The following is a 113,407-nucleotide window of genomic DNA, read 5'->3' as shown; positions in this document are numbered from 1 at the left end:
TGGGTGCCGAGGCTTTGCTTGGCTGACGCTGAGCAACCAGTCTCTGGGCTCATCTGCGTTTTCTTCCAATGAGAGGCCTGTTTACATATTTTTGTCTACTTTTCTGCTGAGCTGTCTTTTTCTGCCTTACAGAGGATAGTACATGGGACACGTGAGTACCATCCACTCTGTGTGTTGTTCGTGATAAACAGAAATGCATAAGATTTTTACAGCGGAACCGTCAATGTTGTTTTTACTACAGTTTAAGAAATCTCCCTACCACAAGGTCATGAAGATGTTTTTGAAATTAACTCCTGCCTTTTTAGTTTTGGCTTTGATCCTCTGGTCTGCCTGCACCGGGAACTGGCTCTTAGGGCTTGTGCCCAAGGTGGGGTCTGTGTCAGCGGCCCCAGAGCCTCTGGCTGGACCTGCGGACCTCCCCGCCATCCAGCTGGACCTCCCCCACTACACCCCCCAGTCCAGCAGTGGCATCTGCTATGCGTGCTTTCCTCTGCTTGCTTCCAGCCTGTGGGTCTCTGTGGTGAGCACAGCAGTGTCCCCCTTCCCCAAAGATGATGCGGCAGAGGGGAGTTCAGGTTAAGGTGGAATTGTCGCTAATCTGACAGCCTTCAGGTGGAGACAGCCTTGCTCTGCGGGTGCCATGCCTGTGGCGACCCACTGCCTCTCCTTCCGGCTTTGTAGCTGACTCACAGTTTTGTGTTCTTGTAACTAATGTCTTCCTTTAATTTCACATTCTGATTGCTTATAGTTGGTATATGGAAAGATACAAATAGTTTTTGTTGAATTTACAAAATTAGCAATCTTGCTAAACTTACGGGTTCTAACACTTGGTGGATTCATCTGGACTTCCTGTGTGAGTGGCCCACAAGGCATGACGGCTCTGTCCCCTCCGTGTCTGTCCTGTGCCTTACTTCTTTGTCCTGATACGATGGGTAGAGAGGGCTCCAGCAGTGACTCCGCCCCTCCTCTCGCTCCCTGTGTGGGCAACTGTCAGAATTCACCATAAAGAGTTTTCTTGTGCAAATCCTTATTGGGCTAAGGAGAGTCCCCCCTTCGCTGGGTGTGCTGAAAGTTATGTTGTATTTTATCAGATTCATTTTCTGTGTCTGCTGTCATGATCATATGGCTTTTTTTTCTCATTTTGTTGATGCAGTGACTTCATTGGTCTTTCTCATGTTGGCCTGACCTGTACCCTGGTGTGAGCCCACGTTGATGGGGTGCGGTCCCCGTGCACCCTGATGTCCAGGCTGCTGCTGTTTCGCTCGTGTCTGAAGAGTCAGTGCCACGCAATTTCCTTTCTCATACTGTTCTTTCAGGCTTGGGTTGAGGTTATAACAGCAGCACAGAATGACTTAGGACATGTGCCTTTGTTTTCTCTTCCCTAGAAAAGCTTGTGCTGGGGCAGAATCGTTTGTCCTAAATTGGTAGTAGAACGCGCCAGAGTCACCATAGCAAAGCACCGGCAACCAGGTGGCACAAACAACAGAAATCAATCTCCTCAGCTTTGCTGCCTGGAAATTGAGGTCGGGTTGGCTGGCAAGGCGGGCTCTTCCCGACGGTCACTCCTGGGCCTGTAAATGCTGCCCCCTTGTGCCCTCACCTCTTCTTCTTACAAGGACCCCAGTCAGATTAGTGCTCACCTCAGCTACCCCATTTTAGCTTGATGACCTCTCTAAAGGCCCTGTCTCCAGAGACAGTCTTATCTGTGCAGGGTCAGACCTCTGCTCATCACAGGCAACTTGGTGCAGCCCTCACTGCTCCAAGGGCAGCCATCTCCACAGTCAGGCTGACCTCATGGGATCTCTTTCCATTTTTGTCTATAAAATATGTAAAATGGCCCAAGGAATGGTGTAGCATGTTAGATATAAAACAAAATAGTGAAGTGGACACCCATGAGCCTGCCACTCTTCTTAAGAAATAAAGTTCTACAACAAGATTCCTGGAGATGGAAGGAATTACAGAGAACCTCCCCGCATCAAGGACTTGTGCTTGCCATGTTCATCTGGCATGTGTGCGTTTCCCCAGGTCCCCTCTCTTCCTTGGTGCTTGTTGGATGTCACGGTGATAGGCAAGCAGCTCCATCTATCAGGAGTCTGTGTTTGGTGGCCCCAGCAGCACCTTGCCCAGTCCCAGAGGAGACCTGGGTGTGACTGGCTGGGAGCTGACTGGGAGGGCTTTGTGGAAGCCAAGCCAGGAGGTCGGTGGTTCTGGGGAATTCTGGCAGTGAGCAACCGGGAGGCCCTGGGCCCAGGCGGGTCCTGAGTGTGGACCGAACATCAGCTCCTGCAGCCAGACACCCAGGCCAGTGGTGGGTCTGCCTGTGCCCTGGTTTGCTTGTCTGTGAGACGGGAATTGCAGAAACTGGCCACATGCTGACACCGGCTGCCCACTGAGTCGCAGCATCCCACACCTGCAGGTGGGCAGCAGGGCGGCACAAGCCCAGGATTCGCTAGCAGCTGGTCCCTCGGAGCAGGACAGTTTCACACATGTGAGCCCCACCTGCACTAGGAGGCAGCTGCCCCAGGTTTTATACCCTGGGAGCATGACCTGTGTCTCGGGGACTGGGGCAGGGCCCAGCTGTCTGGCCAGCCCCCTCTTGTCTCAGGATGTTTGTTACTTTCTAGCACATTCTACAGTTAGTTACACTTGGGAACTACGAGCAGGAGAACCAAGCTGGTCCATTGCCACTCGCAGGGTTCCCAGGAGGACTGGATGGTCATCATGAAGTCCAGGTAGTGTTGCCAGGCTTAGCGCCTGTGAGTGTTTACAGGACAAAGGTCATGGGGCGATCAGAGGAGATGCTGCTGCTCACACGGCGGTGGGGAGGGTGGTCAGTCCATGACCTCAGCACGCTCCTCGTGGCAAGCTCCTGCATGGTCACGGCCCGTGTCTCCATCACTCCAGGACACACAGTCAGAGCAGCTGGTTTAGGCAGGCACTGGTGGAATTGTTTGGGAGTGGGCAGTCCCAGGGTGGTGGATGGGCCAAGGGTGATAGGGGCCTATCCAGGTGAGATGCAGAGGGTCTCTTCTGCCTGGTCTGCCCTTTGAGCACAGTTGGCTGAAGCCTGGACCCACAGGGCAGCCGAGTGACAACGTGGCAGCTTGCAAGTGCGGCACCTGCCAGAACTCACCCCAGGGGTCAGCAGGCAACGGCAGGCACTCCCCACTCCCCACCCGCTAGCTGGGGGGCTGGGGACCAGGCTCCAGGGCCAGTGGGAGTTGTACTGCCCAGGGCCTCCAGCGATGAGCAGCCACCTGGTCTTTGGGAATTTGAAATGGCTGTACATTCTCTCCAGAGGCCAGGTGGAGATTGTGAACCTGAATCGCATCTAAGCATTCAGAAGGCCCAGACGGCTCCTGCCCTTCCTCCCAGCTGCCCCTCTCCACTCCACCCTTCAGTCCCGTGGGACCTGCAGGCTCCATCTAGATATGTGGCTGGGCCCTCTGAGGAGGACGCCTATGGGAGGTGAGACTTAGGGCAGTGGCTACCCCTGTAACCCCGAGAGAGACCTTGAGCCAAGTGACAAAGCCGTCCCTGGGAGGAATGGCCCGTCCAGCAGAAGGCAGGCCCTTCCCTATTCCTGTCGCTGGGGATGTGCCTACCCGCACAGGTATGACAGCAGCTCTGGCCTCTGCAACTGGCCTGTCCCCACTAACTCAGCCCGAGGCTCAGAACCACCATAGCGTCTACCTGGGAGTCTCGGGCTGGGGACAGGCAGGAGGAGTTATCCGGCCGAGACAGCTGTCTGGGAGCGTCCCTCCGGGGGCCCCAGCAGCTGCTCTTATCAAGATGGACTGACTGACCATCCAGAAACATTTGCTTGGCGTTGAGATGCCTCTGGGTGGACCCGGGATCTCCATGGGGGAAGCATGTGGGGTCCCTCTTCTGTGTGGGGCCTTATCGTGCCGCTCAGAATCTCGCCTTTCAGAGCACAGCTTGCTGCCCTCAGCAACCCTTTCTTCGGCCTCTGCGCCCCACAGAGGCCAGTGTGTTCTCCCACAACTCGGGCAGCAGAGCCCTCTCCCCTGAGCCACCTGGGTCACATAGGGTCTGTGCCCTCAGGGTCCGAGCTAAGACCTGCTCCCTGGCTGGTTGGGTGGTCGGTTGGTAGGTAGTGTGCACCTGTGGCTGTAGCCCTGAGCTGATGTCTTAGGGTGTGGCATGTTCCAAGCACCAGGTCCAGCTAGTCTGTCCTGTCACTATTTAAAATGTGGTTCAGGGTGGGGATGAGCAGAAATAGCCCTGAGTGCCCAGAATGGCTGGAAGTTCTTGGCGGGTGGCCCTGGGGCCCTGCCACTCCCCAACAGCTTGCAGCTCTCCGACCAGCCTCCCCGGTTCTGCCGGCTTGCAACCCAGGCCGAAGAACAAGGAAGCACAGCCAGACTGCATTTCTAGGACAAGCGAGCACAGCCAGACTGCATTTCTTACGGCTTGGGAAGTTTCCTGTCTGGATTTGTTCTTTCTCAGCTGGTTGTGTGTCCCAGGCAGGGTCTTGGCTGGGAGCTGCTGCTTGGGCATGCATACCCCACCCAGGGAGGGGGTGGAGGGACAGGGCCTTTGTGGGTATGGAGACGGCACCAGGAGGTGCTCCTGGGGCTGGCTTGTGCTTGGAGGACAGTTGGCTATGGGCAGCCCATGGTCATTGGGGTCACCTGTCCCTTGCCCCTGGGCACGGCAGCCTGCTGCGTTCAGTGCACACCCCAGTCTCCGGTCGGTCTGTGCTCCGGGAGGAGAACAGGTCTCCAAGGCTGTGTCCACACCCAGGAGGTGAAGCTGCTTGGAGCTTCCAGGCGGGAGGGGCTAGTCTGGGAGTGTGGCCTCCTCAGGACAGTGGTTACCAGGGGGGTGAGACTGGGTAGGAAGATGGGTCCTATGCCTCGTCCTTTGTTATTCAAAACCTATTTATCTATTTACAATTATCATATAATGTGTTATTTTCACTTTTAAGCAGCCAGGATGGGAAGCAAGGAAACAACCCTTGAGACCAGAGCCATTGCAGGCCCCCTGTGAGGAGTAGCACAGGGGTGACAAAAAGCTGATTGGCACTCCCAAGAAAACCAGGGCTGCTTTGGAGGTCTCCCCAAGGAGCCCCAGCTTTCCCTGAAGCCCAGAGCTGCAGGATGCCCCTCCCTTCCTGTAGTGCAGGGGCTGGGGGCTCCTGCCCAAGGTGGGAGCAGCGTCCCTCACAGCTGCTGAGGCTCTGAGGGCCTGAGTCATTCATGGAGCTGAGATGCTGGGACAGTGGAGGGGTGGCAGCAGACCTGGGCTGTGTGGGGCCAGCAAGGCCTGTCTCCCGTGTTCCTGTCTGTCCCCTTTCCCGGCCCCATCCCAATAGCAGAACAAGGTAACAGCCCTGGGGACAAGAGGAGGGGCTGGGGGGAGAGAACTGGAGCCCAAGGGGCTGCTGCCGCTTGGAGCTTGCGACAGTCAGTGGGCGGGGGTCCTCCAGGATAGGGGGTGAGTGCCTTTCTTGGTTGCCTTTTAGGGTGCCCCACACTGCACTGTGGGGCAAGCCCTGACAGATGTGGGACCCGCAGTTCTCTTCCTGCCTGGGCCCCTTCCCTGCACCTGCGCCTCTGCGGGCTCTGCGGGCCTCAGGCTGGCTCCAGTCTCTCTCTCCTTCTGTTGCCACGGGCTGCTTCCTCCAGACCTGTCCCCCCAGATTGGTGTGGACACGTGGAGGCTGAGGTACCCACGAGGCAGCCTTGCGGAGTGTGGGGTAGGCGGGAGTGTCTGGACCTGGGTGGGGTGTCTTGATGGGGTGTGGGTAGATGGGGACAGCGCCCAGGAAACACTGCATTTGGGGATTGCACGGAGGACAACCAGAAAGAAACGGGTGGGCTGCGTGCCCAGGAGAGGTCAGTGTGGGGATGGTCAGCAGTGTCCTTTGGCTCCCCTGATGCTGGTGCACGTGGGCAGGGTCCAGGAGCTGACTTGCCATCATGGGCAGTGGGGACACGGTGGTGGACTCATGGTGGGGTGGGCAGGGGGTGTGGTGTGCTAATGGCCAACATGGTTTTCCCTACTGCTCACCTGGGAGCAGGAGGCCCCATCCAGGCAGGTACCAGGGAAGAGCTGCAGGGCAGGGAGCTCAGGGTTGCAAGAGAAGGGCTGCAGTGGTGCCTGAGAGGGGAGCCCCAAGGACCGGAGGGTAGGGGGAGGGGTGTGTCTGAGGTGGAGCACAGGGAGGTCAGGGGTCAGAAAGCCCCTCAATGGGACATTCAAGAGGTGTCAGGTCAGCCAGGACCACAGAGGAAGGAGGGGTGGAGGTGAACAGAGCATATATGGGGAGAGACAGAGACAGCCTGAGCTCCAGAGTACAGGTGGCAAGGGGTGGGGCCAGGAAGGGCTGGTGGCAGCTGCTGTCCTGGGAGAGTGCAGAGCTGGGGAGGTGGGGCTGGGACTTGGTGCTGCCCTCCACAGGTCTAGCGCCTGCCAGCCCCCTGGGGGGGAGTGTCTTGCTCTTTGCTTCTGCCTGCTGGGCAGGCTGGGAATTGTGGGCGGTGAGCAGACCATGGGCATCAGAGACCCAGTGTAACTGCCCTGGTGCCCGGTACCCCTCTGTATCTTGCTTACAGAGGGGAGCCCACCTGGAAGAGCTCTCAGTGGCCTCCAGCTGCCTGCCGGCCTTCGCCTAGTGTCTTTGCGCAGGCCATCACCTGGCCAGGGACCTCTGGCAGGAGTTGCTGTCCTGTGAGCAGGATGCCTTCCTGTCCCTGGAGGCCCTTTGGGAGCGGTAGCTGTGGGGAGCTACCTGGCCGAAGTGCTTGCTTACACTACATAAAGCCGTATGTCACCTGGGAATCGCTTTAAAACCCTCCAACTTGGACTCACATCCAAACTGGAGGCAGGTGGGGAAGTGGTGGTCAGTGCCAACCACTCCTGAGGCTGGGACTGGCGGGCTGGCTCTTGATAATTTTGAGACGTTTAAAACCCACTGGCAGTCTGTCTTTTAATTGGTGCATTTAGACCATTTATATTTGATGTGATCACTGATTGGCTTAGTTGGGTTAGCATCTATCATGTTTGTAACTGTTTTCCGTTCTTGCCGATGTTCCTGGTTTCTATCCTCTTTTTCTGCCTTCTCTGGTTTTTATTTAGCATTTTATGACTCCGTATCTTTTCCTCTCCTAGTGTATCAGTTATACTTCTTTAAACACGTCTTTGAAGTGGTTGCCCTGGAGCTTAGAGTGTGCTCACAGCTAACCTCGACCGGTTTCCAGTGACACTCTGTGGCGTCCAGGTCACCACACCTTGGCCCGCCCGCCCTTTATAACCTGCCACCATTCACTTATCCATCGCCATCATCAACCAGTAAATTGTTGGTATTACTTTGAGCAAAGTTTTCTGTTAGATCAATTAAGTATAAAAACAGAAGGTTTCTTACTAAATTTGTATGTTTCCCAAAAAACCCACTGCAAAGCATTAAAAAACATTTTTAGCTCATTCTAGGCAGTGATTCCTTTTGACATTTAATTCTTCCCAGCCAGCCCTTTCCTGGCAGCGAGACCCCAGGCCTCTCTGGAGGACTTCACTCACTCCTGGAAGGGGGCTCAGAGGCTAAGATGCCTCCCAGCACCTCCCGTTGGAGGGGCTGCAGGGCCCTGCCCACTGCAGGGAGATGGCAGCTGAGGGGTGCTCATTACTGGGACCTCAGGAGCCACTGACAGACCCTCTTCTGACTGGGATGGGCCTGGCCACCATAGCCACCCATCACACCATCAAGGTCTTGAGACTCCCCACCCTGTGAATTCCCACACCCCTTCCTGACTGCTGCAGCCGTCCTCCTCATCAGGGGCTCAAAGGTGTTTTCTGAGGAGTGTCGCGGGCAGCAAGAGTGGGGGCCACAGCTGGCTGTATGATCAGAGCATAGGGAGGGGGTAGTTGGCCCCCCTAGCAGGCCCTACCCTCCAGGGTTAGCCCCTTGAGTAGCTGCTTTGGTGAAGAGGGGCTGTGCCTGGGCCCTCTGGCTGTTCCCCATTGCCTTCCTGGGGTGCCCTGAAAGGAACACAGGTGCACACATGCCCCACAGGGCAGCCCGACCCCCAGTGTAGAATCTGTAGCAGTTGTTGGCCTTAGATGAGGGATAGGCACCACTGTGGCAGAGCCTGGGGCTTCTGGGCTGTGGGGGGCCATCCTGGACACTGGGACCTCCCCGAATACATCCTGGCAGCCAGGACCCAGTCACCCAATATCCACAAGGGATTTGATTCCTGCTTCTTTGAAGGGACAAGCAAGAGGACTGGGGCTTGCCCGTGAGGTCAAGGGGGTGATCACTATAGGTGTTTCTTAGAACTGGGTCCTTGAGGCCACAAGCAAGAGGACTGAGCTTCCTGCCAACAGAATATGGTGTGTAAGGAAGGTTCCAGCACTGATGGTGCAGACCAGGAGCAACCCAGCAGCAGAGGAGCTCTGCTGTGGCTCACAAGTCTGCAACTGTGCTGCCCGGAACCCCTTGCTGGGAAGAGCCCCTGGGGACAGCTGCCGCTGAGGGGCTGAGTTGTGCTTCACGTCGCCTGGGTGCTGAGGAAAGCGCCCTGCTCCAAAAGCCTGTATAGGCCTGTGCTTGCCGCTGTCCACCCCGCCCCCCCTGCTCCAGCTGGAAAGGCTAGGAGAAGGTGAGGAAAGTCTCTTTTCCACAAGACCATGGGCTGCAGGATGCATGGGTTCGGCAGGGCTTCCTCCGCATTTAACTTCAACTCAAGACAGCGCAGGAGCGGACCTAGCCCAGCCCTCAGCCCTGGGGCACTCAGCACAGCCTCCTCCTGGCCCTGCTGCCAGTCCCCGGGACAGGTGGGCCCAGCCGTGTGGGCATCCCATCTCTGTGCCATCCCCCTACCTTGGCTGGGCCCGTCACGAGTTGCGGTACTTTGTGTAGAGAAACAGATTGTGCAGGTTAGAAATAGGTTAGAAAGTGTTTCCTGCTGGCTGCCAGCACTGCCCAGAGTGGCTCCGCCTTGTGCCCCTGCAGGAGAGTCTCCTTTTGGGGTTGGGTCTCGGGAGCCTCAGGAGTGGACCAAGCCAGCTGACCGAGTCTGTTCTGTGAGCTGCTACCATAGGCTTCCTGCAGCCTCAGGGCAGCACCCAGGTCCCAGGACCCCCTGGCCGGGGCAGGAGCTCCCTGCAGGACTGGCTCAGAGCTGAGTCTCGTCACGAGTCTCGGGGTCACAGGATGACAGTTTGTAGCTGCAGCTGGCCTTCCAGCTCTGGGAGCCGCTGACCACATGGGCCAGGGGGTCGGAGCGGATGAGATACCTGCAGGTGGGCAGAGGGGGCCCCTGTGGATGAGGCCAGGGCAGCCCCTCCAGACACCCCAAGCACATGATGCCCTGTGGTATCCCCCTGGGTCTCCGCGAGGTGCCGGGCAGCTGCCACTCACACAATGTCGTTGGGCTCCAGCCTGGTGTCGGGTGGAGGGTTGATGAGGACATAGGAGAGGGTATTCTGGTGGTCGTTCATCTCGTCTGTGGAGGACACCAGGCATCAGCACCCAGGCTGCCTTCCCCCACTGCGGCCCGTTCAGCCTTCCCAGGCTTCAGGGTCATTCTGCTAGAGTTCCTCACCCTGGCCAGCCCTGCAGGGCTGGTCTTCTCTGACATATACCCATACCCTGACCCTCCCTGCAACGGGGAGGGGTCAGCCACAAGGGGCAGCCAGGCACTGGCTCCCACTATACCCCAGCAGCCTGCTCAGCCTGAGCAGCCAGCACTAGGTGGCACTGCAGCCATGTGGTGGCCCAGAGTAGCGGCCCTGGGCTCACCTGCGCACACCTGCCATGTACCTGACCCCACACACCTGCACAACTTCAAATGCTCCCACACACCTACATGTACGTGGATATGCCTGCACACAAGTGTGTACCTGCATACACCTTTACACCAGCACCACACACCGACAGACACCTGCACACTTGTGTACACACCTACATCGGCCTACGTAACAGGAAGCACCCACTTGCACCCTGAACTTGTGTGAGTGCCTAGCCGCAGCCCTCCAGAGCCTGCTCAGGCTATCCCTCAGTGATGTCCGGCAGGTCCACTGTCCCTTGGGGCCTGGGAAGGCTACCCCATTTCCTGAGCTCAGCCTTTTGCTTTGGACTCAAGTCCTGAGTGGCCATCATCCCAGAGGACCCACTGAGTCCATCCCACCAAGGACAGGGTCCTCGTCCTGCTCCTTACGGGGGTAGCCCTGTGTCTTCTCTGGGGTGGGATGCATCCCACCAGATGCCAGTGGCTCCAGAGAAACACCCTGTTACTTCACAGACATCTCTACTTGGCTAGCAGGGCAGCCTGGCCAAATGGATAGAGTTGGCTCCTTCCTGACAAGGAAGAGGCTCTTGGCCTCTGTTTACCCTTCTGATACTGGCTCTAGACAGGCTGAGCCTGGGTGGCCTCTGCCCCGGCTCCTCCCACTTCCTTTTCTCTGCACCAGCCACAGCCACTGAGAAAGGGCACCCAGGGAGCCTGCCCGCTGGCTAGGGCCAAGGTGGCAAGCATGGCTAGACTCTGGGCCTGGTGGGCAGCCTTGGACACAGAGCACCTCGGGCAGGTCACCTGTGCCAGTGTCAGAGTCCATGTACGTGGGCTGGGATGGCTTGAGCACCTGCCCCTCACAGGAGGGTGTCATTCTGCCCTGCCAGCTCAGCTATTTCTGTCCCTTTTCCAAACCTGTGGCCAGGCTTTCCCTGGCCCTTTGGGCCTCCCATGCTGGGGGCTGTGCAGGGCTTGTCCTCTCCACCTGCCTGCCTCATCTCTGGGGCCAGCACAGCAGGTGGGGGAGGGAGCCTGCAGTGGTGGGTGATTTGGGTGGTTCTTGGGGACCCTGCACCCCCAGCCACAGCTGGGACACTGAAAACGAGAGGCCACCGGCCCAACAGCTTGTTTCACTCCAGCACGCACAGCGGCCCCACAGAGTGCTGAGCAGTACAGTCCGGCAGGAAAGCTGATGGGTACCCCTGAAGCCTGGGCCCTTCGCCTAGCTCTCCCCTAGGACAGACCAGCCAGGGACATTTCTGCCATTAGCAGAGCTCATAGCTGGGCCAGACCAGGCTGGCTTTGTGCTTCTTGGGGAATCCCAGGCCCTGCTACAGTGCCAGGGCACTGACCCCAACTGCCCCAGGATGGGCAAAAAAGGTGGACTGTCCTAGGCTAGCTTTGCATGTCCACAGTGCTCAGTAGGGCAGGTGTGGGCTGGCTTCAGCTCCGCTCAGCACTCACTGCCCAGATCCCTGGTCCCCAAGCTCTCAGTGTCTACACTCTCCCACTCAAAGGCCCTCCTGGACCCTCAGACCCCGATTCTGAAATGGGGTCACGAACACCTCCCCCACAATGACATGAGGGTGGTGAAGCGTTTATGCTCCTGGCTCTGGGCAGACAGGCTGGGGACTCTCCTCCCACATCTACACAGGGCTCTGCTTGCTGGACGGGCCCTGGTGATGGCCCAAGGGACTTGGCCACCTTCCCCAGACTCCCATGGTTCCACACCTTGGCCCAGGCACTGCCTGATATTCACACATGGAGGAGTGACAACAGAGCCCCCAGAGCCCTGACATTCGCCCCTGATGGCACACAGCACTGCCAGCTCTGACCTCAGGGGCACCCGGTGGAGTCGGATCTTCCATGAGTAGGGTGAGGAAAGCATAGGCCCTGGAGATCCTGTGTTGACCTTTGTGCCATCCCAAGCCCCGACAGCTCATGGCCATCCTGGCAAGCAGGTCCCACTGGGCTCCCAAAGGCTTGACTCTGAGCTGACCAGGGTCTCGGGTTAGGGTGGGCAGGGCCATCTTAGAGGGCACGGGTGCTTGGCAGCACCTGAGAACCCAGATGAGACATGGGCCCTACCAGCCTCGTCCCCTGAACAGGAAGAGCTCCCTCACACCTACTGGGGGTGATGTCAACCCCTGCCCACCCCTCCAGGCTCAGAAGAAGCAAACTCCACACCCACGACTGGGCCTCAGCCCAGGCCACACCCAGGCAGGGGCTCTGGGGCTCTGGCTTGGGATTATCCATCTGGATGCTTCCTGAGAGCTGAGTGGGTTCAGGGTCCTTGGACATCTCACAGGGCTGGCCAGAGGGGCTGGCTGCAGGCCAGGTGGCCCACCTGCTGGAGAGGGCTTAACCAGCAAAGCAAGATAGACGTACGTGGGGGGAGCCCCAGAGCTGGGCAGCCACAGGCGCAAACCCCCAACAGTAGGGCAGGTGCGAAAGCCCCATCCTGGACCGTCTGTGAGTGACCTACACTGGCATCTGGGGCTCTCCCTTACCCCTGCCGTCTACCTGCCTGACAGGACGGGGCGGCACGAGGCGCCCAGTGGCCAGGGTTGGCACACCCCTCATGCGCCGGTTGGCATCACCGGAGCAGAATTACCTTGCAAATATCCCAGGTTTACCCGATTCATGACATCACTGGCTGTTAAGTTTGCTACGTCCTCTACAGCACAGGCGAGGAGTGGCACAGACAGAGAAAGAGAGAGAGGTCAGCATGCGACAGGCTAGGTGCACGAGGGGCAGCCACACCACATGGCCGTGAGTGGAGGCGGCTCCTCCTTTGCAAGAGCTGCTGGGCGGGGGGTTGGGGGGACTGGGGTCTCCTCTGCCAGTTACTCGCCTGAGGCTGTCAGTCCCCTCCCCTGGAGAGGGCACTGACAGGACAGGGTGAGTCTAGAGCCCAGGGCACACCTGGTGACCTGCACCTGCACCTGCCACAGGGCCGGGCCGGGCTCCCGGGCACCCTGAGTGGCCTGCGGGCAGGCCTACCCCTCGTGGGCTCGCAGCCAGCTCAGGCCAGCCTGGCATGCCAAGGTGTGCGCAGCCAGCAGATCGCCCCACCCCAGCGGCCCCCAGGCAAGCCCTGAGCTCCAGACTCCACTTGGAGAGGGGGGTCTGCAGCCGGAAGCAGGGTGGAGGACCAGGCACCACAGCAGGACTGTCTCTGCCAAGTCCCTGAGAAGGAACCTAATGGAGATTGGGCCTCTCTGGCCTTATCATTGGAGGCAGCGTCTCCTAGAGTGAAGGAGGGAAGCAGCTGGCCAGAGTACTTATGGTCAAAGTTGCCACCAAGCACATCATCCAAAACCAGGGCAGAGAGAGGGTGCCACGTGAACCTGCCAGTGAGGATGTAGACCCAGGGTGACTCCAGACCAGCAGAAATAGGGTGGCCAAACTGCAGTGGGCAGGGGAGCATCCTACATGGCCCTCTCGCCCAGCTGGTCCCCTGACTAGGCCCCACACTCGCTGCTGGCAGGGCTCTGTGGTGCAGCCCTGCCGTGGTGAGATCATAGGATAGGCTGGAGCTGGCTGTTCTATCACTGACGGGTCCCTGGCTTTCAGGGAGCCAGACCTGGCCCTCCCCACCCACAGTTACTGCCTCCAGACTCTTATTTACAGATGGGGAAACTGAGGCCACAGAGTGGTGGGGCTGGCATTGTTTGGGATCGTGTGACCCCTACACCAGGCAGCCCCTCCCCACACACAGAGGGGCTGGGACAGGCCAGCCCCAAGACAGCGGGCGAGCAGACGGTCAGCAGACCAGCAGGGCCCCTGGAGGCCACGGCCATTGGCTCGGAGACGCCCCTGCCCCCTCTCCCCCCAGCAGCTGGTGCCTCACCATAGCCAGTGGTGGGCAGCCCCAGGTGTTTCATGCGGTTCTTGACGAGCTCGGATAGCTCCTGGCGCTCAGAGCGCCGGCAGAGGCTGAGCCGGCGCTGGCCAGTCCACTCTGGGGCAGCCACCTTCCCCGAGTGCCGGGCGCCCCTGCGGCTCAGCCTCCGGGCCCACTGCAGGCTTTTGCGCCGCAGCAGTGGGTGCTCTGCGGGATCCTCACTGCCCTCCTGCTGGCCGTGGGCGCTGCCTCGGCTGCTGCCTGCTGGGGCGCCCCAAGGCCCCCTCACGTCCTGCGTGTCCTCAAAGTCCTCCACGTTCACCGAGATCTGGGACTGGGCGGGAAGGGAGGGCTGTCGGCTGCATGGTGTGGGGGCTGTGTGGAGCTTATGGAGGTCAGGGAGGAGGATGGCCTCGGGCCCAGGGCACCAGTTCCATGGCTCCTCCTGAGCCCCACTCTGCCCAGCCCGCACCTGGCCACTGAGCCCCAGGACAGGGTCCCAGCCCTGCCCCCAAGTCACTAGATGGCTGGGGGCCCATCTAGACCCTGGCACATCCTGGGTTTGCCCCAGGAGGATCATCCCCTCTCTGTGCCTCAGTTTCTTCATCTGTGGTCCCTCTCTTGAATGCATCTTTGGGGTGCTAGTCAATGCTGGGGGGACCAAGAATGCCGGGGCCTATGGGGGAGCTGCGGGTCCCCACCTGGGAAGCACCTTCAGAAAGGCCCAGGAGGCTGAAGCAAGATAGTCAGGCCAGGCCAGCGTGGGGTGCTCACCACGGTGGGGACACACGCGGCTGGGGGAGCCAGAGAGGGGCAGCTGGGCCCAGGAGGGGGTGCACCTGGTGTCTAAGCCCACATCCCCACCCATACATGAGGGGCAACCACCAAGAGCCAACACAACCGGGGCTGCTCTCCCCAGGGCTGGCGGGATTCTGCACAGGAGACCTTGGTGCTTTGTGGAGAAGCAGAAGTGCTGGGAGCTCGAGGAGGGGAGGACTCACCTGGGCTCTGGGGTCCTGTGGCTGCAAAGGAAGCCAGAAGCAGTTAGGGCCTGGGCATGTCCTGCCCCTGCGCTGCCTCCACCGTCTGTGGTCTGCACAGCACACTTAGGCCAACAGACAGGTCCCCACTCCCCGTGCAGCCTTGGGGGGCCCCCCCAGCCGAGAGAGCTGATGGCAGATCAAAGCCAGCCATGCCCAGGACCCTGGCGGGGGTGTGGGGACCTCTGAGGTGGAGAAGACGTGGCTCTCGGTCCTGTAGATGCCGATGGGGATCTCCGCGCTGGAGGAGCAGAGCTTCTGGAAGAGGCGGCCGTAGGTGCGGATCCACAGGTCCCCCTCCGTGATCTTCATCTGGAGCCAAAGGGGGCCCTGAGCAGAGCAGGGTGGTGCCCAGAGCCACCATGCTGCCCCGGGCGGCCCTGCACTCCCTCAACCCCGCCTGGGCCGTCACTTACAGCACAGAGGTGGCCAGAGCCTGGGGTGGTGTCCAGGCCCAGCAGCAGCCTGGTGATGCTGATCATGTAATCCTTCACAAAGGACTGTGCAGGGAAAGCACGGTGAGGCTGGGCACAGCTGGGGTCAGACCCACACCCACCCGCCGCATGCCCAGGAGAGCCACCTGCATGCTGGTCCTCAAGGACAGGCTGACCAGCAGGCAGCAGCCGGGAAGCCTTTTCTGGGTTTGGAAATTGACCTGGCCAAGCACTGTTAGGTCAGAAAGGGCTGAAGTAGAGCCCCGGGGAGGCGGTGAAGCCTTGCTGTCCCAGGGGCCTCCCCCAGACTCCAGGGAGGGTCAATGGCGGGGGCACAAGCTCAGAAATAAGACCTGAGGGCACAAGAGTGTGGCTGGGGCTCCTGCCCTGGCGTCACTCCCGATGCCCCTGCTCATCACTGACCTGGTAGAGCAGCGTGTCCAGCATGCTGATGCTGAAGACGCGGCCAGCAGCAAACGGCAGGCGGAACATGAAGGCGAGGTTGGAGCCGTTCTCTCGTTCCCTCTGCAGGAAAGGAGAGTCCTCAGACTGGCTGGTACCCACGGGGCAGCCACAGGGTGAAGGTGTGCACACGTGCACAGATGCATGCACCTATGTGCATGTGCGTGTGTGCACCACCCAAGACCTGGTCGTCCGGCTGTGTCTCCCAGACCCTCTCAGGGCCAGACCTGGGAGTGAGGACTGGGGCTCCGAAGCGAAGGAAGGGGACCCAGGGAGCGCACACATGGGCGCTGTGTGCTCCTGACATTCTTAACAACTTCAATAGGTTAACTCGAACTTGAATTCAGTAGGTAACAGCCTATGGATGACACTTGGGTGCAGACACCTGCCTGCTGTCCCTGCTGCCTGCTGGGACATGGTTCATGACGAGGAGGAGGAGGAGCCCTAGGTGCCCCCCTTGGGTTTCCTGGGGCTGCCAAAGCAAGTGCCCACAAAGGCAGTGCTGAGACAGCACCTGAGTCACACCTCACGATCCTGAGATCAGGGGCTGGACGTGCATTTCACAGCCTGTATCCAGTCGTCGCCTGGGCCTTGCTCCCTCCAGAGGCTCTGGGTCCCTTTCTTCACCTGTCCCTGTCCTCAGGGCTGACCAAATCTCCTGACTCCTGCACCCCATCTTCTGATCTCTCTGGGCCTGACCTCTGCCTCCCTCTTAGAAGAGGCCCTGCAGTGACAAGTGGCCATTGGGATAATCCAGGACACTCTCCCAGCCCCTGTTCCTCCACTTGTCACATCTGCAAGTCCCACTGGCCACTTGGGATCCCACAGCAGCTCGGGGGGACCAGGGCCTGTACGTAGACATCTTCCAGACACTGTTCAGCTGACTGTGCCCACGTGGGAGGCCAGCAGGCCTCACGGTGAGCTCAGGAAAGTGGCATCTGCGGCCGACTCTGGGGAAGCTGGCCACCCCCAGAGTCATGCTTCCTTCTGGAACCAGAACTCCTCCAAAGGAGAAGAAAGCGGTGGTAGCCTAAACCCCACCCAGGAAGCCTATCTGCTCCGGCTACTTCCCTGCATCAGCCGACTTCCTTCCCAGACACAGAAGACAGACAGGCAAGCAGCCCTCTTCCCTTGGCCTGGCCGGTCCTCACTCTCCAGCGGGTGTCGGCAGAAGGTGCAGCGATGGGAGGAAAAGGCACAGCAGAGCTGTTTTTGCATCACGCTTTGTGAGAACATGGTATATGGGAGTCACAGAGACCAGTTAAGTCACTGTGGGGTCACTCTGCATTTCCATCTGGGACTGCTATTGCAAAGGTGAATGGCAAAACTCCCGAATAATTAACAGTTTTAATTTCCCTTTACTCAGAACAACACAAAATAGGAACTGTGACCCAGAACAAGTCCAAGGGAGACCAAGGAAGGAAGGAACGTCCTGCTCTTAGGACCTTCCATGGAGATTTCCTCCTACATTTTTATCTTGTACAGGTCACTAAAAGGACATTAAGGCTTTCACTGGAGCCGGACAGGATGGCCGGAATGCAGAGCCCTTCCCAGGGAGCCTCATGAACAGGGACCAGGACTGGACCCGGAGCAGCCCTGCATAAGACTCAGTCTCAGTGGCTAAACCAGGACAGATCTAGGGACCCGGGGAGGAGAGCAGACAGAGGGTGGGGGCTCAGATACTCCTGTTGGGGTTCTGGGAGCTTCCAGAGGAGAACCCTGGGGAGATGCCATATCGACCCACCCCGGAGGGTTCTGGATAAATTTTTTAAGTTACTGCATTCTCTTACGATGACTGTCTCTTTGCAGGGCAGGTTTATCTCAGTGTCAGAAATACCCTTAATTTCTATGTTTTGTATTAAATCTACGTAAGGAGGACCCAGTGCACTGGAGATCCATGCCCAGCCCACGCTCTCGCCTGCTCACGGTCCTGTAAGAATCCCTTCCCATCCTTCCTCTGTGCCTGGATGTAACAGATGCTGCCTGTAGGGTTGGGGTAACCCTTTCTTTTTATGTGTTCTAACCCTTTCTTCTTTATACTTTTCAGTATTCCTTAAAGTGTAATACAAGATTTATGAACATGTACACGCTTACAAAAATAAATCATAATTTCTTTTTTAAAAAAAGGGCCTCCAGCCGTCCCAGGTGCTCTGATCAGAAGCCAGTCCCTGCTTGCTGGCCCCTTGTCTGATCAGAGGCAGCCTGGATGTGCCGGGTGGCAAAGACCCCGGGGGGCACAGAGGCCACAGCAGTCCGAGGAGTGAGGAAACAATCTGGTGTCTGTTGCAGGCCCCACATTCACCAGGGAGGGGTAATGACAGGCCAGCAGTGGCCCCATTTGGAGAAGCCTGGGCCACTGGCTGGGAGCTTTGTGGGGACCCCGACACTTCCAGGTGGTCCTTGTCTTTCAAGGCCATCATCATGGAACCATGTGATAGGGCCCAGGACCTCTTACTGCCCTGGGATAGGGGGTGGGCCACCTGCACCTGCTGCTCAGAGGGGCTGCTGGAGGCAGGGGCGAAAGGGGCCGAGGCTGCCATCCCCAGGGCAGGAGCTGGGGGCACCCTGGCCCGTGTCTGCCCACCTGCCTTGTGTCAAGCCTGCTCCACAGAATAGGTGGGTAGGCTGCAAGCAGCCAGGCAGTGCTGGGGGCAGACAGCAAGTGGGGGCAGCCAGGAAGCCAGGTGATGCCCAGACTGACCCCGTCTTCTGTATCCAGGCATCATGCCTCAGGCTGGGACACAGAGTTCTGGCACACTGGGAACATCCATCCCTGGTGTGGGGCAGCCTCCAGGAAGGGCCCAGGTGAGAGGTGCCATACGGGGTCTCCCTGCACCTCCAGGGGTCTCTGTACCTCCAGGCTGCCAACTGGCAGTGCTCCTCCCCCTGATAGCCTGTGGCTATCCGGCCAGCTTCCTGTCCCCCCTCTTTGGCACAGGCAGAGCTGCAGGGGTCCACTGCAGGGGACCACTCAGTCCACGCTGAGCACACTCCCAGTGTTCACCCAGTCCAGGCCCCTTCTACCTGGTGGGTCCCTGGGGTCCCCTGGGAGACACCATGGAGCCCCAAGGAGCAGAAAGGACTTAAGAGCTGCCTGTAGCTCGGCACTGGCTTCTGCTGTGTGACAGAAGCAGGCCTGTTGGCCTCTCTGCTGTCACCCCTGTGTCCACACAAGGGCGGATGTGGGAACAAGCACATGGCAAGTTCAGGCACAGTGTCTGGGACAGGGGCTGGGGGGCCTGTAGGAATCCTTGATGCCAACAGTGACTGACTCCACCCCCGCAAAATCAGGGCTGTGCTTGCACTGACCAACTGACCACCCAGGACATGTCAGGCCTGGCTCCTGTTCAGGGAGGCAGTGATCTGCTACTGGCCAGTGTCCCACTAGTGGCCAGGGAAAACACAGGTCACACGGTTCCAAGCAGTGAGGTGTTGTGAGTCCTGGTCTCCCGCAAGAGGGCAGAGCCCAGCCCCAGGATGCTGGCTCCTGTCTCCTTTAGCCCCTTTACTCACTCCCTCCAGGTTCCCTCCAGGCTCACCTTCTCCAGTTTGGAAAGAGCCAGGGAGTAGCTGTCCTTGGCGCGGAACTGCATGAACCTCATGTTGGAAGGGTGGGTGAGCTCTGTGGTGATGCTCAGGCTGGGGAAGAGGCTGGGGGAGGCAGCCTGCATCAGGCGGGAGGTCTTGGAGTCATAAGGGGAAGTTTCAGGGCAGGGCTGTGGTCATGACAGGGTCCACAGGGCAGGGGTCATGCAGGGAGTCTGGGTGGGCTGTGGTCATGATGGGGTCTTCAGTGCAGGGGTCATGCCGGGAATCTGGGTGGGCTGTGGTGGTGTGGGGGCCAGTTTGGGGCCAGCTCACCGGAACATGGTCTGCACGTTAACGATGGTCTTGGCGTCGGCCATGTAGTCCTCCTCGGCGCTCATGGTGCTCTCCTTATCCACCACCACCAGGTTGTCAGCATAGATGACCCCACACTGTAGCAGGCTGTCCAGACTGGTGGGAGGGGCCGGGAGCCATGTGGCTGGGGCAGCCCTGCTCCTCCTCCAGCCCTGGGACTGTGCCCCCGACCCGCCACCCCGGGACACTCCCTACAGGGTGGCCACCCTCACATCCAACTCACTTGTCCACAGAGCCCTCCATGTAGTAGACCATGGGGAAGAAGCAGATGGCCTCCAGGAAGTGGTGGTCAGGCCTGTGGGGACAGAGTCCCCCTCAGCAGGGGCCCTGCCTTTAATGAGCAAAGCTGGGCCACATGGGAGCCCCAGGATCACTGCACATGGATGGCCTTTCGGACCTTATTTTACCCAAGAGGAAACTGAGGCCCTGGGCATGGGACTCGCCAAGGTCAGATGGCCAAGACTGGACCCTGACCTGCAGCTGCCAAACATGGGGACCCCTGGGGGAGGAGCTATGTGGCCTCACTCTGGGGACTCACAAGGGGGGTGAGAGAAGCTATGGGAGGAAGAGGAGGGAGGAGGGAGGCAAGGCTGAGCAGGGTCTGCATGGGGGGATGTCTGCAGGTGGGGGGGCTGAAGCTTCTGTGGGGGAGCTGCAGGCAGGGGGCCTCACGAGACTGCGAGCCGGGGGGGCTGAAGGGGCTACGGGCTGGGGGCTGGAGGGGCTGTAGGCGGGGGGGGCTCAGGAGGTTGCGGGCAGGGGGGTCTTGAGAGGCTGCAGGAGGGGGGCTAAGGGGGCTGTGGGCTGGGGGTTGGGGGGGTCTCAGGAGGCTATGGGAAGGCTTGAGGGACTGCAGGAAGGGGGCTGGGAGCTCTGGGCAGGGGAGTTCATGGGGTTGGGGGGCTGTAACAGGGGGCTCAGGAGACTGTGAGCTGGGGGACTGAGGGGGCTATGGGCTGAGGGCTGCGGGGGGCTGCAGGAAGGGGGTCTCAGGGGCCTGGGGGGCTGGGGGCTACAGGCAGGGGGCCTTGGGGGACTGCGGGTAGGGGGGCTGAGGTGGCTACAGGCTGGGGTACTGGTGGGGCTGTGGGCAGGGAGACTGCAGCGGGGCTAGGGCAGGGGCTCACTTGTTGTCCAGCAGCAGCACAATGGGGTTGAGCTCTTTGCGTGACCGGTAGTAGGCCCGCAGCGGCACTATGAAGTTGTACAGCCCGTTGCCAGCCGTCTCTGCCGAGACGATGATGAGCTTGTTCTTAAACCCGTAGGCCTTGGCGTCCTCGTAGCTGTTGTGCTTGCAGCCCTGGGGGCAGATGCAGAGGAAGCGCTGGCCAGCAGCCCCCCACAGGCCCTCCACAGCCCAAGCAAGCCTTCCTGTGCCCATGGGTGGTCGCCCCAAGTCAGCCCGTGGCACAGAGCACAGCAGGGAGCTCAGGCCAAGGTGGGAACGGCAGCGTCTGTGAGGACATACTGCTTCAGCGAGTGGCTGCAGACGCAGACGAACGTCGGTGTGTGCGTGCATGAGTGTAGACACACTTTCTAACTCTGTCCCCGGAGGGGCAAGGACAACCCAGCCTCAGTGAGCACACCACGTGCCCAGTCTGTGGTTTCACTAGAAGGAATCAGGGCTCCTTGGAGAAACAGGTGACTCCACACTGAAGCAGGGCGTGTCCCAGAAGCAGCCAGGACACCAGCCAGGAAGCCAGCTGGGGGACACCCCAGGTATGCCCCCCATAGGCCAGGACAGCCTGAGCATCAACTCAGTCGCCACCTGCAAGTGCAGCAACAGTGCCAGGCCACAGCTCCACACGCCGTGTCCATGCACATGTAGGAACGCACATGGGGGCGGGAGCCCTTCTTGGCAGACCACTAACAAAATACACACATTTTAGAACTAGAAAACCATCGATTGATGCCAAAACTAGTAGGTAGACATGCTATGAATGGAGACATGTCTCCGCAAAACGACTCAACCTGTTAACCACAAAAGGAAAACTAGTGTGGGTGGTGCAGGTGAGGCAGAGATGGCCCGACCTTACCTTGTCCAGCCGCAGGCAGCAGAAGGGGGCCTTCACGGGCAGCAAGTGGCACAGGGTGGGGGAGCTGCCAATATAGGGCGAGTTAGGCGGGTAGCCCCTCACATACCTGGTGGGAGACAGAAGCCCTCAGTGTGTCTGGATGACCACGGGCCACCCTCTGGCTGGGAGACTCGAGGGCATCCACCACCCCCACCTCCCCCACCATGACCACAATGCTGCAGGTCACCAGGGCTGGCCACGGTGGCCTGCTCTGCCCTAGACCACCTGTGTCAGGAAACATTCCTACAGCCAGGCCTGTGAGACCCTGTGTAGGGGCCTGCCCAGCCCTGGTGCCCAGAAGCAAGCGTGTGCTGCAGGTAGTGCCAGGGCAGCCACATGGGCCTAGCCTCCAGACCAGGGCTGGAAGGAGGACTTGGCCCTTGCTAGGGCCTTAGAGTACTCAAGGTGGAGGTGGGCTGTGGAGAGGTCCTTCACACTGCTCCTCCCACCTGGGCAGCTGCTCTAGGGAGGGGCAGACGTGGGCTGCCCTCTGGGCCCGCTTCAGCTCTGAGGGTCGGACCCAGGCACACATATGAGTGAAGCCACAGCAGAACCCTCAGGCAGAGGGGCAAACACCTGGACCATGGGCAGTTCACTTGCTTCCCCAGGGCTGGGGACCACCCCACTGTCTCTATCAGCGCCCAGCACACACACCTGGTGGGGCAGCCACCTTGCCACAGGCCAGGGCTCCTGATGCAGGCTGGGCAGGGCAGGCCTCCAGGCCAGTCTCCAGTTGCTGTAAGAGTGGCAGACCAGAGGCCAGCCCTGCCACCTGCCCCACGTGTCCATGAGCCTTGGCTGGCCCCTTCAGTCTCAGAGCTACTCCCAGCTGTGGGTGTGGCATTGAAGTGTGTCAACTCCACCCCAGAGACAAGGACTAGGGCAGAGTGAGACAGCCCAGCTCGGGGTTGGGACACACAGGCCTATCCTGGCTGAGGCCGAAAGGCAGAGAGCTGGGCACAACCCAGGTGTCCTATCTCGTGATTCGAGGCAGGGAGACCTGACCTGAGCCAAGGAAAACAGCTCAGGACAAGCCTGCTGCTCCCAGGCCTGGATGCTGCCTTGACCAGGCATCTCCTGTGGCTGGACCCTGCTCAGAGGACACCCACCCTGGCGGAGTGTGCTGTGTTCCCTCAGGCTCTACATGTAGGATGCAAGGAGGACCATGAGGGCCCCCGGGCCCGGCCTGTCTCTGGTCCCAGCCCCTAAGTCCCCAGCTGCTGTGGGCTGGTGGAACCAGCAAGAAGGGCCCCTCCAGATGCTGGCCTGGCCCATGGCAAGGCACCACGTGGGGTCTGTGAGCCCCAAGGGACACCTCACCTGGTCAGTGCTGCACCCAGCCAGACTAATGGAGGGGCATGGCCCGCACAGCCCTGGCTCCCACGACCCCACTCCCAGCTCTGTCTGCTGCATATCCCATTTGCAGAACTAGGACTTCTACAAAGCTGTTTTGAAGCGCCTGACCCCTGGGATGTTTCCACTCAGGTCTCCTCCACTCCCCAGGAAACCCCTGCACTTACTCCACCGTGGAAAGTCCCTCGTCATCTGATGGCGTCACATCATCTTCCGACTGGTCACTCAGTAGGTCGCAGGGCAGCAGGGCTGAGCTGTCTGCCAGCTCCAGGACGGGTGCAATGCTGGGACGCCGGCTGCCTGAGCCGTTCTCTGTGGGCAGTGCCAACTTACTGCCCCCACCACCCCCGCCACTTTGTGAGGGCCGGCACTCAGCACTTGGGAGGTCCATGGCCACTGTTCCTGGAAGACAGAAACTGGGCTTGGCTTCACCCGCTCCCGTTCCTGGCTCTTTGTGGGCAGAGGATCCCCTGAGAGAGGTGAGCACAGCCAGCTCTCTATTCTCCAACTGCGTGGCCCTGGGAGTTTTGGCACCTCTCCGAGCCTCAGTTTCCCCTACATACAATGCAGATAGTGGCCTGCTGGGATGGTGGGATTTCAACAAAGACCCTGGGGATCCTCACCCAAGTCAGCTGCTGTGACTTTCATGCCAATCATCATGGGTGGGGCCTCAGGGGCCGGCACCTGGGCAGTCTGCCTAAGGATAAAGCCAGTGGGGGAGGCCACCACCAAGATGACAGGCACTGCCAGGCCTCTAGCACCTGCTGAAGCAGTCTCTGCCACTTCCACACAGCCTGGGGCCACCTGGTAAGGGCTGGGAAACCCCCAGGGGTGTGGAATTCTGGGTTTGGGGAGGGCTGCCTGACTCCCACAGTTTCCTGGAAGCCACCTAGGGGCAGTGTGCCCATGAGAAATGAGATGTGTGGCTGGGGCACTGGATTACCTCCCCACATGTCTCTCACCCCCAGTGAGCCACCAGAGCAAGCTGCCACAGACAGGGATGGCAACTTCCAGGTCTGGCTGGCTCTGGCCCTGCATTACCATGTCTCCAAACCCGTGGGTCTGAAAGGCTGTGCCTCACTGAGCTGGAACTCGATGTCCCAGTGGGGAGCATGCACTGACCCCCCAGGCAAATGGTGTAGATGTACAGCTGGGTCAGGGCTCAGGCCTGTCACTGCATGAATGGTGATGCTTGGCCCAGCATGTGGTTTCTGTGGCCTGGGTGTTTTCCTGGCCTGGCCAGGGAGGGGATGGACACCCATCATTGCTGATGCCCACAGCCTGCACCTGCCCAGGGAGGCAGCTGGACTTGCCTAGCAGACAGCCCCAGAGAGGAGCCCTGGAGGGCAAGAGGAGGCCAAAGCCTCCAAGTTTTGACAATGTCCAGCTGATGTCTGGCCCTAGGGGACACGAGAGCCTCAGGGCACCCTTGGGGCTCATGGGAGCACCAAATGCTTCCAGCTCCTACCAACTGGCCCTGGGGGCAGTTTCCCCACCAGAGTGGCTGCCTGGCCAGTTTACCCCAAGGTTGGAAGCTCTCAGTGACCCCTGACCCAGGTTAGCCCCACTTGGACAGGCACTCTAACTGATGTGAAGGTCTCATAAGAAGGTGGGGACACCCCCATTTGACAGATTCAAAAACTGAGGCTCAGAGAGACTACTTGCCCCAGGTCAGGTGCAGGCCAAGGGTTGAGTCTTGGTCAAGCTCAGGGGCCCATGCCTGTAATCTTAACACTCTGAGAGGCCATGGCGGATGGATCATGTGAGCCCAGGAGTTTGAGGACAGCCTGGGCAACAGAGAAAGACCCCATCTCTAGAAAATAATAATAATAGGGCCAGGTTCAGTGGCTCAGGCCTATAATCCTAGCACTCTGGGAGGCAGGTGGCTCTTGAGCTCAGGAATTTGAGACCAGCCTGAGCAAGAGCATGTCCCTCTCTCTATTAAAAATAGAAAAAAATAGCCAAGCATTGTGGCAGGTGCCTGTAGTTTAGCTACTTGGGAGGCTGAGGCAGGGTTTGCTTGAGCCAGGACCTTTAGGCTTCAGTGAGCACTGGGGCCCCTGCCTCGGCTGTGGGGCAAAGGAGCAGTCCCCACCGGTGCCCGGGCCCGGCTCACCCATGGTAGCAATGATGCTCTGCACGGGCAGGCGTGAGGGCCCCTGGTACAACCTCTGTCCCGGGGAAGCCCTCTGCTGCTGCTTCTCCTCCTGCTTGAAGATGAAGGCCGAGTTCTCCTCTTTGGTGATGTTGATGTAGAAGCAGGTGTCCGTGGCCGCCAGGATGTGCCGCGGCCCGGGGTTCAGCAGGATGCTCTTATCCTCCTCCCGCTTCAGCCCGATGAGGCACACTCCGTACCTGGGGGGCAGTTGCTTGGACCGCAGCCTGCGCCAGGCTACCCCCTGCCTGTCTCCCTGCCCTAACAGATGCTGGAGACCCAAAGACCTGGGGGCGCCCTCCTGAGGCGCGAGGCACACCAGCTGGTCTGAGCAGCACTGCCTGCTCCCTCGGCTCTGGAGTCTCCACCCGGGGTCCTTCCCCGCCCACAAACCTACCGGTGGGACCATAGGGACCAGTCCCAGGAGGGCCCCACTCATGCCAAGCCTGGACTTGCAGACCCCGCCCCACACAAAGCTCCACCCCCAAGCAGCCCCACGCCTGCGAAGGCCCTTAGACCACCCCCACGCGAGGCCCCGCCCCGTCAGAAACCACGCCCGCGAGCCCCGCCCACAGAGTCCCGCCCGCTCACTTCTTGTGCGCGTGGAAGGCCGCGTAGGTGAAGCTCTTGCCCTCATACTCGCGGAAGAACTTGCTGTCGCCCATGCGGATGTGGTAAACCTCGTTGCCGGAGCAGCGCCCGTACATGCGCTGCCACTGCTCAGGCGACTCCTGGCCTTCCCTGCGGGGCGGGGCGGCCTGTCACACTCGCCCTCGCCGCCCGCCCAGCCCTGCTCCCCCGGGAACCCGCCCGCGGCCTGGGTGGCCCCGCAGGCCTGCCTTGTCCCCTGCGGTGGCCGGCGGCGGCGTCCGGGGCGCGGGGCACTCACTGGCCGCGGGAGGTGTGCACCAGCAGGGTGATTAGCGTGGAGGTGGCCGGGCAGATGCAGTTGAGGGCCAGCAGCGCGTACTTGCATTCCTCCTCACACACCACGTGGTCTGCAGGACCAGCGTCCGGTCCACACCTGCGCAGCCCCTGCCTGGGGCCCTGCCCAGGGCCCTGCAGGTGGCTGGGCAATCTCCCCTCAGCCCTGAAAGTCTCGGGCCCTGCGGGCACTTTGAGCCTCACCCGCTACGCTGTTTCTGTGCAGACCTCTCTCCACCAAAGGAGAGGTCCAGAGACCGTAGACCCATCCACGGTCCCCCCGGGGGGCCTGGACCCTGCCCCATGGAGACTCATCTGTCAGAGCTTCTGCCCTCACTGACCCTGGGGGCCCTGCTCATCTCAAAAGGCCCTCTGGTGATGCAGTGAGGATGGGGGGGGTCCCGTCCCCCTTCCTGGTGCTCCTCATGCATGGACAGAGCTCCAGGGCCAGCCCCCACCACCACATGCAAACATGCACACTCACCCGTGCACACACTCACCTGTGTGCACACCTGCCCCTCCCCAAACTCACCAGCAAACTTGACGTGAAACTTGTTCTCAGGCTTAAGGATCTGGACATAAAGGGGGCAGTTGGGGGCAAAGTCCTTCACAGCCCAAGCCCGCAGAATGGTCTGGTGGTCCTGGTGGGCAGAGGCAGGGAGTGGTCAGTGTGGACGTCTGTCTCTGCCGGTAAGTAAGTAGGTGGGCAGCAGCAGTAGCAAGCTGTGGGCACCCTGCCCTCAGGTCCCGAGACCCTCTGCCCCACAGCACCTCCCCTGCCAGGTGGGGGGAGGGGTCTCGGCAGGGCCTATGGCCTCACTCACGGCTGCGGTGCGGTCCACCTCGTTCCTGCTGCTCAGGATGAAGCAGGCCTCCCCATTGTCCATCCTGCAGAGCGCCAGGGCTAAGCACTGGCTCAAGAAGCCCTCAGAAGGGTCCGAGCTCAGACACTCAGCCAGACACACAAGCGAGGCTTGTCCCTCACAGGGCATTGGCAGGCTGGCTGGAGGTGGGGCAGGGAGCTGGACCCCATGGGGCAAGTGTGTCCTGGAGACAAGCTGACCCCAGCTTTTCCAGGCTGTAGCGTTGACTGGGACCCACTGTGTTTCCCAGGTCCCTGCCTCCCCTCCCCCTCACACACCCCTGGCCCCATCTTGTCCCTGGGTGCCCATATGGAAAGGTGGCAGGAGCCAGTGAGGGGCCCTGAGCCCTCCTCACTGCATGGGGCTGCCTGGGTCTGTATGTATCTCACCTGATCTCTTTGCAGTCAGGGGCTGGGCCCCTTGAGACCCCACCTTACTGTGTGCCAATAACCTGGGTACTGGGGCAGCTGACCAGGCCTGGGCATCAGCTGGTTTCTGGTGGGCATCTTGTGTGCCCCATTAGCCAGGGCTGCGCTGAGCACAGCAGGGAATTGGGAGCGTGGGGGCGAGACCCTGTACCCTTCCTGACTTGGCAGCACTATGGTCTGGGAACCTGGGTGACCCCTTCTACCTGCCCTCCCTGCAGGACTCTGCTGAAAGCCCATCTGAGAAGCTGTCTCCTCTTGCCCCAGGACAGTGAAACCCCCCACTTCACCAGTACCACTGCCCACTCCACATGGGCCCCAGACCCTGCACCCACTGTCCTAGGCTCAACCCTGCTTGGCTGGGCACTTCTTCTTCCCGCCCCACCTGGAGCTGGACATAGGCAGGTGCTATGCATGGGACCCCAGAACTGGCCACGTCCCATCACCAATAGGCTCAGGAAGGGGGATAGGGCCCTGGTGCTGGGGCTCCTCCAGCCTCACAACCCACTGTATGCCACAAAGGGACACTTCAGGGCTCCTGGAATGACAATGTGGCAGGAGGGTTCAAGGGAGTGCCCTAGAACATGTACCAACACATTCTGGAAAATTCCATATGACAATACACTGTTGTTACCTGAAGTCACTCTATTAACTTATCTTTAAAAGGAAGCCCCAGCCTCAGCCCCCGTTCCCCTGGGGCCTTGACTCACGCAGCTGACTCTCCGCCCTCCTCTATTTTGAGCCTTCTTAGAACTTGACAAAGAATCCCCCAGACTCGGGGGAGGGAAGGGTGGGACTTCCCAAAGGCTCACCCTTGTTCAACCAAGGGGAGGCAGAGGCTCAGTTGAGTAGGCAGGACCGTGGCTCACCTGGACCGTGGCTGGACAGTAGGCCCTGAGCTGGAACCAGAGACACCCTCCTGACTGTCCACCCCATCTGGCCCTACTGACATCTAGCTGAGACTCTCCAGCTACCCACCCCTGGGATCCACTGCCCAGAGCAGCTAGCTGGGTGGGGTGTGAGGGCCTGGCCCATCCCCCAGCCTCCTGGTGGCACCTGTCTCAGGAAGGGCCCAGCCCTGGCCGCTGAGCTCACTTGGCCCGCATGAGGTCCTGGTCCTTGAGCGCCGAGCCTTGGAGGTAGATGACCCGCTGGGACCACAGGGGGATCTGCAGAACTCTGCGCACTTGGATGTCCATCTCGGTGGGACACAGGATGACCACGTAGTAGTCCTGCCGGCCAGGCCGTGGTCAGATGCTCCAAGCAAGCTCCCGCATACCTGGCCAGTCCTACTACCCAGGGGATCTTCATGCCCACCGCCTATGGCCCAGGAGCCCACTGTGATCTTGAATCTGACAAGAGGGAAAGGTGGGACCCCTAGACCCCCCAGAGGGCTCAGGGCACTTTCCCGGCACGAGGCAGTCCTGGGGAGGAGGCTGGCCACCCTCAAGGCCAGGAAGACCCTGAAGCCTCACAGGGCCTCAGCAAGGGGGCTTCACCTGGAGCCGGGGGTGTGCATAGAACTCGTTCAGGAAGTCCATGAGAAGGTCAATCTTGAGGGAGCTGACGCACAGCACCACATGCTTTTCTGTCTGCGCCCGGTGCCGGCTGTAGTTGCCCCCTGACTTCTGCCTCTCCATCCAGAGGTAGACGAGCTCCTCAAACTGTAGGTGAAAGCAGGTAAGCGCCAGCGGCCCGAGCCAGCTGTGGGGTGACCGCGGCCCCCTGGGGCCTTCCCCACATGAAAGCAGCAGGGGCCAATCACCCAACCATGAAGAGCAGGACAGAGGCCAAGCCTGCAGGGCGGGAGGGGGCCCAGGCAGAGGGAGCAGGACCAAGGGACCTGGCAGACGCGGGATGGTCGGAAGACTGCGGGTGTGTGCGGCATGGGGCACACAGGGCCATGCAGGAAGCACAGTGGATGTTCCTGCTGGCCGGCACAGGGGGCAGTGCACGACACAGCGAGGCTGGCTCTGCCTGGGACAGCCGGGTGACTGCGAGTGTGCCAGCACCTGCTCACTGGACATTCAGGTAACCCTGAGACTATGGACCTTCTTGCCAGCCTCTAGATTTATTTTGGTGCAAACTGACAGCATGTGAGGAGGTCCAGAGGGTGAGAACTGCTGTCCCGATGGTGGCACTGCCAAGTTGGGTGTCAGGCAGGGGGGAGCACCTTGACCCCTGAGGGGGCTGGTGACTCGTGTTGCAGGTGTCAGGGCCTGGACTGAACCTCTCCAGAGCAGACCAGGCCAAGGCGGCATGGAGCTGTCCAGGGTGCTGAGCACTGGACATCCACGGCATCCATGCCTGGGTCAGAGATGTTTGTCATTAAGTGTCTAGCTTCTTCCATCTGAGCTTTGCGGTCACTCATTCACTCAACACCTTTTACATGAATGGTGGCAACAGCCCCCTCGAGTGCTAACCCGCATGGCCACATGCGGGCATCACACCTCCTAGGATTCACTGCAGCCCCCACGGCCCTGACCTCAGAACTGGCCCCCACCTGGAAGGCGCCCAGGACTCCAGGGTGATCTGAACAGGGAGGCTTCCCTACCAGCAGCCCACCTTATAGGCCGCATGGCTCTCAGCCTCAGTTTCTGCATCTGCGGTGGCAGCAGGTGCTGGCCTCCCAGAGCTGCCTGCTATGTGTTGAATGAGCGGACTGCGGCACATTTGACAGCGACCCCCTAAAATTCACATTGCTCCAGAATGTCATGATGTGGCCAACTGGACTAGAAACAGGGGCTCTGCTGATGTAACTGGCTCAGATGAGGTCACCTGGGAAGTGTGGGCCTCAATCCAGTGACCAGACAGGCGCAGAAAAGAGGCCGTGAGTGACAGTCAGAGATCAGGGTGATGCCTCTACAAGCCAAGGACTGCAGTACCCCCAGAGGCCAGGGGGGCTGGGGAAGACTGTCTCTGAGAGCCACAGAGGAGATCCGCCCAGTGGACACCTGCACTTTGCACTTCTGGCCCCCAGGACTAGGAGGCCTGCAGTGAAGCCCTGCGGCGGTGGTTTGCAACAGCAGCCCAGGTCATGACTCTGATCCCTGTACAACACTCAGCTCTGTGCCTGCGGAGGGGCTCCTGGGAGGCCTCAGCTGTAATCTCCGTGTTTGAGGAGTGCTTGGGGGGGCTTCGTGGACATTGCTCTTCTCTTGGGGCTGTAACTGGTGAGGTTCTTCCCATGGCAGAGCGGGGAAGATCACTGGGTCTGCCCTTTCCCTTCACTGAAGAGGTGTCATGTTGGCCACAGTGACGTGAACGGGAGCAGCATTGTGTGTCAGCTCCTGGCAGTGGCTCCAGGACCCGCACTCCTGCCAAGGCGCTCTCTCCCCGCCACCTGCCCCCATGCCCCACACAGGGCTGCCTCGCCCGCCTGATGGCAGGGGGAGAAGGCACAAGAGCAGATCACAGCTGGCCCAAAAGGCACCTGGGCAGCAAGTAGAGCGTGTGGGTCATCTGAACCACGGTCACACTGGCCAGTGCAGTTAGCTCTTGCAGCCATGGGCCATTTGTTCTGTAGACTTCCTTGAGGAGGGTCCAGTGTGGTGTGAAGATTTCATCTTGTTTCCCAGGGAAGACCAGTGAAGGGGGCCCTGATTCCCCAGGAGTGGAATGAGGGACCCAGGAACAGAGGCTGTGGACCCAGCAGAGGGGCGTGGGGACCCTGCCCTCAGCGCACCTGGCTTCCTTCGTAATGAAGTGGGATCCAGTTGTTTTGGCACAATTCAGACTCCTGTGTGACGTTCCCGGAGGTTCTTCTGGTTGGTGGTCTCAGTTTGGATGGAGAGTAACTCTTTCTTACACACTTAATGACTATGGTACAATTTCACACCCTGAGAGGCTGGCAGGCCCCCCCAAATGGAGGGGAAACCGGGAGATTCCGCCTTGGGGTCCCGGGAATAATTCAGTCTTCAGCCCCTGGTTGCTCTGGGCCTGGCTGAGAAAGCTGAGGAGGGAACGCTCACTCGAGCTGCCTTCGAAAGCAGCTCTGGGGCTGTGTTTTGGGGGTTCTCCGCACCTTGGGGGGTGTGGCTGGGCTCAAACGCCCACCTGGGGAAGGGACCCCGGCTGCTGCCCTCACTCTCCAACCTCTACAGGGGCCTTGGGGAGTTTGGAGATGAGCAGCCGTAAACTCTCTATGGGGGGCACCTGGTGGGGCAGAGCAGTGGGCTGAGCAGGTGGGGGTCAGCATGAGGGTGTGGGGCAAGCGGAGGATGGTGTACAAGCACTAGAGCCACAGCAGGGTGGATGGTGGCCCCAAAAGTGGGTTGGAAGAGTCCTCCCCTGGAGCCTCGGAAAGGAACAGTGCTCAGAATTGGGTCCTTGTTGATATGATTAAGGTAAAGTGCTGAGTGAGGTCATCTGGAGTGGGGCACCCCGAATCCAAGGCAAGGGACGAGAGAGGTGAGATAGCAGAGGGACAGGGCTGGGCCACAGGGAACAACTTGCTCCCCACCCCACACTTGGCAGGTGGGCTGAGCCCTCCACATGAGAAGCAAGCCTCACACTTTTAGCAGAAAATAGGAAGTGGATTTATGACTCAGCAAGAGAGAACAGTCTTCTGAGACAAGACAGGAATGGGAAAGGCAGAGATTGGTAAATCTGATTCGCCTAAAACAGTGACTGAGGACTCCGCAGGGGGGAGGGGGTTTCTGGGTAGGCGCAGAGCATGCAAACCTGGGCTGTCAGTGGGAGATGCTCCACCAGGAGCAGGTGATCCCAGTGGAAAGGAAGAGCGCTCCTGTGCTGCCTCAGGCGCAGGGGTGGGGGAAGGTCGCACCCACACCCCGCCCACTGCTGTTTATGCCCTGCAGAGGCCGGTGGGGGTGGGCAGAGCCTCAGACTCAGAGGTGGGGACAGAAGCTGGGCTGAGGGGCCGATCAGTGTCAGCAGAGGCTACCCTGGGTGTTTGGCCCGGTCTCTTCCACATCCTGTGTCCACCTGGGGTCTGGCTCTCCAAAAGCCCAGCCCCTCTTCCAGGTCCTTCCCACTCATGCTCTAGGGAATGTCCCCCCTGGCCCAGAGCAGGGCCTGTCCAGGCTGTCCACCTGTGCCCTGGGGCCACTAGCCCCACCAGGCCTCTGCCTTTCCTGTCGGGGTCCCATTTGCCCCCAGCTTGGCTCAGTGGCCACATTGGCCTGGGCAACAGGTGACAATAAAGCGGCTAGGTGGCCCTTGTTGTGCCATATCCAGATGTGGGCAGGAAACAGGGTGACCATCCACCCTGAGAACCCCAAGGCCCTCTGCACAGGTCCCCGGGGGCTGCTCACCCAGCACTGAGAGACCCTCTGTCTCCAGGGAAGGACCAAGCTCTGTCATCACTCACTGCCCCAAGCACTATTGGCCTCATCACTCAGCAAGCCCACCACAGACATCCCACCTGTCCCTCTGCCACCTGGCGGGGCTGATGCCATGGCCCACCTGCAGCGGCAGCACCACGAGGGCCACGCAGATCATGATGACCACCAGCAGCTGGGACGGCCAGATCTTGGGCGTCACGTCGCCATAGCCCACAGTGGAGAAGGTGACAATGCAGAAGTAGAAGGAGGTCAGCAGGGACAGGTTCCCGCCCGCCCGCTCCAGGTGCTGGATGCCGCAGGTCCTGTGGGGGACGGTGGCACTGTCTGCCTGCCTGGGGACCCTGCCACCCCAGGGACAGCAACAGGGCCAGCAGGGTGCCTGGTCGGGTGGGCTGGCAGGTGGACCCCCCACTGAGCCTCTGAGTCTGAGCCAGGGGGTTTGCAGACAGCTCTACCAGTCACCTACATCCCCCAGGCCCTGGCAGAGCCAACTGGTTGTCTGGCGGTGACACCCAGCAGGCCCCCCAAGCCACCATTCCTGGCTTTTTCCTGGGCCCTGAGAAAACCCACTGGGAGGGGGAGCTGCTATTCTCAGCTGGGCCTCAGCCAAAAGGTCCCCACCTGGCCTGGGGCCTCTCTCCTTGGAGCCTGAGGCACAGACTATGAAGCTGGACCCGGGTGTCCCTGGGCCTCAGGGCAGCTGGACTCTGGGGGTTGCCCGTTACTAGGACATGGGCTGGAGCTTCCCGGACCTCAGTCTCAGCAGGTCGTGGTCTTTCCTGCCCCAGCTCTGCCTGGGGAGAGGCTGCCCTGGCCCTCCCTGTGTCCCTTGGGCTTATGGCACACACCCTGTGAAGACCAGGCACAGCAGAGTGCAGAAGAGGATGAGGACCTGGTTAAACATGGCCGACTGCGTCCGCAGGATGGCACGGTGAAAGTCGTTCTGCAGAGGTGTGACGCTGTCAGCAGGCAGAGTCTGCGCCTCACCACAGGAGGACACTGGGAAGCACAGTCCTGGCACAGTGGTGTCCGGCGAGGGCCCACAGGGCAGCTTGGGCCTGGGCAGGCCACCCCACCCTGCTTTCTCCCCTCATAACCCTGGGTGCGACGTGAAGGAGTGGGCCAGGCTGGGCCCAGTGCCAGGGCTTGGACCGGGGCGTCCCGGACCAGCTCCATAGCTCCATGTCATGACTTAGGCTGGAATGGGGGCGGGGGGGGGGCGTGAGCTGGAGCCTGCTGGGGCCCTGGGTCACAAGGCCTGGTCTGCCACAGCCTCGGTTTCTGTGGCCCTGGGTCTCATAGCCTGGGATGCTGCCACTTGGCACTTTATCCCCCCACAGCCATTTATACCCCAGGTCAGGAAAAGCTCTGGGGGTTTAGTCTTTTCCCAGAAAGAGGGAATTCAAAGCTTGACCTGGATATTTATGTTACCAGGGGACAGGCTGTTTCTGCCGGTCACCGGCCCCCTGGTCACCGATTGGGCTCAAGCTGCCCCCGCATGCCATGTCTTTGAGGCACAGAGCAGAGGGGAGGCTGGTGGATGGACCTCAGGCCCCAGGCTTACGATCATGTTCTCCAGTGCATGCTTGGCCAGCCAGCAGTTCAGAAACACGGGGATAAAAAGGTTCCGCAGTGGCCGCCAGAATATCTGTGGAGAAGACAAGTCAGCGCAGCCGGGGCTGGGCCACCACGCCTGCAGCTGGCTCACTCACCGTGATGATGAAGGGCAGTGTGTTGATCATCTCTAGGACAAAGGAGACTCGGAAGACCTGCTCCCAGATGTTGCCCTAGGGACAGAAGAGGCTTCAGACAGGTCAGGGAGGGCTGGGGGAGGGGCGCTGGGGGAGGGGGCTGGAGGAGGGGGTACTGGTAAGGGTGCTGGGGGAGGGGTCTTAGGGGAGGGGTGCTGGGAAGGGGTGCTGGGGGAGGAGTCCTTGGGGAGGGAGCTGGGGGAAGGGCACTGGGGGAGGGATCTTGGGGGAGGGGTTCTGGGGGTTCTAGCTGAGGGCACTCACCTTGTAGCTCAGGTAAATGAGGAGCATGGTCTCCAGGAAGCTGATTATGGCCACGATAACCTGTGGGTTGCAAAGGGAGCTTTGGTTGGGCTGGGCTGGGTTGCAGTCCTGATCCATGTGAGGTCCGCTGATGGGCACCACACAAGGCCTGGCTGTGTGTGCAGAGGCAGGGTGCCTGGATCCTGGACCCTCCAGCCAGCATTAGGATGGTTTTACCTGGCCAAGACCTGTGGGGGCCCAAGAGCTGATGGACTCTAGAAATGCCCATTCCCTGGGACGAGATGGGGTGGGGTGCTCAGGGCCTACACTGCTGAAGCACCTGGTGAGAGCCATGGGGCCGAGGTCTCCCACAACGAACTCAGAGACACCTAAGGTGGCCTTTCCTGCCCCTCAGGCCATTTGGCTCCACAGCACTACCAGTGGGGGTTGGGGATAGGCCGGAGCCTGTGGGCTCCTCTGGAGTCTCCTCTCAGCTACAGGTACTATGGGGCTGGAAGTGAGAGACCCTCCCTGGCCTCAGGTGGATATATGGGATCCATTATGAATCACCAGGTCTACCACCCAGAGCCAAGAGCAGGTGGCGGAGCCCAGGAAGACACACAGAAGCTGGCTGAAGACCTGGCCTGGGCTGTGCACCCCTATTCCCTGCCCCCCCAAAAATCTCAAGGACATAGGTAGGTCAGCCATAAGGAAGAATTTCAGACTGAGAAACAGATGGAGAGGGACAGCAAGCCCTCAGGGGTGCCTGGGAAAAATCACGGGAAAGCAACTGAGTCTGAGTCTCCTGCTTACTGAGCCTGGGTCTGTCCTCAGTGCTCTCCAATTCTGGGTCTCCTGCTTACTGAGCCTGGGTCCGTCCTCAGTGCTCTCCGATTCTGGGTCTCCTGCTTACTGAGCTGGGGTCCGTCCTCAGTGCTCTCTGAGTTTGGGTCTCCTGCTTACTGAGCCTGGGCCCATCCTCAGTGCTCTCTGAGTCTGGGTCTCCTGCTTACTGAGGCTGGGTCCATCCTCAGTGCTGATTCTGGGTCTCCTGCTTACTGAGGCTGGGTCCATCCTCCGTGCTCTCTCAGTCTGGGTCTCTTGCTTACTGCACCTGAGCCAATCCTCAGTGCCCTCTGATTCCTTCTGGGTCTCCTGCTTACTAAGCCTGGATCCATCCTCAGTGCTGAGTCTGGGTCTCCTGCTTACTGAGCCTGGGTCCATCCTCAGTGCTGAGTCTGGGTCTCCTGCTTACTGAGCCTAGGCCTGTCCTCAGTGCTGAGTCTGGGTCTCCTGCTTACTGAGCCTAGGCCTGTTCTCAGTGCTGAGTCTGGGTCTCCTGCTTACTGAGCCTAGGTCTGTCCTCAGTGCTGAGTCTGGGTCTCCTCCTTACTGAGCCTGGGTCCATCCTCAGTGCTGAGTCTGGGTCTCCAGCTTACTGAGCCTGGGTCCATCCTCAGTGCTCTCTGAGTCTGGGTCTCCTACTTACTGCACCTGGGCCCATCCTCAGTACTCTCCAAGTCTGGGTCTCCTACTTACTGAGCCTAGGTCCAACCTCACTGACCCCTACTGTGGTTGGAGGTGGGCAGAGTACGCACTCACCTGTATCACCCACAAAGCCATCTTCCTCTCCACCCACAGGATGGGAGCCCTGAGGAGACAAGGGGACAGCACAGTGAGGCACTGCAGGCTCCAGTGTCCCCCAGCCACCACCAGGCCAGGGAAGTGACCACTGGGCCTCCACTGGCCTAAAGCATGTGCTGCTCATTGGGACCAGCGCATCCTCCTTTCCCCTCCAGGGGGATCAGGATGCAACAGAAGGGAAAGTCCCTAAGGAAGGGTCAAAGCCTCCTCAGGCAGGGCCCCTGCAGGTGCTTGTGAGGCCACGGCTGAGTGTCCTCCCCTCTGGACACACAGGGGACAAGTGCAGCCTAAGCCTCACGTGGCCTGAGTCCTCCTGTTCTCACCGAGGCTCCTGAGGACCGGCTCCCACACATGTTCCTGAAGAGAAGGAGGCCTGACCATCTAACAGCTGGATTCGGGGTCCTCTGAGCCTCAAAATAGCAGGATATGAGTACAGGGAGAAAGCTGGGGAGGCAGGCTGCCCTCTGGGGCACACAGGGGTCTGGTATTGGGCAAGGCTGGCCCTCTGAGGACACGTCTCAAACTCTGGGCCAGGCACCTCAGCTGCTATGAAGTCCTTTCCCCCAGGCTGGGGCACACAGGCCCCATGGCTGCAGGATTATGAATTGGGAAAGAAGCGTGAATGCTCTGGGAGGCAGCCTCTGTGACTCCCCACCCATGGCTGCTGGGGCGGAGCTGGCCAGACTCATCAATGCCATGGGAGCCACACATCTGGCCTGGAGGGAATAACAGGCGTTACACACTTAGAACTCTCTGTAGTTCTCAAATTATCTGCCTCTGAAAGGTACATCCTCAACAATGACCACAGCCAGGGCCTGGGGGTACAGTCTGACGTAACCTCAGGGAACTTTAACAGGTGAGGGGCTGAGGTTGTGCATAGTCACTCAGGGGCTGCCAGTGTGAACCTCAGAAAACTCACCAATTGATCTCAGAAGATGAATCATTGAAGGTGTAATTCTGCTTAGGGCAGCCCCAGCTGTGGAAACACAAAGCCCGGCTGCGGCCCCTCCAGCGCTTCCCACGGTCTGGGGGGCCCCATTCTCCCCCCAGGCCAGCTCCCACATCCAGAGGATGTCTGTGTCTAAGTGCACAGATGCTGTGGGGTCTGTAGGGAGGGTCTCTAGCCCAGGACGGGCAGGGTGTGTCCTCAGTTCAACCCTCAGCCCTGTAGGCAACATGATGGCACGGGGCACCCTGGGATCCGGAGCTGGCCAGAGGGACGGTGCGGGGAGAGCTGGGCATCCAACTGGGCATTCTGCCCACCCTGTTGACAGCTTCCAGGGAGGGGCTTGCTGGGCACAGAACACAGGGACACTCAAGGCCTCTCAGAGGCCGGAGCTGCCACACACAAGGCTGGACAGTGCTCATGAGACAGGGAAAGAAGGTTCCCACTGAGACACTAACTCAAGGAGGCACCTCCCTAAGCCACTTCTGAGGAAAAGTGTCTCCAAGCCACCTGGAACCAGACATGTCAGTTCTGCCCCAGGCTGTGAGCAATGCCAGGGCCACTGACCAAGGGGGCCTCACTGCTCATATCACCCCACGGTGATGACCAGCTCCTCCCTTCTTGTCTCTCAACGGACATACTTCCTCAGAGCCTTATTGGTGTTCTTGAAACTCAGTGTCCACACAAGAGTCTGGCCACTCAAGTATCATCCCTCCACCCATCCTTCCATCTGCCCATCTGTCCTTCCCTTCTACCCATCCATCTATCCATGCATCCACCACCCTTCCCTCTACCTGCCCTCTCCACCTATCCCTCCTCTCCTCCATCCATCCATCCACCCCACCCTCCCTCCCTCCATCCTTCCTTTCTTCCATTCATTCCTCCATCTACCCCTTCTTCCTTCCATCTCTCCCTCCTTCCCTCCATCCACCCCTCCTCCCTCCATCCATCCGTCACTCTGTCCTTCTCTCTCTCCATCCTTCCCTCCACCCAACCCTCCTCCCTTCCTTCCATCTCTCCCTCTCTCCATCCATCTGCCCCTCCTTCCCTCCCTCCCTCCATCCTTCCAACCATCCGCTCCTCCTTCTCTCTGTCCTTCCCTCCATCCACCAGCCACCCATGTGTTAAGCACTGTGCTGGGGATGGGTAATCAATGCAGCTTCCTCAGCCCTATGGGATGTGAGACCAGAAGTCCCAGGAGACCCTGAGACCTGGACAGGTGGGAGAACCCAGAACTATCAGGTGCAGCACCCGTTCTCCTCAAGCCACGGTGGCTGGGTCTGTCCTGCTCTGGCTGGATAAAGAGGAGGTTTGTTTGGGGGAGAGGGGAAGTGTCCCTGGCCTGGGACACCAGGCCTCTGTGAGTGGGTGACACCTGAAGGGGGCATTAAGCAAAGGTTAACCAGTTCCCAGTCCTCTCTCACAGAAGGCTGCTTTGAGGACATCTCAGCCCTGAATGTGCCAGCAGGGAGGTCTCGGTACCTCTTCCTGGGAGTCACTGGAGGCTATGCTGCCCAACGATGGAGGGACCCAGGCAGAGGGCACCCAGGGCCCAGGAGGGGTGGGGGCTTTCCTCGGGGACCAGAGCTCTGCAGGACCTGTGGGAGTTGAGGTGAGCACAGAGACACTCACCCAGTCCCCTCCTAGACCCCACGTAAAAGTGGGAGGAGAGGCATTCCACACCCTGCAGCCTGTCTTGGACCCTCCCAGGTCCACTTGCACCTGCAGCCATAGCCACCTGGACCCTGGAGGGGGAGGGCACCATGGAGGCTCCAGCGGGAGATAAGCCCAGGGGTCCACGGTGCCCCCAGAGCATGGTGGGAGCCTAAGGACCATGTCCTGGGATAGACACTGAGCCACGGGGTCACACTGGAAACAAAGAATGCCCCAGGGCCAAGGCACAGACCCCCATGGGAACCCCATGAGCCTAGGCAAAGCTAACGGGGCCCAGGCAGGAAGGCTCAATCTTGGGATGCTGGGACCCTGGTCCCCAGTTCTGCAGGTCACCCACCATCCAATCCCCAGGGCTGGGTCATCGAGCAGAACACGGACAATGTACAGCAGACAGGTGAGGAGCTTCAGGGAGAAGTTGAACAGCCGGATCCGCAGGCCTAGGGGTGGGGAGCCTCAGGTCAGGACTTCGGGGCAGCCCAGCACCCCTCCCCCCACCCCATCGGTGTGCCCTCGGGCCCAGGAGGTGGTGATCTCAGGCAGTGTGAACAGTGTGAAGCCCAGATGGGACACACACACCCGCCCCCTCCCCCCAGCCCCATGCTCTGCTCCTCCCCACCTGTGGATAGGCCCAGCCTCCGCCCCAGGGCCGCACTCACTGGATCTTTGGTTTTTGATGAAGAATAGCTTGAGCCGCTCCTTGAAGGTGTTCTCATTGACATAGAACTCCACCTGGACCCTGGGGGGAGGGCACCATGGGGGCTCCAGCGGGGATAAGCCCCGGGCCCTGAGCCCACCCGACTCTGAACCAGAGAAGACAGGCCCTCAGCTCCTCAGACCTGGGGGACCGGAGTCCAAGAACCGCCCACCCAGGAGATGGTTGTGCCCTCTTGAAGCTTCCCCCTGGCCTACTGGGGCCTGCTGCCTCTCGCTGCCTGCTCAGTGTTCAGGCCCTCCAGAGTCCAGCTCCAAGGTCTGTAGGGTAGCCACCAGGACAACCACACACCCTGTGGCCCCTGGTGCAGGGCTCAGGGCACAGCAAGTGCTCACAGCACACAGCATGATCCACATCGTCTGGAAGCTGATAGCAGCCTGAGTCTGGAGGCTGTGCCCTGAGGCCACCATTCACGGTAGCCTGAAGGGCTTTTGAGGCAGACAGGCCTGCAGGAGGTGGCCAGCCCTAGGCAGGCTGGCAGCAGGGCCTCTCCCTCCAGGCAGGCTCTCATGCAGTGCTGGCCTCCCCTGTAGGCACCCTCGGACCCCGCTGTTCATGGGCCACCTCCAAGTCCCCAGACCCTGCCCAAGCCTCCAGCGGTCCTGAGAAGAGACCACAGTGGACACAGTAGCAGTTACCGAGGTGCAAGGAGGGGGAAGGCAAAGTGGGGCGGTCACATGGCCCACCCACCAGGGGCCACCATCTGCACGACCTGGGAAAGGCCATGTGGTGGCCGGGAGTACCTTGAGGCCTGGAAGTGGTCATGCCACTGCCCAGCCTCAGACACAGGGCCTCCGTGCTCAGCTGTGCTGGGATGCAGGCCAGGCCAGTGCTTAATGCCTCTGAGGCTGACCAGCAGCACACGGGAGGGACGCAGCATGACCCTGGAGCCAGGGTTCCTGCACCAGGCTAAACTGTCTCGGGGGAATTGCCTGTGTCCTGGGGGTGCTATGCAGGCCTCCCTCAAGCATGATCTCTGGTGCCCTCCAGGACTTCTGCTTCCCTGGGTCAGCTACCCTGGCACTTGTGACCTGTGCATCCTGTACCCTGCTTTGTCCTCAGGGTGTCAGGTAGAGAAGGCCACCTCCCTGTGGCAGATGTGGGGGCCGAATGGGACTGTTCGGGTATGGTGCTCAGCATGGTACCCTTGCCCACAGTACAGGGCCGGGGACAGGGCAGATGGACAGGCTGCCTAAAGGCAGATTCATGTTGCCTGGAAGGATTTTGGAGGGCTTCATGGAGGAGGCTCCAACCAGATGGGATTCACTGTCCACAGGCGGAGCCAAGGCATGTGCCGGCCCAACTCTCGTCCCACCTCACCCACTCTCCTCATCACTGTCCATGAGGACAAGGGGCTCTGAAGCCAGGCGGTGGGGTGCAAGCACCCTCTCCCCTCTGAGCAGGCCGTGGTTGTTATTGACTGAATGTGACAGTTGATGTCACTGCCCTGCTTCAGGTGGAAGCCTGACATCCCCAAAGTGCTTAACACAGTCATCATCCCCCACAACATGATGCCCGAAGTCCAGGACACAGACCCCATGTTGGCAGTGGCCTTTGTGGTGGGTCTTGTCCTGGGGCCACAGGGAGGAGCCTGGGTGGAGCCCCAGCAGCTGCCCCACAGCCCATGCTGGTCACAGAGCTCAAGAAGGGCCAGGAAGAGGTGGCTCCAGGGGCCCATCCCCCATGCTGAGGACCAGGCTTAGGCCACCCAGACACCCTGGACTCCTGGGCCAGGCAGTGGGATAAGCCTCCCACAAGCTATCAGGGTCCAGACCTAATGTTAGCAGCCAGTACCCCTCAGCATACCCCAGCACAGATCCCTCCTCCTGCCTCAGCTCCCCCTGCACTCCTGAATCCCACCCTCCTCTGTGTGGTGCCTGGAGTCCCAACCAGGGGAGGCCCTAGCAAGGGCACCCCTCCCCCAACCCCTGTGAGGGTCCCAAGGGGCTGTTGGGTCCTAAACACGTGGAACCGCCCTTCTCACCACTCTCCTGCCCACCGCACTAAGGCCATATTGGGGGTCTTCTGCCCCACACCCTCTCCCTTGGCTTTTCAGCAACCCCCGCTCTGGTTCTCCCCCCCCATCCCTATTCTCCTTGGCTCCCTCCCCCATCCCACCCCCAAACTTAGGACCCCAGGGCTGGTTGTAGGTATTTCCTGCTGCTACCTAGCCTCCCTGTCACATACCACTCTCCTGCACCTGCTGGGGTTCCTCCCAGCCCACTCCACCCTCCAGCGTTTCCACCTGGACAGAATCCAACACTCCTGACCACCAGTCTGTTCCAGGGCCCCTTGGGCACTCCCAGGCCAGCAGGACATTGTCCGCCTCCCACATCCTGCCCCACCCCTGCTGGGGCCCTGACATACCCTCTCTCTGCTTCGCTCCATCTGGTCTTACTGGACATCATCATGGGAGCATCCTGCCTGTCCACCAGCCCTACCTGCCTCCCACTGAGGCAGTTCCACAAGGGCTCACCTCTGACCCCCCACCTCTGAGGGTCCAGCCTCGCCCTCCACCCGCGGCTCCCAGGGCATGCTGTCATCCCACGCAGCACCCAGCCCGGCCCCACCTCCCCAGCCAGCCCCCCACCTTCCTGGGCCCTTTGACGCCTACTCCTCCCCTTCTCCTTCCCCCACTTCTCCACTTGAAGCTCAGAAAATGCAGCCACCTGTCAAGACCACAGTGGTGGGCTCTGCTCCACCTTCACGGCCAGGGACCTGAGGGATGGCCCCCTCACATATTTCAAACTGGCAGAAACTTCCGAGGCTCAGCACTGCTGTCGGGGACTCATCTGGCCCTGACACTTCCCCTCTGAGCATCCCTAGCCCCAGTCACCTCTCAGGGGTGAGCATCCAGCCAGGCAGCTGTGGCCACCATCTGGACAGCCATCCGGTGGCCCCACAGAGCTCAGCGGGCAGTGCTCACAGGGGTGGGGAGGGCTGTCCATGTGGAGCCAGAGCAGCCTTCATGCCTGGCAGATTTGGCTCCCTGCGAGGCCAGGGCCCTGCGGTGCCAGAAAAATTAATGATAGCACCTTCACTTCAATTTTTAATGGGTTGTGGCAGCCCTCTTCTTCTAGCACCACCGCAAAAAGTAGGTTTAAAAATGATCTGTTTTTGCCAGAAATGTGTTTGAGGTGACTGGTGTGGCCTCCCTAAGGATCACAGGGAGCCTGGTATGGTCAGTCTTGAGGGCAGTGAGCAAACCACCCCTGTGTCCCTGGCTTCTCCCAGACATGCTCTCAGACAGGGGGGTCAAAGCTGAGGCTGCCCGAGCTCAGGTGACCAGGTCCACCCAGCCAGAGAAAGTGGCACTGGCCCTGGGCCCCAGTTCCCAGGCTGTAATCCCTGAGGGCATCTGCAGACACGCCAGAACAATGGGCAGAGGTGGGGCCTGGGTGGGGCAGGGCTGGGCCAGGGCCAGTCTGGGTCCTATAAGCAGATGGCCAAGTGCATAGCAAGCCTCTGCTGGTGGGGATGGGCTGAGCAGCACATCCCACAAGGTGGGAGGCGCCATGGTAGGCAGCCCTGGCCGGGCGAGAGCTGCCTGCAAACACGATATACACTTCCCCCACCTCCATCTTCCACTGGTTCCCTCTCTATCCCCACAGGCACCACCTGTCTGAGAATAGCCAGAACGACACTCACAGGGAGCCCGTGTCCAGTTTGCACAGCGCCCCCGGGTGCCCACCCACCTGTCCCTGCACACTTTGAGGCAGGCTGTGGGGTGAATCTGTGTCCTGGCCCAGGGGGTCGGGGTACCCAGGCAGTCAGGGTACCCCAGGGGGCCCCCTGCCTGCAGCCCATGGCCAGGGCCCAGGAATAAGGGCGACGGCTGGGGGGTTCACAACACACGGGGGAGTTCATGGCACACAGGGGGGATCACGGCACACAGGGGGGTTCACAGCACACAGGGGCAGGCCTGGCTGCAGGGCCTCAGATAGTACTGTGTGACCCCATGGTCAGGCCATGATTCCTGAGCACAGAGCAGGCCCAACCCTGGCCTCATCCCAGGGATGCCCATCAGTGGGACCTGCCCTGGTAAGTGGCCTGAGGCCTGGCACTGTGAGGACGGGAGGCTATAGAGTGCCCTATGCCCTTCCCATATTCTGCTCCAGGGCTCCAGCTAGCTCTTCCCCTGCAGTGGTGAGACTGAGGCCTGTAGTTCACCTGGACAGCCCAATAGGTCAGAGGCAGTGCCAGCTCCAGGGCCCCAGCAGAGGCATCTGACCTGGGGGTGGTGCTGCCCCCGTCCCTCCTGACTTGTGTTGGAGCCAGGCCTGGGCCCCATGTGCAGCCAGGCCCACTGCTGCCAGTGTCCAGGGTCCTGCCACACAGGTGGGCCTGAGGAGGTCCCCACCCACTGCAGGATGGGAGCCTCTGAGGTGAGGGCCAGCCACCCCATGACAAGCAGGGTAGGCAGAGGCCGAGTGGCTATGCTTTTCCCCACTGACCAGCCTGGCCTGGGGATTCCCAGCAGGTGGCCATAGCACAGACTATGCCAGGAACCTCTCAACACAGCACCAGGCTGCCAGGCACCCAGCCCGGAGACACCACGTGGCCCCTGGCCCTGCACTCACAGGGGGCCGAGGTCTGAGCTGCCTCCCTCAGTCTGAGCTGCCAGGAGCTGACTGGCTCTCCCACAGGTGCCCAGGAGCTGTCTGCAGGCCTCTGCTCCCAGTACTGGGCAGGCAAGAAGGCAAGGCAGGGCCAAGGCCTGATGCCAACCTTGAGGACAACTATTCTGAACCTGGGCAGAGTGTGTTACCAGCCTGGGGCCTGGAAAGGGCAGACATGTGGCCCACCCCGCCACACACACTAGGGTTCTTGTTCTGACACCCTTGGGCCTGTAGTGGCCACCTGCGGTTTGCCCAGCTCAAGACTGGACAGCGAGCCCTGCTAGACCTGAGTGACTGGGACCACCTGGTCTGATCAGCAGCCTAGACCACAGCCTCACCCCAGGGTTTGAGACCAGTTCTGCAACAGCCAGAGGAGGGAGCCACATCACCCACGCCTCACGTAGCCCTGGACCAGGCAGACAGAGGCCCAGGGTATGGGTCCTCTGTGAGGGGGCAGCCCTGGCAGCAGGTTGGCACCAGGGAGAGTGCCCAGCAGCTACAGGCTGGAGGGGAAGTGGTGTGCTGCCCCTTTGTCAGTTAAGGAAACTACAGGAGCAGCTGTCAACCCACATGGAGGCCGCACGGAACACCCCAGCCAGGCGGTGGTAGATGCTGAGTATGGCTACTAGGGGTGGGAGACTCTGGCTGCCCTGGCTGCACAGTCTCCCACCACCTGACCTGTATTTTAGCTGAAGCCTGGAAATGCGACTGGCAGAGCCCTGTGCTTGGCTCCTCCTGGGCTGGCTGAGGCCAGGGGTCCAGCAGCTATCTGCATATCTGTCCCTGTTAGGCCCAGCAACAGGGGTGCCAGCTCCCACCTCTGGCTTCTGAGGGCTAAGGACATGGTTGCAGGGACCTCCATGTCCTCCTCCTAGGCAGGCCCTCGGCGACCATCACCCTGTCCCAGCCTCAGCACCCAGGACATAGAAGCCCCTGCTGATGCCGGGTACCTGCCCTGGCTTGGCTGCATAGCGCTGGGCAGAGTGGACCCTCCCACAGAGATGGCTCCTCCAGGGCTGTGGGTCACCTCCCTGCAAAGCACTTACTGAGACAGGGAGGAGTCCAGGCTGAGGTCTTCCACAGGAGGCCTGGGGACAGAGTGGACACATCAGTGCAGACGGACAGCGGGGGCACAGACAGACACACAGGGAGGCTCCGGGCAGGGTACAAGTGGGTGCTCGTGCCCACACACTCCCAACTTGTGGAGTCTCTGAGCTCTGTGGATGTGCCACAGGAGACAGCCCAGAGTGGGGTGGGGTGGGGTGGGGTGGGGCTCTGAGAAAGCAGCATAGCCTGGGGTGCCTGGCAGACGGGGGTAAGGCCAGGACCACCACCTCAGCCAAGCAAGTATGTGCTCTGAATCTGCCAGCACGCAGCCTGCCCAGCATCTGCGAGGAAGCACAGTCAGCCCCAGTCACCCAGGATTGCAGAGGGCAGTGGGTGGCAGACTCAGCCCAGGTCACGCAGTGTGACACACCGGGCAGGGCTTGATCAGGTGCCTCCACTGAGAAGTTGCCGGCTTCTCCCTACCCTGCGCCCAAGCTGGGCACAGTGCCCACCGCCCTGCCCCTGAGCTTCTAGTGATAGGACTGCCAGGGCTGTAGCTGATGCCTCTTGGGGGATCTGGGCACACCGCTCCACCTGGCCAGCAACTGCATGCTGGCTGACTCTCAAAGCCAGGCCCTGGCCTCTGGTTATTCCAATGTGGCTGGCAGGCGGCTGACACCAAGGGGGCTGTGGCATGCAGTGACGGGCAGCTGGGGCTCTAGAGGACACTGGGTATACATGGTCTCTGCCTCTCTGACTGCATGCCTGTCCTTCATCAGCTCCTCCTCAGAAGAGCTCAGAGGGGCCTCTCTCTTTTAATTCTCAAGGCAACTATTTTCTAGAAAAGGAAAAAAAGGTTCAGAGAGGACCACTGCCTTCTCATGGCTATGTGGGCAGGAAGGAGGGATCCGGCCTCCAGAGCTGGGTCAGCCTCCCAAACAGCCTGGCTGTGGCAAGTCCTCTGGGTGGGCAGCTTCCCTCTGGGGAGGCCTCTAGTCCCTGGGTGGGCAAGACAGAGGCTGGACACATGTCTGAGAGGGCCGAGGCCTCAGCAGGTGACCAACAGCATGTGGCACAGAGAAGCCCAGGCTTGACAGGGCCTGAGCCCTAGGGACCCTAGGAGCGCTGATAGAGGCTGCATTTGTCAGGCTCAGGTGCCCTCAGGGTGACAGGACCCAGGCGGGGCTGTATCAGCAGGACCATCACAGCAGGACAGGCATGAGCCTGCAGGGTCCAGATTGTGGGGAAGGCCTGCCCAGATTCCTCCCCGGGACAGATGCAGCCGGTGTGCCTGGTCACCTTGGTCCACTTGCTCAGTTGGGCTGACTGCACACAGGGTAGCACCTCGGCGGTGTGGGGGAGCCCTTCCTCCTGGGTACACCCCTCCTTATCCAGACACAGCCCCAGTTGCGTGCCTGCTATAATCTGCCCCATCCTTGCTGCCTGAGCACAGAGGAAGGCACCCTGTGTACCTCACATGTGCAAGGAATCCTCCCACCCATTCCCGGCTGGACATGGGCTGTGCTGGCCTGTGTAGACTCCTACTGAGGGCTCAAGCCCTGTGCAAATGAGGCCCTTCACCAGGACAGACCCTGACAGAGAGCTCAGAGTGAGGGGAGGGAAGGGAGCCGGGCCTCCACTGGGGTGTCCAGAGCCAAGATGGTCCAGTGGGGCCTGTCCCATCAGCCCAGGGCCAGGTACCCCTTGGTGCCTCAGCCAGCCATGCTGCGGCCTTGATGCGGCTTGGACACCAGTGGATGTGAGCCCTGGCGCCTGCCCTCCTCCCACACTGGGACCAGCTGCCAACATGCTGCTGCCCTCATGAAGAAGTCCCAGCCCCATGAAGCAGGGGCCTGGTGGCAGTAGCCGCTGAAGGGTAGGGTAGGCCAGGCTGTGGCAGTGCCTGGGCTTGGGAACCAGCGGGGCTGGCCACACTCCCAACTCCTGCCAGCAAGCAGCAGGCTCGGCCACTGGACACCCAAGAGGCAGCTCCCCAGGGCCAGGGCCGCGGGTGCCCTCATCCCTGCACTGAGAGCCCCAGTCTGGTGAGATACCTCAGCAGGAGGGTGTCATGCTCAGGTGGGCTTGGGAACTTCTGCGTAGCGCACACCAGCTCTGAGCGTCAAGTCTCAGCGGGTCCTACGCACTGCACTTATCTGGGGCTGAATCACACCTCCCCAAATCCATGTAATGAAGCCCTAACTCCAGGCCCTTAGCATGTGACTGTCTAGTGACTTAGGTGGGAGGAGGACATCAGGGTAGACCTAGTCCATTCTGACTGTGGTCCTTATAAAAAGAGATGATGGTGACACCACACAGGGATGACCTGAGAGGACACAGGGAGGAGACACATTCACAGGCCAAGGGGACCCCTGGAGGCCCCAACCCTACCGCACGGTGACCTGGGGCTGGAAGACACCCCAATATCGGAGCCCCCAGGCCAGGCTCATCATGGTTGAACTGCTGCACACACAGAGAGTAGTGCAGTGTCTCGGAAGAACGGGGTACACCTGCCCCTGCTAGTCTCTGTGCTTATGTTGGGTCCAGAATAAACCAGCCACCAAGACGGTGTGTCCTGGGTTGGGGGGACAGAAAACTCAAGGGACCAGGCAGGGGTTGAGTGGGTGCGCCTCAGAGAATCAGAGAATGGCAGCTAGCTTAGGACAGGACCCTTGCAGGGGAGTGCCACCAGGGACAGGGGGAGTGGGCACGGAGCTAGGGATGAGATCAAACTCAAGGAGATCAGCAAGGGGCAGGGAGGGGTCAGTGAGCCTGGCCAGGGCCACATGGACACAGGCTCAGGGGCACTGTGGGTGGCTGGGTCTGCAGGGCAGAATGGATCCAGCAAAGATCAGTGCGGGCATCCCAGGAACCATCCCGTCCAAGGCAAGGAGCTTGGGGTGGCCGGGCCTCTGCCGCAGCTGGACTCTGACTGGATGGCAGCCATCACGAGCACCAGGGTCCTGGGAAAATGACAGGAGAACAGGGCCAACCCAGGGCCCCAGGCCCAAGCCACACAGGAGCCTCAGGCTTGGGGAGGGGTGCATTGGGATGACAGCAGTGATAGAGGGGCCCTGAGACAGGGAGTGAGGACTGGGGCTGAGTGGGAGAGGGGACTCCCTAGGCAGAGAGACATGTATGCTTGCTGGGGGAGCAGTGGGGGAGCCAGGCATAGGGCCCTGTCAGGAGTGACGCTGATAGGTCCCCCAGGGAGGGCAAGGCCACCTAGGTCCAGGGCTGTGGGGACTAGAAGGGCAGGGCCTACACACTGGGCACCCAGATGCCCAGCCCCACATTGAGCCCTTCTGCTCAAAAGCAGTGGTACTCCCTGCCTCACCCAGGTCACGCTTCCTGACTCCTCCCAGGCTTGAGTTGGGGGGCAGTGAGGAGGGCGTGCTTGGTGGCAGAGGAAGGAAAGGCGCTCTGGGCAGGGGCTGCTCCCCACCACTCCACTACCCGTGGCCAGTCCTTGAGGGCAGTGGAGACCCCTCCTTCTCCCTCCCCGTGGCCTAGCTTGAGGTCAAGGAAGCCCTAACCCAGCTAGCCCCAAAGGGTGGCTGCTAGACACTCTGGCCCTCCTCTCTCTGGTGGACAGTGCCCACCTCCCTGCCCAGGTCTTAACAGAATCTTCATCGGGCTCATGTTCACAAAAAGCAAGTGTACAAGTCCATCTCTGCTCAGGAACCTGCCTTGGCTCCCCACTGCTCTTCTCCAGAGCAAACCCTATCACACACCTAATGCCAGGAGAGGAGGCTGCAGGGGTCCAGGCCCCAGGCACTGCCCTAGCCCAGCTGTGTGGGCAGCTCCCTTATCTCTGCTATAAAAGGAGGCTGGCAAGGACTCCGCACTCCAGGGCTTCTGGGGACAGAGCAAGGCCACCGGCATGAAGGGGTCTGTATAGTTAGTGGCCTATAGGGCCAGGCATGAATGTGGAGAGGGCTTCCTGGAGGAGGGGGCCCAGGGCCGCACTGTAGGCTCAGATGCGGCTGAGCTAGGCCCCATCATCCTGTGGGCCCTGCAGGAACGAGGGGTGGCCAGGCTGGCTATGAGTGGAGCTTCCGGGATCACTGGCCCCTCAGCATCCAGGCAGAGGAGGCAGAGGAGAGAAGGCCAGTCCCCAGGGCTTGGCAACACTTGCCTCTCCGCTGCACATTAGCTGTGAGGCCTGCAAGGCACTGGGCCTCAGCCTCAACAGCCTCCCGCAAACGGGAATGTGGCTGGCCAGCAGCCTCCCCTGGGGGTGCCAGGATGGAAATGGGGGTGTGGGAGGGGCCCAGATAGCCGTGGCCAGGTGGGGGACAGGTACGTTCAGGCACCCTTGGCCCTACCATCTGCCAGCTCTGCCCCCGCTCTGACAAGATGCCGTACGCTCCCCCAGGCCTGTCCTTGCTGCTCCCTCTGCCCATCTCTGTGCTCTCCACCGAGGGTCAGCACCCAGGAAGGCCACTCTCCTCGCCAGCCTGGTGAGCACCTCTCTGCCAGGCACAGTGTCGTGCTCACAGCGTGTGCCCACACCAGGCCAGGTCTGATTCATCCACGTCCCCCACAGCACCTAGAACAGCTTTCCTGGCACTTGAGTGGGGGGTGCTGCTGAGAAGGCTCCACACACAAGGAAATGGGGTTGATACACCCCACCCTGAGCTGGCCAAAGGGCCCCAGAGAGACCAGGGCTGCTCTGCCTGCCAGAGTGGGCTCCTTCTCCCGACCACCACAGACACCAGTTCTGAGTCCCACATGCCCCCAGTCCCACATGCCCTTGCAGCCTGAGCCATGACTGTCCAGCCCGGTCTGCTGTGCAGCCTTCGCGTAAACTGACCGGCCTGGGCCTCAACTGCTCACCCTGGCAAGGGCTGGCCCTGCCTCCCCCAGTGGAGCCAACAGGACTGGGGTCCCCTGGGACAGGGCATGGCAGTGCCCTCCTTCCTACCTCCAGTCTTACCTGAGCCCCGCTGCGCTCAGCCTAGGGAGGGGCACTGTGAGTCCCGCAGGCTCCCCGGCTGCGGGGAGGGGGACGCAGCGGGTGGCCGGGCCTGGGAGGGGAGACCCCGCTCCCTCCCCGGGCTGCAGGCAGGCGGCAGGTGCGCGAGCAAGCAGGGTGCACGCGGGAAGCCAAGCAGCCCCAGACCGCAGCCCCTACCTCTGGCCCACGTCGCTGCCCATGGAGCCCCCGCCGCGGGCCGGCAGCAGCGGGCTGAGCCCGTGTGGCTCCTCTGGGGCCGCGGCGCCGGCAGGGACGCCCCCCGGACCCGCCTTGGCCTCGGACGGTGAGCGCGGCAGCTTGGCCCGCGCCATCCTGCGGGAGCCTGTGAGCCTCAGCGGCGGCGGGAGGCAGCCGGAGGCGGCGGGGGCGGCGCCGGGCGGAACCATCGCGCCGCCCTCCCCGCCCTCGCCGCGGCAGTGGCAAGGCCAAGCCCTCCTGCCCCCGCCCCCACCAGGGCGCCCCCATCAAGGAGGGTAGCAGCACCCAGCGATTCTGGCTGCTTCAGCAGAAGTCGAGGGATGGCAATGACAGCCTCGGCGAGGGCGGGCGGAGATGGGGGAGGGGTGGAGCCCGGAAGGAGCGGTAGACTGCAGAGGGGCCAGCCATCCCCTCCTGGATGTCCTGGGGACATGCCTCAGAGCCAAGCCCACCTGCAACCCTCAACCCCGTTCTCCCTGGCCAGGTAGGACTTCTGAGTCCAGCTGCCCTCCCTCCCCCAGGCACTCAGGGACCTCAGCATCCCTGGCTAGCCCTGAAGCTGTCAGGGCACAGCGCACCTGGTGCCTGAATGCCAGGCTGGGCCCTGGGTGCCGGGTCCCACTGTGTGTGTGGGGGGCTATGGTCCACACCCCATCAGTGCCCCATCATGGCCTGCGCAGGGCTCATCTTGCTAACCCAAGAGCAGCCTGAGCAGGCAGGCCTGAACTCTGTCCACATTGCAAAGTGGGGAACTGAGATCCTGGTGGGGGCTTCTCAGGGGCTAACGCAGGAGGGGACAGAGCCCAGACTTGAACGCAGGACTGGATGACCCAGACCCAGCTCTCTATGGCCACATGATGTGGCTTTCCCAGCCCAGTCCCTTCCCTGTGCAGAGCTCCAGGTGACTCACTCACTTTACAGCCAGGGAGTCCAGCTGCCTGGAAGCTCTGCTCACTGAGGGCAGGAGGCCCTCAGGCCAGATCAAGCTGAGGAAGCAGGGCAGGGCCTGGGCCCAGGCTCAGGGTTCATGGAGCAACATGGGCCTTCTGCTTCCAGCGCTTCCTGCTCCACAGGGCTTGGATAGCTTTAAGCCCTACCTTACAAAGTCAGGGGCTGGCCTGGAAGCCCAAGAAAAATTAATGTGGCCCTTTTATGAGACACAGCTATACGGTGTGGGCAGACCCACGGGGAGGATGACAGGGCCAAGTGCAGCCCCAGTGTGTTTTGAAGGTGGGTGAGGCCAGGCCTCCCGGAGGACCAGCTGGGTAGGAGCCCCACCTCTCAGAGGAAACAGAGGGTGGTGACACCCCACATGGGCAAGATGGCCAGCAGGCAGGCAGATAACAACTTCCATTTTGGACATTTCCAGAGTGATTGCAAGAACACGTCTTGAAGGTGGGTGAGCACACACACCTGGCCCACTCTGAGGGGCTGTTGGATTGGAGAGGGGTCTCTCTGGGTCCCTAACTTGACAGGGGGACCTGAAGCCCTGAGTGGGCTAGGTCATCTCAGAGGAATGGTATAGCCCAGGGCCAGCCCAGAGGGATGGGCAGTGTGACATCTGCAGGAGTGGGGAGGACTGGTGGCAGGTGTGACACCCACAGGAGTGGGAACAGGTGTGATGCCTGCAGGTGTGATGCCTGCAGGAGTGGGGGAAGCAGGACACGCACAGCGGTGAGGGTGGGGGGGGAAGTGTGATGCCCACAGCAATAGGGGAGGTGTGACAACCATAGCAATGGGAGCAGGTGTGACATCCACAGGAGTGGGGGAGGTGTGACATCTCTAGCTGTGCACTGGGTTCAAGAGCAAGTGTGGGAGCTGAACCCACGTCATACAAGCCCATGTGACTAACTCAACAGCCAGGAAGGAGGGCAGGGGCATTGGGGTCCCCCTGGGTGTTCAGATGAATCGTAGTGAGAGCTGCAGGTGGTGCAGGTGGTCTGCTCTCCACTCTGCTTCCACCCCTTGAGGCCAAACCAAGATGCCTATGGAGTCCCGGGAGTCCCCACTCACAGCCCCCATTGGGGGATGCAACAGAAAAACATTCTGACTTTCACTGTCTGGGGACACGGGCACTGAACCTTGGACAGGGCAAGACCTCTTGGCTGTCCCTGGGGAAGGGAGGGACATGGAGCTCTGGATACCCCAGCCTGGTGCTGAGGATGGCCCGTGGACCTCAGTGGACAGGGCAGATCCAGGGCCTGTGACACTTGCCTAGCCCCACCCGGGTTGTAGGCAGGGGCTGTGCACACAAGCTGGAGCACCCAGTGCCCCTTGAAGGATGGAGGGTAAACACATGGTGATCCAACTGTGCAGTGGAGCGTGACCTAGCCTCTGGGAGGACAAAAACACTGACACATGCCACACATGCATGAGCATGGCAACTCAGTGCTCTGAGCCAGCCACACAAAGGCAAATTTGTGGGATTCCACTAACACCTGGAACAGCCAGCTCCACAGATAGGAGGTAGGAAAGTGGGTGCTGGGGCTGGGGGGGGGCAAGGGTCAGTGCTTCCTGGGGACAGAGCAGCAGGCTGGGAAGATGAAAAATTCTGTGGGTGGATGGTGGCGACAGCTGCACAATGTGAATATCACACACTGAGCTGTGTGCTCAGAAATGATGAAGATGGTAAATTTGTTATGTGTAGTGTGCCCAAGAGAGTAAATAAATTTAATGAAAAGAAGGAAGGAAGGAGGAAAGAATGAGCGGGGGTGGGGAAAGAACAGAGAGGAAGAGAATGGATTTGAACAGAGAAACTGTCAACAATAAAACAAAACCCCGAAGCCAAAGGAAATTCCCCAGAGGGCTGCAGGCACAGCCCTGCTTGCTTGTCTTGACAAGAACAAGATCATATGAAGGGAGCCCTCCCACGGGAGGAGGTCTACACATCCCCTCAGACTGAGCTCCAGAAAGCAGCCAAGAGCCCAAGTACCCTAATGGTTACTACCAAGTGAGGTCAAACCACCGAGAAGAGACAAAGCTGTGAAGCAAATGACCAGGTAGATGACCAGCTCTGACGAGCCCAATTAAGGCAGACACAGACCCGGGGCTGGGAGAGAGGGTGGAGGACACTTTACCGAGGGTGGTTCCTGCCCCCAGGTGGAGTCCCCAACTGGTTCTGAGCACTTAAAATATATCCAGAAGGAATTTAGAGATTATATGGCAAAGAACTCTAGAAAATAAGCACAGGTGAGCTGCACCCTGATACAGGTCCTGTTCTATTGACCTTCAAGGGGAAAGGGAGAATTCTTTGGGCATAGAAGGCAGGAAAAGCAAATTGCCTATAAGGGGCAAGGTGAGCTGGCTTCAGAAGTCTGCGGTGAATTAAGCACCAGAGGATGAGCATCCCATGCTGATCACCTTCTTAAAGGAAAGAGTGAGACCTAGGACTATTATACCCAGCCAAAGTGTCACTCAAGGCTACAGACAGGACTATGATACCCAGCCAAGGTGTCACTCAAGGCTACAGGCAGGACTATGATACCCAGCCAAGGTGTCACTCAAGACTACAGACAGGACTATGATACCCAGCCAAGGTGTCACTCAAGGCTACAGACAGGACTATGATACCCAGCCAAGGTGTCACTCAAGGCTACAGACAGTACTATGATACCCAGCCAAGGTGTCACTCAAGGCTACAGACATAGGGGGAAACCCTCAAGTGAGAAGGAGCATGAGGGAATGTGGCATAGCACAGATGCCCTTTTGGGGGAAACAGCCACCATCACCTCAAATGCAAAATGTACCCACTGAAAGAAATATTAAGCTAAGATCTCCAGGACAGGAGTGCCACCACGAGAGGATGGGCAGTCAGTGGGAAGCCCCTTCAGTATATGTGGAACAACTATTAGATAATTATGCAAAGTAGGTGAAGAACAGGAGGTAACGATTTTAAATGTATTGGGTGGAGTAAAAATACTATAACCAGCAAACATGGGTGTGTGTGTGGGTGCTGTAATCCCAAATTAAGATGCTCCGAACCAGCTGTGATTTTAATAGTATCCCCACAGAAAGGACAGTCCTTGGAGAGTGAGTGGCTCTGGGGCAGACAAGGTATGAAAGAGTGGAAAGTCTCATATTCTTAGAGAACAAGGGGGTTGCCAAGAAGAGCAGGGCCACGTCCCAGGGTGTGCAGAGCCAGCTGGAAGAGCTGCCCCTAGCCCAGGTGGGGATGGCGGTGCCACAAGGGGTGAAGATTCAAAGGAGGTGTGTGAGTTTCTTGCACTGCTGTAACAAGTGACCACAAATTCAGCAGCTTAGAACACATGCTTGTCATCAAATGGTTCTGGAGGTCAGAAACCTAAAACCCAAGTGTTGGCAGGCTCCAGGGTGAGCTGGTTCCTGTGCCTTTTCTAGCTCTTAGGGGCCGATATGTTCTTTGGTGTGGGCTCCTTCTGTCTCCTGCTCTGACTTGGATGCAGGCCCTCACAAGGACCCCTGGGTCGACCTTGTGACAACCCAGATAATCCAGGAGCTTTTCCCATCTCTTGCCCTAAAGTGTGAAGTTGCCAGGGATGGCCACATAGTCACAGGTTTCTTAGATTAGGGCATGGACATCTTTTAGGGGGCATTATTGAGCCCCCTCAGACACATGGTAAATCTAGTCAAGTCCATGGGTCAAAGGAATCCAGGCTGCTTCTCCACAACACCTCACCTGAGAACCAGTCATTACAGAGGAAGGGCTGAGGGTGCCCCCGCTAGAGGTTACATGTTGGGGTACACAACTAGCACCCATTGGTGGGGAATGAGAAACAGGCAGCTGGTACCCATGGGAGAAGAAACAACGAGGGGGGGAGTCACATCCACCACCCCTGGTGGTGTGGGCTCAGGTGGGCCCTCCAGTTAGGGTCAAGGTCCTCAGCTGTGCAGAGGAAGGGCATACTCTGTTTCCCCGAAAATAAGACAGTGTCTTATTTTAAGGTGTGCTCCCAAAGATGCGCTAGGTCTTATTTTCAGGGGACGTCTTATCTTTCTAGGTAAGTAGGTCTTATTTTTGGAGGATGTCTTATTTTCGGGGAAACAGGGTAGGTGTCTGTAAAGTGGCAGGTCACCTTGAGGTAACAAGTGGGCAGTGAAACCACCCAGTGAAGGGGTCAGGCTGTTGTTGCTACTTGGGGTCCATTGCACCTGCTACATTCCCTCACCTGAGTAGAGCAGGCTGCACCCAGCGGGCCTACAGACCCTGCCTCCAGGGTAGAAGGAGCAAGCTGAACCCCCAGAGGCCGCCAGACAGGTGCAGATGGTGGAGCGTTTGCAGGACTACCTACATCCACCACAAACCACCTCACCCCAGAGCTTAAAGCAGCACTGTTCATCATTCCTGGACTTCCACTGGTCAGATGTCCAGGCACCACCTAGCTCAGGGCTCCCAAGGCTTAGGCCAAAATGTGGGCGGGGCCAGGCTCCTGTTCCTTCAGCCAAGGCAGACTCCTGTCTCTGCGGTTGAAGGACTAAGCCTCCCCTATTCCTGAGGGCAGGGGTGGCTCTTAGCTCCCCAGGGCCCCTCATTCCTTGGCACCTTGCCAAGGTGGATGTGTCCCATCTTTAATGCCAGCCAGGGAGGGTCACATCCCCTTGGTGCCCTTAGCACACCGACCACCTCTTCTGACCACCAGCCAAAGACGACTCTGCTTTCAAAGGGCTCACGCAACTAGATTCTGCCCACTCAGATAATCTCTTTTTGATTAACTCAATGTCAAGTGATCAGCAACCTTAATTATATCCCTCTGTGCACGTCTGCCTCCAAATTTCCCCTTGGTACAGGGACACCAGTCATATGATTTGGGCCACCCTCCTGACCTCATTCTACCCTAATTAGCTCTGTAGCAACCCTGTTACAGGTGCAGTCATGGTCTAAAATGCTGTGGGTTAGGGCTTCAGTATACAAACTTGGGGGTCACAATTCAACCCCTAACACCATTTCTTATAACAGTCATGGGTGTGATGCCCATTTTCACAATTTGGGGGACCACACTCAAAAGGAGCTGTTCTGTAGGCCCAAGGACCAGATGCTGCCCAGCGGGTCAGGACTGGACAAGCACACTTATGTGGAGGCTGGGCCTGTGTCCTCGGCATGGTCCCTATGCACTCCTCCACAGGGTAAGGGACAGAGGCTCAGGACTGGCCTCAAAGTGTACGCAAGACCCACTGTCTATTCCTAGCCACAACTGCCCACCACTGTAAAGTTGGCAACACATAATAACCCCAGCTTCACCGCCCAGGGTGAAAAGTGCCCAGTGGGCTGTGAGACTGGAGTCCTCAGGGGTACTGGTAATGAGCACCAGCTGTCCCTCATGTTCTCAAGCCTTTCCTAGAGAACCCCCACAATCACCTCTCGCTCAGGTGCCCAAAAATGAACAAGATGTAAAAAACAGGAAACAGGAGTCTGGAGGAGTAAAGCTTCCTGGCGCCCAGTTGGAGACCCCTGGAGGAAGAGACATGTTTAGAGCAAAGGCCAGGGGTGTCCAGGCCTCCCCAGCCCAACATACCATCTGGAGAGGATGTCAGGGTGGGAATGGGGCACTGAACTCAGGGCTCAGCTGGAAGGAGGAGGAGGGTGTGAGGAGGAGGACACAGGCAGCTGCAGCCTGTGCTGGACCTAGGCCTGGGGCATCCAAATCCCAGCCCTGATAGGCCTTGAGGGTGCAGGGCAGAACTGCCCAAGGCTTGGTCTGGATTGAGGGCACTGGAAGCAGCAGGGCTGGTAATGGACTGAGAGAATCCCTGTCAGTGACAAACTTTGATCTTGGGACACTTTCCAGGGAAGCTCCTAGACTCTCTGGATCACCCCTACAAGAGCCAGGGGTCCCCTTAGGACCCTGTACCCCCCCCCAGACTTCAGCTTGAGGTTCTGTCTTTGTCTATGTGGCTAGCTGGCATCCCCAGCACCCCACACAGAGTGCTGGGTGTCACTGGCAGTGTGGCCTCACTAACACAGGGGCCCGCGGTCAGTACTGTCAGTGTTGTGGGGGTGCGGACCACAGTTTCTCTTTCATAGCTCTCCTTCCCCCAAGCCTGCTGCTGACTGAATTTTGTCCCCCAAGTTCCTGTGCTGAAGCCCTAAGCCCAGTGGGATGGCATTAGGAGGAGGGGCCCTGGGGAGGATCCTCATGATGGGGTTGGTACCTCCTCTCTGCCATCCCAGAACCACACCTGTGGCACCTTCCAGACCTGGGAGAAATGAAGCCTCATTGAAAAGACCTGGTCTGGGCATCACCTCCCATTTCCACTTCAAATGGACAAGGTGGTGAAGATAGGAAATGTACCCTGTAGGAAACACACTGGAAATGACGGCTGGGTTCGAACCCACAGGGATGGAGGTTTCTGTGATACAGTGATGCCCATGCTCCCCCCACCCCCCAGACATCTGCCTTCTGTCTTGCCCTAAACCAGGAGGGGTTTACCATGGAGTCCTGCACACAAGTCCCCAGGATATGAGCTCAGGGGGGGCACAGGCCCTGGGGACATCAGATTCACTCTCCCAAGGTCTTCCCAGTATCCCCCGAGGTGGGCAAGGAGGAGCCAGCGCCCTCTCCCCAGAAGATCACAGAAGCAGGGGCTCATTGATGGGCAATACCTGGTGCCAAAGGCTGAGGCAGGCCCTGCCCACCAGGCAGGACACAAGTTCAGGGGCATCGATGATGCTCTTTAGGGCCACAGGCCTCAAAGTGACAGCCGCTGGCATGCTCACACGTGCAGTGTGTGGACCCTGGGCAGCCACACCCCTCTGCCCCTACTGCCGACCTCCCAGGGCCGTGAGGCACTCCGAGCCCCTAAACCCACACTTGGGGGGAGGACTCAGGTGGGAGGTGTGGCCTGTCCTCAGGAACCCAACCTCAGGCTGGCCCGGTGGCTCATGTCTATAATCCCAGCAGTCTGGGAAGCTGAGGTGTGGATCACCTGAGCTCAGGAGTTGGAGACCAGCCTGAGCAAGAGTGAGACCCCTTCTCTAAAAATAGCCGGGCATTGTGACTCTATCAAGGGTGACAAAGTCACCCTGTCTTCAAACAAACAAACAAAAAAGGAGACCCAGCCTTCATGGTGAGGGGTCGCCGCTCCTTCCCTCCCCTCTGCTGCCCGGGCTCACTGGAGTAGGGGTGATACAGACATGCCAGCCCCAGGTCTGGAAGTGGCTGGGAAAAGCACAATGGGTATTTCTCACTCTGGACACTCAGAAACATTGGACAGATGGGGCTTTGGATGCCATCAGTAAGCAAGGCTTGACCCAAGCACACAGCAGCCAGACAAGGAGGTCCAGGAGAAATAGGGACAGCCTTCCCAGGGGACTCCAATCTTGTCCCCCACCCTGCCTGTGCAGGTTCATACCAGACAGGCCCCAGCCTGGGCAGCTCTCAGCTCTAGGTCTCCCTGGCCTTACCTCGATGCAGGTGCCCTGGGCACAGCCACCAGCCCTGCCCATCAGTCACTCGCAGGCAACAGCATGCCTGGGCAGAGTTTTAAATAGAAGCCCTGGGAAGCTTCACAGGTGTGTTGCCCTGAGCTCAGAAGCTCTGGGCAGGATGGCCCTGGGTGGCACTGGCGGGCACTCAACCTGGAGGTAGGGCCTGGCTGGCATGGGGTGGAGGCTCCACTGCCCCCCAGGGCCATCCTCTGCTCCTATGGTGCCCATCCCAGCTTCCCTCAGTGCACAGGAAACCCACTCATGGCACAGCTGCAGCTCGGCTGGCCTGGCAGCCCCAGCCTAACCCTGACCCACTGTTGTCCCTGTCTCAGACCCCGACACCCTGTGGCTCCTTGTCCCATTCGCAAACTTTCGCTGCCCCTTACACCACCACCATCCAGTGGATTCTCAGCTGTGTCCCCAAGTCCCACACTCACCCCAGGCCAGGATGGGCCACCCCCTCCCTCCTGCCTATTCCTCTCTTGATTCAAAGCCTGTACCTCTATGGTAGGGACGCGGTTCCCCTGGCAGGGGCAGAGTGGAGCAGGTACAACCCAGCCCACCCCAGAGCACCCCAGAAGAAGGCTGACAGAGCCAGGCCCCTCTCAAAGCTGCAAAGCTGCTGAGACCCTTCAGTAGCCTGGGCATGCCCTGGGCAGGCAGGGTAGGGGCAGGATGGGGGTGCAGAGCAGAGACACTGGAGGGGAGGCAGCCCCCAACCCTGCTCTCCTGGGACTGATGCAGGAGTAAATGGAAGGTGGAGAGGGCACTTAACAGGCAGTTCTGGTGCCGTACCCTACAGGAGGGATCTTTCCTGGAGCCTCACCCAACCATTCCCAGCTCCAGCTCCAGAATGCCGCTGTGGTCCCTGAGGCCCACAGGGGAGTGTGCTATGGGCGGGGCTGTTCCTACAACTGCTGCTGCAGGAGGCCTGGGGGCTCCACCCCAGGGAAGAGCTTGGCTTGTCCCCAAAGGTCACATGGTCCAGCAGGTCTAGGGACTGGTCACCGCCCATGGGCCCAGCAGGGGTCAGTCCTCAGGCCAGGATTGCTGCCTCTGTGTCCCTGGTAACATGGTCCCCATGTCTTCCCACTTCCTGGGCTGGCTCCATTCTCTGCTATCAGAGAGGCTGATGGTGCTCTGGCCCTGGGACCAGGCGGGCAGGGGCATCCTGGCACCTGCCCTCAGAGCCTGGGAGTGTGGGGTGAGCTCGATGGTGGCTTCCGTGACCAGGCCTACCCTGGTACCCCCCCGGGGTGTTCCTTGTGGCAATTCTGCCTCTTTGGGGAGATGATCTTGTGGAGTGGCAGCCCTGGTGTTCCCTGCCCAAAGCCACGCAGCGTCTCTCTGGTTCTGGGGCGGGAAAGGTTGGCACTTCACCTCCAGTCTGGCAGGTAGCAGGGGCACCGAGACCCCAACGCAAGGGGACCAAAGCCCTTAGGCACCCATGCCCCGTTGCCCCTCAGGCTGCTAACCCTCAGTCTGTGTACCCCAGGGCCAAGACTGTTGGTTGGGTTTCCAGGACACCCCGGAGGTGGTTCTGGAGAGGAAGGGGCAGTGCCTCCTAAAGCTGCTCCTTGGGCTCTGGGCAGTGGGGCAGCACTATGTCTCGGGATAGCCAAGGGGCCCCAGAGCCCCCGCCCAGATTGACTTCTGCTGAGCGCTGCTCCCCTGAGCTCCCCTGTACCCATGGCCTGTCAGGTAGTGGTGAGGGTCCACTGGGTCCTCAGTGATCCCCGGAGCAGCGAGCACCCTGCTCTGCCCTCTCCCCACTGGGCAGGCTGACTCACCAGCTTCCCCTCTGGGAGCTGTTTGGCCATTGTGCAGCCTCCTTGGCCCACGTGGGCTGCTGAGCAATTCCCTCCCCCAAGGCCATGGGCATTGAGGCCACAGTGATTCACTGCAAGTGGCTCTCCTCCTCTGAAGAACAAGGGGCCCACAGCCTGCCTGCCTGCTCACAGCCTGCCACCCACGGCCTGCCAGGAGGTGGGCAGCAGCCCCCACTCCCCCACAGAGCCAGCCTGAGGCAGGAGCAGAGAGGGCCTGGGGTGGGCATGGGAGAGCCAGCCGCAGGCTGAGCCCCACTCTGTGCTGGCTCCATGCCACCCCCTAGCCCCCGCCCCCCCTTGCCCAGATCTCAGATGTCACCTTGGCAAAGAACACCACCCTGGTACTGGGGGTCTCATGTGGACTTAGACTCCTACATCTGGGCCATTGCCCATCCCTGTGCCCCTCACCCTATTCCCTCAGGCCTGCTAGTATGCAGGAGGGTCTGGCCAGCTCACCTCCTGGCCCGCTGGCCACCCCACACCAGCAGGCCTAGCCTGCTCTGCCTCCCTTAGGGAGCCCTGCAGCATGAGGGGCAAGGTCAGACTCATCTGCCCCGCCGCAGGTGCCAAGACAGCCACCTTTGGGCAAAGAAGGTTTGAGAAAAAAGAAAGTCTTCTGGCAGGGACTCCCTGCCCACCTTTGCCTGAGATGGCTGGCAGTGAGTGGGGGAGAGGCCTCCAGCAACTGGTGAAACCAGGTCCTAGTCATCCCTGGGGTAGAGTCCTGGGGGGTCCAGAACTCCAGGCTCCCCTTTCCTACACCCCATAAGGAAGGCCCACAGTGCGACCAGGGCAGGTGCCCACACAGACCTGGGCCCAACTACAGGACATGGCAAGGAGCCTGGCCAGCCCCCACCTCACCCACTCTTGTGCCCCCCAGAAGACTACTGGCCCCAATACCCTGAACAGCCAGTAGGTGCCTCATGGGGGCCCCTCCAGCTTCCACAGAGCACAGAGCAATCACCAGGAACCTGGCCACTCCAGCCCACCTTTGTGTTTTCTGGATGTTCTGGGACCCATCACCTCCCAAGGCCTGCCCTCCCTGCTGGGGTTAGAAATGGAGGGACCTGCAAGACACGATTGCAAGAGGGACTTTACCTACCAAATGCAATCAGTGACCTGGCTTATTGTACCCTCAATGAATCTCCAACAATAATAAATAAATAAATAAATGGAAAAAAAAAAAGAAAAAGAAGTGGAGGGACCTTTTCCAAACTCTGGCTGCTGGGCGGAGTCCCTCCCCTCAGGCCTGTAGACACCAGTGCTGAGCACCAGTGCCCCACCACAGGCATGGCAACCACACAGCCTCGATGCTCTGTGCCCTCCCCAGCTCCAAGAGAAGGTCACAGCACACTTTGTTCCCATGACGGGGCACAGACACCCTGGAGCCATGTGGGTCTCTCCTTAGGAGGACTGTAGCCACCCAGGCATGCACACCCCAACGGGCATACATGTCTGCAGTTCACCTCCAGCCCCATCAGCCCCCCGTGCTGGAGACTTGCCCCTCAAACCAGGGCCCAGTGGGATGCAGGTTGGAGGCTGCTGGGGCTGGGGGAGGGAAGCAGGGGCATGACTCCTAATGGGTGAGAGTCTCCCTTCAGGGTGCTACAAATGACCCAGTAGTGGACAGTGGTGATTTGCATGATGCTGTGAATGTACTACATGTCACTAAAGGTGCATTTTCAGTTTTGCATATTTTACCACAATTTTAAAACCATGCACAGGGCTGAGACCTGGTGTTGGACTCCCCGTTAGCTTCCCACTCCCCAGGAGGCCAGGGACAGTTCTCTCTAGGTACAGCCATGCCACTTGGTGGCTACAGTGAGAACATTTGCCATCCCCTGCTGAATCACATCTGCTGAAGGTACTGGTATTTATTCTGTTACCTGGAGGCCCCAGGCCACACTTCCTGCCCAACATGAACGCTCCCAGAGCTGAGGTTTTCCACAATTAATCACATCCCAGCTGAGCAAGCTGAAGGGCTGCTATTGACTTGGAAGGATGTTGAATCTACGGCTCAGCCCCAGAACCCTCTAGCTCTTCCCAGCGGGGGTCCCAGGAGACTAGGGGTAGTGTCTGGAAGGTAGGGGAGCCTCCCACCAGGCACACCATGCTGCCTCCCCTTCCACCCAGTAAGGGGGTTGACTGAGCCCCGGGCAGCCAGGAGCACTCTCAGACACATGATCCAAAGAAATGAGAACGCATCAAGCTGGAGAGCCCCTCCGTGGGACTCACACTCTGCTCTAAGTGGAGGGCTCTGGCTCCGTCTCTCCGGCTCTGCGGGGAGGCGGAGCGATGTGTGGTTTCTAGCAGGCAGACTGGTTTTCCACACCCCTTCACAGTGCACAGCCCCACACACTGGCCCTGCTCACACATGGACTCTTTTCAGCTGTAGCTTCCGCTGTGGGCTGTTGGGAAGGCTCAGTACGTCCCCACAATATTCTGCCCCACGTGCACCACATGCTGACCTGAATGACTGCACTGGTGGGAAACTGCAGCTTCACAGCCAGGTTTAAGGCTGGGCAGTGACAGCCTGGTCCCCCCACGCTGGAGGGAGAGTGTCTGCTGATCCTCAGCCCCACAGGCTCTAGCCGGAGCACTATCCTTCTCACGCATACGCATGCCTCCCCTGAGGCTGACAGAGCCCAAGTGCTGGGTGTTTACAAGACAGCTATTTGGGGAAAAGGCGGAGAGAAAAGCAACACTCCTGTCAGCTTCCTGCCAGCCCCCTCAGCAGACAAATTATGCCCCTGGGCTCATTCTGCCTGCCCTTTACCAAAGACGTTCATTTCACTTTATTAGGCCCAAGAGAATTGGAGGGGGGGGAGGACATTGTCACTCTGAATAGATGACTGGGGCATGAGCTTGAAAGACACTCTCCCCCAATGAATAATTAATAGACCACCGCAGCCGGAGCCTGCAGGACACCAGTCCTGGCCACACTGAGGGCTGCACTCCTGAGCGCTCCCTGTCCTGGCTGGTCCCTAACTGGGCAAAGCTGTGGTCTCAGGGGCTGGAAGCAGACTCAAGGAGGTCAGGCCCCCACGTTGGTCTTGGGGAAATTTCCTAGCACCCTGTGCTAATCTCCAGGTGCCCTCCCGGGGGGCACTTTCCCTGCCCCACCCCCATCACAAACTTCTGTGCCCCAGCAGCCTGGAATCCAAGGGCACGCAGCCTTCAGCACCGCGGCCAGCTCCACGCTTCCATTCCAGGACCCCAGCCCGCCCCTACCTGTCGTCATTCTGGAAGGACTGGTCGCCCAGCAGCAGGTCACGGAAGCGGTATCGCGGCGGCAATGGCAGCACCTCCGAGTCCAGGTCGTTCATCTTGAGGCAGGCGGTGTCCGGGAGCTCTCCGTGCACGTGGCTGCGGCCGCCGTCCCCAGCGCAAGGCCGCCTGAGGGCACACGCTGAGCCCTCAGCCCGCACCCTCCAGACACCCAGTCCACCCAACCGCCCGCACAGCACAGCCCGCGGCCACACGACCGACCTGCGGGAGGGCCCGGAGGCACCTGCGGGAGGGCTGAGGGCTGGGGCGGGGCGGGGGAGGTGGGGGTGGCAGCCTTCACCGCTGTGGCCAGTTCAGGGACCCAGCTGTCCATACTTCTGCCTGGAGCCGTGCTGGTGCCATCTCCCTCCCCTGGTCCCCTACCAGGGCCCCGCTGCCCACCTCGTCCCCGCCGTCTTTGCCAAGGCTGTTCTCCCATGACAAGGGGCCAGGACACCCACAGAGTCCCCTGGGCTGCTGGGTGGTGGGGGTGGGGGTTAGTGACCAGGAGGCTCAAGAGTCCCTTGTTGGCAGCTTCCCCAGAGCCATGGGTGGGGTGGTCAGGGCCCCTGGGTCCCAAGCTGTCCTGCCAGTGTCACCACATGGGAGTTCTCTGATTCCCAGAGAGCTATAGTAGCAGAGGGGGGTGTGGGGGCAGACTGTGTAAAGTGAGGAATCCTTGGTGGTCGGCAGTGCTTTGGGGCCCAGGTAGGTACCTCCTAGGGCTGCTGCACCATCCCTGTCCCATGTCCCTATCTGTGAGTTTCAGCTACTCCAGGGAGGGCAGCACAAGCTGATTCTCCACCCACTCTAGGCCTGCCCGGGGCCTAGGGCCAGGAGGAGGGCAGAGGGCAATGGAAGGCCCCAGCCAGCTGGGGGGACAGAGTTTTTGGACCATGCCCAGTTTCCTGAGCAGAGGCCACTCACCTGGTGCCAAGCTCTATGCCAGGCTATGAAACATCCCCCTCCTCAAGCTGGGAAAGGCGGGCATGGTCTCTGAGCTACCAACAAGACCCATCCTGTGTCCCCACCCCCATCCTCCATCGGCCAGGAAACGCCCAACCACCGTCCCAGGCTGAGGCTGCAGGTGGCAGGCACTGGCCCAGCATCCTGCTCCCTGTCCCTCAGGTCACACGCTCAGCCTCCAGGATCTGGCAGCATTTGAAAAATAACATTTTCTTAACTGCATCAGCACAGCTGCATGTTTTCCTTGGTCATAGCTGGCTGGGCGCTGGGAGTCTCAGGGAGGCGGGGCCCCTGTGACCGGGGTCGGGCCTGTGTCTTCTTGGTTCGGCCCCTTTCTTAACCAAAGCCATTTTCTGTGCAAAGCCCCTGAAGAGGACCAACTCCCAATTACGGCTGCCTCTTCCCCAGTTCTGAGCTGCTTTGGGTTTTCTCTCCTGGCCTCAAGGCCAGTCTCGGCAAGGCCCTGAACAGGCCCAGTGGTGGGATCTGTTTGCTTTAGCTGCATGTGGGGGGTGAGCAGAGAGGAAGGGTGCCCCGAGTCCAGTGACCTGGCCTCACCTCTACCCCCCAGGTGCAGCCTGGGCACGGTGATAAGGACAATCTGCCCTTCCTTGCTGGGGTGCTGCTGGGACATTCCAGTGAGCACATGGCTGTGGACAGGCGTCTTGCTGGCCCCTGGCAGCCTGCCCTGTTCCACCAGCAGAGCAAAAAACCTTGAAGAAATGACTGTTGGGCTGGCCAAGGTCCAGGGGCTGCAGGGCCTCCTGGAAAGGAGCCCACTCTAGGGAGGACCAGGTGGAGCAGCTGCTCCCCAGCGGGAAGGCCTGTGTCAGCAGACTTCTTGGGCATGTGGGAGTGGGGCATCCTATCCCCAAAGAAGTGTGTGCAGGTGGGCCAAGAACATGACCTTGGTGCCGCTGGATGTCAGGGACCCCCGAGCCCATGCCTGTGATTGTTTTCCAGGGCATGGTTTGCCAAAGAATTGCCAATTGCCATAAGAATTCCTGCTTTTGTAGCTTAAACATGGTGTCCACCCCCAGGACAAGGCATGGGGTCCAACCAGAGGGACTTGTGTCCCCTGGAGCCAGGGCAGAGCTAATAGGACAGAACAACCCCAACCCCAGGCCAGGGCGGGTAGCCCACTGGCTCTGTGTGCCGTGGCCCCTGCTTCACTGGGGGACTCCCCAGGAACTATGGCACATATGCGCCAGGCTCCTGCTAATGTGGGCACAGCTCAGCCCTGGCCCATCAGTGCTGGTTGAGTGGCCCAGGAGAAGTGGCCACCTGACTTCTCTGAGATTGAGTCTCCTCGTCTGTAAGGGAACGTACTGACACTGTCCATCCCTATGGGTGACTGTAAAGACACATCCAGATAGCAGGTGTGAGGTGTCCACACGGAGTCTGGCACAGGAGTGCTCCATCTATACCAGCTTTAATTCCGTGCTGGCTAGGCAGCAGCTGGCTGTGTTCTCATGGACACAGCTGTGACCAGAAGCAGCCCCAGGTTCTGGGGATGGTGTGGGCCAGCTACCACGTGTCCCCCTGGGTGAGCAGGAGTCCCTCCGGGGAGCTCAGGTGCCAACCTGCATGACCCATGCAGAGAGGCTGCCTGAGCAGAGTCCCCACTGAAACATGCAGGGGTCCATGTCAGTTGCTTGGTGCTGATGCGATCATGCGTCCTGGTCGCCCAGCTCCATCAGGGGAAGGCTTCATCAGCTGCATCCAGGGTGGCTGCACTCAGCTGGGCCCCCACAGAATCCTGAGAACCTTCTAGAGCCGGCAGCCCACCACTCCCAGTGCCAGGTGTGGACAGGTGGTCTCACAGAGCACAGGAGCCTCCTGAGATCCCAGGGTCCTTAGGACCAAATGGATGACAAAGAGGCTCCAGGTCACCATTTCTTTTCTCACTGTTGTGAGCAGCTTCACCCATCAGAGGCAGGAGCCATCCCGGGCAAGCTGGAACAGTAGTGAGGTAGCAGTGGGCCTGGCCTGAACACAACAGTGTGAAAAGAAATAAGAGGAAATGAGGGAGAAATGGGGGCAGTGTTCACAGTTGGCCTAACATTTACCTGGAAAACCCAAGGAGGATCAACTGGGGAAGGATCAGAGCAAATAAGGCATCTAACACGGCAGGCAGTTCAGAGCCCTCACCAGCCAAGTGCAAAGCCACACCTATGCACAGTGGCCACAAATTCAGGTCCTGTGGCTCCACCTTACCCCAAACCCACCGGACCCTACGAGTGTCCCACAGATGGACTGGAAGCTGTCGTCAATGGGAGGCAGAGGTCAGATTCCCGAGGGCCCAACAAGTCCATTCTCCAAACAGATGGGCCAAGTTAATCAACTCCAAGTGGGAGCACAGTGTTATTTTCTCAGAACTTGACAAATTGTTTAAAAACTTCAGACCGTCTTCAGCATGTGTGCAAGAATAGCCACAGCCCTTGTGAGAAGGACCCTACAGAAGGCCCTCGTCTTGCCAGCTGTCGCCACTGATTTATAGCCATGGCAGCTGATGCTTGGGGTCTGGCACAAGACAAGTGGCCGTGGAACACACCAGAGCACTGGTGTGAGTTTACAGGCAGCCTAGGCTCGGGGGCATGGGATGGGGGCACCCCGTCCTGACTTAGACATGGTCGTGGCATTCCTGTGGGGTGGGATGACATTTTCCCTATTTTGCTGATAGGGAAATGGAGGCACGGAGGACTCATGTAACTTACTTAACCCTGTTCCTTATTTAACCCTGTCACTTTTCATCTTGCCTTGGCAGGGTCAGAGTCCTACGGGCTGCAGGATACAGCCTTCTGTTGGGTAGGACAAAATAAAGTGAATTTAGATCTCACTTTGCAGCCCCAAACCAACGGCAAGATTGGAAGAACATGCAGGGAAACATGTTTGGAATTGAGAAGACCTTTTACTTAATATACAAAACCCAAAAGGCAACGAGGAATAGATATATAAATGCTTCTACCTCTGAACAAATGGCTGGCTGTCTAACAAAAAATGTCATCAACAAATGAAAGAACATATTTATGTGATGACAATCAGGAACCAGCGGGAATTCCTACAAGTCCACGCGAAAGAAGAGCCACCAGACCAAAACACCAAAGGATGGGCCAGCAATGGTTCAAAGAAGAGAAAAGACACAGGATGAACTAACAAAGGACAATCTCACAGGAAACAGGGGAGAGGGTGGACCTGCCTCAGACACTGGGGCATGGCCGGAGGAGAGCCACGGTGGACACAGTGCCAGTGTCCAGCGAGTGGGGAGCAGCATGCAGCAGGTCTCCCCGACTTGGAACCTCCACCCAAGCATGGCTTCCCTCTGTGCCTGAGGGGGACTGGACACGGATTTTCACTACAACCTTTATCTACAAAATGAACGCTGCGAAGAGCCTGAGGGTCCATCAATGCAGAAATGTCCCACAGCTCCATCCAGGCTGCTGTGTGAGCCTGCAAATGTGGTGTCATGAATGCAGAACCTTCTTCAATGGGATCCCACTAAAAATGATACACAGCCTCCCCCAAAGAACCCCAGAAGAGAGGTGAATTTCTCTGGGTACCCAGCTTGTAGATGATGTGTGGAGACCGTCCCCATGCACTGGCGACTGCAGTTCCAGGGGCAGGCTAGGGGTTCAAGGTCAGCATCTTATTTGTAACATGGTACTAAGAGAATGTCCCCTGGTGATCATTGTCACTGCACTTGACAAACAAAGGGCTAAAGGCCCCTCTCTGGATCTCCAGCTTAACTAGGCAGGAGCCGTGGCCCTGGTCCCCGTTTCTGGCCTTTGGGGGCCTCAGAGAGAGGTAGGGAGCTGACTCCCCAGGGTCTGCATGTGAAGGCCTCAAAGAATATTCTCAATTTTAGAGGCCAAGTCTCGCTGTCACCCAGGCTGGAGTGTAGTGGTGGAATTTTAGGTTGCTGCAGCCTCAAACTCCAGGGCTCAAGTGATCTCCTACCTCAGCCTCCCCAGTGGCTGGGACTACAGGTGTGACCCACCACACCAGGCTAATTTTTAAATTTTTTGCAGAGATAGGGTCTCACTATGTTTTCTCTTGTTCCCCCAAACTCTCCATTTAGAAGTGAAGACTGTGGGCGGCGCCTGTGGCTCAGTGAGTAGGGTGCCAGCCCCATATGCTGAGGGTGGTGGGTTCAAACCCAGCCCCGGCCAAACTGCAACAAAAAAATAGCCGGGCATTGTGGCGGGCGCCTGCAGTCCCAGCTGCTCGGGAGGCTGAGGCAAGAGAATCGCGTAAGCCCAAGAGCTGGAGGTTGCCATGAGCCGTGTGACGCCACGGCACTCCACCGAGGACGGTACAGTGCGACTCTGTCTCTACAAAAAATAATAAAAAAAAGTGAAGACTGTACTAATGTGCGGTCCTACCAACAATGTATAAGCATGCCTTTCTCTCTGCCTCCACATCTATTGTTTTTGGCCTTTTTAATAAATGCCATTCAAACCACGGTAAGGTGATAACTCACTGTGGTTTTAATTTGCATTTCCCTGGTGGTTGGTGACCTGGAGCATTTGTTCATATGTTTATCAGCTATTTGTCTTTCTTCTTTGGAGAAGCTTCTGTTCGTATCTCTTGCCCACTTCTTAATAGAGTTTCTTTTTTCTTACTGATTGCTTGAGTTCTTTGTAGATTCTGGCTATTAGCCCTTTATTGGATGTGTAGCTTGTAAACATTTTCTCCCATTCTGTGGGTTCCATTTGCTTTGATTGTTTCTTTAGCCGTGCAGAACTTTTTACTCAAATGCCATTTATTAGTTTTTGTTATTGCCATGATTGCCATTAGGGTCTCTTCCATGAATTCTTTGCCTAGGCTAAATGCAGGAGAGCTTCCTACATTTTCCTCTAGAAGTATTATGGTTTCGTGCCTTAGATCTAAGTCTTTTATCCATCTTGAATTAATTTTTCTGAGTGGTGGGAGACATGGATCCTGTCTCATCCTTCTGCACATGGCTATCTGTTTTTCCTAGCACCATTTATCAAATAGGGCCTCTTTTCCCCACTGTACACTGCTGTCTGCTTTGTCAAGGATCAGTTGATTGTAGGTGGATGGTTTTATATCTGGGTTCTAAGTTCTATTCCATTGGTCTATGTCTCTATTTTTGTACCATGTTGTTTTGGTTACTATTGCTTTATAGTATAGTCTGAAGTCTAGTAATGTGATGCCTCTAGATTTGTTCTTTTTGGTTAAGATTGCTTTGGTATTTGGGCTTTCTTTTCTGGTTCCAAACAAAGCATACAATTATTTCTTTCTAGATCCGTTAAGTACGACTTTGATAACTTGATGGAGATTGCATTGAATTTGTAAATCACTTTGGGTCACAGGGACATTTTAATAATGTCGACTCTACCTGTCCCTGAGCATGCTACGTTTTTCCTTTTCTGTGATTTCTCTCCTCAGAGTTTCATATACTTGGTTAAGTATATTCCTAGTTATTTCATTTTTTTTTTTTTTTTTAGCTGTTGTGAATGGTATAACCTCTATGGCTATTCCTCAAAGAACGAAAAGCAGAGTTACCATTTGATCCAGCAATCCCACTACAGGGTATCTGCCCAAAGGAAAGTAAGTCATTTTATCAAAAAAACACCTGTACTCGAATGTTTATTGCAGCACAATTCACAATTGCAAAGATGTGAAATCAACCCAAGTGCCCACCAATTCATGAGTGGATTAACACAATGTGGCACATTTCCTCCACACAGTGCTACCCAGCTGTGAACATAGATGTTTTTGCAACAATCTGGTTGGAGCTGGAGACCATACTCCTAAGGGATGTGTCTCAGGTGTGGGAAAATGAACACCTCGTGCACTCACTACTAAACCATAACTAACCCACGAGCACACAAATGCACAGAGTTAAGTAAAACTCAGTGGCAATCAACCAGGCAGGAGGGGAATAAAACCAACCCCATGGGTGCTACAGACAGTATTTGGGTGATGTGTACATCTGCAGCCAGAACTCAAGCATTACAAAAATAGTCCACGTACCCTAGAAAATTTATACCCCACTTACGTTGAAATTTAGAAAGAGTTGGGACAGTAATGCTCAAACTGGCCAACCCAGGGCCAGCCCCCTCTGGCTAAGAGAACAGAGACCCCCCCCCCCAGTATAACACATGGACTTCCACTGCACAATCAGCTCAAAATTTTCAGGAGCTTGGGGAGCCATGTTTGACAGAGGTCAGGGACCAGGGGGTGAAAGGCATGTGAGCACATGTGCGAGCAATCACGTAAGTCTGAACGCGTGGTACACACAGACGTGCGTATGAGTGCGCACATGCATGTGGACACACGAGATGGGTGGGTACCTGTATGCACTCACTGGTGTTCCTGTGTCCATGTCTGAATGTGGTGTTTGTCTCTGCGCATGCCTGCATGTGCTGAGTCTGTATGTGCACATGCGTGTCCGTGTGTGTGTCTCAGTGTGCACACACATGCATGTCTGCGTGTTTGTTTGGTGCATACATGGGTGTGCGTACATGTGCCTACATGTGCTCAGGCACCCTGTTCACAGTCCCGCAGGCAGACACTGCAGTGCCTCTGCGGTGGGGGCGGCTGAGCGCTGGGCTTGTGCCTGGCAAGCAGAAAGCTGCAGAACCCCTTTGCTGACTGCAGCAGAAAACCCAAATGCATCCTGTTCACGTTAATTAAAAAGTCAGAGCTGGCTTGGTGCTTGTAGTTCAGTGGCTAGAGTGCCAGCCACATACACCAGAGCTGGCGGGTTTGAACCCAGCACAGGCCTGCTAAACAACAATGACAAATACAACAAAAAAAAAAGCCAGGTGTTGTGGCAGGGTCCCGTAGTCCCAGCTACTTGGGAGGCTGAGGCAAGAGAATTGCTTAAGACCGAGAGTTTGAGGTTGCTGTTGAGCTGTGACGCCACCACACTCTACCAGGGGCGACATAATGAGAGTCTGTCTCAAAAAAAAAAAAGTCAGAGTTGCTTCAGCTGCCCAGGCCGCTGGGAGAGCAGATGTCCCTGGGTGGCACACCCCTCCTGGGAAAGGGGCCTTACATCCACATCTGGGGTGGCTGCCCCGGCCACTGGGAGGGCAGATGTCCCTAGGGGGCACACCTCTTCTGGGAAAGAGGCGTCACGTCCATGTCTGGGTGGCTGCTCACTGCCACCTCCTGGGGTACATCCACACTGGTGCTTGAGAGCAGCTCTCTGTGCCGACTCCCCCAGAGGGGGATTTAGTGTGGCAGTGTGAACACAGAGGCCACAGGATAGGCCTGCCTCAGGCTGGGGGGACAGAAGCCTCAGGGAATAGTGGCTTCTATTCCAGCTGCTCTGGAGGGCTCCCCCTCCTCCCACTCCACAGTGGGCAGCAGCATGTGGGGCGCATGGGCTGTCAGTTAGTAAGTCCACGTCCTTATCTCAGGGTCTAGAACTTACCCTTGGGTGTCTGTGACCCTTGCTGGCCCTGTCCACGTCACATCCTGTCCTCCAGCTGAAGCTGCCCATGTATCCCACCCTGGCCTGACACCCCATGGCTGTGGGAAGTACCTGATGAGGGCACACACATGCTGGTCACCAGCACATACCCCCAGCCCCCAGCCCCCAGCTAGCAGCACAGTTGAGAGCCAGTACATATGGGGGACCTCAGAGTCATCCCTGCCAGCAAGAATGTTTGGGGGGGGACAAAGGGGCCATGGCTGGAGGCAGTGGCCACCCCATGGGCCCCACTGCTGTAGCCATGGGAGGCACCACCACACACTTGCCCAGTTCCCTGGAGAGGTGCACCAGGACCCAAAGCCCGCTGTGGTTCCCCAGGGCTGATGCAGGAGGTCCCAGGGCTGGCATGCCCTGCAAAGGTGCTCTAGGCCTTATCAGAAACTCAGGCACAAGTAGGGACAGGTAGTGCCTGGATATGGTCCTCAATAAGGCCTGGCGGTGCTAGGTTGAAGCTTGTGATTAAATCAGCAGGCCAGCCTGAGAGAGGGACAGCTGGCCTTCCCCACGGTGCAACCTGCAGCCCTGCCTCTCTATACCCTGTCGTGGGGACTTCAGGGACCAAGACTCCCCCAGGTCCCAGCCTAGACCTCGCTCTGGCTCTGGTCAGCTCCCTCCAGGGGACTAGAGCTACCTGTCAGGGTATTTCCCCCCTCACTGCCCCCATGCAGGCCTCTGCCACCCCAGGAGCGCTGGCCTCCAACCTCATTCCCTGCAGGAGAGGCGGCACCCCTGAACCTGGCTCTGTGGACAATGCTCAATGATCCTCCACGCCCCACAAAATCCCAGCTATGAAAGCCGCACAGCCCCAGTCACGTGCATCCCAGCAGGGGAAACCAGGGCCCAGAGAGGGAGGACCCTGTTCCACCAGGCCAGCCATGCAGTCTCTTGGACAGCAGCCTCCTCAGAAGACTCTCCATACCCCTTCCATTGGACCCTCCCCAAGACACCAGCAACCTCCTGACCATGCCCCTGGCAGGCTCTTGCCTGTGGCCTCTGCCTGCCCAGCTCCAGCCGCCTGTGGAACACCCTGGAGGCTCCCATGTCAGGGAGCGGGATTCCACACTCGCCCAACTTCATGCCTGTGAAGGGGCCTGTGTCCGGCAGCACCCGGGGTCTCCCATCAGATCTCTGAAGGCTCTTGTGGGCCCCCGTCCTAAGGGCAGGAGCCAGGTGACCATGCTGAAGGGCAGGAGCTGAACTGTTTCTTAGACAACGTGCAGGTCACTGTCTTTGCTCCAGATGGGCACTGTGTCCCCAGAATCCTGGCCTCTAGGCCACAGCTCCCCACAGCCCTAGAAGGGGTCAATGCCAGGCTGCTGGCCTCCCCCAGGCATGGAGCTGGGAGGCTGGCACACCCTCCTCCGTGGGTATCCTGAACTTGTGTGGGGGACCACATGGGCAGTCAGGATAGCACGGTTTTCCTCACTGGGTAAAGCGACCCGTACTCTCTAGCCTTACTGCACACCCTAAAGTGAGCAGGGATACAGGTGCCCGTCACAGCAGTGCGTCTGTGCCCTGATGCAAGGGGAGGGCCCTCCTCCCCAAGGCCACCAGTGCAGGCTGAGCCCTGGCCCCTTCCTGGAGCTGGCTCCCAGAAGTCTCCCAGGTGCCCCCTCCACAAGCTGGGTGGCAGCTCTTCCAAGACAGTGCAAGGCCCCAGGGCCAGCACCAGCCACATCATTGTCAGCACAAGGGCAGTAACCCTGGGGACACACCTGTCCCACGGTAATAAAAAGGCCCCCGGTCTGGGCTGGGGGTGGGCCCTGAGGTCCTGGTCCAGAAAAGTGGCCTCCCGGACCACTGGTGGGGTCCGCTGGGCAACATGGCAAAAGCCTTAACAACACACCAGTCTGTCTCAGGGAAATAAATGGCACTCAGCCCCTAGTGTCTGCCCAGGCCCACTCCCAAGCATACCACCTGGGATGTGCGGAGGTTCACTCTGTCTACACAGCGTTGCAAACACCACTTACATGTACATGTTGGTGCCTCAAGTCTTGGCACAACCTTCTGAGGCAGCCGCTTCCACCCCATCTAGGTAGGGGAAACTGAGGATCCTGCAGCTGCCACAGACCAGCAATGTCCTCCTGACTCATGAGGTCACCTCCTCTGACACCCCCACCCCATTCTAGGGAGCAGCTGGAGACCCCTCAAGAAAGTGCTTCCCAGGGACCCCTGCCTACCTCCCTCCATAAACCTGCCACACTCACCAGCTCCCACCCGTGCTGACTTACACCCAGGCTCCTTGGGAGGCAGGGTTTCCAATGGCCTCATCCAGCTCCCCCCACACCCCTCAGGTGCACCCACTAAATGCGCCTGGCACCCAGCCACGCACCCAGCCTGGCTTTCCTTCTCCCAAGCTCATGGTGGGTGACTTCACGGCCATGCGCACTGGGAGGCCCCTCGCCATCCTCCAGCTCTCACGCATGTGAGCACGCACAGCACCTGCATTTGGGGCCTGGGCACACGCCTCCCGATCACCACCCCTCATCCACATGGGTCTGGGACACACTTGGGTGGACACTCCCATTTCAGAAGAAGCCTGGGTGGCTGTGGGGCACACAGAGCACCACATCCCCAAGGGCCAGCAGCGCCAGGAAGCCCTGCAGGTCTCAGCATCCATGGCAGCAGAACAGGCAGCCGCAGGGGAAAACTTGGACCCTGTCAGAGACCCTCTGGGAAGGGAAGCCGCGAAGATGAAGCGCGGCCTCTGCCATGCCAGGGAGGACAAAGCAATTTCACGGGTTAATCCAGGCCCAGACCTCGGACAGGCTGAGGTGGCCTCACAGTGGGCGAATGAGACCAGCATACTCAGAGGCTGCCTGTGTGGGGATGTGGCCATGCCCAGAGCCCCTCTGACCTCCGTCCTGAGCTGCTGCCTAGTCACACCCCAGGCCAAAGGCAGACCCCTGGGTTCTCTCTGGCCTGGGCTGCCCATCCTGCCAACCAGGACTGGGCTGAACTGTGGCCTTTAGACCTCTCCCACGGGGTCTGGGCCACTTTCTGCTCCCTGCAGGCCCTGCTCCCTAACATGGGCCTGAAGGGTGGCCAGAACCTCAGGCCAGGCACCAGTCCCCTGCCCTCCACCCTCAGCGCCAGGGTCTCAGGCCCACTGGGAAGCAGATTGTTGGAAACTGGCCATCCCAGGAGGGGCCAGGCCAGGAGCTCTGAAAGGAAGAGTGCCAGGCAGGAGGCGGGCACTTGTTGGTTCTGGGGCTACCTGGGCCACTAGCCTCCCTTCCCTACAACAGCTGCCACCTCCTAGGCAGATGCAACCAGGCCAGGGCAGGGGCAGGCAGGGGGGTGGAGAAGGAAGTATCCAGGACTCTAAACAGCTGGCCTGAGTGGGGAGCGGTTTCGGGGGGGCTGGAAGAAGACCCTGTGGACTGGAGAGCCAAGAGCTCTGTATCTGGTGACCCTAGAGCACCACTGGGAGGGGCTGTGAGTGTGGATGGGGGCAGACCTTGGGGGTGAGAGCCCCAGCACTTCCTCCCCATGACCCCAGCCAGCACTACACCCACATCCTTAGCACCTGTAAGACAGACAGCTGCTTGAGACCTGGAGGAAACAGAGCCAGACACCAGAGTCTGTGTTCTGACCATGCTGCGGCCTGATGGCCCCTCTCCCCCATGGGGCCCGGTGCAGGAATCTGCCCCGGAGAATCCCCCCACCCACCTGGCAGCTCTGCCTAAGAGACTCTTCGCCCATTGACGCCCGCCTGCCTAGGCCATGCTTCCCTGGGCCTCCAGCCTTGGCCCCATCCCCCAAGGCCAGATCCTCCTGACACCTCCAGCTAGATATTCCCTGGGGTTTCCATATGTACACTCACTATCCCTGGGGGTGACCTCCCTGGAGGGGGATCTTCACTCAGCCTATTGTTATCCCGGGCCCTAGCAACAACTTCACCTGCAATGTAACAGTGAGTCTCCACAGGGCTACGGCCAGCTCAGACCAACAGAGAGAAGGGGCTTCCTGGGATGGGCAAACAGTGCCAGGTGGAAGACATGGACGTCCAGGGAGACTGAGCCCACCAGGTCTGGGGGGGGGATGAGCCACAGCCCCCCTGCCTTGCCTGAAGCAAGTGGTCAAGCCCATGAAGCATTCAGCGAGGAATGGCCCGTGGCACGGTAACTCCCAGACTGCAGAGGAAAATGGGGGAAGGGGCAATGGCGGAAATCCACCAGCTCTCTTGGGGTCACTCAGTCTGTGCTTCACAAATATCAGCAGTGACCCCTCAGAACAGCCCCACTTCCAAAATCACAGCCAGGTGACTGCTCACTCCTAGAACACCAGCTCCTCACCACCAGCTGTGCTCCACCCCCAGGATCCCTGTGGGTGCCAGACCTGACCCCGATGCTGGCACTGCAACTTGCCTCGAGTCTGGTCCCTCATGAAAAACAGCCCTTAAAGACTCTGGCCCTAAGTGACTCGCCTCCTCTTACGTATGGGGAAAATAAGTCTCACACATGAAATGGGTAGCAGCAGCACTTAGCCTTGGGCCTCTGGCCCCTCAGCTGTGCTCACCCACCTCCCCACCTCTGGCCCCTCGGCTGTGCTCACCCACTGACACTGTTCAAAGAACTGCTGGCTCCAGCCACCTGGAAGCCCTTCTGGTTGGTCCCCTCCCAGGGATGTCAAATGGTTGGCGTGACTCAAACCCAGGACTCCTGCCCCTTCCCAGCTCACTTACACCCCACTTCCCAGTCAGGGGTCTTCCTGGGAAGGGTTGCCCTAAAAACCCTCTACTATGTGGGTGGCCCTGGCCCAGCACCCCACCTGGGTCCACCCACACACAGGAGGGGTGAGACCCTCCCCCAGGTGGGGGTGAGAGGCACCCAGCTCCCCAGTTCCCTGACACCTCCCTTGCCCCACAGGTGCTTGGAGTCCCACCCTGAGGCTGGCCTCTCCTTCCACTTCCTCCCCCAGGGCAGACACAAGCAGAGCGCCACCCTGAGCCCCAAGTGGTCACTAAGAAGGGCACTCTCAGGGCCTGGGGGGCACTCTTTGGGCAGGCATGGGCATGGGGGCTCCTGGAGGGTGCTAGGTCTTGGGGGTGGTGCCAGCCAGGAGCAGGGTCTCCCCGCGTGGAGGAGGGCACAGCATGCCTTACCTGGGGGCCCGTGGGCCATCGTGGAACTGGTAGGTCCCCCTGGTGCAGCCCCCGCTGTGCACCCCCGGGCAGACACCCCCGGGCTGCATGCCCCTGGGAGGGCAGCATCCGGGAAGCGAATCGGACCCGGAGCCAAGGAGAAGTGAGCAGAGAGCTCACACCGCCTTCTTCCCCGGCTTGGCCCGAAACACATAACATTTTTTTCTCTCACAGATGAGGAAGAAAGCAGTTCCAAGGTCAAGTTCAGGCGCCTGTCTGAACGTGCCCCCTGCCGGCCACATCAGGACCTGCAAGCGGCTCTGGTGCTGACAGACTAACCCAGGGCTGTCACCATCCAGGACCCAACTCCATCATAGTGCTCCGAGCCCTCAAGACCCTTCAGAAAGGGGGAGACTCATTCTTGGCCAGGAAACCCCAAGTGCGCTGCCTAGACGTGCACCCCTGGGATGGCTCCACGGTGGAAGGGAACACAGGGCTCTGGTGGATCAGCACCTTCACCCTGACCTCCCCTGGCTGGCTACCAGCCCTCACCCCTGCCCAGCACACGGCCACTCATGCACAAACCAACATCAAGACCCTCTGGATAGGCACCCATGCCGGGGTGTCTGTCTCAGCACTGTATGTTCAGGAGCTCTGGGCAGGGCCTGGGGCTCGCACCCACTGGACCAACCTAACACCTTTATACAGGTAGTGAAGGAGCCCCAGCTTCAAGTGCTGCAGCCCACTGACCCCAAGGGAAGGTGAGCCAGAAGCAGAGATCCCGCTGCAGGCCCTGTCCTGCACACATGCACGCTCCTGGTGCACACGTGTCACCTGGATCAGATGGCCCAGGTGAGAGAGTTGAAAAGTTCTGTTCCTGGTGCTTTGGTGGTGTGCAATGCCATCCACAGGCCTCATTAAACCAGGGCTATGGTAAGAGAGGAACCAGAGGAGGAGGAGAGAGACGGGCGGGTGGCTGGGCTGGCTACACACACAGCTCTCAAGGGCCATTCCAGTCTCCCACTGGGAAGCTGAGCTCAATAGAAGCCGAATCTGGAGGGTGCCTGTGCATCCCTCATCAGTCCTTGGCACCCCCAGCCTCTCTCCTGAGGTTCCTTCCCTGTTTGCCTCCAGGAAACACCAGACTGGACACGGATGCTTTGGGGGTGCACTTGGCAGGGGTCTAGTCCCCAGAGGAGGTGCAACCTGTGTCCCTGCCCATGGGCAGTCCTACATCTTGAGGGCTTGTCTCTTGGTCCTAGTTCTCCCTTTCCACCAGACCACTCCTGCCTGGGGAGCTCAGAGATGGCCACTTGCGAGCTGGCCACATGCATCAGTGTCGGATTGGCAGTAATTACACCTGCCATCAGCCGAGTCTGACAAGCTCGACTTCCAAAACCCCAAACTTGGCCCCAGCCCATCCCACCCCAGGCCTCTGTGGCCTATCCTGTGAAGTCCTCCTCAACATCTGACCTGCAGTGGACGTGGTCCTGGGACAAGCAGTGGACAGACCCCTTGCACCCCACACGCCCCTCTGCAGCCAGTCCAATGCTGCCCCTGTGCCTTCTGGCCCCAACTCCAGGACACCCTGAAGGCCCAGGGCCCAGCTGCTACTGCCTCCATTGAAGATGGGGCACCCCAGACTGACTCCCTCTCACTGCCCCTCTTTAAAATGGAACTGTGCGCCCCCCCCCCCCCCGCCCCGGGCCTCTTCCAACAACTGTCTCCAACAGGCGCCCAGGAACATACTCCTAAGTGAAACGCAAATTCTCAGCAGCCCCCACTGCTGTCCTCATGGTTTTCAGCTTTCCTGGGTGCTCAGGGACTGGCGCAGGCCCTGGGAAATGTGCAAAGCTTTCCAGGCTTGGGTTTAACACACACACACACCCCACCCCACACCCCCATCTGCTAGAGGCTGGGCGGGAGGTGGGGCCAGGGCCGAGCTGGGGGAGGTGCAGGGCTGTCAGAGCCCGTAGGCTGGGGCTAAATACCCTTAATTCTGGGTGTCCCAGCAGGGCGAGTGGTGGCCCCGCACATAGATGCAAGGCAGATTAGGGGAAGGGGCACGCGTAGAGAGCAGGAGAGGCCTGAGTCCCCTAGATCTCTGCTACACAATTCTCGCACCCGTTTCCCAACCTGTGACTAGTGGTGAGCTCCTTAAGGGTGAGGCCAGCGTCTCCACATCGCTCAGGGAGACACTATTAGAGCAGACAGTGGGCAGAGCCCATGCCTGAGAGGGAACCCAGGAAAGGCAGAGGCAACTGCACCGCTGCCCAGGCCGGAGTACCGAGTGGGAGGCCCAGCCTCGCCACCTTCTGGCAACTTCTTCACGGAAGGAACTTTGTTGTTCACCAGCCACAAGAGCCAGGGTTGGGCCGGGTATGGGGGAATAGGGCGGGTAGGGAGGAGGGGCAGGGTAGGGGGGGATGGGGCAGGGTAGAGCGCATGCGTAGGGGCGGGCCTGGCAGGGATGGGTCTGAGCGCACACGTGAGGGCGGGGCAAATGCACGCATGTGGGCGGGCCTGGCGAGACGGAGCTGAGCGCAGGCGTGGGGGCGGGGTCAAGGCTGACTGGCTGGGAAGCACGTGCGGCGTTCCAGAGCGCACGTGAGGAGCCAGAGCGCACGTGAGGAGCCGAGCAGGCCGGGAGGGGTGGTTTCTTCGTAGCCCCAGGCACATGGCGTCCCAGGAGCATGAGCCCCACGGTGAGGTCCTCCAAGGCCTTGGAAGACACAAGTGAGGAATGGGATAGGGGCGGTGGGAATCTCAAGGTCTCTGCCCAGTGGGAGACTCTGGTCTTAACCCCTCTTGGTCCCCCGGGGGACTAGTGGGCGAGGCGGGCGGCAGGGGCTGGGGCGTTGTCCCGGTAGCCCGTCCCTGCACCTGGGCGCCTGGTGGCCACTCGGCTTCCCAGAGCCTGGTGCTCTTGCTCTCGGCAGCAGCCCTTCCCTGTCGGGCACCCTGTCCCACCGCGAGGACCTCGCCCAGGGCTCAGGCCCTGCCACGGCCCCTCTGGCGGCGGAGGGTCCCAGCCCCGGCCTCCCGCGGAACGTGCTGAGCGAGAGGGAGCGCCGGTGAGTGGCAGGGCCCCAAGGTGGTGACCAGAGTCGCGCTGGGGTGGCTGCGAGGCGCGTCCCCAGGGTAAAGGAGAAAAGGCGCGTGGCCGCAGTGTAGCTGCCGTGGCCTGATGCTCTGGGGTCTGGAGGTTACCTTTTTGGGATTCTCTGATCCTTGACTCTGCCTGTGACCTCGTGCGCTGGACAACTTGTGGCTGCTGTGCAGAGGCCACAAGGGGACAGGGGTGGGGGTGGGGGTGGGTGGGTATGGCTCCTGGGCTGTCCGCACTACAGGGGTCCGTCTGCCTGCATTTATCCCTCCGAAACAGGAGGCGGATCTCGGCGAGTTGTGAGCGCCTGCGGGCCCTGCTGCCCCAGTTCGATGGCCGGCGGGAGGACATGGCCTCCGTGCTGGAGATGGCCGTGCAGTTCCTCAAGCTCGCTGGATCCCTGGTGCCTGGCCGGGATCAGCACACTGTGAGTGGTGGTCAGTTCTCAGCAGGGTGACCAGTGGTAGGAAGTGTCACCAGCCCCGAGGGAGCGTGACCCGCTAACTGCCTCAGCTTCATGGCTGATTTGTTCACTGTGAGTTACAGCTCTGCTGGGCAGGATGGGCGCTTACCACATCACGCTCCTCGGTCCAATCAGGGGATCAGTTGCCTCAAAGCTGATGCCAGCTTTGGGGACAGTCAGGGTCCCTTTACTCTTCCTAGTCCCCTGGCGGAGCCTAACTTAGACTATACCTGGGATGGGACTGTCTCCGCCCTGATGAGGTCAGAGGTCAGAGCATTTGTTTTTTTTTTGTTTGTTTGTTTTTTTGTAGAGACAGAGTCTCACTTTACTGCCCTCGGTAGAGTGCCGTGGTGTCACACGGCTCACAGCAACCTCCAGCTCTTGGGCTTACGTGACTCTCTTGCCTCAGCCTCCCGAGCAGCTGGGACTACAGGCGCCCGCCACAACGCCCGGCTATTTTTTTGGTTGCAGTTTGGCCGGGGCTGGGTTTGAACCCGCCACCCTCGGTATATGGGGCCGGCGCCCTACTCACTGAGCCACAGGCGCCGCCCGAGGTCAGAGCATTTGTGGAGAGGCCCTGGCTTGGGAAGAGTGGGAGATCTAAGCAGGGGGTCTTCAGCCCTGGCTGTCAACCTGCACACACCCCCAGTTGTGAGCTGGGACCCTGCCTTTCTCTTGGGATTCCAGTTGAGGATGGCCGTGTGTGTCACCTGTCAGCGAGTCCATTTCAATCCTGGTTCTTGCTCCTTCCAAGGAGGCGTGGCACTCGCTGCAGAAGAACGTTTTGCAGTTGGCCCTGTCGCGTCAGATTCTGGCAGGTGTTTCAGACCCAGGGATTGGAGCCTCTGCTGTGACTCGGTTGGTGTTTCCTGTGGCCCACCCAGCAGGGTGCTGGGACCCCCTTAGGGTGGGAGATGCAAGGCCCCCCAGAGGCCCAGCCTGGTCTTCACAGCAGCAACTTGCCAAGGGCAGGGCTGGTGGTGACAGTGCCCGGTTGGTGGTGGGGGGGGGTGTGGAGTGGGAGGGAGTGGCCCTCCGAGTGGGCTCCAGCCAGGCCAGCTGGGTTAGCAGGCTGAGGGTCTGGACTGGTGTGGGGGTGGGAGGTGTTCCGTGTTCTTCCCTTGCCTGGATGGGCCTTCCTATGTGTATGTGTGTGTGTGTGGGGGGGTTTGGTCCCTGAGAGACATTGTACCCCACTTCCTGGCTGTGCCATCCTCCCATTCTTACTGAAGTCAAGATGACTTGGGTTTTTTTAGCAAGATGGTTGACCAAGCTGAGGACTGCCCACTTCTTGTGTTTGAATAGACTGTAGAGACTGACCTGGAACCGGTGGGGGGGGGGGGCAAAGAGAGTAAGTCTGTGGAAGCTGCTGGGTGGGGCTAGCCTGGGGTGCAGAGTGGAGGTTTCTTGGGTGTTCTGGGGTAGTACTGGGCTCTTCACCCCTGGGGTGGGAAGTGGGGGCGGCCTTCCCAGGCAGCCTCAGGGTCCCTGTGGGCCTGTTTTTCCCTGTGCCCTGGGCATGCCACAATCCCTCGGTTAGGTCTCTACCAGCTAGGGTGTCTTTTGTATTGTTCAGGAAGGATGACCCCCCAAGCTGTGTGGCCGAGAGCAGGGCTCTGACAGGGCCATCCGAGGTGCTGAATGGACCACCTCCGATCCCAGGTAAGCGTGTGCCTGTGTGAGCACAGACGGGTGTGGTGTCAGTGGCCTGCGGATCTCAGCCAGGTGTGGCCTGGACCTGGTTCTGACCCTGAGAACGGTGGGGTCTGTTTCTAAACAGGTGTTTGGGGCATCTTGTCTTGTGTGTGAAAAACCTGCCTGTTGGGGGGCTGATCTTGCGGGGTTCTTGGGCTGTTCTTCGTTCTCTATAAAGGATGTGTGTGTTCCAGGAAGGGATGGATGTGACAGGTTCTCAGCAGGGAGGGCAAGGAGGAGGGAGATGTGGGGTGCCTGGTATCCTGGCCACGGTCTGCCCTTGGCTTGTTACCTGTGTCCTGTCCCCCTCAACCTTCCTCTGCTCCAGAATGGGGTCCAGGCTGGTCCAGCTCCTGCTGCCTCTGCTCCCTGGGGCAGGGTCCCTCTCTTTCCCCTCCCTCTTTCCTCCCCCTTCCTTCTCCTCTACCAGCACTGTGGGCCTTTCTGGAAGCATGAGAACAGGGGCCTTGTTCTGGTCACTCTCCAGTGGTCACTGCTTTGCTTCCCTGTCTGTTCTAGTTGGTTCAAATCTGTTTTCCCCAGGGTGCCCCATCTGCTTCTCTGTGTATAAGTTGAGGGCATCGTGGGTTGCAGCTTCTCAGCCATTCCCTCCCGATGAGGCCTTGGGTGCGGCAATGCTGCTCAGAGCCAGGCTTCTCATCTGAGGGTCCTGCAGGGTACCTCTCTGCTGCCTCCAGCCCTCACAGCTCTGCTGCGTCTGGACATTATTGAGCACCACGGATGGCCGGGCTGTGCCTTCCAACTCCCTGTGTGTGCCCACCATAGTGGGGTTGGTGCCAGAGCTGGAGTTACCAGGACACGAGGGTGCAGAGGTTGGAGGGCCAGAGCCTGGGTTAGGGAGGTGGCACTGGAATGGTCCCCAGGCCTGAACCCCACAGACTGTGAGGCAGAGTTGGCTCCTTCTCCAGGGAATTCTCTGGCTGTTCACCTTTGCCCTGGGTGTCTGTCTGCCACTTACTCTGAGCTTCCTTCCACTTGTGCCCTCCAAGGCACAGGCAGCTAGGCAGGCACTTGGTCAGTGTGACAGGACTGGGCTCATGCACTGTGACCTGCTGTGACTCCCACAGAGCCTTCCAGCCTGGCACCCCAGCTCACAGGCCCACCTGAGGACCCGGGGCCACCCCCACCTTGGCTCCTATGCTCGCGGCAGCTGACCTCCCCCGTGATGAGTGAAGAGGCACCCAGCTGGCTGGGCCAGCCTGAGCCCCCAGCTAGGGCTGCCACCCCTCCAGAAGGGCCAGCCAAGGAAGCCCAGGAGTCTCTGGTGCCTGTGTTGGATGCAAGGTATGTGCCCCTGCCTTGGCCCCCAGCGCCTGTGGGAGGCCTCTGTTCCTGCTTCCTGGGCACCTGTGGGAGGCCTCTGTCCCTGCTTCCGGGCACCTGTGGGAGGCCTCTGTCCCTGCTTCCTGGGCACCTGTGGGAGGCCTCTGTCCCTGCTTCCTGGGCACCTGTAGGAGGCCTCTGTCCCTGCTTCCTGGGCACCTGTGGGAGGCACAATGCTTCAGGCCAGACCAGGGAGTGGCTGCCTAGAGTCAAGAGTCACCAGGTGTGTTCTGCTGTGTCTGAAAGCACTTTTGTCTTCCTAATTGTCTTTTGTTTTGGCTGATGGTGAAATGAGTTTGTGTTTCATAAACACACACCAGCTGGGGTGTGGGCAGGGGAGGGAGAGGAGTGAGACAGAGGCTGGAGAGGAACCAGGGGAGATGCTGGCGGCCTGGGGCGGGGCGGCAGTGCTGGGTGGCCTGTGGCTTCAGCTTTTCTAGGGGGTAGGCAGGGGCAGCACCTGATTCTTCTTTGACTCAGGTGCCGTCTTTTTAGGACTTGGGGTCCAGTGGGTCCACCTGAGGCCACTTGGGGGGGGCGGTCTTCTTACCCATAGGTCTGTGTCAGGATCCGACACGGAGGAGGGGACGTCGTTACTCCTGACTGCCAGTCCCGACTGGTGGCTAGGTGAGCAGGGCCCACGACTGTGGCCAGGTCCTTTCACACTAGTGCTGGACACAGGGCTGTAGGGCAGGGATATGGGCCCAGGCCCACTGTGCTGCATGACTTGGAGTCCTGGCATCTGTATCTAAGCCCCCATTTCCCCCACTGGTGCCTGGTTGTCAGGATGACTGCGTTGGGGGCAGGGGTCCTATGATGTGTGAGCAGGTGCGACCAGGCATGTGTGCATATAACACAGGGCTGTGGTGTGTGAGACTCATGTCCTAGTGCTGGCGAGGCTCTGGGCCACCTGTGATGTGTCTAGAAGCCATGTCCCTCGGGTTTTAGTGATGGTGGCTCCTTCCTGGCTCTGGCCCAGCAGATGTCCAGGGAACAGGGCTGCCAGGGAGGAGTGAGCCAGCCTCCTCAGCACAGGCCTCGGCACTAGGGGGACGAGGCAGGGTGTGTGTGTTCCCATCTCACAGATGAGCAGAGCCTCCAGAGCAGGCAGAGGTAGAGCCCTGGTTCCCTGAGCTCTGCTGACTGGCTGTCCTTCTTCCAGGGCCCCTGGATGGCAGAGGATGTGTGGCCTCCACCTGGGCCCTGGCCAGGAGCAGCCCGCTGGACCGGGCAGAGCCAGGTCTCCTGGAGGACCCTGGGCCTGGCTGCCAGGAGCTTCAGGATAGTCCCCTGGAGCCATGGGCCTCAGACTTGGGCTGCACAGGCCTGGCCTTGCGTGACGAGGTGGACGGCATCTTCCCAGATTTCTTCTCCTGCTAGCGTGGGTCAGTGGGGAGCGGGTGGGTGGTTGCTGGAGCAGCACATGTTGTCTGCATTCAGCACCCTTGTGTTTTGGGTTGAGCTACAGCTGTGTCCTAATTTGAGGCTGTGACTTGCGGAGGCTAAATATTAAAAAGGAAATGTGGCTTCCCAAGGAAGCAGAGCCGAGTAGCTCCCGTGTCATTAATTTGATTCCAGGGTGGGTTGACGCCTCCACCGAGCACCCAGGCAGCTTCTGGGACTTCATTCTGTGAGGCTGTCAGTGTTGAGGAAGGCTGGGTAACCTCACCTTGCACCCTACTCTAGGATAGGCTGGCCCGTGGCAGTTCTGTCTTTCCAGGCATCCCTGGGTGTTTGGATTGCGTGGGGTTCTTTGAGGAGGGCCTGGTGTCTGCCCCAGCTTGATGTCCCAGGAAAGGCTGATCTCCATTTAGGACTGGTCTCTGCACTCACTGGGGACCTGGGCAGAGTCCTGTCCCCAGAGTGAGCTGACCCTGCCAGGTGCCCACTTGCCTCAGCCACCGCAGAGAAGGACACTGGTCTCCTCCTTGTGCTACTTGAGCCCTTTTCTCCCCTCTAGAGGACATGGTTCAGGTCAGTGTTCTGGGGCTGGAGCAGTCTCTGTCCCTTATGGAGAGGACACATCTGTTCCAGGCTGCAACTTTGTGCCTGCCCACAGCCCCACTCTGCAAACTAGAACATTCCACCATTCCTGGGAGTCCCTTTGAGCAAGGCTGTGGAGTGCCTACTGTGGGAGGACAGCATGCTGGCTTGGGGGCCATGTGCATGAGTGCTGCTGCAAACCTCAGGCTGAGGATGGTGTTCAGGCAGAGGGTGGAGTCTGGAGCTTCCAGGAGTGGACCTGAGCACTCACCATGGTCCCTTGACAGGGCAGGTGTGTAAGGCAGGGCTGGGTGCAGCAGACCACTGTGCTCAGGACCCCTCCCCACCCCAGGGGATGGAGCTGCAACCCTGTCACTGAGGGGGGAGGAACCCTCTGCCAGGGCCGGCGAGGTAGAGGTCAGGGCCTCCTGGTCATGGCAGCTAGCCATGTGGGGCATTACGCACTCCAGTGTGTGTCCACACCCTGGTCTGTCTGCCCCATCTGGCTTGTCTGTGGCTGACTTTGGCAGCCCCTGATCCCAAGTGTCTCCCAGAAGACTGTGCCATGTGGGCTGGTGTGTGGGCATGTGTCATCATTGTGCACACATGTCAGTGTATATGTGTGTTAGTGTGTATACGTGTTAGTGTACACATGTGTGTCAGTGTATGTGCGGCAGTGTATACACTGGTGTGTACATGTGTGTCGGTGTGCATGTGTCAGTGTAACATGCATGTTGGTGTGTATGTGTATCAGTGTATACATTGGTTTGTGCACGTGTGTTGGTGTCAGTGTAAGATGCATCTTGGTGTGTACTCGCGTCAGCATATACAATGGCATGTGCATGTGTGTCAATGTGTACATGCATGTTGGTGTGCACATGTCTGGGTTACATGTGTGCCGTGCACCTGTGAGTGTACTGTGCGTCTCCAGTGTGGGCCAGTGCTAGAGGTCGGGGGCTGCCCCGGCCTTCATGGTCCTGCTGCTCTGAGCCTGCTGCCCCTGGGAAAGGAGGTGGAGACTCCCAAGCCCATCCTGGACACCACCCTGAGCCCTGGCCTTTTTCTGGGGCTGTTCTGGGGCTACACCAGGCACTAACATTGCTGCCATAATCTTGGTGCAGGTCAGATACCATCTCAGCCCTGCTCCCTCAGGATGAGCTGGTGGGCAATTAAGGGGTGGGCCTCTCTTCCCTGAGCCAGAGTCTGAGTCAGCTGAGCCCCAAGCCTGGCTGGTAGTGTGACAGCTGTAATGCCTGTCCTACCTTGGGGACAGTGGGCTTAACTCTGCCCAGCCCCAAGGTCCTGTGTCCCCCACATCACGTTCAGAACCATGGGAAGTGACTTGTGTCAACCCTTTGCTGATCCAAGGGGGTGGGGGGATTTTCCTTGGGGGGGCTACTGGAGGTATCTGGGTCTGGGAGCTGCCTTGTACCCCCAGGGAGCATAGGAAAGGGGTTGGGGGGCCACGGTTGCCACTCCTTGGGTGTCCCTTACTTCTGGGCTCCTGCTCTGGCTATGACTGTGGGAGACTTGAGCAGGTGCTGTCCCAGGGTCCACACCATGACTGCAGACTTGTGTGTGGGAGGCAGGTAGGGGGCCTCAGCACAGCCTGGGGAGGACAGGGCCACCCTGTGTGGCACAACCCCAGGCTCTTACCTTTGTGCCCCACCTGGAGTGGCCAGGCCTCTCCATGTGGCCCACACCCACCCTGCAGGGGCTGCTGGCAGGCAGGGACCACACTCTGTGGAAGCCCCTGATGTTCAGAGGCACTGGGGAGGAAGTGCTGGTGGGACTGGACGTGGCTGCCTGGTTTTGCCCCAGGGAATGTGAGTTCTGGGGTCTTTGTTTCTCACGAAGTGGGTAGAGAAATTTCCAGTAGCGCTAACAGGGAATTGAGGGTGGACCAGAGGTGTGGCTGGGCAGATGGAAGTTTTGCGCTACGCTCTCAGGATGGAAGACACTTGGACTCATGACAATCACTCCTTTTAGAACCAGGTTCTGTTCACAGCAAGCAAGAAGGCTGGTTACACCTCACCTTGTGCTCAGCTCTCCAACTCGCAAGGGGTTGGGCAGACAGAGGGGTTCTGGGCAGTGGGATCAGGGCTTGGTTTGGGCCACACCTGCCACCCTGAGGTGGCACTCAGCTACCTGCCAGCCCAGCTACTACCCTGAGGCTGAAGTCACAGCACTTTGTCCACAGCCTGCCTCCTCAAAGGACAGGGGCTTTGGGGGGGCTCACACTTCCTGTCGCTGGGTTTCTCAGTGGCTGACTGCTGCTCCCCTCTCCTGAGCTGTTCAGGGCACTGTCCCTAAATTGTGTGTGTGTGGGAGGGATCTCCTGGCCACGTGACAGCAAGTGGCCACTAAGATACAGACCCTTTTTGGCAAAAGGAAAGGATACGGTGTTTGGGTCTGCCCTCGTCCAGCCCGGCAAGGGCCTGGGGCTTCCTGTGGGCAGACACAGCCAGGCTGAATGGCTCTATGCTGGCCACCCTCTCTGAGCTGGGCAGTCCTTGGGCCCTGGGGCTATGCCGGTGCAGTTAGGCAGCCAGCAGCTGGGTCAGGGACTCCCAAGGAGGGCTGTGCACATGTGGCCCCCTCGGGCCTCCAGATCCACCCTCAGAAGGCAGCTGTGCAGTGGAGGTGTCACGTATGTGGGTGTCCTGGTACCTCCCTGGGAAGGTGGAGGTGTCACGTATGTGGGTGTCCTGGTACCTCCCCAAGAAGGTAGAGGTGTCACGTATGTGGGTGTCCAGGTATCTCCCCTGGAAGGTAGAGGTGTCGTGTATGTGGGTGTCCTGGTACCTCCCCAGGAAGGTGGAGGTGTCACGTATGTGGGTGTCCAGGTACCTCCCCAGGAAGGTGGAGGCGTCACGTATGTGGGTGTCCTGGTACCTCCCCGGGAAGGTGGAGGCGTCACGTATGTGGCTGTCCTGGTCCCACCCCGGGAAGGTGGAGGTGTCACGTATGTGGATGTCCTGGTCCCACCCTGGGAAGGTGGAGGTGTCACCTATGTGGGTGTCCAGGTATCTCCCTTGGAAGGTAGAGGTGTCGTGTATGTGGGTGTCCTGGTCCCACCCTGGGAAGGTGGAGGTGTCACCTATGTGGGTGTCCAGGTATCTCCCTTGGAAGGTAGAGGTGTCGTGTATGTGGGTGTCCTGGTACCTCCCTGGGAAGGTGGGAGGTGTCACGTATGTGGGTGTCCTGGTCCCACCCTGGGAAGGTGGAGGTGTCACGTATGTGGATGTCCTGGTCCCACCCTGGGAAGGTGGAGGTCTCATGTATGTGGGTGTCCTGGTACCTCCCTGGGAAGGTGTCACGTATGTGGGTGTCCTGGTCCCACCCTGCGAAGGTGGAGGTGTCATGTATGTGGGTGTCTGGTACTTCCCTTGGAAGGTGTCATGTATGTGGGTGTCCTGGTACCTCCCTAGGAAGGTGTCACATATGTGGGTGTCCGGCTATGTTCACTTTGTGCTTGGAAGGTAGTTTCAGCATCACCTCCACAACTATTCTGTATCTAAGAGGCTTTTTCCTTGTCTTCTCTGATTGTTTACCAGTCAGGTGGGTGTGAAGTGAGGAGCAGGATGCAGGGCCATGCCCCAGGGTGCTGTGCCTGTCAGTAATCTGGTTCTGGGACTGGTGGGCCAGGGAGACCAGAGCCTCCCCTGAGGTCTGGGCCATGTACTGCTTCTGAAAAGAGGGACACAGGCTGTAGGCGACTCGCAGATGGAGAGGGAGACCCCAATAGGATGGCCCCCTGGGTCAGGGGAGAATACCACACAGTAATTCCAACAGTTTTTTTAAAAACCTCATTGTGGTAAATTATGTGTAACTTAAAACATGCCTTGTTAATGGTTTTAAATGAATAACTCAGTAGTGCTGGCTGTGTTCTTGGTGCTGGGTGGCCAATACCACGTCTCTCTCAGAAATGTTTCATCCCTAGACAGAAACTCTGCCCCTGGGCAGTCACTCCTCCCTTGCACCCCAGTGTTGTCACCACACCTCTACTTTTCTGTCCCCGTGAACCTTCCTGTTTTGGCTGCTGCATGCCACACGCAGCCTTCTGCATCCGGCTTTTACTCGCCATGGGTGGGGTTGTAGGATATGTTTATTTCTAAATATTATCCTACAAATATGATAACACCTATAAGTTGGACAGATGTTGGGTTTGCACCCCCTGCACCTGGAATTTATGGCTTTCCTAAACAAAATCATTTGTGGAAAGTAGCAGCAGCCCTAAAACCTATGAAGGGTTGGACTGGTGGATTGTTTTATCATCAAACCACCACACCCCATACTTATGGCATGGAATTTACTGTCCATGATGAAAGATACATTCAAGCTTGTGTTCAATTACCCTTTGTGTGGCTTAAGGGCAACATAAAGTGGAATGAAAAAAACAGGAGAATTGTTTTGTCCTGTGTGTCACTGTTTACTAGTATTAATAGTTCTCTAAGTTTTGATCCTCAAAAGGAACAGCCGTATTTGTTGAGAGCCAGGACAGGTGTGTGGATGCCAGTGAATTCAACCAGACCGTGGCAAGAATCTCCTGCCTTGACAGTCCTTCAACTTCTGGCTGATCGAGTCTTGAAAAGAACGAAGAGATGTATTGGACTTTTGATTGATGCCATTCTATGAATTATTACAGTGATAGCTTCTGCTGCCGCCTCTGGGGTGACTTTAACTCAAGGAATCAGAACCCATAATTTTGTGGCTGATTGACATAAAGACTCTGAACAATTATGGGCTGCCCAAAAACAAATTGACCCTGAATTATATAATGAAATTGCTGATTTAGAACAAGCTGTTGTTATGTTGGGGGTGAGTTAGCTTAAAAAAACAAATGATGTTAAAATGTGATTGGAATGTAACTACTTTTTGTATAACCCCTGTTAAATATAATGAGAGTAAATTTCCTTGGGAGAATGTTAAAAAGCATTTGTTAAACCATGATAATTTAACCAAGGAAATTGTAAATTTACAAACATGAGGTATATTCCACTTTTGAAAATAAGTTACAAAAAATAGATGGAGATCAGATCTTACAAGGCATATCTGATGGAATTGAACAAATGAATCCTATTCCAAAAATACAAGGACTTATAGGAAGCATTATTTTTAATTATTGGATTCATTTTATATTTAATTTGTAAGAAAATGAAGCATGCTCAAAGTGAAAATGAACGTTATATGCAGGTGTATATTGCTTTAATGATGACATATGAATAATATTTGTCAAAAAACAGAAAGGGAAAATGTAGGATAATATTTAGAAATAATATATCCTACATCAAGCACACAAAGTGAACTCAGTGTGAGTTTAAAATGACTTGCTTTTCTTCCAGAGGCTTAAGGGACCTGGGACCCCCTGGGACACACACAGAGTTGGTTTCCCTGGAGTTAAAAATTCCATAAGCCATTTCTCTGAAGCTGGGCACCCCGTGAAGCCTTAGATCAAAGGGCATGTCGCCCTTCCTCAGAGATATGGGCCAGAGGGTTGACGTATGTTAACAACATATTGTCAGAGGTCTATAGGTGCTCTGCCCTGAGGGAAAGACACAGTTGTTACTTCATACTGAGTAAACTGAGTGAACACTTGAAGATCTTCTTCCATTAACTCTGTTCCCCTGTGGCTACTTTCTTCTTTGAGATATTTATTTAGATACCTGCTCAGAAATTAGTGTTTAGAAGAAGAGGTTTACTACAAAAGTGATTGTATTGATATGATAACAAAATATTTCCTTTCAAGTTAATTTCAGATAGGTAAAATAAGATAATGATGGAACTAACAGATGATAGATTAAGCGTGTATGTAACTGAAAAAGTATAAAATCAAAACCCTGAATAAAGCTTTTCGCTACATGCCATCCCATCTTGTGTAGTCTGTTTCTTGACTTAATAATTACAGGAGCGAGTTTACACCCATGGCAAAGCTGCTGTTCGTTCACGTCTCCGGTCACGCAACAGGGGTGGTCAGAACTACACATGGCCCCTGATTAGCTGGTCCACGTATCCCTTGATGGACATTGGGGTTTCTGCCTTCTGGCTGTGGTGACTGGTTCCACTGGGGACATGTACAGTGCTTCTGAGCCAAGCCTGGGGCCCTTGGACACAGCTGGAGGAGCAGGTGCCACATCACATGGCGTCTTTAACACTTGGAGGAGCTGCCTTGTGGGAAGTCAAACCCGGGAGGCTCCGCACAGCTGCTGCCAGCCGTCTGGGGGGTTTGCTTCAAGTGAGAAGGAGTGAGAGGACCCAAGTGGATCCAGGGCCAGAGGAGGGCACAAGGGCAGAGCCGGCTGGGTGGACCCTGGCTGCAGCCAGGCAGTGTCACTGTCTGCGCTCTTATTTTGTGGGTTGATGGGAGTCAGGTGGGTTTGGGGACCTGGGGGTCCCCTGGGAGGGAGGGGCAGAACTGGTGGTCAGTAAGTGTCGGGTGGAGGACTCCTCACCTCTGCAACTCACAGAGGCACGTGTGGGGAAATAAGGCAGCTGGCTCTTCCCCTAGAGGTTAAATGCTGGGAAAGGACCCCAGCCCCCAGGGGGGCAGGACAGGGCTGCCGGGTCAAGGTTCTGAGACACCCCAGTGAGAGTCTAATTCTCAGTGGATGACTGGGAAGACTGGGGTGCAGGGCCTCTTCTTCAAGAGCATTTTGGGGGCCTGTTGCACACAAAATACAAGCCTGTGTCCTCAGGGCCTCTCACTTCCTAGGATCCTGACACCTCCCTTCTTGGTGGCTGCAGGGCCTCGCTATACCCTGTGTTGCCACTTCTCTGTGGCTCCCTAGGTTGTGGCAGAGGTGGGGGGCACCTCTCTCATTGCCCCAGCCCCTCACCCATTGCAGGCTGGGCCCTCTGATCAGAGCGTGACAGAGTAGAGAGTGTTGCATGAAAGTCTCCCAATTGACCGGTGACGCAGAGAAATGCGTCCTGCAATGAAATAGTCTGAGTAATAAGGAGGACCACTTACACTCTCATGGCAAGTGGCAATCTTTATTTCTTCCACCAAAGCTTATATAGGCACATAACTTAATCAATAAACACATGACTTAAACCTTGGCCCCAGGGCTTTTACTGCCTGGTACTTACAGGCCTACGGATAAACCAGATTAACTAATAACCATTTTACTAACGTTATGTAAAGCTATCCTCATGGGCTAAGGTTTAACCAGTTTAACTGATAACTACTTCAATAAAGTTATTCTTACACTAAGTAATCAAAAACAAAACCACAAAACAAGATATGGGGAAATAAGCTGTCTGAATGCTTGACCATCTGGAGGCTGTTAATCATCTTTAGGGAGTAGTCTGGAAAATCCTGAGATATACAGGTAACTGTCAGCAGGCCTGCCCCCACAAAGCTCGGCCCTAAATCACTTTTACATGATTAGGTTCTAAGCCACATATGGAGTTCTATCCAGGATTTTTTCCTTTCTAACTCACAAAAGATTTTAAACTTGCCTTCACAAAATGGAACCATTTAAAAGTTTACTTACAGGCTTTTCATCTATAACAGAGTGTCCATCGGTCCCCATGGGAAGGCCCCATGCCTGCTCCCTGTCCAGGTGAGCACTTGACCCTCCCACTGCCTCTGCCTGGCAGGTGTGTAGAGCATGTTCACTCTTACCCTGGAGCCATGGCCTCCAAAATTCACATCTACCTGGAACCTCAGAACATGACCTTCTCTGGAGACAGGGACTTTGCAGGTGTCACTAGTTAAGGGTCTGGAACGATGTGCCTGGATTTAGGGTGTGTCCTAACTGGAAGACTCGTGTCTTTTAAAAAAGAGGGAAATTGGGGGCTCGGCACCTGTGGCTCAAGCAGCTAAGGCACCAGCCACATACACCTGAGCTGGTGGGTTCGAATCCAGCCAGGGTCCGCCAAACAACAATGATGGTTACAACCAAAAAAAAAAAAAAAACATAGCTGGGCATTGTGGCAGGCACCTGTAGTCCCAGCTACTTGGGAGGCAGAGACAGGAGAATCACTTGAGCCCAGGAGTTGGAGGTTGCCGTGAGCTGTGATGCCACAGCACTCTACCCAGTGTGACAGCTTGAGGCTTTGTCTCAAAAAAAATAAAGAGGGAAATTGGGACTCAGGCCCTTGGAGGGAAGGTGGCGGTGTGATGATGGAGGCAGATATGGGGTGATGCCGCTATGAGCCGGGATTGCAGCACCCCCGGGGGCCGGGGATGCTGGGGCAGAATGTCCCTGAGAGCTGCAGAGGAGACCTGCCCTGGGGACACCAGCACTTTGCACTTTTGGCCTCAGGAGTGGGAGGGGACAGTTACTGCTGTTAAGCCCAGGGGTGAAGCAGGTGTGGCCGGGCTGATGCTGAGCCTTTCACATGTCAGACCCTCGGTTCCTTCCCTGATTTTACAGCTGCGGAAACTTGGTTCAGCCGAGGTCATGAAAGAAGTCCAGGACACTGCGTCCCTTCCCATCCCATCTGTGCAGCCCCAGGCCCTGCCTGCCATGTGGCCCAGGCTTTGCTCCCTCCACCCCAGGTGTCTGTGCAGGTGGCAGTGGCTGCGGCCACCCAAGTGCCCCAGAGCCCAATGGCTGCCTCTGTCCTTGTGCTTATTCCAGGTGACAGTGTCCTCTTGGCAGCCTGGGCCACCATCCCTCGAGGATGGAAGGGACACTCATCCCCCGAGAGGGGGCACACAGGTGGCACTTTGGCACACACTCTGCTCCGATCTCTCCAAGTTGACCCCTAAGGTGAGTGCCCTCCCCGAAAAGGTCCTTTTCATATGCTTGTTGGTAATGCATAGAAACCACCTGATTTTCAAGTGCTGATTTTGTATCCTACAGCTTTGCTGGATTTGTTTATTAGTTCTGACAAGGTTTTTGGTGGAATCTTTAGGACTTTTTACGTGTAAGATGATGCCACCTGCAAAGAATGGTAATTGTCCTTCTTCCCTCCAGCTGGGATGCCTGTTACTGTGTTTCTCACAGGTGAAGTGGGTTCCTTTTCATTGCTGTACCCTATTTCTTTGACTGTCCTACAGTTTAGCCATCCATCCCGCTGTTGAGTAGAAATCTGGGTTCCTTCCAGTTTGGAGCTGTGAACTGTACAAACTGTGCAAGTCCTTTGGTGATTCATAATTCCAATTTTTTTTAGTTAAATATTCAGGAGTGGGATTCTGGATCATGAGCAGATATGCTTCCACTTTTCTCCAGAGCAGAGAACCCTGTACCCTTCTGTGTGTGAGAATTGCCGCTCCACCTCCCGGCCCAGTTGGGTGAATCAGTCTTAAAGTAGCTGTGCTGGTGGGTGTGAAGTGAATTGGCTCCTCTGCAATCGAGTCTCTGATGACTAATGGTGGTGAGTGCTTTCTCACTGCTGTGGGCCGTGCCTAAATATATCTTCCTTTGTGAAGTGCCTGTATTGACATGTGTTTCCATTTTTAAAAATAGGATATTTTTGTTATTGATTTGTAGGAATTCTCCATATATTCTGCCAGTGAGCACTTTGTCAGATGTATGTAATTTGAATATTTGTTCTTAAATCATGGGATATTCATTCAGTGGAAACATTTAGTAATAAGGAAGTGAAAGATTCCCTTTATATGATTTAAATCCTTTGCAATGTATTGAGGTGCCCAGGATTAGCACCATCTTGATGGGTGTTTTGTGCTGCTGGAAGGCATGTGGTGGCCTGTCAGAGGCCACGAGGTCTAGTTAGTTGACACTTCTGTTCACATCTTCCAAATCCTTACTAATTTTTTTTTCTATAATGGGTCTATCAATTAACAATTAGTAGGCTGAATAATGGCTCCCAAAGATGTCAAGTCCTAATCCATGGAATCTGTGAATGTGACCTTACATGAAAAAAGTGTCTTGGCAGGTGTAATTAAATAGGGCCTTGGGATGACCTGGCTGGGTTCTAAATGCAATCACAAGTGTCCCCATGAGAATGAATTTTTTTATATGTGCATGGATGCATATCAATGTTAGAGGGTGCTAGCTTCACAGCAAAATTGAGTGGACGGCATGATTTCCCACGTGCCCCTCCCCCCCACAGCCCCCTGGTCTTGGGGGCCCCCAAGGTGTGCATTTTCACACCCATCACACCTGCGTGGATGGTCGTCCTCACCAGTCTCTACTCTTCATTGGGGTCACTGTTAGTACTCTGAGTTCTCTGGGCTTGGATCCATGAACAAGGACATGTGTCTGCCACTGCAGCCTCATATGGGGCAGCGTCGCTGCCTGAACCCGCTGTCGTCGCCTGCTCTTCCCTCCCTCCTTGGTACCTGCTGATGTCCTGGCCGTCTCCAAGTCCGGGGCAGAGGGGCCGGTGGTGTGGTGTGGAGACAGGGCTGGGAGAGTGTGGAGATGCTAGCTCTGAAGAGCAGAGTCTCGGCCACAAGACAGAGGATGCTGGGGCCAGGGAGGCTGGACAGCAGAAGGCCCCTCCCTAGAGTTTCAGGGGAGAGTCCTGCTGACAGCTGGTGCTGGACTCAGGTTCTGCCTCCAGAACAAATTCTGTTGTTCCTGCCACCGGGGTTGTGGCTGTTTGCCAGAGCAGCCGAGGGAACAAATACAGTCACGGAGGGAGAGGCTCAAAGTCTCTGCCTCAACCTGGAATCTGCCTGGGCATCACATGTCTGATGCCTGCACATGAAGGGCATAGTCCCAGGGTCCCTGTCTTCTGGACCAGCTTGTCCTTGCATGGCTATGAGACGTCCCTGCCTTCTGGGAGCATTCCTGGAGTGACACTGAACGTTCCTCATGTGGATGAGGCCAGTCTAGCTTCCTTAGGACTGGTGTCCATGAGGTGCCTGCTGTGGTGAGCTGAGCAGGGACCCCCACAGATAATTTGCATCCTGAACCTGGAACCTGTGTGTCACCTCACATAGCAAAAGAGGCCACGGTAGGAATGTGATCCTGGGTGGCCTCGGGGGCCCTAAGTGCAGTCGTAACTTTCCTATAAGAGGGGGCCAAAGAGGAACATAGGAAGGTGTGTCATGGCCACCTTAGGAGGAGGGGGCCCCGGGGCTGGGTTTGGGTGCTGGGGAGGTGGGAAGGTAGGGGCACACCTTAATTTGAGGCCAGAGGCCAGAGGTGGGCTCCTGCCTCCTTCAGACTCAGGAGAGCACTGGTGCCCGGCGGCTCCATCCCACCGTGGCCCCTCCCTGAGGCTCTGCCTCCCGCCAGTGCTGAGTGTGCCTGGGGCACAGCCCAGCCCCGGTGTCTGTAGTGGCATGCGCCCCATTTCGGGGGGTGTCTCTCTTTTCTGGGCCATGGAGCCCTTTGAGGAGATGAAGGAAGCAAAGGGCCTTCTGGTCTGAAAATGCCTAGTTGTAAATTCTCATCTCTCCTAGAGCATGGGACTCAGCTCCACGGGGTGAAGCACCAAGTGGTTCCTGATCCCCGAAGCTCAGATTTAGTGTCCACCAGCAGCTCGGCGGCACTAGGAGGAGCAGCCCCCACCACTGCCACCCTGTGTCTGATGGTCGTCTGCCTGTGCCAGCCAGCAGGGCTCCCTCAGGACACCTGGCCCAGCCGTCTGCACTCTGCTCCCAGGCCAGCACATCCATTCCTTGTTCTAGAAGCTACAATGGCTCCCAGCAGCTGATGTGACCTACAAGCTGGCAGGCAGTGGACAGGGGCCCAGACACACACGGGTAGCTCTCCCCACACCTGGCTGGCTATCTGACCCTTGAGGGCCTGCACGGAGGGTGGGCAGCAGGGAGGGCCTGCTGGGAGGTGAGCTGGAGGGCATGAAGGGTGATGCTCTCCCAGTCCTGGAGGCAGGCTCCTGTCCTCTTCTAGACCCTGGGTCAACTGTTTCTTCATCTCACCCCCAAGAGATGAAGGGAGCTCCCCCCACCCAGTTAACCCCTCCCTGCCCAGCTGGGGGTGAATTCTCCTGAGCCCGTGTCTCAATGACCCTGGTGCCTGCTAGTGGGACTGTCTGGCTATCTCAAGGCACCTCTGCCCTTGCCTGGCCCCACGTCTGAGTCCTGTGGGCAGGGCCTCTCACATGTCCACAGGTACCAGCGGGATGGTTTGGGATTGGACAGGACCCCTCCCCACTCACTGCCTGGCATCCTAGAGATGGCTTCTCCTCTGTTTTGACTCTGCTTTTTGCCCACTGCATGGAGAGGACCTTTGGCAGGGGGCTCTTGGCCAGGCATCTGTCCCGGTCCCTGATAAATGCATGGTGATGTTTCTGGGCTGGGGCTGTGAGGCCTGCCAGCCATGAGAGGCTGGTTCTGTGAGAAGAGTCTGTCTCACCCTGAAGCCACACGTTAGGGTGGGGTGGGGAGGGGTGGTGGAGATGCCCTGGCCACACCCATGGGGGGGCCCTAGTGGGGTCATCCCTGAGGCTGGGCCAGCCCTCATTTGCTTGGTGGTATTTCCCGCCATTGTATCCATCATCCAGAAACACGGGGAGCTGGTGTCAGGGAGTGTGGGGGTGGGATGCCTCAGCCCCCTGTTCTCTGCCAGGGCCTCCACTGGGCCCTGAGGCAGAGGGACTCCCACAGCTGAGCCCTTTGGCCCAGAGCTGGCACCAAGCCTGGGCTCAGCCCCTGGAGGTCTAAGGGAGCAGTCACATCACAAGGGGGCAGGGAAAAGGGCCAGCAGCTGAGTGTGGCCTGTGGGGCCATGTCCACGCCTGGATCCACCCGCTCCTTGTGGATGGAACCCACTCCCCCTGGGAGCTGCACTGGCCCCTGTGTCTGGCCACTGAGAAGCATCTCTCCTGAGGGAGGTGGGCACAGGGAGGGCCTTACCCAGGCAGGCTCAGGGCAGGCGCTGGGGGTGAACAGAGTCGTTCGTCATTTGGTAAAATGCTTTTATTGAACAAGGAAGGGCCAGAGTCCAGAGGAAGGTGCGTGGAGGGGGCACAGGCTGCAGGTGGGACCTGGGCCCAGGGGGCAGCAGGAGGGGTTGCACGGCAGGATGAGGCGCTCTTGACAGAATTCCTGGAGGTTTGGACAGGGTGAGTGGCCGTCCAGCACAGTGCTCTCCTTGAGGCCCGGCTGAACCAGGCTCTCTGGCTCACTGTCCACGGGGCTGGGATGGGGGAAGGGATAGCAGAGAGCCAGGACAGGAGGGCATTGGGCCCCCTCCCCACCTCAGGGTGGCTCGGGGCTGTGATGTACAGGGACAGGGTGCCCACGCTAACAGCAATAAGGGCCCCAGACATGGCATGTTGGCTTGTGCCTGGCATGTGCCCACCTGCAGCATAGCTCCCAGGAGCTGCTCACCTTGGCGTGTGCCTGGCATGTGCACCTGCAGCATAGCTCCCAGGGGCCACTCACCTGTTTCTGGGATGACAGGCTGGGCCTAGGATTGGGATGTCTGGCAGTGATCTGAGGGGCAGAGCAGCAGGTCAGCCTCAGGCCTGGCCCTGGCCTCCCTGGACCACTGGATGGCCACGTAAGCCGAGGGAAACTGAGTGAGGACAGGGGGCAAGGGACGCACCAGTGTGGTCTGGGAGAACAATCTGCTCCTTGTGCAGGCCACGGTCTTCACAGAGGCGCTCAAACGCGTCTAGGGAGTCTTTCTTAGCGGGGAGTGTCCGCACTGTGGGCAGAACCGGCCACAGCAGGGTGGTGGGTCCAGGGTGCAGCTCTCTTCCCACGACCAAACCTCAGACAGGGGCTCAGGCAGGGGATGGGAGGCTGAAGGAGCTGGGGTGCTGTGAGGGAACGGGTTGCCGTGGGGGCAGGGTGCCGTGGGGACTGGGCACTGTGCTCTCTGGAACTGAAGGGGACCAGGACTGCCCACAGTGGGATTAGGGGATGGGTAGTGGTCGGGGTAGGGCCACGCACCCACCAAAGCGGCCACCAAGCTGGTCTCGTCCTGGTACTTGTTGTTTAGGAAGATAGCTAGGGCCTCACCGGTCTCCACATCCACCATGTCCATCTTGTTGTGTCCCTGGACTATGGAAACCCTAGAGCTAATTTGGGGCTTGGGTCCCACAGGGCCCTGCTACAGCCCAGCCCCTGCCCAGGCAGCAGCATGAGCAGGTTGGGAGGCAGGGGCTGCCTCTGGGGTTAGGGTTAAGGTTGGGGCTGGAGGCTCCTGGGTGCTGCTTGACTGATGCCCAAGACCTGCAACCAGGCTGGGGCCGCAGAAGACAGCTGGGCCGATGTGACTCACATTGCAGGGAGAACTGGTATCTGTCATTCTTGTCAGTCTTGAACGCTACGAGGGAGAGGGTCTTGCACCCTCCATCTTCCCTGAGGAGAGAGGTGGCTGGAGGTGGAGGTGCAACTGGACACTGCAGGATGCCCCCGCCCCCCCGAACATGCAGAGCTCTTAACTTCCAGGCCATGCTGGGAGCCCCGCAGGTGGGCAGGGGGTGCAGTGGGACAGGCTTAGTGACAGGGAGGGAGTCACAGGTACACAGCAAGTGAGAAGGCCAGGTCAGTGCGGTCTGACTAAAGTGTCCCTGTTCCTGCTCCCTGGGCTGGCCAAGCCCATCCAGCTCCTGAATCCACCCCAGACTCCCACCTTGGCCCAGACTCACGGCACCAGGATGTCCCCATGCACATTGCCGTCCTTCACGTCCAGGGTGTCAAGGAAAACCCTAAAGTGCCCACCAGGTGCGATCAGGGCAGACTTATTGGAGGCCAGGGCAGCAGTGAACCATTTCCCAGAGATCTGGGGGCCAGAGGGCAGGTGAGGCTCGGCCCCTCCTCCTCCTGCTGCCCAGATCCAACTGCAGTCAGTGCCCCGGCTCAGGGCATACCATGCCCTGGCACCCTGGGTCTGGGGCCCCTTGGGGCTGACTTGAGGGAAAATTCCACAGCAGGGCCCCCCACAGCCAATTTATAAGTCATGCTGAGGTGGCTCCAGCCCAGGGTTGCCCCCAGGCTGCCTGTGGTCTGACCTGGGCAGTTGTGCTGTTGGTATCTGGCAGGAATGACTGGGAGTCTGGGGATCTCCCAGATCTGCTGCCTGAGCACCAACTCGCCCAAGGCCATGATGGGGTCCCTGGGGTCCTGCTGCCTGGTGGACTCTCTGGGAAGGCCCGGGAGCTGGAGTCCCAGGGGACTCAGCGATGCTTCCACCTGGCCAGGGGCCTGACCCATGCACCATCCACCATGATACTGCCTGGACGTAAGGCTCTCCTTACAGTCCTGACCCTGGGAGCATCCTGAGATCCAGACCAGGCCTCTGCCGTCTCACCTGCGACAGGTCTGGCTCTTGCACCCCATGAGCCCGGAGGCCAGGGACTAGCAGCGTGGCCAGCAGTAGGAGGCGCATCCTTGTGACAAGCGGTCTGGGGTTGGTGACGGCTGGAGACTATGGCTGCAGGATGCCGCACTCTCCGCTGTCTATATAGCTGAGGTCACGTGGAAGGGCTCTGCCTCACCCCTCGTGCAGGGTGGGGTGCAGGGGCTCTTAATCCTCAGAAGCACCCGCCAACCCTGTCCTTTTCCATGCTGCCATGGACACAGACAATGTTATGTTTTTGCAGAGCCAACTTCCAAAATCAACAGCCTGCCAGGGGCAGGCCAACTTCCTGGGCCCACACATGTCACAGTCACCTTGAGGTGCCTTTCTGCCTGCACAGTTCCTGACTCCTGGCTGGATAGACCCAGGCCGGGACGGAGAGGCCGAGACTGAGGGCCGGGCAGGGCAGGTCAGGGCTCTGACCGTCATGCAAGGTTGTGCCCCACATGCTCCCACCTGTGTGACAAGCCCTACATGGCAGCTGCAGTCCAGTGGGGCAGGAGAACAAAGATGTTACTGGGGCTTCTTATGGGCTGAGCGGTGTCTCCCAGAGGCACGTGTTGAAGTTCCAGCCCCCAGTGTCTGACTATGTTTGACAGGGGTCACTGCAGCTGTGGTCAGTGCCAGGGTCCCCTCCAATGGCTTCAGATGGCAGCTTGTTGTGTCTGTCTAGACTTCCCAGCTGTTACCTATGGGGGATGTGGCTGCACACCTGGCATTTCCCCCCGTGCCTGGCAGTCGAGCGCTGATGTCTCAAGTCTTTGGGGCTACAGAGACTGCTAGCGGGAGGGGGTCGAGGATTTGCTGAGGCATCGGGTGAGGGCTATGGAGAGAGGGTCAGGATGATCCCATGCTCACTAGCTAGACAGCTGGACACCAGAGCGGCGCTGGCTAGGACAGGAAGACATGGAGGGTGCAGCAGAGGTGAGCAGGGAATGTGGGGATTCTGCTTTCGGCATATTGAGTGGGAGACACCTGAGAGATGTCAGCAAGTATGTGGGGACCACAGGTGACATGCCTGGGGTGTGGGCTGGGGGGTCACTGCCCGGCTTGGTATATTTGAGGCCCTGAGACGTGGAAGGTTCCTGCAGGGCAGGACTGTAGGGGGCAGATATTTTAACCTTGGGCAGCGGTTCTCAACCTGTGGGTCGCGACCCACAGGAACTGTATTAAAGGGTGGCAGCATTAGGAAGGTTTTACAGGGCATCGCTAGGGGACAGTACATTTTGAGTGGGGTGTTCACATTGCATTTCCTGGAAGCCCAAAGGACGCATCATGGCCCTGCAGCACCAGCCTGGATCTCAGTGTGAGGGGCCCAAAGGAGGTGGAGGGCCTGGGGCCCCAGGAAGGACCCTCCTCAGGAGGGAGAGAGGGTCAGGGTAATGTGCATGTGAAAAACTTTGAGCTTTGCTGGCAAAGACTGAACTGACTCCACTTACCGGGCAGCTCAAGTCCAGCCAGACCCCTTCCCCTGACCCTGCACGGGTCAGCCTTCTGGTGTGACAGGGCTTCAGGTCTTGCTGCTTGGATCGAGAGCACCTGAGCCTGCCCACCTCCTCACCTGCCCCTCAGCTCTTGCTGACGCAAGGGTCTGAAGCCTCCAAGTTCATTGCATTTGGGGATAGTCAGACCTGGGACTGCCCACCTCCAGGAAGGTGGTCTGTGACCCCAAGAAACAGCTGGGGTTCCTTGGAAGACCCTGGGAACAGCCCAGGGGATTTTCCCCAGCCTCATTTCAGGCCAGCGTGGTCTGTGCAGTATGGCCAGGAACGGGCCGCTTTCTCTGACGACTTGAGGTGCATTGATCCCCCCAGGCCAGGGGTGCTGATGGAAGGAGGTTGCAAATGCTGACCTTGAAAACTGCTGGAGTGTCAGGAAATCCTGGCTGCATGGGCTGCTGCCTTCCTTTTCCTCATGGGAGGCTTCATTTCACCAAGTCAAGTGAGGGGTGTGTGGCTGCCTCCCCCAGGGAGGTCACTTGTTCAACTGCAGATTCCTGGCTGGAGGGGCAGGACGAGCCACCAAGTATAGGTCGGAGGTGGGCACCATGGGGACACTGCAGCCCCCACAGCCCCCTGCCCAGCCTACTCTACCACAGTCTGCCCAGTAGCTCTGCCAGGGGACATGCAGGGCGGCCAGGGGACTGGGCTGCAGACAAGGCACAGCTATCACAGAGGTGCAGCCAGGACTGCTGTTTGCAGAGTTGGCACTCAAGTCCCGGGGGGGGGGGCTCAGAGCTCCATTCTCTCCGTCACCCCCAGGGTGCCCACCATGCCCTGGTCCTGAGGGCCTGCTGGGTGGTGTCCCATCTTCTTCCCCTGCAGTCCCTGCCATCCCCTCATACCAAGCAGACACTCCCTCCATTCACCTGCAGCCCCAGGGACCAGCTTCTGGGGGTGACTGGGCTCGGTGCTGGTGAAGGGGCGAGGCGGGTACCTGAGATCATGCCTCTGCCCATGGGGCCCCCATCCCTGAATCAGTCTCCCTGCCACAGCCCATGGGGGGTCACTCTCCAGGACTCTCCCCTGGTGTGGAGCCCTGGGGCACCGGGCCCCCTCCATGCAGTACCCTTGTAGGGTCCAAGTCTCAGGAAGCTGCAATGATGCAGGACAAGCAGAGCCCCTTGTTGGCACCTTGGGGCTCTGGGAGGCCACTGGGAGGTGGTGAGTAGGTCACTCAGGGACTTCATCCACAGGACCCTTCATAGCTCTGGAGGGCAGCAGGGTCTCCAGGTGAGCACAGAACTTCCCAGAGTGAATGACAAGCTCCCTACAGGAGGGGACACTTGGGCCTGTCCCCCACCCCGCATGGCCAGGCTGGGCTTCACAGCTAGGGTCTCCTCCCTGGGCCCCGCCTGGTGCCCATCCGCCTCCTACCACCTCCGTCTTCTGTCCCTCCCTCTCCCTGGGAAGGGCCCGTGAGCTCAGCTGACCAAGGACCCTCAGAGCATGGCCTTCCCTGACTCCAACATGTCTGTCCTTTCCCCAGGGGCCAGGCCAAGGTCACCCTCCCTCCCACTGTTCACACATGGCCCTGTCAGGTGGCCAGGATGTTGGCTTTGAAATGTCACCTTTAGAAACACTTAGTGTTTTGATGGGCACGCTCCTCAGATGCAGCCTGGCTCAGACCTCCTCAGCTCCACAGCACCCGGTCTGGGGCCCTGTCCTCACTCCCAGCTCAGTGGACTCTGCCGTGGGTTATTTAGGGGAGACTGTGTGGCAGACTCTTCGTCGGATGTTAAGAACACAGCCATGGCTGGACAGCCCCAGGCCCTCCCTGGGAACTCCCTGAGGGCAGACTCAGCTGTTATAGGAGCAAGAGTCAGCGGGCTCCTCCATGCATCTCACCACCCCGCAGGGCTCAGTACTTGGCCCGAGTTCACCGACTTACTGCTCCTGTGAACAAGCATCTCCTTATGCCATAAATCAGGCGTCCTCAAACTGCGTACCGCAGGCCACATGAAGCGGTGTGAATTGTATTTGTTCCTGTTTTGTTTTTTACTTCAAAATAAGATATGTGCAGTGTGCATAGGAATTTGTTCATAGTTTTTTTTTTAAACTATAGTCCAGCCCTCCAACGGTCTGAGGGACAGTGAATTGGCCCCCTGTTTAAAAAGTTTGAGGACGCCTGCCATAAATTCTTTTGTTACCCATGCTCTGCAGGTGCAGAACCAACACACAGAGAGGCTGAGCAGCGTGGCCAAGGGCACACAGCCAGCAGATAGCAGAGTCTGGGCCCAGAGTCCCAGGTAGGAGTGACGCTGAGCTGCTGGCTGTGCCCAAGAGCCAGAGCAGGATGCGTCCTTGTAATACGTGCCAACGCCACAGGCACAGCCACGGGCCTGAGGTGACAAGTGGATTGAAATTTCCTGCAGCAAAGGACAAAATCACAAGGTGAAAAGCAAGTGACAGGCAGGGGTGGGGGAGGTGCAGAGGTGGGTTGTGAGCAACAGGGAGAAGGGGACATCAGTGGGACAAGGGAAGACTGAGCCATGGGCATGGGATCTGAGGAGGCCACACCCAGGGTAATAAACAAATGTCCTCTCAGAACGAAGCGGCTTCTCTGCACGCTAAGCTCAACCTGAGCATGCCTGCCTGAGCCAGAGGCCAGACCTGGGAGGAACCCACCTGGCTGGGTGGAGGCTACAGCTGCCCTGGGGCCTTGGACCACGTGCCCAGGTTGAGAGCTCACCCCAGGTAACAGACACATACACTGTGGTGGATGAGAACAAGGGATCCACGGGGCAGCCCACAGAACAGTGCTGTGCATGGCAGTGCAACTCGGGAAGTTGGGGTGCAGGTCGCTGAGGTGCCCCGAGACTGCGTGTTTGCAGGCACTGAGGACATCACAGCTGTGTGCTGCTGGGAACAGGCTCAGAGCCTGCCCTGGGCATGGCACTTCCTAACTCAGGAAAACAGTTGGGAAAGGGCAAGAAGGGGGTCAAGTTACAAATATAATGTCTGTTGTCACACCTGGAATGTCCATGGAAAAAGAAGCCACATACTGTGAAATAATTTAAAGAGGTTTATTCTGAGCCAAATTTGAGGACCGTGACCCCCAGAGTCATGTCCAAGAAACCTTAAGCAAGTAGACTCACAGTGATGGGGTTAGTTTGGTTTTATACATGTCAAGGAGACAGGAATTACAGGTGAGGTCATAAATCAGCGTGTAGAAGGTATACATTGGTTTGGCCTGAAAAGGTGGGACACAGTTTATAGGTGGGTTTAAAGATTCTTCAGCTGTAATTCATAAAGGTGAAAAAAAAAAATATTCTTTAGCTGACAACCAGGACCAGGGGTCCTCAAACTATGGCCCACGGGCCACATGCAGCAGTGTGATTATATTTGTTCCTGTTTTGTTTTTTTTACTTCAAAATAAGATATGTGCAGTGTGCATAGGAATTTGTTCATAGTTTCTTTTTTTTTTAAACTATAGTCCAGCCCTCCAACGGTCTGAGGGACAGTGAACTGGCCCCCTGTTTAAAAAGTTTGAGGACCTCTGATCAGGACAATCTTCTGTCCAGCAGACTAGGAGTCAGGGCAAAGGAATGCTGAGTTAGGATAAGGGCCTGTTTGTCAGAGACAAACTACAGGACATGTGCCCAGACCCAAGTGGTTTGCGCGTATGGTGAGGACCTGCAGGTGTGTCCTGCACAGCCTTAGGCCTGGTGATGAGTCACAGAGGACATCCCTGAGGAGGGAAGGGGCACAATGTGGCATATCTGATCTCTTTTCTCATGGATATAGTGACCCAGTTTTAGGGATTCCCTTGACCAAGAGGGGTCCGGTCAGTCAGCTGTGGTGGGATCCTTAAGACTTTTAGTTCACCATAACAAAAATGTAACAGCTGTGACACGCGTGTAAGACCTCAGTCGTGGTGCGTTTCAGGACCAAGAAGAGAAACAAAAAGGGAAGGGACACAGGAACAGCAGGCTCCTAGTGGAAGGTGCTTCTCGGCCTGGCTGGAGGACCTGGGAGAGGACTGCACTTGGGTGCACCTGCCTAGCAGGGGCGGTGGAGTCTCCGAGACCAATGCTAGGGTGGCGCAGTGTCCCCCACAGTGGATCTGGTCAGCTGTGGCCTTGCCCTACAGTGCCTGGGCTGTGTCTTCCTGGGGAGGTCTTCATTTTCACGTTGTGTCCTGGTGGGCGCTACAGGTGGCGTCCTTACTACAGGGCGGGCGACAAGGATTCTGTGGCCAAACTCCACCAAATTCCAGCCAGGCCCCTCTGAGCTGTCCTCTTGGCTTGGCCTCAACCTTGGCCTTGAAGTCTTAGCCACCAACGTGGCTTCTTCAGGCCCCCACCTGGCCCCTGGCCACCTCCAGTCCCCTTAAAGTGCCTGCCTGGGAAAGCTCAAGGCTTCCAGAGAATTCCCTGCTTATTGCAGGCAATACCTAGAGATGGGGCTATCACCTCCACCCCTGAGGGATAAGGACTCCAGGAGGGCCTGTCCCCACTCCCAGGCAGGCTTCCCACAGACCAGCCTGGCCCCACCATTCATAACTTCTCCCTTTCCTGACTCCACAGAGCCTGGGACCTCCCCTATCCCTCTTTCTCCACAGCCACCGGTCACCTCTGTGCAGCTTGAGGTGGAGTCCAGCCCACCTTCCTCCCCACTGTGATGGTCACCGCTGATCAAAATGTCCCCACTTTACTGGGGTCTGGCTTGCTCCATCCTTGACACAGGTCCTCACCATTATTCCTGAGCAGAAGGGCAGAGCACAGTGTGAGAGGATTGGCCCTCTGTGACACTGTGATACTGGGAGGGCAGGTCACCCTAAGGACCCAGGACACCCATGACCAGGGTAGAAGGAAGGGATGACATCTGTGGGGCAACAGATACCCCCAAGGGCCACAGAGATGCCACAAGCAGCATCTCTGAGCTGAGAGCCTTACACATGTCCCTGGGTCTGACCTCAGGGACCCACTGTAGTGGCCTGGCCTGGTGCCAGCTCAACCTTCAGACTTGACCAAGGAGGGACCAGGGTTGCTCCACAGCCTCCACCCAGGCTGCTGCCCGGGTCACCCCCAGGCAGGTGAGGTAGTGGTCCTTGCTCTTGGGGGTTATCAACATGCCTTTCACTGAAAATAAATCTATTCTAATCCCCGGAAGTAGGCGGCGAGGCTTGGGAGGAGCCCTCCTGTGGGGGCCATACTGGCCCTGGAGGGGGTTGGACATCAGTGAGGTTCTGATGGTGTCAGACTCACCTTCACTTTCCCAAGTCATCCCCTAGCTTTGGTCTTACTGAGGCTGCCGAAAGCCACATGGTCTCCTGGTGGTTCCCTCAAGGCTTCTCAACCCTAGAGTCACCCTCTGTGGGCCCTGGGCTCTCTAGTCCACATGGAAGACCCTGGGATGCTGTGCACCAGATGGCTCAGGATGGGGCTGGGGACACGGCTCTGGGATCACTTCCTCTCTGCACCTGCTCCCGGCGGTGGGAGCTTCTGCCCAGATCCACGTCTAGACATCTCCCAGCTGAGGGTCAGCTGCTCTCAGGGGCCTCTGGGCAGACACCACCCCTCTGCATGTGGGCAGCTTTCTGTGCGTTCCCTGCCTCTGCTCAGTGGTCTGGACCAAATGCTGGAGGAGAGCAGGAAGCTTATGGGCACAGGCTGCCTGGTGACCGAGACCCTGTCCCCGCTGTGCCACAGCATTGCTCCCTCTGGGCATCGGATGCACTGGGAGGAACCCTGCTACTCTGCCAGGCCCCTTGTCCCCATAACCTGCAGGGCTGAACCCCCAACCTAAGCATGGCACAGCTCCTCGGTGAGAGCCCTGGGACCTGTCAGGACAGCCTTGTGTATTTGCAGGTGCAATAAGTTAGGTGTCCTGAGATGAGATCCCGGGGTGTGGGCCACAGGGTGGCCCCTGCAGAGGTCACACAGAGCTGGTCTGGAGGCCGCTCCTACCAGCCCCAAGACTCCAGCCAGGTGGCTCAGTGCATGTCCCATCGTCACAGACTCGGGGGCAGGCTGTGGGGTAGGGCTGGATATTCCCCAAGCGTGGGGGTGCTGCAGGACAAGGAGGAACACACACACATTTACATCTTAACTTTATTTTGAGAGAATTGTAGGTTCACATGCAGTTGTGAAAAATAGCAGTGACCCTGATCCCGCCTCCCAGAGAGCAGCAGCTGGACTGCACCCACCCTAGCACATTTCCCCAAGCCACGCGCACTGAAGGGTGAGGGAAGGATGTGGGAGCACATGTGTCCATCCCCACAGTCTCCACGCCTTCCGGAACATCCTATCCCCAGCCTCTGGGAGCCGTGTCCATCCTCCTCTTCTGCAGTATTGTGGCTTCAGGGACCCCAGCACAGAGCAGGGGCAGGTGGGGTGGGCAGAGGTGACTGTTGTCATCACAAACAACTCTGTCTGCACGAGGCCCATCTTGCATGAGCCCTGTCCTATGTCCTACACTGCATGTGGCTGGTTGCCGTGGAGGGACACTGGGCTGCTTGAGGTCCTATGGCTGTGAATAGGGCTGCTGTGCTCATTTCTTTAGGGGCATGTGTGGACGTTTCTCTGACAAATGCCCGACGCTCACTGTTACCCCACAACATAACCATGGGTTGGCTGGCACCTCCCTTCAACAACACTGGAGTGGGGAGCGGGCACATGTCCTACTGTGCCACTGTGGGTGATGTCCCTGGGGGACGCAGGGTCTGTGTGGTGAGTGTGTGTCTTGCGGGTGTCCTCAGACCTCGGGGCCTCGTGCACAGGCGCCTTGGGGGGCCCTGCTTCTCGGAGGGAGGCTTCTCCGAGCATCTTTTATGGGCCTGATGTCTGTGCCCCAGGAGGGAGAGGTGACTCGCAGGAGGGGCCAGTGGGGACTGAACAGCATCCCAAAAAGACATGTTCACATCCTAATACCTGGGGCCTGTGAGTGCGGCCTTCTGTCTTTGCATGTGTGATAAGTTAAGTGTCCTGAGATGAGCTTATCCTTGATGACTTTGGGGGGCCTTAAATCCAGTGTCAGCTGTCCCTAGAAGAAAGAACAGAGAAGGGAGAGGGAAGAGGTTGCGGGGAGATAGGGCGGAGATGGAGTGATGCAGCCACCAGGAGCCAGAGAGGCAGGAGGACCCTCCCTTCAGGGGAGGGAAGTGAGGCCCTGGACATTGGGATTTCAGACTCGTGGGTTCCACAGCTGTGAGAGTGATTGATCGAGCTGACCTGAGTCCTGGCATGGGACAGTTTGCTGCAGGACTAGGGGCCTTGGGCCCCATCCCCCACAAGATCCTGGCCCACCCTGGCACAGCCCGGCACAGCCTGGCACAGTCGGGCACACCGTGGCACAGCCCAACACACCCTGGCACAGCCCACCACATCCTGGCACAGCCTGGTCACAGCCTGCCACACCCTGGCACAGCCCGGCACAGCCTGAAACAGCCTGGCACAGTCCGCCATACCCTGGCACAGCCTGGTCACAGCCCGCCATACTCTGGCACAGCACGGCACCAGGGATATTTGCATGTTATCTCTGTGCTGTTACTTCTGCACGAAAACCTGGCAGAGGTCTGAGGAGTGGGAACCAGTGTCCATCCTGGCCAGGACCCTGGGCCTGTGGCATTCACCCTGAGCTGTCCCTGTCCCCCTGCCTCCATCCCGAGGGGAAGCTCACGCACTGGGAGGCTTGGGCTGGCTCCTTTACCGCTTGAAGGGACAGTGATCTAGGGAGACAGAGGGGGCTCTCAGATGGAGCCTGGGGCTCCCTAACCCCCAGCCCCAGGCCCTCTGGGCAGGGCAGGGCCTAGCCAGAGAGTATCCTTCTTACAGCTGCTCCCACCTTGGTTGGTCATGTCAATGATATTTTGCGAACTGAGTCCATATGTTTTGCAGATCTTTTTAAATCTGTCCAGGTAGGAGTGGTCCAGCTGGGGAATCCGTCCTGGGAACAGATTTAGGACTGTATCCAGAAAGCCTTGTGGAGGTGACTCAGGCGGTGCTGTGGCTGGGAGCACACCCTACCAGGGAAGGGCTGTGCAGCAGGGTGAAGGCCCCCCAGCATGTCTGTGGGTAGAGCTAGCCAGTGGGGACCACCTCCCCACCCTAGGGCCAAGGTGAGACCCCCCGCCTGTATCATGCCTAGCTCTAGAGGAGGAGGGTCTCCCAGGGTCTGGGGAGGTACCGTAGAGACCCAGCACTTGGGTCTTGGTCCCATTCCTGAGGTTCTGCAAGTGGAAGGTGAGGTACACCCAGAAGTCGGTCTCCAGAACTGTGACCTTATTCTTCCCATTGTCTGTATGGAGACGGCTCAGTGAGACCAGCCTCCACCACAGCCCACCCCGCCCCCAGCTCTGTGCAGGTGTCCCTGTGGTTGCAGGTGAGGATGCCAGGTCCAGTAGCCCTTCTGGGGGGAAGGCTGAGCCCGAGGTCCCTCTCAGGAGGACGCCCCACCCAGGCCCGAGGTGTCCCCTCAGGTGGACGCCCCACAAAGGGCTGTTGGCAGCAGCCCATCCTCTCCATGGCTGGCCCACTGACCCTGCTATCCCTTGGGGTACCCTCCCCTCTGAGCCCAGCACAGCACCTGCCTCTCCCTGGCTTGGTCCAGGAGGCTCCAGGATTGGAACCACGCCAGGTCCTCTGCTTGGAGTCAAGTGTCAAAATCCCCTCGAGTGGCCCTAACCAGAATGCAGCCCAGGCCCTGGAGAAGGAATTGGCACTGCAGGGCAGCTTTGCCCCCACTTACAGACAATGGAGTACTCCCTGTCATTCTTCATCTTCTCGCAGACCACGGTCACGGCCACGCAGTCCCCCTGTATCCTGCAAGCCAGCGTGGATGATGCCAGGAATTGAGCTCCCACCCCCAGGGTTTTGGAGGGCAGAAGGATCCCGCTCTGGGACACACACCCCTAACATCAGGCCCCATTCTGCAGCCCGGGTTCTCTGGCCAGGCCCTGCGTAGCCCGCCCTACACCCTCGTCCCCCGACCCTCAACATGCAGTGTTAGGCTGACCCAAGTCCCCCCCTCTCTGTGGGACCCAGCACCTCCTTCTGCCACCCTGCCTGGTGGTCTTCTGTCCCTCATCCCCAAGCACCCCAATTCTAGCTAAATGGGTGACACTTGCATGAAGCGGAAATCAAATTTCAGACTGCCATTCCTCAAGTGTTCGATGTGTCGTATGAAGACCCGCAAGTCCCCATTTTCTTCAATCCGCTTCAGGTCATTCGAGGCCATGGAAATAGAGCGCCAGGACCCCGAAACCTGAGAATGATGGCTGCAGTGGGTGGGCCCTGGGGCAGCTTGGTGCTCGGGGCCTACCCTGTGCCCAGCCCGCCCTGAAGGACAGGTGCACCAAACCACCCCAACCCTCCAGGGTCCCAGCCGCCAGCCCCACCCTGGCCATGTTAGAGGCCCTCAGTGGCACAGGCCTGGGGACAGACTCCTGGGTCCAGGCGAGGTTCAGGTGCAGGCATAGCAGGAGCAGTGCTGTCCTCACCATCCTCACAGCTGGACACTTGCCCAGACCCACTGAGCCTTTATACCCCACTCTGCTCTGCAGTTTCCAGTCCCTGAGGACCCACCCAAACTCTGGCCTATCCCCACACAACCTGTGACCACAAGGAACAAAGCCAAAGGCCCCCACAGGCACCATCCTCCCCCGCTCACAACCGGTTCTAGAGCCAGCAATATCTGACCAGGTCAGAGAGCCAGACAGGGCCGTGGGGACAGGCGGGCAGGACACGCCCCGGCCCCACCCCAGGGTCCTGTACCTCACTGGAGACAGACGTCCTGTCCCAGACACAGGGGCAGCACCTCTCCAGCCTGCGGAGGCCGTGTGGCTGTGTGCATGGAGAGCAGGTGTCCTGCTGTCCCCTCGGGCTGCTCCACCCCCAGCACAGCCTCCCTGGCAGGGGCCTCTGGGCACATCCGGGCAGCAGGAGCCACACAGAACTGATGACTTAAACTCTGTCAGCGCTGCCAGCAGAGTCCACAGGCCCAATGGCTACATCCCTAGCCCCAAGGGACACAAGTATCCCAGGATTGGGATGAAGCCTGGGTCATAGGAGTGGCCCCAAGATGGGTGTTTGTAGCCCAGGCAGAGAGTGTGTTGTTGCCACTGCTGCACAGGGGACCCTCCCACCGGGGTTCCCCACTGAGCTCCTAAGCTTAATGAGAGAGTACACCACTGAAATAGACCTGAGAGGGTAGCCCCCCCAACCAGCCCCAAGGGACAGGGTACACAGGTGCTCAGGGCCTGACTCAAGAGCTCCCAATCTGGGGATGGGGTATACCAGCACTCAGGGCGGGAGTCAGGAGCCCTGAGTCTGGGGATGGGGTGCACAGGCGCTCAGGGCTGGGGTCAGGAGCTCTGAGTCTGGGGACGGGGTGCACAGGCGCTCAGGGCGGGGGTCAGGAGCTCTGAGTCTGAGAATGGGGTATACCAGCACTCAGGGCTGGGGTCAGGAGCTCCGAGTCTGGGGATGGGGTGCACAGGCGCTCAGGGCTGGGGTCAGGAGCTCTGGGGATGGGGTACACCAGCACTCAGGGCCGGGGTCAGGAGCTCTGAGTCGGGGGATGGGGTACACTGGCACTCAGGGCTGGGGTCGGGAGCTCTGAGTCTGAGAATGGAGTATACCAGCACTCAGGGCACGGGTCAGGAGCTCCGAGTATGGGGATGAGGTAGACTGGCACTCAGGGCTGGGGTCAGGAGCTCCAAGTCTGGGGGTGGGGTGCGCAGGGCCGGGGTCAAGAGATCCAAGTCTAGAGATGGGGTGCGCAGGCACTCATGGCTGGGGTCAGGAG

The 113,407-nt window shown here is 58.6% G+C and overlaps 4 protein-coding genes across 18 annotated transcripts; 1 reads left to right on the top strand and 3 right to left on the bottom strand.

Annotated features, from left to right (window-relative positions):
• Positions 1-7,326: 7,326 nt before the first annotated feature.
• KCNT1 (potassium sodium-activated channel subfamily T member 1) lies at positions 7,327-77,552 on the bottom strand. Of its 15 annotated transcripts, none has more exons than XM_053570934.1 (33): positions 77,393-77,552; positions 63,816-63,980; positions 45,175-45,216; positions 39,454-39,533; positions 39,135-39,234; positions 37,097-37,153; positions 36,136-36,184; positions 34,555-34,614; positions 34,252-34,326; positions 34,104-34,187; positions 33,388-33,482; positions 32,661-32,841; positions 28,733-28,897; positions 28,329-28,465; positions 26,770-26,833; positions 26,478-26,586; positions 25,911-26,019; positions 25,613-25,762; positions 24,983-25,221; positions 23,034-23,268; positions 21,475-21,580; positions 20,566-20,738; positions 19,662-19,733; positions 19,400-19,534; positions 19,078-19,189; positions 15,500-15,601; positions 15,059-15,142; positions 14,826-14,954; positions 14,604-14,624; positions 13,609-13,936; positions 12,370-12,432; positions 9,383-9,467; positions 7,327-9,258 (listed from the first exon to the last, which is right to left on the bottom strand). In XM_053570934.1, the coding sequence occupies exons 1-33, from the start codon at positions 77,479-77,481 to the stop codon at positions 9,138-9,140; spliced, it is 3,816 nt and encodes a 1,271-aa protein (XP_053426909.1). In that variant the 5' UTR covers positions 77,482-77,552; the 3' UTR covers positions 7,327-9,137. The 15 variants fall into 15 exon arrangements, with proteins under 15 accessions (XP_053426909.1, XP_053426885.1, XP_053426830.1 ...); XM_053570910.1 differs by lacking the exons at positions 63,816-63,980; positions 77,393-77,552 and adding exons at positions 47,567-48,138; positions 50,313-50,450 and having other exon boundaries at positions 33,432-33,538; XM_053570855.1 differs by lacking the exon at positions 45,175-45,216 and having other exon boundaries at positions 33,432-33,538.
• A 2,440-nt stretch (positions 77,553-79,992) lies between these two features.
• On the top strand, positions 79,993-85,522 carry SOHLH1 (spermatogenesis and oogenesis specific basic helix-loop-helix 1). Its single transcript, XM_053572300.1, has 8 exons — positions 79,993-80,107; positions 80,311-80,445; positions 80,757-80,904; positions 81,662-81,798; positions 82,517-82,602; positions 83,715-83,940; positions 84,536-84,606; positions 85,142-85,522. Exons 1-8 carry the CDS (start codon positions 80,049-80,051, stop codon positions 85,357-85,359), a joined length of 1,080 nt encoding a protein of 359 aa, XP_053428275.1. The 5' UTR covers positions 79,993-80,048; the 3' UTR covers positions 85,360-85,522.
• Positions 85,523-98,861: 13,339 nt separating this feature from the next.
• Positions 98,862-101,208, bottom strand: LOC128561749 (minor allergen Can f 2-like). Its single transcript, XM_053556317.1, has 7 exons — positions 101,112-101,208; positions 100,450-100,583; positions 100,080-100,159; positions 99,749-99,859; positions 99,399-99,500; positions 99,236-99,286; positions 98,862-98,896 (listed from the first exon to the last, which is right to left on the bottom strand). The coding sequence occupies exons 1-6, from the start codon at positions 101,187-101,189 to the stop codon at positions 99,261-99,263; spliced, it is 531 nt and encodes a 176-aa protein (XP_053412292.1). The 5' UTR covers positions 101,190-101,208; the 3' UTR covers positions 98,862-98,896; positions 99,236-99,260.
• A 7,511-nt stretch (positions 101,209-108,719) lies between these two features.
• On the bottom strand, positions 108,720-112,179 carry LCN9 (lipocalin 9). The gene is made up of 7 exons (XM_053567437.1): positions 111,999-112,179; positions 111,729-111,865; positions 111,350-111,423; positions 110,789-110,899; positions 110,447-110,548; positions 110,286-110,330; positions 108,720-109,645 (listed from the first exon to the last, which is right to left on the bottom strand). Exons 1-6 carry the CDS (start codon positions 112,101-112,103, stop codon positions 110,308-110,310), a joined length of 552 nt encoding a protein of 183 aa, XP_053423412.1. The 5' UTR covers positions 112,104-112,179; the 3' UTR covers positions 108,720-109,645; positions 110,286-110,307.
• Positions 112,180-113,407: the final 1,228 nt, after the last annotated feature.

Source organism: Nycticebus coucang, chromosome 2, assembly GCF_027406575.1.
Source record: "Nycticebus coucang isolate mNycCou1 chromosome 2, mNycCou1.pri, whole genome shotgun sequence".
NCBI lineage: Eukaryota > Metazoa > Chordata > Mammalia > Primates > Lorisidae > Nycticebus > Nycticebus coucang.
The sequence above is the reverse complement of the archived record's forward strand: the minus strand, read 5'-3'. Positions and strand labels throughout refer to the sequence as shown.

Coding starts and splice junctions, on each gene's coding strand:
- KCNT1 (XM_053570934.1), bottom strand. CDS start 77,481: ATGCAGCCCGGGGGTGTCTGCCCGGGGGTGCACAGCGGGGGCTGCACC. Junction 34,615..36,135: donor TGGCTTTGTGGGTGATACAG/GTGAGTGCGTAC, acceptor TGCAACCCACAG/GTTATCGTGGCCATAATCAG. Junction 15,143..15,499: donor TGGACACGCTGCTCTACCAG/GTCAGTGATGAG, acceptor TTCCCTGCACAG/TCCTTTGTGAAGGATTACAT.
- SOHLH1 (XM_053572300.1), top strand. CDS start 80,049: ATGGCGTCCCAGGAGCATGAGCCCCACGGTGAGGTCCTCCAAGGCCTT. Junction 80,108..80,310: donor CAAGGCCTTGGAAGACACAA/GTGAGGAATGGG, acceptor TGCTCTCGGCAG/CAGCCCTTCCCTGTCGGGCA. Junction 84,607..85,141: donor CAGTCCCGACTGGTGGCTAG/GTGAGCAGGGCC, acceptor TCCTTCTTCCAG/GGCCCCTGGATGGCAGAGGA.
- LOC128561749 (XM_053556317.1), bottom strand. CDS start 101,189: ATGCGCCTCCTACTGCTGGCCACGCTGCTAGTCCCTGGCCTCCGGGCT. Junction 100,160..100,449: donor CATGGGGACATCCTGGTGCC/GTGAGTCTGGGC, acceptor CTCTCTCCTCAG/GGAAGATGGAGGGTGCAAGA. Junction 99,860..100,079: donor ATACCAGTTCTCCCTGCAAT/GTGAGTCACATC, acceptor GGGTTTCCATAG/TCCAGGGACACAACAAGATG.
- LCN9 (XM_053567437.1), bottom strand. CDS start 112,103: ATGGTGAGGACAGCACTGCTCCTGCTATGCCTGCACCTGAACCTCGCC. Junction 110,900..111,349: donor CAGGGAGTACTCCATTGTCT/GTAAGTGGGGGC, acceptor GTCTCCATACAG/ACAATGGGAAGAATAAGGTC. Junction 110,549..110,788: donor CCAAGTGCTGGGTCTCTACG/GTACCTCCCCAG, acceptor ATCTGTTCCCAG/GACGGATTCCCCAGCTGGAC.